The sequence below is a fragment of the Brassica napus genome, chromosome C7 (assembly GCF_020379485.1).
Source record: "Brassica napus cultivar Da-Ae chromosome C7, Da-Ae, whole genome shotgun sequence".
NCBI lineage: Eukaryota > Viridiplantae > Streptophyta > Magnoliopsida > Brassicales > Brassicaceae > Brassica > Brassica napus.
This window is the reverse complement of record NC_063450.1, coordinates 54,377,681-54,487,594: the sequence shown is the minus strand read 5'-3', so window position 1 is coordinate 54,487,594 and position 109,914 is coordinate 54,377,681. Positions and strand designations below refer to the sequence as shown.

General features: G+C 35.6%; 14 protein-coding genes, 2 long non-coding RNA genes, 1 other non-coding gene and 1 pseudogene across 19 annotated transcripts; 15 read left to right on the top strand and 3 right to left on the bottom strand.

Moving 5' to 3' along the window:
• The first annotated feature begins 5,997 nt into the window (after window positions 1-5,997).
• On the top strand, window positions 5,998-7,071 carry LOC106407697. Its single transcript, XR_007326392.1, has 3 exons — window positions 5,998-6,157; window positions 6,616-6,709; window positions 6,805-7,071. It is a non-coding gene; the product is annotated as an uncharacterized LOC106407697 (long non-coding RNA).
• A 6,571-nt stretch (window positions 7,072-13,642) lies between these two features.
• On the bottom strand, window positions 13,643-16,029 carry LOC106408629. Its single transcript, XM_022705720.2, has 2 exons — window positions 15,898-16,029; window positions 13,643-14,656 (listed from the first exon to the last, which is right to left on the bottom strand). The coding sequence occupies exons 1-2, from the start codon at window positions 16,027-16,029 to the stop codon at window positions 13,643-13,645; spliced, it is 1,146 nt and encodes a 381-aa protein (XP_022561441.2).
• Window positions 16,030-20,584: 4,555 nt separating this feature from the next.
• Window positions 20,585-21,662, top strand: LOC106409487 (ubiquitin C-terminal hydrolase 13-like). The gene is made up of 4 exons (XM_048764379.1): window positions 20,585-20,597; window positions 20,702-20,974; window positions 21,180-21,313; window positions 21,414-21,662. Exons 1-4 carry the CDS (start codon window positions 20,585-20,587, stop codon window positions 21,582-21,584), a joined length of 591 nt encoding a protein of 196 aa, XP_048620336.1. The 3' UTR covers window positions 21,585-21,662.
• A 351-nt stretch (window positions 21,663-22,013) lies between these two features.
• LOC106410587 (ABC transporter D family member 1) lies at window positions 22,014-29,475 on the top strand. The gene is made up of 26 exons (XM_013851124.3): window positions 22,014-22,274; window positions 22,539-22,625; window positions 22,772-23,027; window positions 23,114-23,338; window positions 23,493-23,690; window positions 23,793-24,247; window positions 24,343-24,478; window positions 24,557-24,635; window positions 24,793-25,031; window positions 25,128-25,432; window positions 25,516-25,627; window positions 25,714-25,872; window positions 26,061-26,160; window positions 26,233-26,341; window positions 26,454-26,544; window positions 26,840-26,964; window positions 27,042-27,191; window positions 27,275-27,347; window positions 27,428-27,608; window positions 27,705-27,863; window positions 27,970-28,116; window positions 28,200-28,427; window positions 28,503-28,666; window positions 28,744-28,796; window positions 28,878-28,956; window positions 29,041-29,475. Exons 2-26 carry the CDS (start codon window positions 22,564-22,566, stop codon window positions 29,134-29,136), a joined length of 3,981 nt encoding a protein of 1,326 aa, XP_013706578.1. The 5' UTR covers window positions 22,014-22,274; window positions 22,539-22,563; the 3' UTR covers window positions 29,137-29,475.
• A 12,540-nt stretch (window positions 29,476-42,015) lies between these two features.
• LOC106410049 lies at window positions 42,016-46,411 on the top strand (annotated as a pseudogene).
• TRNAR-ACG lies at window positions 45,918-45,990 on the bottom strand. Its single transcript has one exon. It is a non-coding gene; the product is annotated as a tRNA-Arg (tRNA).
• LOC106411468 (TLD domain-containing protein 2) lies at window positions 46,058-48,531 on the top strand. Its single transcript, XM_013852237.3, has 8 exons — window positions 46,058-46,545; window positions 46,796-47,319; window positions 47,414-47,486; window positions 47,561-47,638; window positions 47,741-47,804; window positions 47,876-47,963; window positions 48,056-48,140; window positions 48,236-48,531. The coding sequence occupies exons 1-8, from the start codon at window positions 46,423-46,425 to the stop codon at window positions 48,317-48,319; spliced, it is 1,119 nt and encodes a 372-aa protein (XP_013707691.1). The 5' UTR covers window positions 46,058-46,422; the 3' UTR covers window positions 48,320-48,531.
• A 288-nt stretch (window positions 48,532-48,819) lies between these two features.
• LOC106409075 (50S ribosomal protein L23) lies at window positions 48,820-49,534 on the top strand. The gene has a single exon (XM_013849758.3). The coding sequence runs from the start codon at window positions 48,873-48,875 to the stop codon at window positions 49,407-49,409; it is 537 nt and encodes a 178-aa protein (XP_013705212.2). The 5' UTR covers window positions 48,820-48,872; the 3' UTR covers window positions 49,410-49,534.
• A 492-nt stretch (window positions 49,535-50,026) lies between these two features.
• LOC106407555 (ras-related protein RABH1c) lies at window positions 50,027-54,953 on the top strand. The gene is made up of 7 exons (XM_013848436.3): window positions 50,027-50,224; window positions 50,495-50,565; window positions 50,664-50,752; window positions 50,825-50,942; window positions 51,034-51,124; window positions 51,206-51,373; window positions 54,859-54,953. Exons 1-6 carry the CDS (start codon window positions 50,108-50,110, stop codon window positions 51,362-51,364), a joined length of 645 nt encoding a protein of 214 aa, XP_013703890.1. The 5' UTR covers window positions 50,027-50,107; the 3' UTR covers window positions 51,365-51,373; window positions 54,859-54,953.
• Window positions 54,954-55,677: 724 nt separating this feature from the next.
• Window positions 55,678-56,351, top strand: LOC111207676. The gene is made up of 2 exons (XR_002659916.2): window positions 55,678-55,937; window positions 56,098-56,351. It is a non-coding gene; the product is annotated as an uncharacterized LOC111207676 (long non-coding RNA).
• Window positions 56,352-56,863: 512 nt separating this feature from the next.
• On the top strand, window positions 56,864-58,332 carry LOC106411471 (tubulin-folding cofactor C). Its single transcript, XM_013852239.3, has one exon. The coding sequence runs from the start codon at window positions 57,135-57,137 to the stop codon at window positions 58,170-58,172; it is 1,038 nt and encodes a 345-aa protein (XP_013707693.2). The 5' UTR covers window positions 56,864-57,134; the 3' UTR covers window positions 58,173-58,332.
• A 642-nt stretch (window positions 58,333-58,974) lies between these two features.
• LOC106410468 (adenylyl-sulfate kinase 2, chloroplastic) lies at window positions 58,975-62,230 on the top strand. 2 transcript variants are annotated; one of them, XR_007326391.1, is made up of 6 exons: window positions 58,975-59,371; window positions 59,468-59,767; window positions 59,860-59,978; window positions 60,083-60,220; window positions 61,606-61,728; window positions 61,821-61,942. XR_007326391.1 is itself a non-coding variant. In XM_013850967.3 (6 exons), exons 1-6 carry the CDS (start codon window positions 59,140-59,142, stop codon window positions 61,920-61,922), a joined length of 885 nt encoding a protein of 294 aa, XP_013706421.2. In that variant the 5' UTR covers window positions 58,979-59,139; the 3' UTR covers window positions 61,923-62,230. The 2 variants fall into 2 exon arrangements, 1 of the variants encoding a protein (XP_013706421.2); XM_013850967.3 differs by having other exon boundaries at window positions 58,979-59,371; window positions 60,083-60,167; window positions 61,682-61,728; window positions 61,821-62,230.
• A 2,703-nt stretch (window positions 62,231-64,933) lies between these two features.
• LOC106410467 (cytochrome P450 79B1) lies at window positions 64,934-67,528 on the top strand. The gene is made up of 2 exons (XM_013850965.3): window positions 64,934-66,008; window positions 66,698-67,528. Exons 1-2 carry the CDS (start codon window positions 65,016-65,018, stop codon window positions 67,328-67,330), a joined length of 1,626 nt encoding a protein of 541 aa, XP_013706419.2. The 5' UTR covers window positions 64,934-65,015; the 3' UTR covers window positions 67,331-67,528.
• A 999-nt stretch (window positions 67,529-68,527) lies between these two features.
• LOC106407666 (lipase 3) lies at window positions 68,528-70,204 on the top strand. Its single transcript, XM_013848537.3, has 4 exons — window positions 68,528-69,280; window positions 69,456-69,548; window positions 69,624-69,691; window positions 69,766-70,204. The coding sequence occupies exons 1-4, from the start codon at window positions 68,657-68,659 to the stop codon at window positions 69,956-69,958; spliced, it is 978 nt and encodes a 325-aa protein (XP_013703991.2). The 5' UTR covers window positions 68,528-68,656; the 3' UTR covers window positions 69,959-70,204.
• A 5,234-nt stretch (window positions 70,205-75,438) lies between these two features.
• On the top strand, window positions 75,439-78,400 carry LOC106408628 (glycine-rich domain-containing protein 2-like). Its single transcript, XM_013849363.3, has 5 exons — window positions 75,439-75,665; window positions 75,763-75,883; window positions 76,152-76,391; window positions 76,473-77,696; window positions 77,784-78,400. Exons 1-5 carry the CDS (start codon window positions 75,502-75,504, stop codon window positions 78,240-78,242), a joined length of 2,208 nt encoding a protein of 735 aa, XP_013704817.2. The 5' UTR covers window positions 75,439-75,501; the 3' UTR covers window positions 78,243-78,400.
• Window positions 78,401-89,740: 11,340 nt separating this feature from the next.
• BNAC07G46820D (probable E3 ubiquitin-protein ligase EDA40) lies at window positions 89,741-92,114 on the top strand. Its single transcript, XM_013848068.3, has 2 exons — window positions 89,741-90,246; window positions 90,324-92,114. The coding sequence occupies exons 1-2, from the start codon at window positions 89,875-89,877 to the stop codon at window positions 92,007-92,009; spliced, it is 2,058 nt and encodes a 685-aa protein (XP_013703522.2). The 5' UTR covers window positions 89,741-89,874; the 3' UTR covers window positions 92,010-92,114.
• Window positions 92,115-94,397: 2,283 nt separating this feature from the next.
• Window positions 94,398-95,389, bottom strand: LOC106407239. The gene is made up of 3 exons (XM_013848070.3): window positions 95,240-95,389; window positions 94,928-95,117; window positions 94,398-94,708 (listed from the first exon to the last, which is right to left on the bottom strand). The coding sequence occupies exons 2-3, from the start codon at window positions 95,096-95,098 to the stop codon at window positions 94,619-94,621; spliced, it is 261 nt and encodes an 86-aa protein (XP_013703524.1). The 5' UTR covers window positions 95,099-95,117; window positions 95,240-95,389; the 3' UTR covers window positions 94,398-94,618.
• A 5,113-nt stretch (window positions 95,390-100,502) lies between these two features.
• LOC106407681 (phosphoenolpyruvate carboxykinase (ATP) 1-like) lies at window positions 100,503-109,389 on the top strand. Of its 2 annotated transcripts, XM_022705606.2 has the most exons (9): window positions 100,503-100,850; window positions 101,239-101,589; window positions 101,681-101,765; window positions 101,846-101,946; window positions 102,018-102,190; window positions 102,317-102,490; window positions 102,574-102,639; window positions 102,916-103,433; window positions 103,533-109,389. In XM_022705606.2, the coding sequence occupies exons 1-8, from the start codon at window positions 100,591-100,593 to the stop codon at window positions 103,326-103,328; spliced, it is 1,623 nt and encodes a 540-aa protein (XP_022561327.2). In that variant the 5' UTR covers window positions 100,503-100,590; the 3' UTR covers window positions 103,329-103,433; window positions 103,533-109,389. The 2 variants fall into 2 exon arrangements, with proteins under 2 accessions (XP_022561327.2, XP_013704004.2); XM_013848550.3 differs by having other exon boundaries at window positions 100,504-100,850; window positions 102,018-102,490.
• Window positions 109,390-109,914: the final 525 nt, after the last annotated feature.

Genomic DNA, 109,914 nt, shown 5'->3' with positions numbered 1-109,914 from the left:
TGTGCATAGTAATTGTTTTCACACTGAAAAGTGAAAACAGACAACCTGTTTCCAAGTTTCGTCATTTGCGGGTTCAGTTAAACATGATTGATTGATGCTTGAATGAATAACATTTGCTGGGGTACTTCTACAACGATCTATTCATATGGCGTTAAAATCACTTAGCAATACCGTCTGAGTTGAATCAGAATATAAATAGTTTTCTAATAAATTTTTTTGGCAGTATGGCCAAAGAACATAAACACAAATGTACAATATCTACAATGAAATTCATTTTTCAAATTATATAAAAAAAATAACAACCACTAAGGGTTGCAAATAATCATCTAAGCAAAGAATGAGAATGTCTAATCAAGCTTTGAAGAGTTTGGGTGCCGTGAGCTTTGTTTAAGATATTCTTCACATTCTGTGTCATCTGTATATTATAAACAAGAACACTTTAAACTGAACAATAGCAAAATCGTAGTAATATGAATGTGTTATAACTTAAAAGGAATAAATTCTATTACCTTCCCGAGACTACTACCCTTCGCGTAAGGCATTGCTTTTTGGGCTATTTGGCGATGATCTTTGAAGAACTTTGCCACTTTCCCTCTAATTGATTCGGAAGTGTAGATTCCTATATTGTTTACAAAAAAAAAAAAAAAAGTGTAGATTCCTATATAGATATGTACAATATATATATATATATATATATATATATATATTTATTTATTTATTTATTTATTTATTTATTTGATATGTATAGGTAATGAAAAAAGAAAATAAAATTTAAGCAAAAGATAAGAGAAGAATTCTGAGGATACGTCATACCAAGAAAAGCACTGTTGCACAGTGCTCGAGGACCTCTAAATTCATTCGAACATCGTCAAGACTCCTGCAATTATCAACATATATATGTAATAAGATTATCTTACAAACAACGTCACATTAAGACACACAAATATGATTAAGGTACCTGTGTTTTTGCACAATATTTGCGGGTATAAATATTTTATGAAAATTTTATATTATATTTATAATTTTTTTACATTTGAATAATAATCATAACTATTAAAAATAACTTTTTTATTGTAAATAGTTTGAAAATCAAAAGTTTTGGTATTGTATAATCTCAGAAGATTATTGAGATATATTTTTAATTCTATAAATTTTATTATAAGTTTCCAAAAAGTTTTTTTATGACATATTTTTGATTAATAAAAAACAGAGATTAATGAACAAAAAGTTATTTTTATAACACTTTCTATTTTCGCATTATTTTGTCTACCACTTTATTTTTTTTCAAAGTAAAATAGTTACAAATAATTAATTAAAAATTATAGTAATTTGTAAAACACAGTTATTTTGGCAAAAATGTGTGTGGAGAGTAATAACTCATTTTTTTTTTTTTGTTCACAGAGAATATTCATTAATCGGTTAAACTTGGTTCGGTACAAAACCCCTAAGGGCTTGTTTAGCAAGACCATCCTCAAAGGTTAGGTTCTCACGACGACTAAATCGAAAAGACACAACATCAAAGAAGGGAGACAGAGAATGAATGTCAGAGAGGATTCCATGGAGATCAGAGAGATTCGCCTTCCTATCAATTGCTGTCACCAATTGCAGGGAGTCAGATTCAAAGATAACCTTCCTCAGCTGGAGGTTGATTGCACATTCCATCGCCAAGCGCATTGCTAGTCCCTCCGCCACAAGAGACGAGATCACAAACGCAGAGGTATCACTGTGAGAGAAAAATCTCTCATTCCGGGTGTCGTAGAAGGAAAACGCTAGACCAGCGTTGTTACTTTCCTCTTTCCATGCCGCATCAGATCGGCAGATCACATCAGCTTCAGGTGAGGCTCGGGGGCCTGTAACTCCCTGTAGTTTGATTGTTGCTAATGATCAATGTGTGTGGCAAACTAATAACTCAACTATACAATCAACATTTGTCACTGAAAAATGAATGAATGTTTTTAAAATTGTAGATTTGACTGTTTTGCATTAATTGGACACATTTAAAAAAATATATATAGTGAGTATGACAAAATATTACTAGGTTTAGGTTAATTAGTTTTTTTGTAATCTATAATTTATTGTATCCACTATTAATATAAATATGTTAAAATCGTTTATATAATTATTTCTATAATACAACATGTATTTATTAAAAATTTTATAATGTAATATATGATATTTAATTGTTTCTATAAACAAATTTTGTGAATTCTTTTAACTTAAAATGTTTAATTGTGTGTATGGCAATATAGATTAGATTAGGAAGTTATAGGATTAGTTTCCTTTTTAAAACTTTAACTAAATAAATAAAAATTCAAATACCAACAACAAGAATTAATTCTAAACTTCACATATGAATGACACATAAACACAAGTCACTTAAGTGACTTCTTAATTAATATATAGTAGGATGACCAAAGATAATATATATTTTATTTTATTATTGATTGAATTATGGTTAGATAAATAATTAATGATATTTTTTAAAAAAATGTGAAAGAATAATTATTTTCTTAATCTATATGCATAATCATAAAACAATTTATATTAAAAACTGAGGGGGTTTAGTTTAGAACTATGGAAAATATATAATTTCAAAAAGTTATGTATTTATAACTACAATTTAATATATATTATATTAATATATACGAAATTTTAAATTATGCATCATTTTGAAATAGATGAAGTATATTATATTAAGAGACTATTTTTGTTCACCAAGAGACCTAGGAGTATGCTTACTTATCTTTCTTTCTTTTTGTTGCCGTGACCTTTTCATCGTACAATGAGATGAGGGACTTTTTTATTTTACCAAAGTAGTTGAATGGTGATAGTTAACAAATGATACTTAATACCATGGTGCATCATTGATTTCGCTTATATTTTTAAAATAGTAACCATAAGCAAGCTAATCAATTTATGCTTGTACTTGGTTGAAACGATTTTCTTGAGTCCTTGACACTTATAAGCTTCAATTGGACCAAAACCATTCAAATTTTATCTTTTATTGTTAATAATTATTTGGAATTATGTACACCTAGCAAATTTCACAAATCATATATGTTATCGCTTTAGTGATTCGATCCACCAAGGATGCACCTTTTTTTTAATAGTCTTTTAACTTTAAAGCTAACACAATCAGAGGTTTTCAAAACACAACCGTGTGAAAAACACATTCTTAACAAATCTGATCGGAGATTAATAGTCGTTTAGAATAGATTGAGGATTAATATATTCATAAATTGTCCCAATTTAGTTAGCTGCAACAATTTATGAAACTTAATATTAAGAGTATAACTATTATGGGACTGCTAAAGCAAAAGTTGAAAGCCGTGTAGAAGCATCAAACACACTCGACTTTTATGACTTGAGAAGTTGAGGAGGTACATATGATTTTCTATTCTATTTATTTTGCTGACAGAAGTCGATGTATTATTAGAATTATCGCCAAATCTTAGAAAAATATTACGCGTTTTCCCTCTAATGTTTCTCTAAAAAGGCAAGTGGTTAATTTATCTTTAATCACATGACATGCAGCGGACCAACCTGTCAACTAGGAATTGATATCATTTTATCTTTGGGTCAGCTAAGTTTTCATTTATAACGTCACCTGAATTTTACGCTGGTTTGAAATATGTAAAATTTTAACAGATGATTTGATGTCAATAGAGAAAAGAACAAAGAAAAATCAATGAAGACTTTCAAAATATGATCCATTTGTAGAATTTTCTTATAAAAACAACCCGCGGACAACTGTCTTCTACTTCACATGACCTATCATTATGTATAAAGTATAATATATATACATGCATTAGTAATAACACAACAAGAATCTCATCGATCTTTGTTATATAGTACTATTTCTTAAATCAAGTGTTCGTTGGAAAATGTTCCACTGAAATAACAGCTTCTTTATCTTCTTTAGTACAGATTCTTGGACACACAACCAAGAAAATGATGAGATCCTGTAGATTTTCTGACACAAGTCATGTCTTCACTCTTATGGTCATCTGTTTCATCACCCTGTTCTCTTCTTCCGTCCACGGTCAGGGAAAGATCCGGCGATTCAAGTGGGAAGTGAAGTACGAGCTTAAATCACCTAATTGTTTTGAGAAGCTAGTCATTACAATAAATGGGCAGTTTCCAGGTCCTACCATCAAAGCTCAACAAGGTGACACCATAATCGTCGAGCTCAAGAATAGCTTCATGACTGAAAATGTTGCGGTCCATTGGCATGGAATCAGACAGGTACGTACACAATCCTACTCAAAATGTTATACGGTTTTAATATGCCTTTTTTCAAGAAACATATCACAACATTTTATGAATACTTGATACCTTTAATGAATAATTCAGTTCAAAAAAAAAACATTCGATGAATACTTGATACCTTTAATGAATAATTCAGTTAAAAAAAACATTCGACAAAAGGACACATACGTTGAGGATTCCAGCTATGTTAGAGAAATCAAAAGCATTGAAATTCAAGCCAGGAGGACTAGCTGATGAAGGTGAACTCCCAGAGGCAGTTAATTCCGGTTTAGGACTCTTGTTCTCCTCGGTTGAACCGGTTTTCTCATCTTTCAGAATGACAAAACTAAGATGACCAAATCTGACTAGAGAAGATTCAATCTAGATTGATCAGATTGCATATCTGAAGGAAACAGATTCTTGTCTGGATGGAAGCCATTAGATAAAAACTTAAAACTCTTAAGAAAATAAACACAATAGATTATTCAGAAACAAGCGTGCAATGAAAGTAACTGTGGAAGAAGATGAAGGCGAGACCTATCAATGAGTAAAACTAGAAGAGAAGACAATGTTTGTTGTGGCAAACGCACAAACAAAGACAAAAAAATGACAACAGATAAATAAATTTTTGAAATTATTTTAATAAATTTTATTATTTTGATTTGATGAAAATTATTTATCAGGTAGAATGGATTGGATTATTGTAGCTCCCATTTCTAAGCTGTTTGGGCCCGGCCTTCTTCATAACCACGAGATGACGATTTTGGTTAGGATTGTAAAATTCGATTAAACCTAGCAAATCGAACAGACAATCTTTTTTCATGTATGCGATCGTTAACCAAACTAAACCAAAAATTTGTACAGTAATTTAGGCTGCAGCCAGTGGTTTCAGAAGCAACCTGGAGTTCATTCATAACTGAACGATTCGAATAAGCTGAAAATGTTTTTAAAATCTGACCGAAAACAGAACCGGATAATTATTTGGATCACAGTTTAATATGGTTCGACTGGATCAAACCTAATTTAATAATCAGATTCAATATTTTTAAAAATTAAAATTTAAAAATAAAATTAGTAAATATAATACATAATTAAAATATAAAGAGATGTTAAATATAAAACATTATATATATACAATGTTCATATGGTTAGTTTTTATATTTTTGATAGTTTCAATAACTTTAAGATCAAATTCGACTATTTAACCAGTTTTTGATCAAATCAGTTAATAAACCTAATTCGACAACATGATTGATTCATAGTCGAACCTGGTTTAACCATCAGATCGGTCCAATTTTAAAAATATTGACTGTAACTAAAATTAAATATTTATATAAAATTTAGGCCGCAGCCAACTATATATATATATGTATATCAAACAAAAAAACAGGTAATATTTTCATGTGAATCTGAAATTGAAATCTCTATAGATACAAGTCAAAGCATTGTCTAAAAAACAAGAGTATTGTCACACAAAAACGAACTATTGTAGTTTATTTAAAAAATAAATTAAAAGAAATAATAAATAATCCAACCGTTGGATTATTGTACCGTTGGATCTCTATCTATTATTCCTTTACAATAAATATCTCCTCCTAAATAATAGTTTTCTAAAGGAAATATTTATTCAATAGTACAATAATTTATTGCAGGAGGAGATATTTATTTCAACGGTACAATAATTTATTGTAGGAGGAGATATTTAAATTTTCAACGGTACAATAATTTATCTATAAATTTCTCAGGCTCTGTGCAGTTTGATACAACTCTTGAACGGATACATCAGCCTCAAGGAGCACAAAGCGATGCTTGATCAAGAGAAAGAGACTCGTGTTCAAAATCTATTGCAGGATGGTTGCTTCTACAGTTCTACTTGTCAACCAAACAACATTCGGCGTCTCTCGTCCAGGTACTACTACTACTTACTCTTTTTTGGGGTTATTAGTTATTACAAACTGGATTGCTCACTCTATGTTAGCTTGTCTTGACATTCATTGTCTGATTTTAGAGATAGTTGTTATCATCCATTATGGTTTTGCAATCTGTGTATATAAAAGGTTTCTTTGTTGTGCCCAAAGTCGAGACATTCACTGTCTGATTTTAGAGAGATAGTTGCTATCATCCATTATGGTTTTGCAAACCGTGTGTATATAAAAGGTTTCTTTGTTGTTCCCAAAGTCTCACTCATTTCAAAGATGAGATAGATAGAATTACCTCATCTTTCATTTTTTAATGGCATCTTCTTATTTCATACCAGCATCATTGCTAGGAAACAACAAAGTTGGGAATTTCACAGCACCTTCTAGCAGTCAGAATTTCTTTTAAGTCCCTAACTAATTGTTGTGTCACTTGTGTTCTTTATTACAGGGGAGGAAAAAAGATTCACCGAGCTGCTAGGAGCTGGTCTATAACCAAAAAGTGAAATATTTTTCCTAGGAGCTGCTCTCTGTTTCTAGTAAAGGTCCCTTTGTACTGCAAAGTTTTATTCTTTCATCTCATATTAACACCCCTTTATTCTTTGAAGTCCCTAACTAAATGTTGTTTTCTTTATTACAGGGGAGGAAAAAACAAAAAGATTCACCAAGCTGCTAACTACTTGACGTTCCGGACATAACCCAAACAGTGTTGAATCTAAAGTAATCTTATATCAAAACTGGCAAAGTGTTTGTTTACAAGATCAGACGTGTCAGTGACTTTAATACGTTTACAAGATCATCCCTTTTATTCTTTTATTTGTTTAATTTTGTTTTTTTAATCTTTTAGTTTTATTAAGAAGACGCTAATATTTTTAATATACTTTAATAACAAATATTTTTATTTTTATTTATTTATTAAATAAGTTCTAAACTATTATAATATTTATTTTGCATTGGTTTATATGTTATAAATATATGTATATATAGTACAATGTACTAACTTATATACCAATCATATGAAAAAAATTACAGTGATAAAATTTATAACCAGAGCAAAACATTTTACAGCAATAATTCTTCAGATAAAAAAGTAAAGGAACAGCCCAATATGTTTTATTAGGGGTATATGAGATTAGAAGTATTAAGGATTATAAGAACTTTATAGATTAAGAGGAATTATATATTATGGGTATATGCGGTTAGGGGCATTGTATTTTAAGGGTATTATTATATAGACTAGGGGTATATAGAATTATGAATATTAGAGATTAGGGGTATTAAAGATTATGAGGATTAACCCTAAACCCTACCAAACCCCAAACCCTACCTAACCCTAAACCCTATCTAACCCTAAATCCTATCTAAACCCTAAACCCTATCTAACCCTAAACCCTATCTAACCCTAAACCCTATCTAACCTTAAACCCTACCTAACCCTAAACCCTACCTAACCCTAACCCCCACCTAACCCTAAACCCTACCTAACCCTAAACCCTATCTAACCCTAAACCCTATCTAACCCTAACCCTAAAAACCCTACCTAACCGTAAACCCTAAAATACTACCTAACCCTAAACCCTACCTAACCCTAACCCCCACCTAACCCAAAACCCTACCTAACCCTAAACCGTATCTAACCCTAAACCCTATCTAACCCTACCCTACCTAACCCTAAACCCTATCTAACCCTAACCCTAAAAACCCTACCTAACCCTAAACCCTAAAACACTACCTAACCCTAAACCCTATCTAACCCTAAACCCTAAAACCCTACCTAACCCTAAACCCTATCTAACCCTAACCCTAAAAACCCTACCTAACCCTAAACCCTAAAACACTACCTAAACCTAAACCATACCTAGAGGGTACCCAAGAAAAACTCTTATAATATTTTTTTTTGTTTTTCAAAGTTTAGAACAAATATTTTATATAAGTAGAATGATCATGAAAATTTATGTACGAATTTGTGATAACAAATAAAATTTATTATCATGTCATTAAAATTGTTAGAGATAATATGTATTTTTAACTAACTTATGATCACTAAGTTTCTCTTAATAAATATAGCTATTATAAAACAAAATAAAACATTTCTCTTAATTTTTTAACTTTTTCAAAGTTTATAAGAAATATTTAATATATTTAGAATGATCATGATAGCAAATAGAATAAATTATGTTGTCATTAATATGTCCAAAGATAATGTACATTTTATTTTATTATTGGTTGAGTTGTGGTTAGATAAATAATTAATGATATTTTTTAAAAAATGTAAAAAAATAATTATTTTCTTAATCTATGTGCATAATCGTAAAACGACATATATTAAAAATTGAGGGGGTATTAGTTTAGAATTGTGGAAAATATATAATCTCAAAAAGTTATGTACTTATAACTACAATTTAATATATTATTAATATATACAAAAATTTAGATTTTGCATCATTTTGAAATAGATGAAGTATATTATATTAAGAGACCTTTTTTGTGCACCAAGAGATCTAGGAGGTCTGCTTACTAAGGATCTTTTTTTTTTTGTTGGCGTAACCTTTTCATCGTACAATGAAACGAGGGACTTTTTTTATTTTACCAAGTAGTTGAATGGTGATAGTTAACAAATCATACTTAATACCATGGTGCATCATTGATTTCGCTTATAGTAACCATAAGCAAGCTAATCAATTAATGCTTGTACCTGGTTGAAACGATTTTCTTGAGTCCTTGACCTTATAAGCTTCAATTGGACCAAAACCATTAAAATTTTATCTTTTATTGTTAATAATTATTTGGAATGATGTACACCTAGCAAATTTCACAAATCTTGTATGTTATCGCTTTAGTGATTCGATCCACCAAGGATGCACTTTTTATTAATAGTCTTTAACTTTAAAGCTAACACAATTAGAGGTTTTCAAGAAGTAATTGTCCAATATTGACATCGTACTTATACAAAATAAATACCATATCAAAACAGATCTTAGCTAAGTCAGATGCAGCCCCGTTTCAATAAACAAAAGGAAAAGACGACATATGGCTCGGGGCATAACCTCCCCTATAAAATTTCCCACCCACTAAACATTTGTTTACTATTTTAAATAGTCGTAGTTTTATTATTTTAATATTTAATTGGTTACGCCACATATCTACTAAAAGAAAAGATGAAAAGAGTAAACTAAGATCTTTGATTAGAATGATTATTCTTTACTTTACTTTATAAAATTAAATACTAATATCATATTATAAATTATGCAACTTTGGTCCAAAGTAGGCCTAAATTTGAATTTTGTTTTTCTCAATTTATGTATTTCATTAGTTTATGAACTTTAAAGTGATTACTAAGTTTTTATAATTCGTATAATCCCCAAAACATTAACTAAAATAATCAAAATATGAAATTACAATATTAATAACCATATATATATATATAATCATATTTAACTAACTATAACAAATTTAAACCAAATTAGAAGCTGAAAAATAAAAACATGACTAAATTGAATATTTAAAAAAATCAAATAGTTAAAATACCCAACAAATTTAATAAATAACAATAAAGTTAAATAAAAAATACAGAAATATTGTATTTATTTTTTTAATAAATATTCATGTTTGCGTACAGGTGTGGAGGTGAAAAAAAAAACCTAACCAAAGCGAACCGATCCCAAACCGAACCAAAGTATATGCCTAAACCATTTGATTCAAAATTTTGCCAACCCAAATAGTTTGGTTTGGTTTAGTTTTAAACCAAATCGAACTGAAAATGAAATATTTTTCAATTAGATTAATTATACTAATAATATTAAGATTTAATATATTTAACTATTTAACCTAAACAACTATATATAATTTATACATTTTACTTCTAAATGAATAGAATAAAAATAACTAAAAATAATAAAAAGTATGAATCTCAAACATTAATATCAGAACTGAATAATTATTTATGATATTGGATTACGTCTTCTACATTTTTATTGTGATGTTTGGTTTTATGTATAAATGTAAAGAAAATAACGATTTAATGTAAAATGATGATTTGTTTGTATTGTATACATATATTTTGTAATTTAACCTAAAGAAAACTAAAAAATCGAACAAACTGATAAACATAAATAAAACCAAATTAAACTGAACCGAACACAAACCAAACTGCAATAAAACCAAACCGAACACAAACCAAATAGAACCAAACCGAACATAAACCAAATCAAACTAATATAGATTAACTTTGGATAAATTTTTCTTAGACTTAAATAAACCAAACCGAACCAAACTCATAGTTAAACCGAAATGTCCATCCTAATAACGTTCTTTTTATATGGAAATACATAACAGTTATAAAAAACCCTTAAATAAATTTCTGTGCAAAAGCAAAATAAAAATATTATTATTAGTACCTATTCTTCTCTAAGGATTCATGCTAGGGTGATTGGTCTAAGGACCAAGATTCATGCTAGGGTGATTGGTCTATGGTGATGGTTTTGTAAAAATGATTACCGGAGACATAACCTAACGAATTATCTATGGAGTTAAGTTTTTTTTTTTTGACTAAAGAAGTATCACATGTTTCAACTACAAACAATACTACAAGTTAACCCCATTATTCATAGACTCGATAATTGAATTATATATTAATCATACGAATTATGATTTCATCCTTATAAAAACCATAAAACTTACACTAAAACAATCTAAATATAAAAAACAAAAGAAAACAAAAATATCCTAAAAAAACACAGACACTATAATGTAATTCTCTACTACTTTCTTATACAATACACATACGATTATAATTTCTAAAACATAAGTCGACACATGAAGAGCATATTCCGCGCGTAGCGCGGACCGACCCTAGTTTATCATAAATGTATGAATGTTAATGTAGCTAGTGTGATATATTGATAGTTGTAGCAGTAAGTATATGGATCATGCCTTCAAAAAAGAACTATATGGGTCATTTAAAGTATTTATTATTCCGCATTCTTTAGAGTAATTAAGATCATAATATAGGAATATGTAACAAATATACTTATTGAAGAAAAAAAGAGCTTTTTCTTCTTGTATCATGGATGACCCACCACATGACAGTGCCACACAGATAAATATATGATACAGTGCAGTGTAGAATATATACTAATCTACTATTTGAGCAATAAATAAGAGTTTGCTATATATTTGCCTAATCTTTTATTCTTCATCTAGTATATAATACATTATATTACTATATGATATATTATATAATTTTTCAAAAATTTAAAAATTATTTTCAAGATTTTCTTTGGAAATCTTTTCGTAGAAGACTTCTTGAAAAGTTTTCTTATAGAATACTTCACTAACATGAGAATACTTTGCTGATTTATAATCGTAAAAATGATTAAGGTTTTTTGTTTGGCCATAAGAAGATGGTTGTAATTTTACTACGGGTTACTTTTGCATTTGATTAAATTTCTAGTACAATTTGGTATTTAAAATCAAGTTTTAAGTTATTTTGGCAATTCTCCTTTCATTTCATGGCTATTGGAATTATGTTGATGTTGTTAGCAACATAACAAACTAATAATTCATGGATGTTGTCATGTAATCATATAATTCATCTGGTTTTCAATATATTATTGTTGTCGAGATGTGTAGTCGGGTGGTAGCGTATTATTTGAGTGGTACCAGTCATTTTTCCTAAATTGCTTTAAAATATATAAATTTCATAATTGATTAGTATTGTTATTTCAGTTCCTAAATTGCAATGAATCCAAACATTTTTCCAACACGGTCACTTTACGCAGATATGGATCATCTATATCGGAGGGTCTATCCGCAAATGAAAGATCATCAATTTGCATGGATTTTATGGTATATTTAAAAGAAAAGAAATAATAAAATTTTTAGTAATATGGATGTATATCGAAGGAACGCTATTAAATTAGCTGAAACGAAATCGCAAGTCTGGAAAGACACACAAGCCTCCATCCCACCAGGGGTGGCTCAAAGTAGGGAAACCGGAGCTACTACCATACCTGGTTCTTCCTTGGTCTCCATTATCCAATCACTTGAAGTTGAGGCTTGTTAGGATCACACTACTCTCTTTGCTGTTTTTGCGTTTATTAATTTCTGATTTTCAATATGATTCGTCGAATTTCTTGGGTCTCCTTCATGTTCTTCAAAATAATTTTAGTTTCAAAGTTTTTATATGTTAAGGTGAATATAATCTATCATATATTCAATGAAGGATTAACTTATATATTTTTGTTATACAATGCGATAATCACACATTTATGTTTATAATTAATTATCATATCACTTTTAATTCTTTTTGAATTAAAGAATATTATTTTTTTTTTCAAATTTTCGCACTGATCTCCAAATTTTCTATTTTTATCTTATAAATAATTTATATGATCTTTAAAATAATTATAAGATTCTAATAAGAAGATTTGATAAGCCATGATAAATAATTTCTTTTAATATTTTTTGTAATATTTATAAATAATTTACAAAGCATGTATGGACTTTATTAGATATTAATAGTTACTATACACATATATGAATATAATTTTATGTAAAATATAAAATTATCATATCCATTTTTCTATAAAAATTCATTCACTATATTATGTTGTTTATAAATATAAAGAAGAATTGGTCAGAAATTGTTAAATTTTCTATAATTTCAACGGTTAGTTACTATAACTTATTATTTGTATTATTTGACAAATAATATTAATTGGTTCTAAACTTATATTTTATTTTTGATCAAATTAAAATACATAAAATTAAAAGTCATCGAATTATCAAATTAGTTAACAATTTTTTTAAGACTTCACTAATAATTAGAACGTGAGAAAAAATCAATGACGTGGCTTTTCTGTTAATATATATTTATAATTTTCTTTAATGATACCAGATTTTTTTTCTTTAAAACAACATCATGTTTACATAACAATGAATTTAAGATTTTATATAAATAAATCTTATTTCTAGATTGAATACATCCCTTAGTTTTTGTATTACTATGTCAATTATTTTTTTTGAATTTTTATTTATTATCTAAACCATTATGTTGTTTATATTCCGCTATATTGAAACAACGATAAAGCCTGAACATATGCACAAATAGTTGTGGTCGCGTCACTACTTGTAGAGAGACTCTTTCTTTGGAATATTCTAAAGACACTAATATTTTGTTACAGTCACCCAAAGCAATGCGGCAATGCCACTTGGATCAAAGCACAATGCATAGATAGCTTTCCATTATATAAAGTCACAACACAAAGAACACACAGAATATAGCTTAAACATAACCAAATTGATATTTTAGTGATAGATGATAGGAAGGTTTGTCCAGGAGCATATGCGTAACGATCTCTCAGATAATAAATATGAAAAAAAATAGATTGGATATTTGAAAGGTTTTAAAGAAAAAGACAAGACTCTAGCCTCAGAAAAAAAAAAAACACACACACAAGTCCAAACTAGTGTTCTTATCAGTTCCACTTTTGAGCAGCCAGATCGATAATAGTGATTTCGTCGACATCTATGAGTTTGACGCGATTAGGACGCATGTGGCGAACAGAGGAAGCAGGGAGACAGAAAGATTCAGACCTTGTGAGGAAAATGCAGAGATCACCAATATCTTGAGTGTAAACAGCGTTACCTTGTTCGTCAATCTTGAACACCATTAAAGCTTTTGTTTCCATTCTCTCTATGCCGTAGATGGTCTTGGCCGTCCTTTTGTACCACTTAACCATGAAAGTTTCACCGGTGGTTCTTGACTCCACCAAGTGTTCGCTTGTGTTGCTCGAGTACAGAAGCTCCCGCTTGGCCTTGCTCAGCTCCGGAAGGTTTTGAAATTGAATTCTCTGAATCTTTGGTGTGTACTTGTGTTTGCCGAGATCCCATGATCCAACAAGGTGGCCTCCAGATCCGACAATGCGAAACATGTCCTCTTTCTCCGAATACATGACAGGGGAGGAAAAGAAACAAGGGTTTGAGATTCTGATGTTGATCCACTCGCGATCGGCGTTGCTTTGAGCCGGTTTACAAATGCTTAGTTGAGGTCCCAAGAACTTGACAGCCACAGCACACTCCTCTTTCAACGGAGAAGATGAGGACATTGCCACGTTGGTGGCCATTTGGGCTTGGCATAGAGGCAGCGTTACATGAGGAGGTAAAAAAATGGTTCTCACCTGTTTAGGATTCTTCCCCGGGTGTTCCCGGATTTGCACAATGCCGTCCACCAAAGACGTTATCCATCCATTGGATGTTCCTATCATTTTCGTTACCTCCATAAAATCACTAGGCATCTCGTAATCAAGAGCATCCATGTCACCATCCCTCCTGACCATGGGTCTTACGAGATGTGATCTACAAGGATCAGCGCATAAGATGGTTAAAGGAAGGGTTTGTGATTGCGGCAATGAAGCAGATGAGAAACCATTAGAGTGGTGAAGAGGAGAGCATCTTACCAACACTGGTTTCCGCAAGCATAGCTTCGGGGGCTGGTTGAGAATCAGAGACATGAATAGTTTTAGTAAATAAAGGAAACCCTCATGGATGTTCATTGCTGATGTTCATTAATACATATGAAGGGACTTGCTCGCCAAGTTTTCCTTCTTGACATAAATTTACCCTAATTCTAATTTGTTTCATTTTTCTATATACCGTCGTATAGCCTCTCTGATTTCAACGGAGCAGACTTTTAAACATTTATGGCAATATTTTGAAAACCGGGGAAAATAATGAAGCGGTTAAGTATATCAGTTAGGCCGGGTATTTTACTAGTAATATGGCTACTTTTTGATTCTTGCAGCAAGAGAAACATAGGGTGTGACCGGTAACCATCGAGGAACATTAAGAATGATTAGGAAAAGAATGAATAGGAATAAAATTTTAGGAATGATGAGGAATGAGGAATGAGGAATGAGGAATGAGGGTTCCTTATCAAAATTAACAAAAAACAAATTTACATTATAATTCTCTACAAAAAAGGGAATGAGAAGGAATGAAGAGGAAAAAATATTCCTCATGAATGGTAACATTTTTGAGGAACTTTAAGGAATGTAGTGTTCCTCTTCGTTCCCTTGGTTACCATTCAAACCCATAATCTGTTTGATTTTTACGATTTTATATATTGGTATTTGCTTTTCATGATTAGTGTTATATTTTGTACTTTTATACATATGCTACCACATTTTATACATATAAACTAACATTTTAAGTTGTAGTCGGCTATATATTTATGGTTTTATATATGTAAAACGTATTTACATAGCCAAAGTGGTAAATGCTCAATCGTAAATTGGGCAAGAGAAACAGATTAATAAAAATATTTAAGTGTCTTGTTATATATTTATATTTTGGTAGGCGTAGAAAAGTTCGTTACAGCTAAAGTGGTTTATGCAGCGTTACTGACTTTCTAAGGGACCAGGTGCGTACTGTTATGTAAATTTGTACTCATTTATTTAATAAGTGCATTAATTAGGTAGGTTTATTGAACAGTGGGATTGGATTAGAACCGTTAGATACAAGATTTATAAAAGAAATCAGACATATATTATCCAAGCAAATACACATCTACTTGTCTGGTGGTGGATGGGGATTTGTACTTTGATTGGGTGATTTGTGGTTAATGTTAGTGTAGGTGGAGAACTTGTGGTTGGGGGAGGGGTGTGACTTTGGGAAAGTGTTGCTGTCCAAGAACATGTGGTCAGGAGTAGCGTGGTCAGGTATAGTTGTATACCATATCTATCTTCTTCGTCACCGCCATTTCCATAACCACTTCCATGAGTTTTACCTTTGCCATAAGTTTTTCCACCGTCACTTTTTCTATCGCCACCTCCTCCATACCCTCTGGTTGATGGTCTACTTCCATTTTTGGGTCTTCTTTCTTCACCGGTCCGTAAGAACCATCACCATGAAACTACCCCCTCCATGACTGCCTCCACCTCGAGCAGCACCTCCATACGCATCTCTATCTTGTGCTATCACTTTCGTCAGTTCCATTTCTGTAACATGATCTCCGCCACCATAAGATGATTTTCTACCATCTCTGTCACCGCTTCCATCTCCGCCTCAGCAACTGTAATTCATCGTCAGTGTAGATGAAAAAAAAAAGAGACAAATTATCAGATTATGGTTTATTAAAAGAATAAATTGATTTATAATTAACTTGTGTTTTTAGTTGTTTCAGTTAGAGGGTAGAAAAGACATTTTTATGAAACAAAATACTCTACATAGTAGAATTATGTCTGAGTGTAAAAAGAAAGTAAAAAAGTATGTCTAAATGTAATTTTTTCTTCCGTAAAAAGCTTTACCCAATGTATTTTTTTTAAAAGCTAACCAGGTCTATACAGATTTTGATTACATTTTCAATTAATTATGCTCGGGCTCATTTTCACCTTAGTTATTGGGTCAGATAAAACTAGAATCATAAAATTCCAAAATATATTTCTCGAAGGAACCTATATATCTCATAAATAAATAAATTACAAAATTTGTTAAAACAACAAATCTTAATATAATTTTTTTAGAAAATAAACACGCGGTTTAAACTCCATTTTCAGTCCAATATAATTTAAACTAGGTGTTTTACCCGCACATGCAAGCATAATCATTTTACTAATAGTTATTAATATATTTCTTATGATTTAAACATTACAATAACTTATTCTTATATTCTTAATCATTTTAGTTTCCTTTGATTTTTATCTCGGTCTACGTCTTCTTAGTACATAGGAAAGCTATAAAAATATGAAACCATGAGAGCATATTACATATCAAATATTACACACAACAAAGTAAAATAAGAATGTGAACTTCTTTTTTGGACAACGAAGAATGTGAACTTTTGGTCTCTCTTAGTCTACTTTGTATTTTTGAACCAAAAAAATGTATTAAATTACCGAAAAACATTGAAACACACAAATCCAAGTAAAAATAAAATAAATAAAAATAAAGTTTGATGATAATTTAGAAGAAAACTTAAAAAAAAAACAAATTGAGATAATGATAATATTTCATTGGTTTACTTGATAAATATATACATTGAGTTATCGAAATATTTCATAAGTTTACATTTAATAAACAAAAAAAATAGATAATGATAGTTTTATTATTATTATAGTTAATTATATAATGATAAATCTAATTATTCATTAAAATATATATACTTTAACCGTTTTAGAGATTAAACCATTAAGCACATGTTCATAACATGATTACATAAGCAACTCTCTAAACTTAATATCAAACCATAAATTTTTTTAATAAATTAAACAGTAATAAAACACATAAGTGAAATAACTGCCATTAAATAATTTATAATAACTAATTCATAATTCCAAACTGCATGTAACAAAACCGATTTGCTTCCTAGTCTTTTAAATTCAACGAAAGAAATAAAAACATAAAAGTCCAACTAAACAGAAAACAAATATCAAAAGTGCATAAATATAGATGTCAAGAACCAAAAAAAAAGATCTAAAGCTAAAAAGAGAATTAAGCTTTGATGTTGTTCATATAGCCTTTATTGCAAACAACTCCACCAATAATATTGTTTGACAAAAAAAATATTGTTAGATCTGCACAAAATGATTGAACCACTGAAAAGAGAACGTTCATATCAAAATGAAAGTGATATCACGAAGATAACACAAGCAATTGAAACAATCAGAAAACACTATACCTGGAAGATGAAAAAAAAACTATAACCGATGTAATGAATGAGAAAAATGAAACTATAAAATTTAAAACATTTTACATCACATGAAAACAATAATTGGTCTTCACTTGTGAAAGTTAAAGCAATTATAATTTTAGTTCCAATTAAAAATTTCGAGATACTTATATTATTTAAATGAATAAATTAATGATTTAAGCTAAAAACTAATAAGAAACTTGTAGAAGTTAAAATAATTATAATTCCAATTAGAAATTTCGAAATAGTATACTATTTAAATTAATAAATTGATTAAAAATTTCGAAATATTTATATTATTTAAATTAATAAATTAAATATTTAAGCTAAAAACTAATAATAATATGACAAATAAGCAAAATTAGCTAAATTCATGGAAATGTGACAAATCAGCAAAATCACTTCATAAATAATAGTATAGATTATTTGGCATACATTTTCTACAATAGATTTGGGTTTAAAATATTAAAGTGTAATTGTTCAATACATAAATTATATTTCCACATGATTATAAAATTTATTCAAAAAATCTTTTTATTGTCACCGTTTGAAAAACATGAACAACGCTTTTAAACTTAAAATTTCATATGGTTTCCAAATCTGTAATAAAAGTTGAATAATATATAATATGATCTTACAAATATTTTACACATTTGTATAAAATTTGCAACGGAAAAATTATTTGCGCGGATCAAAATCTAGTTAACAAATTATAATTTATCATGTGTCCATCAATTTCTTTGAACAAAATAAAATAAATTGGTCTGCAAAATAGAAAGAAAAATATACGATTAAGTCAACCAAAAACTAATTGATAAGATGAAATAATTTGAAGTTATATCTATATTATTAAAAGAGAAGTACCCATTTGAAAATGTTCTTACTTCATTAATTAAATTTCCTATTTTTTGCTTGTCTTTTTCAGTTGCATTTATGAAATATCCTAAAACGAATAAAACTGTCTAATTTATTACTTGTCTTTTCAGTTATATTAATGAAATATGCTTAAATAAATTTAAAATTCATATTTTATTGTTTGTCTTTTTCAGTTACCTTAATAATAATCACATGGACTTTCTTAATAAGGTCTTTTAAAGTAATTGGGTTATGGACATTTAATTTTTATCTTTATCTCAAAACAAAAAATATAAATAATTTATTATTAATAAAATATCTAAAATTATTTACATAAATCAGCTATTTTTATATGTTAAATTCTTCATATAAGTTAAAAAATCATTGTATTTTCTTTAAATATGTATAAATAATTTACAATCTTTTATGCCATACTAAGTCATTATATAATATTTCTTCATATTTTGCATTCATAGCCATTGTTTTTATATATCGTATACAATTCTCTAATTACGTGCATATGTTCAAATTGTTTATATGATATCAACTATTCGTCATAAATCAATGGTTTAAGACCCCAAAAAAAGTAATTTACTTAGTGAATATAATATATTAAATATTACAAATACATTATTTAGTTAATTAAATAATCAAAAACCGTAAATTCATACCCGCGCGCGGGTCAGAATCTAGTTCAATTTTTAAAAAAGGTACAAAGATCCTTTCGAAGGTCAGTGGTCACACTAACGAGTTGTTTATGGTAAACGTTATTAACACACAACAAATATATTAATCAAATCGTCATTGCCTTTTAACAATTTGGTATATGGTGGGTTATTAGTGGAATTAGAGGTTCATTATCAAAGCTAATGATGAATTTATTTGTGACACCACCATCTACTTCACGTTACCCAAAAGAAAAGAGTTTACTTTTTTTTCTTATCTTTCAAGTGAATGCATATCTTTTGATATACCATAAGTATGTTTCAAAATTAAAGACACAACAATTATACAAAATAATCCACACCTCATACTTTTCGAATATGTGAAACATCAACATGTTCCGACAATGTGATCAATAATACCTTTCGAAATCAAAATTTATTATGTCGACCACATTAAAATGTCATTTAAAAGAAATAGCCATAGGACCAAAAAAAAAAAAAAAAAAAAAAAAAAAGACAATGCGTGAACTGAACCGGAATTGCAATTGGCAATCAATTGAACCAGTATCGCTGCTCTAAATCGATTTCTCGGGGTCAGATTGACACAAACAATAGGTTTGGGGTTGAATGTTTATGGGAGGGAGATTATCGCCTTTCCCATTGGAAAAATGAAAAAAGCAATCGTCTTCTTCTCTCAAGTTTCAACTGCACTTGGCAGTTTCTCACTGCCTCTCTCAAGCAGAAGAAGCTTATTGACATGGAAGATCATCCCGATGAAGAATCCTTCGAGGTTCAAGAGATTCGGAGGTTTCTATCCCTCACATTTATCGTTCATTCCTTGATTTTTATGGGGATCTTAGTTGTCCGCCATTCTCATTCTCTCGAGTACCTTCACCGTGACGAAACTGGAGTATCGATTCCTTCCGATTCGGAGACTTCGGCTCAAAATCTCCGCTGGATGTAATCTTTTTCGTTTTCTTTTTCATTCTAGCTTTATGTTGTTGTGATCATGAAATTAGGGGGTTTATATGAGTCACATTGTTACGATTGTTTACAGAAAGAGGAAGAGGAAGAGGAAGAGGAAGAGGAGATACTCCTTCTTCCCATGGAAGGTAAAGTCTCGGAGATTCCCACTGCGGACTATCCCCCCCCCCCCCCCCCCCCCCCCCCCCCCCCCCCCCCCCCCCGTTTCGGAAGAGGAAGAGGAGATCATGAAATTAGGGGGTTTATATGAGTCACATTGTTACGATTGTTTACAGAAAGAGGAAGAGGAAGAGGAAGAGGAAGAGGAGATACTCCTTCTTCCCATGGAAGGTAAAGTCTCGGAGATTCCCACTGCGGACTATCCCCCCCCCCCCCCCCCCCCCCCCCCCCCCCCCCCCCCCTTTCGGCAGTGTCTTTCTTTAGGAAGATTTACTCTGATGTGTTTGAAGCTGGAGGTTTGGTTATAAATGGTAAAAATACCTTATTCAATCATTCTTGTTTGTCCATCTACTTAGATGTTGCTGACGCTAATGATTTGCCTTCCGGGTGGAGCAGATATTCACCCTTCAGCCTGGCTGTAGTGAATCAATCCAACACCAACTATTCCATCACAAGAGGTCTTTTTAGTTGTTTAATTTTCTATAGCACTCGTACTGGCAAATGTTTTTTTTTTTATTTATTTCTCTCGATCAGTGTTGGATTTGCAAGGACTCATATGGTAGACCTTGCTTTACTTGAATATTGAAGTAGGCATATGATTAGTGATCAATACGTTGAGTATGCACTCTTCACTGTAATTTCTTTCTTTTTGCACGGCTGCAGAGACCACGCAAGATTTCAGTGTAAAATCAAAAGATTGGGGGTTTGAATCATTCATGAATCTCAGCGACCTCCATGATCACACTCTTGGATATTTACTGGATGATACTATTCTGGTTGAAGCTGAACTTTGGAAGGTGACTCTAAAAAAAAAAAAACAAGAGACTGATTTTGTTGGACTTAAGAAGCAACTTACTCCCTGGTTTTGCCTGAATATGTTAAACATGTTTTTGACAGGTGAGGCAAACGGAAGAGGAGGCTCTCTTTAATACACTTAAATTAATTTTGCAGGTGGAGACAAAGACTCCCGGTGAGTGTTATGCATCTTGTGGTGGATGTACGTGGGGAGAGAGATTGAGACATTTGAGACTTATTTGTTCTGTTTTTCAAGAAAAAACTAAAGTGTAATGCAAAATAATAACTAAAAACTAAAAATTCAATTCAAAAAATCAAATATAAAAACCATGAAAAGTTGAAAACAATCAAGACATTTTTTGGGGTTAAAAAATAGAATTCAGGATTGTTGAGTATATTGAGTTTTTTAAATAATATATGCCAGTAGCCAAATCAATACAGTAATTTTACTTTGCTATTGGAAAGCAATCTATCAAATATTCTCTCCCACCACTTCCACTTACAGTAATACATACATTTTCAAACATTCAGCTAAATGATTCATTTCCAACAGCAACCATCGATGCAAATGTTGGATAAAAAAGCCATGGGGCTTTTAATTTAAATGTGGAAGGAAATGGTCATTATTTTAGGTTCACCACAGTAAAAATATTTTTGCAGAATAAGCAAAGAAATCAATAAAAGAGGGGAAAAAAAAAAAAAAAAAAAAAGGGGGCACGAGTGAGTCACACGTGTGAATAGAGGCGTCATCATCTTCTCATCTTCCCAAGTTCCGGCTGGCTCGCTCTCTCTTTTTCCTCTCGATCAGTTGCGGTTAGACAGACAGAGTTAAAATCTTCCTTTCGAGAAGGCGGGCGAGCTAGTAGTTGCTGTTACGATTACTGCAAAACTTACGAAGAAGAAGAAGAGCGATTTCGATTCAATAATTGTGTTACTTTCGTCGGTTGAATCTCTCATGCTGAGGTATTATTTCTCATCGATTTGCTAATTGGTCCCACGATCGTTAGCTGTTGTTGACTAGCAAAAGTAAATGAATCCTTTTTTTTTTTTTGAAATCATCTCTGTATAGAGTTTCTCGCTTCCATGAGAAAATTAGATTTGATGATTCTGAAGTTTTATTTTTTTTCTGAAGTTTCATTTTGATGTTGTGGTTACTTTTGCTTTTACAACAAGTGGTTATGATTTGGGATTGTTTCTTTTAAACCTAATTTGGAGTTTTGGTATCAGTGTTTTGGAGAATTAATTTCCAGCGATGCCTTCTCTCCAGCTACTGCAGTTAACTGAGCGGGGTCGGGGTCTTGTAGCTTCAAGACGGTAACTATTACTATTGCTTTGCTTTGCTTCTTCTTTTGTATCCTTTTTTATCTCTTCTTGGGGGATTGCGATATCTTTTTTGTTTTTTGTTTTGTTTTGTTTTGTTTTGTGTTCGTTATTATTTTGTCCTCTGTTAAATTCTATAGGAAATCTATACTGCTTGCTGCTGGTATCGTGGCTGCCGGTGGAGCTGCTGTTTACTTAAAATCAAGGATCAGCTCCCCTAGGCTCCGTGGTGATGATGATGATGGAGCATTGGAAAAGCGGACAGGAAACAATAAGAATGCAAAGAAGAAAGGAGGAGGAGGAGGACTGAAGTCTCTTCAGGTTCTCACTGCTATTCTCTTGTCTCAGATGGGAAAAATGGGTGCCAGGGATCTTCTCGCACTAGTCGCCACTGTGGTATGCTTTTGTTTCATGTTATTCCCCAAGATCTGGCAAAAGTATATGATTATTTTTCTCTTCTTTTATACTTTTACAAATCACAGGTTTTCAGAACTGCTTTGAGCAATAGATTGGCTAAAGTTCAAGGTTTCCTATTCCGTGCCGCTTTCTTAAGGCGCGCGCCACTCTTTCTACGTCTTATCTCCGAGAATATTATGTTGTGCTTCATGCTATCCACGACTCACGCTACATCTAAGTACATAACTGGGGCCTTGAGTTTGCGTTTCAGAAAGATATTGACGAAACTTATCCATTCACATTACTTTGAGGTAACCACCACCTTCTGTGTCTTTTTGAATTGGAGGCAATTCAATTATTTACCATTTCTTCATCGTATTATATGTTTTTGACAAGTGACGACCATATCGAGTATACTTCACACTGCTGGATACAAACTTTAATATTCCTTTATGATTGTTTCAGAATATGGTATACTACAAAATATCACATGTGGATGGTCGGATTACGCACCCGGAGCAACGAATTGCCAGCGATGTACCAAGATTCTCTTCAGAGTTGAGCGAACTTATACAGGATGATTTGACTGCAGTTACTGATGGAATTTTGTATGCATGGCGCCTTTGTTCATATGCTAGTCCAAAATACATCTTCTGGATACTGGTGATTTCTGTTTAATCTTCTGTTTATGTTTTGTCTAACATCCGTTCGCAGTACAATTTTCTATCTGGTCTTTATGAACTAACTTGAACAAGTGTTGTCCAGGCATATGTACTGGGAGCCGGTACTGCGATAAGGACCTTTTCTCCTTCTTTTGGCAAATTGATGTCCAAAGAGCAGCAGTTGGAAGGGGAGTACCGACAACTTCATTCACGCTTAAGGACTCATTCGGAAAGCATAGCATTCTATGGTGGGGAAACCAGAGAGGAATCTCATATACAACAAAAGTTCAAGAATCTTGTTAGTCATATGAGTGATGTCCTTCATGATCACTGGTGGTTTGGCATGATCCAAGATTTTCTGCTCAAGTATCTTGGTGCCACAGTTGCTGTTATTCTGATTATCGAACCATTCTTCTCTGGGCATCTAAGACCTGATGACTCGACCTTAGGGAGAGCCGAGATGCTAAGCAATATAAGATATCACACCAGTGTCATTATTTCTCTCTTTCAGGCTTTAGGAACACTTTCTATAAGTTCCAGGCGGCTCAGCCGACTCAGGTAATACGTTATGAGTTCATATGAGGTAATAAGTTACACCCATCAGTTGTGGTGGCTATGCTTTCTAATTTTGGAAATGTTTTTTCTTCCAACAGTGGTTATGCCGACCGGATTCATGAGTTGATGGCTGTCTCGAGAGAACTCAGTGGTGATGATAGAACATCTTTACAGAGAAATAGAAGCAGAAATTACCTTACTGAAGCTAACTATGTTGAGTTTTCGGGTGTCAAGGTAGTTGGAACACAGATTCATGTTCTTGTAATCCTTCTCCAAAAGGCTGTGTTCTTAATGTTACTTAATGCACTTCAGGTTGTTACTCCAACGGGAAATGTTTTAGTGGAGGATCTCACACTTCGAGTTGAGCAAGGATCTAATCTTCTGATTACAGGTGACCGCTTTACTTCTAGGGAGTGACATTTTATAACTAACAAATTTCCTTTTCATAGCAAGAATTATTGATAGAATAGCCTATGGTGCTACTTTAGCCTGCCTGATGTTATCATTATTCTCTCTTTTCATTATTGATTAAACAATATGAATCGTAGGTCCTAATGGAAGTGGCAAGAGTTCCCTTTTCCGAGTATTAGGAGGTCTATGGCCCCTGGTGTCTGGGCACATCGTGAAGCCTGGAGTTGGTTCTGATCTTAACAAGGAGATCTTCTACGTGCCTCAACGGCCCTATATGGCAGTTGGAACACTTCGTGACCAGTTAATATATCCTCTTACTTCTGATCAGGAGACTTTACCGCTCACTGAGACTGGAATGGTGGAGCTATTGGAAAATGTTGGTATCCTATTTACTTCGTGACCTGTTAATAGTAGGATGGATTGTGTGGTTTGACTTTCTTTTGCTTATTTTTGTGGACTTCTGATTTTGTAGGTTGACCTAGAATATTTATTAGATCGCTATCAACCTGACAAAGAGGTTAATTGGGGTGATGAATTATCTCTGGGAGAACAACAGAGATTGGGAATGGCCAGACTGTTCTACCACAAACCTAAATTTGCAATTCTTGATGAATGCACAAGTGCTGTGACAACGGATATGGAAGAACGTTTTGCTGCAAAGGTTCGAGCTATGGGAACTTCTTGCATAACAATCTCCCATCGTCCAGCCCTTGTTGCATTCCATGATGTTGTTCTGTCATTAGATGGAGAAGGGGGTTGGAGTGTTCACTACAAGAGGTTGGATTTGTTTCTTAACCATCTTTGTGAGGGTTACCAAAGTTTTCTTTTGCATTTACTTATTTAAAAGGACTAAACTTCAGGGACGACTCTACACTTCTGACGGACGCTGGAGTTGATTCAGCGAAAATTTCCGATACAGATCGTCAAAATGATGCGATGGTTGTTCAGCGAGCGTTTGCTGCAGCTAGAAAGGTCTCCAACAGCTTATGATTATTATTCTTTTACTTTCGTTGAGGGGTGCTTTGTGGTGGTTATAACCTTGTTACTTGGTGCTGTAGGAATCTGCCACTACTAATTCAAAGGCTCAGGCGTACTTGACACAGTTAATTACAAAATCACCAGTTGTAGATAAAAGTGTTGTGTTGCCTCGTTTTCCTCAACCTAAGACATCCCCAAGGGCGTTGCCATTAAGAATTGCTGCAATGTTACACACATTGGTGAGCTTGAGTTATTAGTGTGAATTTTGTTGAAAACACTTGTACCAATTTTTTGTAACTCAGTAATAAATACATATGCATTTCCTCTTTAGCTTCCTTGGAAGGCGAACTATCTGTTCCATTTGGCTAAACTTATTCGTACCACATTAATGCTAAAAGTAGCTGACCATTTCACTGTTATGTTTCAGATACCCACTCTCTTGGACAAGCAAGGAGGACAACTACTTTTGGTTGCTTGCCTTGTCGTCTCAAGAACATTAATCTCTGACCGAATAGCCTCTTTGAATGGTATACTCTGTTATGTGACCTGATTGTTATTGATAGGGCTCCTTTTCTTACAACCACATGTGATTTTCGCAGGAACCACTGTGAAGTATGTCTTGGAGCAAGATAAAGCAGCCTTTGTTCGTTTGATTGGTTTGAGTGTTATCCAAAGTAGTGCATCTGCTATCATTGCTCCTTCATTAAAGTAATATTTCCTTTTTATGCAAGTTTAAAACTTCGTTGTGTCCTTTATTTTATGGAGTTTTTGTTAGATTGTTAGTTACATTTGCTGATGTGGTTTCAAACATTTTTTCCAGGCATCTAACGCAAAGGCTAGCATTAGGGTGGAGGATTCGTTTGACTCAACATCTGCTACGGAATTACTTGAGAAATAATGCGTTTTACAAGGTCAATTCAGATTTTATGATGCTTAAAGATACTATGCTAGCATGCCCTATTTATGCATTGTGAATTATGACTATGACCTTAAGTTATTCTGTGCAACTTGAGCTACTAAAATAAAGCATGATGTGTTATTTACACTTATGTAAGAAGTATGTTGATCCGCACCGATTTAAAATATATATTCAGTTGTGGTTGGTATTATGCTTCATAGAGGCTGGTTGTTTGTTCTTTTTCTTGTAAGCTAATATCGCAAATTTAGAGACACTAAAGATTTCACATTGGGTTGATATCCATGCAGGTTTTCCACATGTCAGGCAATAGTATTGATGCGGACCAGAGACTCACTCGTGACCTGGAAAAGTTAACCACTGACTTGTCTGGACTTCTTACTGGAATGGTTAAGCCATCGGTTGACATTCTGTGGTAAGTACATTTTGCTAGATTGTTTTCCTGATGTTTCATGGTTTCTTGGTATGAGTTTTCAAATTTTGTTTTTGTAGGTTCACCTGGAGGATGAAGCTATTGACTGGTCAAAGGGGAGTTGCCATACTTTACACATATATGTTACTTGGTCTGGGTTTCTTGAGACATGTTGCTCCCGATTTTGGTGATCTAGCCGGTGAAGAACAGCAGCTTGAAGGGAAGTTTAGGTAACTCTTTTTTACGTTTCTCCAATTTTTCAGATGATTGCGTTATAAAGAGTATCTGGACCAACTTCTTCCTGCTTATTTAGGTTTATGCACGAGAGACTGAACACTCATGCTGAATCCATTGCATTCTTTGGAGGCGGAGCTCGAGAAAAAGCTGTAAGTGTCTTCAGCTCCTTTGCTATAACTGTTGGATTTTGGGCTAGCTATTGACCTATCTTTTGTTTTTCATGGAGCAGATGGTCGACACAAAGTTCAGGGCACTATTGGACCATTCTCTCATGCTCTTGAAGAAGAAATGGTTGTATGGCATACTTGATGATTTCGTGACAAAGCAACTTCCCAATAATGTGACTTGGGGATTAAGTTTGTTGTATGCTTTAGAACACAAGGGAGATAGAGCACTTGTCTCCACTCAAGGTGAAGATTTGTCACACTTTTCAATGTAGGCCACATAAGTTTATAATTTCTCTTTAATTATATAACGCTTTCTTGCATGATGTCTTGATATACCAGGTGAATTGGCACATGCATTGCGGTATCTAGCTTCTGTCGTCTCCCAAAGCTTTATGGCGTTTGGTGATATTCTTGAACTACACAAGAAGTTCCTTGAGCTCTCTGGTGGTATTAACAGAATTTTCGAGCTCGATGAGTTTTTGGATGCTTCTCAGTCAGGTACGCTCACGCTATAAAGTCTCATATGATTGGGAATTATTGGGCTTAGACATGTGTTATAGAGAATGTATTTACTTTTGGGTTGATCATATTCGTCTATATTCAGGTGTTAACTCAGAAAATCGCACAAGCCGCTTGGATTCTCAAGATCGAATATCCTTTTCAGAGGTGGATATCATTACCCCTGCGCAGAAATTGATGGCTAGCCAGTTATCATGCGAAATAGTTGCAGGGAAAAGCCTGCTCGTCACAGGTTGGTGACTTAATAAAATCTTCGTCACTGAAATTTTTGCATGAACGTAGTGTAGAGCTAACGCTAGCAAAAAATATTTTCAGGACCAAATGGTAGTGGAAAGACTTCAGTATTTAGAGTGCTTAGAGATATATGGCCCACTGTATGTGGAAGACTTGCCAAACCATCATTGGATATCAAAGAACTTGGGTCAGGGAATGGCATCTTTTTTGTTCCGCAGCGACCATATACATGCTTAGGGACGCTGAGAGATCAGATTATATACCCTCTATCTAAAGACGAAGCAGAGAAAAGAGCCGCTAAGTTGTATGGTAATCTATAGAGAAACTTATCTCTTACCACCATGATCTTCCTTCATATAATTTTTTATTGTTTGTGAGTAACAGGAGAAAGCTCAACTGAGGCTGGAAGCGTTCTGGACGTTCATCTGAAAACCATCCTGGAGAATGTTCGGTTAGTATATCTTTTGGAAAGAGATGAAAATGGTTGGGATGCTACAACCAACTGGGAAGACATATTATCTCTTGGAGAGCAACAGAGGCTTGGCATGGTAAATTAAATCTCTTATATAGTTGTATGAATAATCTGACTTGTTTCTGGTGTATTAATTCTTTGCGTGTATTGTAGGCACGTTTATTCTTTCACAGACCCAAGTTTGGAATCCTAGATGAATGCACCAAGTAAAATGATCGAGTCTTTCTCCCCCTGTAGTTTTGCAATCTTCTTTCCCCTTTTTGTTTAATACTCTTTTGGATTTGCAGCGCGACGAGTGTTGATGTTGAGGAACAGCTCTACAGAGTTGCGAAAGACATGGGAGTTACTTTCATAACCTCATCACAGGTAAGCTTTTTGTTTTTCGCATTCATTCATTCATTATTATGAACATCAAATAAGAGTTCTTACCAAAAATCTCAAAAACCTCAGCGTCCGGCATTGATACCGTTCCACTCATTGGAGCTAAGGCTGATTGATGGAGAAGGAAACTGGGAGCTACGTTCTATCGAACAGGCGACAGAGTAAAAACTCAGCAAGACACTTAAGAGAAGGTTCTATATACACTAGTTTTAATAATAATAGCAAAGCTAAAGCAAAAAAGCCATAAGACCATATGCAAATGCAAGTAATATCTTTAGCACAAAGTCCTCTATATGGGTGGGTATGTAGTTACTCTGCTTTCGACAGTGTAGGTAGAATTGAATTGGAGAATCTCTCACATGGAGGATTGATTGTTTTTTATCTTTTGAAGAAACAATGTAAGAAAAAAGAAGATGAAAGTGAATTATACATTGATAGGGCATAAAAAATGTACAGTGTGTTTTCCATTTCCGTGGAGATTGATGATATTTTCTTTTGTTGGTATTTACTTTTCATCCTTTGGTTTCTAGTACTCTGTTTTTTTTTTTTTTGTAAGTAGTTTAAGCAGAATTTGTTTGTTTCATAATATAAGTAGCTTTCATAATTTTAAGTAATTTTTATTTTTATTGGGTATAGTGTTATTAATCAAATAATATATATTTATTTGTGATTGGTTTAACTATACCTAATTTATATATCAAATGCTACTTTTGGAAAAATTAATAACTTTCTTAATATTTGTGCATTCATCTAAAATTACTTACAATAAAAAAACAGGGAGTATCATTTAATAAAGTGAACAGATGTGTTCTAAATTTAATGTTTTTTAATAAATAAAAAAAAATTAACAGAAGTAAGGTTTTTTCACTCACAAACAAACAATAGCTCAATTAAAAAAAAAAAAGAAAAAAAAAGAGTGAAGAGAAAGAAAGATGCCAGTGAGAAAGCCTAATACTTCCGCCGCCGATTTGCTTTCGTGGTCGGAAACGCCTCCTCACCAGGTTGCATTGCAATTGCAATGAGTAGAGGAATAACAACAGCTTGTCCGTTCCACCAATATAATGCTGACCAAACCATCCTTCAAGAACACCATAATGGTGAGTCACATCTTCTGTCATTCCAGCCAACACATCACCTTCAACAATAACCAGAGAAGAGTAAGCTTCAAACAAAGTAACAACACATTATTTATTAGAAGATGACTAACACTACCAATGCTGACATATAAGTTTTTTTATATATAAGCGAACTTTGATTGATTTTCTAAATCTTCCTAAAACAATATAAATAAAAAAGGAAAATATAAAAACTATATATATATATAACGTAGCTTCACAGAAAATTGTAAATATAAATGCTTTTTAAAAGCTTCTTCTTAAGAGATAATAATATTTTTTACTTAAAATTGATATCGGTCGGTGGCCACACGCTTATATATAGGCCCATATATAAAAACCAATCAATCAATCAACAGTAATATATATTATATATAAGAGATATATAAATATCCCTAGACCTTATCCTATCTCTCATTGAACAAATACGAGAACATGGAGAGGCAACAGCAAAGGAAGGAGGAAGCATGGGTGATATGGAATATCAGCATGTGCCCGATTCCGGATGGTGTTGATCCTAGTGTGATGGGTACGACAATACAAAAGGCGTTGGAAAGTGCAGGCCACGTCCGCCGCTATGATCAGATCTCCATCACCGCCTTTGGCAACAACCTGATAAAAAAGAAAGACGTCACGAGGAAGCTCTATTCTACTGGAAAAATCTCTCTTATGCATGGCACCAGTTAGTCTTCTTCTTTTGTTTCTTTTGTGTATTATATTTTTTAATGGATTAGGGTTTTCTTTAGATTGAGGGTTTGGTTTCCTTGGCAGAATATCAAACGCAACTGTTAATTTGGTCCCAAAGAACTCGTCCTCCGGCTACTATGATGATCATAGACAGTCATGAGCGACTGGGAGTGGGATGGTTAGCTTCTACACTTTCAGACCTTGAAGATGAGGGATTCACAATTCTTCTTGCATATCCTCAATGTGACGGCATTGCCTAACCCTTGCCACGTTCCTTTTCTAATCAGTGGTATTGGCAAGACTTAGTGTCTGGTAATAAGTTTGTCCCCTCTCTCTCTCCGTTTTTTTTTATATAACCACCAAAATTAAATTGTTTCTGAATTACTTTCCACAGATGAACAAAAGACAATAACAAGCCTTGATCTTAAGGTAGATTGTTATGAAAGGAATTTTGTATTTTGCTCATTATGCTTTTTTAAATCCCAAACCTTTGAAGATTTACGCACCCATCTCAAGACTGAAGGACATGCATATTCTGTAAGCCTCTCTCTCTCTCTTTCTGCTGTTTTTTCTCAATACAAAACATTTTTGCCATCGTCTTATATGTTTCTTTGTCAAGTAGGAGTGGAACCACTCTTGTGATGATAGTGTGGACTGGCTGAACCTTGCTAACTTGCACCTTGGTCGATCACAGGCATGTTTTAACACTACAAGAAAACATCAAGGATTCTGAGGGAAAAAATCGTCGGAATTTCGTCGGAATATCGTTATTCCGACGCAATTCCGACGAAATACGTCGTCGGAAATAATTCCTCGGAATTTCTTTTTCCCTCTGAAATCCCTCGGAATTTTCCGACGGAATTCCGAGGAAATAAATTTCCGAGGAAATTCCGAGGATCCCTTGTTTGTCGGAAAAGTCCTCGGAATATACCGAGGTAGAACTTCGTCGGGATAATTCCTCGGAAGTTCATCGATCGATGCGTGTTTGGACATATATACATCGATCGATAGGAGTATACCGACGGACTTTTTCCTCGGTTTATTCCGAGGAACTGTTCCCTCGGTATATTCCGAGGGATCCGTTCCTCGGAATTTTCCGAGGGAGTTGTCCCTCGGAAAATTCCGAGGGAAATGTCCCTCGCTATGTTTTTTAAAAAAACGGATCGATCGATGCGTTTTTGTTCAAAAACGCATCGATCGATGTAGTGAAAAATATAATTAATTTCCTCGAAATGTAAAAAATATTAATTTTTTGAAAAAATAAAATTTCTGAAATTTAAATTCGAAAATATGAAATTAAAAGTAAAATTGAAATCATACTAATTAATATTCAAAGTTTCACAAATAAAAATAAAACATTCCGAGATTGGGGAAAAAAAAACTACGGGTCTGGCACGTCCGGGAACACCTCGTTCGGGTACATCCTCTGCATCATCTCCATCATTTGCTGGTTCAGCCTCCTCTGTGCCTCATAGCCCGCCTGTTGAGCCGCCATCTGGGTCTCCAACAAAGATATTCGATCATCTTTGTCCTTCAACTGAGCCGTAAGTACTTCTGGATCAACAAAGGGCGGTGGTGCAGAAGAAGGAGGAACCGACCGGGTGCGACGACCCAAACCGAACAAACGTCCCTTCTTCTTTGGAACCGACTGAATAGAAAAAAGCCAAATTTAGAAATTTAAACCAAGAAATAAATGAATTGAACTTAAAAAAAAAAAAACTTACGGATTCAACGATTTCGTTGATTCGAAACCGGGACAAGTTGGTCGAAGCCGTCGAAGCGTCATCCTCGGTTTGAAGCTGAGACACTTCGTCTACCACCTGAGTTTGGACCAGGTCGACCACGTCCCTCACAAGACCGTCATCAATCTGGCCGGTCTTCTTGTTGGTATACGCCCTCCTCATTAGGGCGAGATCATCGACCGGCTCGCCATCATTTTCTTCCGCCTTGAAAAAAAACATAAAATTAAAGAAACATTAGAAATTAGAAGAAATGCACAATAAATTTAAATTCTGAAACTCAAATAATTGAAGAAAAAGCGGTTGAACTTACCATGCGATCTCCGAGAGTGGCAATAGATTGAGCACCCAAGTTATGCTTGTAGATGCCCTTCCCTTTACGGTCGCTCCTGCGGTTGGTGGAGTTGGTGGAAGAAGTTTCTTTCGTCTCCTCCTTATCCCAATGCGCACACAACTCCTTCCAGACCGTATCGTTCATCGACTTTGGGACCTTTTAATTAAAAAAAAAGAAAAAGTTTAATAAATTAAAAAATAGTTTAATAAATTAAAAAATTGTTTAATAAATTAAATCGAACCTTATTGATTTCCCACTTCTTCTTCCACTCGTGGATCTGCTTCCCATAGTTGTCCATTACTTTATGGACGAAGTGGTGATAGATAAAGAGCGTCTCATCGGAATTCCAGTTGAACTCTTGCTGAAAAAAAAACACAATTAGTAGAAAATTTATATTAAAGATTAAAAATATAAGTAAAAAATTAGAATACTTACCGCAAACTGACGAAACCACAGAACCTGCTTGTCGGTTGGGAAGTGAGTGAAAGTCGGATGTCCACTGTCGAGGGCCGAGTACATCATACGGTTGATCCATGCGCTGATCCCGTTCCCGGATCGGTTGAACCTTATTAAAAGAACAAACGGTTAATAATGAATCCAAATTTAAAGAAAAAAAAATGTTTAATTACCATGTTTGACCCCGTCCATGTGGATACGGAGTGAGATACGGAAGATGGTCACGACCGGGCTGTTGAACCAACTCCGCAACCCTCATCACTCCCGGAGGACCCGGAGGAACAGGAGCGGATGCAGCAGCGGGAGCGAGAGGAGCATGAGCGGGTGCAGCAGAGGGAGATGTATGGTTGGAGCTGTGGGGCGAAGGGGAATCCTGAAAATGGCTGGAATCCCGAGACTGGCTCCCCGTACCACCACGACCACGACGCTGTCGAGGCCGGGTCTGATCATCATGAGACCTGTAAATTAAAAAAATATATTTAATAAATACAGAAATATATAAATTAATTTTTTTTATTAAAAAAAAATCCCAAATAATTTAATCACAGAAAAAGATTTATATATATTAAATTTTTTTAATAAATATATAAAAATAGTTCTAATAAACAAAAATAGTTTTAATAAATAAAAATTGTTTAATAATTAAAATGTTTTGTAAAATCCAAAAAATCGAATTTATATAGAAATTTTTTTTTGTAAAATCCAAAAAATCGAATTTATATAGAAAAATCGTTTTGTAAAATACAAAAATCGATTTTATATACAAAAATCGATTTTATAAATACAAAAAATAAAAAAATTATAAAAAAATTCTAAATCAATTCAACAAAACAAATTATTCAACCAAATCACAATTCTAAACCTATTATACAACCAAATCACAATCCTAACCAATCACCCTAACAAAAATCTATCAAAACTACACAAAAACCTAACAAATAGAACCTAAGAGAGTGGGATAGGGTCCTTACATGATTTGTGTAAGAGAAGAGGGAGATCGCCGGAGATATCGTCGGATTTCAGGGGGAAATCGCCGGAGAGAAAGAGAGGAGTCGCGCAGAGGAAGAAGAGAGAAATGGGGAAGAAGAAGGGGCTCGTGGTTATAAAACCTAGGGTCCGACGGACATTATCCGTCGGAATTCCGTCGGAATTCTAATTTCAATTTTCGCGAAATATTTGCCCGGTAAAATGAAAATATTCCGAGGAAATTCCGACAGATAGTAAAATATCCGTCGGAATTTCCTCGGAATATTCCGAGGAAATACCGAGGAACTAGTGTTTGGGGTTTCAAAACATCAATTTTTTTTGCCGTATTTCATTTCTTATACAATTGTAATGCATACCATTGAGGATTCTTTGTATACATGAGCATAAACCATGAAATAACAAATTTCAAAACTAATTGAAAGTATTCCCTTTACCGTTCGTTAAAAGGTATAAGTGTTTCTCTTATGTTGCGAGATTTCGTTCATACAATCGGAAAAGTGTTAATTATACGGTAAGGAACAAATTTTTGACTTCATAATGAACGTAAGACACTTAATAAGGGTTATATAGGTGTTATTCAAACGGCAAAACGTTGTTTTCGGTTTAAAAACCCTATTTCCTCGGAATTTCCTCGGATTATTCCGAGGGAACTCCGACGAAACCCTCTTCTTCCTCGAAATTTCCTCGGAATATTCCGAGGAAATTCCGACGAACTAGTGTTTGGGGTTTCAAAACGTAATTTTTTTTAAAAAAACGCATCGATCGATGCGTTTTTGAACAAAAACAAATCGATCGATTACTAAGATGGCCCGGGCCGTAAGATTGTGATCGATCGATGAGAGTATCCCATCGATCTATCGACAATCTGAATTGTTCCTCGGAATTTCCTCGGAAAATCTTGTATGTTTTTTTAAAAATGCATCGATCGATGCGTTATAGAACAAAAACGCATCGATCGATTACTAGGATGGACCGGGCCGTAAGATTGTGATCGATCGATGAGATTAACCCATCGATCTATCGACAATCTGAATTGTTCCTCGGAATTTCATCGGAAAATCTTGTATGTTTTTTAAAAATGCATCGATCGATGCGTTATAGAACAAAAACGCATCGATCGATTACTAGGATTTACGGGGCCGTAAGATTGTGATCGATCGATGAGAGTAACCCATCGATCTATCGACAATCTGAATTGTTCCTCGGAATTTCGTCGGAAAATCTTGTATGTTTTTTTAAAAATGCATCGATCGATGCGTTATAGAACACAAACGCATCGATCGATTACTAGGATGGACCGGGCCGTAAGATTGTGATCGATCGATGAGAGTATCCCATCGATCGATCGACAATCTGAATTGTTCCTCGGAATTTCCTCGGAAAATCTTGTATGTTTTTTTAAAAACGCATCGATCGATGCGTTATAGAACAAAAACGCATCGATCGATTACCAAGATGGCCCGGGCCGTAAGAATGTGATCGATCGATGCGTTATAGAAACAAAACGCATCGATCGATGCGTGTTCGGAAAACAGAATTATAAGGCAAAACCCGACCTTTTTTGGATCTAAACCTTAGAACTCTCATCCCCTCCGATTTCCCCTATAATTCGCCCCCCCCTTTCTCTCTCTATAATCATCCGATTTGAACAATTTTGGGCTCTATTCCACTTGATTTTTCGAGCTCTACCTGATTCCTACACTCGTCTTCACCCTAAGACAGGTATACTCCGCGAATCTCCACATTCTGAAATCGTGTTCTTGAGCAATTTTTTGGGTTTTGTGAATTTCTTATTTCCGTGTTGATTCCTTGATCAAATATGCATGAAACAGATGTTTAAACATGGAATAGAACACAATTGTCTGTGATCAACGAGTTTGGAACATGATTTGAGATGATTTAGGGATAGAGAATTTTTTTCAATTTCGTTTTTTTTTATCACAACTCGATTTTGCTTTTCATTTTCATGTTCAGCTTTGCCTTCTTAATTGATTATAACCATGTTGAGAGCAATGATTCTATTTTGTAGAGAATGAAGCGCACGAAAACATCAGCAAAGAAAAACACACAAGAAGCGGGTTCGTCACAGCTGGAGAAGCAAAGGCCAAAGAAGTGGGATAAGTCTGATACCACCCACTACAACAACATGAAGAAGGTAGCCGTTCCGGCTACACAACTAGCATGTCCTGAGACGATGACAATATTGGGAATCAAAGCAGACATTGAAGGACTGTTCCAGAACATGGGTCTAGGCCAACTATGCAACCTCAAGGAACCCACTTATCCGGAGTTGGTACGCCAGTTCATAGCATCCGCATACGTCACCCGTCCCGATGATAGCCATCAGGAAGGTTTTCTGGCATTCGTAGTGCAGAAAGTATACTATGAGGTATCTTTCACAGACCTCTGCGGACTATTTGGATTGAGTGCGGGGGAGAGGACATATGGTCTTTATTGGACTTCAGAGCTGTTGAACTTCTGGGAAACGATTGGCACAGGGGTTTATAGATCTTCTCAGGCAAAGGAGTCACTTATCCGGAGCCCAGTACTGAGATATGCGACACGCCTCATTGGCTCATTGCTATACGGGACAACCACAGCCGCATCAGTCACGCAATGGGAGTTGTGCCTCCTGTACCAAGGTGTGAGGCATTTGCTACCGGCATTTGGAAACTCTACATTCCCACCTGCTACTGCCTTCAACATGGGAGCGGTGCTGGCCGCAAACTTAGCAGGATACAAGGGGAAAGTAACCAAATCCAAGAGCAATGCATGTGGATTTGGTGCAGTGATTACTCGGATCCTTAGACATGTGGGTGTAGACTGTGAGAACCACCAGGTAGCACTGGACAGATCGAACAACATTGCTTGGAACTACCTGGATGTCATTTCTCTAGTAAGTAAGGAGTTCATAGCTGGTCCCCACTCGAGGATCGATCGGGATGGTCCTTACGTCTACGTATTCCAGGACCGAGCGAAGAAAACACTCTACTGCCACCTGCCTCAGATCGGCCTGACTGCTCTACTTTCAGAGGCTGCAGTTGAGTTTCTACCCCCTGCTACCGCACTAGTAGACAAGCCATCCTTCTTCACGCCAAAATATCAGACCAAAGGCAAGGGCGTGGTTGATGAAGAAGGACAAGATGAGGCTGCACAAGCCATTCCAGATGATTCACAACCCCATCAGCTACTCCCATCAGACTCCAGCCAGTACAAGCTGCAAGAGCTTCCACCGAACGCCACTTCGCGCCAGCAACAACATTGGAGAGATCAGAGCATAAAGACAAACAACGACATGCTACACAAGATCTGGGCTGCCATTTCACGTATCAGGCCGTGTCGTTGCCAAAAGGATGATGTAGTTCATCGGGACAACTCTCCATCCAGCTCTGGTTCGGGTTCGAGTGGTACACACATGGTAAGAAAGAGGTCCAAGAGACCCAACGATGCAGGAACATCTGGAGCAGGAGACGAGGAGTAGGAGCTATCACCGGCTATTTTATTTTCTTTTCTATTCTAACGTTTTATGGTCTTATTTTCTGTTAATTTTGAACTGAGTTTTTTTTTAGGTTTCTTAATTATGAGTTCGTATTTCTTTTACATGGTTTCTTTGTTTTATTTGGTTGTGTTTTGTGTAGCTTTTAATTCGTATTCAGCTTTGCCTTGCTAGATAAACCAAATAACTATTATCCAAGGAAAGAGGTTATATCAAGTGTTCCTCGGAATTTCCTCGGTATTTCTTAAAAAAAAAAAAAAAATAAGTTCAATGGTAGTCTGTTTCCGAGTCATCATCACCAGATGAATCTGAATCTGGATCTTGGTGAAACTCTCCAATTACTGGTTCATCCTCTACGTGAACGACGGCTTCCTCTCCAAAGTCGGTTAAATCGACTACAAGGCCAACTCCAGCTAAATCTTCTGCTGCACTACAGTTGCCGGATGTGCTTGGTTGTAGTGGGTCTTCCAGCTCAGAACTTCCCTGAACTCGGCCTCTCGGGTTGAGTCTTGTAACAGTAACCCATGGATCATCTCTGTTCCTTACCCGGGGGTACTTGATATAACAAACCTGTAACATTTAGAAAAATTATAAATTAATACACATGATGATGAATCATTCTGAATAATTAACATTTAATTACCTGATCGGCCTGGGAAGCAAGAATGAAAGGATCATAATATTGCAGCTTTCGCCTCGAATTTACTGATGTAACACCAAATGCATCTGTTCTCACACCTCGATCTGGGGTGTTGTCGTGCCAATCACAATAGAAAACAGTACAGCGCAATCCAACCATGCCCAAATACTTGATTTCCAAAATCTCATGTATGTGTCCGTAGTATACATCATCTCCTGATGCAGAACAAACGCCAGCATCATAAGTCGTACTCGAACGTCTCCTCTTCTGAGTTGTGAATGCATATCCTCGAGTACAAAATCTCGGATATGACTTCACAACAAAGTTTGGTCCAACGACCATCTCACGTATCCAATCGTCAAATGTTTCACCTCTGGCCAAACCAGCAGACACCTATTAATAGCACATATATATATATTATATCAATAAATGTGAATTAGTATAAATATGTGATAAAATATATTTTAATTTGTTTAAAGCACTCACATAAGTAAACATCCATCCAGTAAATTCTCTCTGCTTCATTTCTTCTAGTTCGTCCTCTGTGGCGTATCTATACTCGAACCGCTTTTCTGCCATGAAAATCCTGTATATGATGACAATAATGTAATTAATTAAGATTTAAATTTCAACTTGTTAAAATAAAAATTTGTAAGCTCATTTATTTACCTCTCATATTGAAGAACGTCTTCGCAGTTGGTGAGCAAATATGTTTGCAAATGACTGCGCTCCTGCTCAGTAAGTCGACGGTCCTTTGGTTTTCCGCTAAGTCGTCCAACGTCTGTGAAAATGTCTGGAACCGTAACATGATATGTTGCCCGTTCGCCTCTATCATCATGCCGAGCAGGTCTTCTGTTTTTGGTCTGAACTTCTGCTGGAAAGTAGTACTCGGCAAAGTTTGAAGTTTCTTCATTGATCATCTGTGCGACTATAGAACCTTCCACCCTACTTAAATTTTTCACCATCTTCTTCAAATGGAACATATACCGCTCATACAGATACATCCATCTATACTGCACAGGACCACCAAGTTCCAATTCTCTTGCCAGGTGAATAACAAGATGCTCCATAACATCAAAAAATGAGGGAGGAAATATCTTCTCAAGGTTGCACTGAATCACGGCTATGTTAGTCTTCAAATTTTCAATACCTTCAAGAGTCACTGATCTCGTGCATAAATCGCGGAAGAAACCACTTATCCCTGCAATTGCTTCATGAACATTTCGTGGTAATATTTCCTTGAAGGCGAACGGAAGGAGGCGCTGCATCATTACATGGCAATCGTGGCTTTTCAAGCCAGTAAACTTTCCTTCCTTTCTGTCGATACAGTTACGCAAATTTGATGCGTAACCGTCTGGAAATTCCACATCGTTTGAAATCCAATCAAAGAACGCATCTTTTCCCGCTGCATCAAGTCGGTATATGGGAAAAGGAGCCCTACCATTCTCATCAACATGAAGTTCTGAACGAGCACATATATCGACTAAATCCAGTCTTGACTTCAAATTATCCTTTGTTTTACCTTGAACATTAAGGATCGTGTTCATGAGATTGTCAAAAAAGTTCTTCTCAATATGCATGACATCTAAATTATGCCTTAGCAGATGATCCTCCCAGTATGGCAGATCCCAGAAAATACTTTTTTTGTGCCAGTTATGTAGTTCTCCAACAGCATCTACCGGAAAACGCTCATGTCCACCGACTTCTGGCGTCCTTTCTGCACCAAAATCTCTTAGTTGTATCTTCAAATCTTTCCCACAAATTTCCGGAGGTGGACTGTCAAACACCCTCTTGTTCTTCGTAAACAAATTCCTACTCCTACGATATGGATGATCAGGTGGTAGGAATCTCCTGTGACAGTCAAACCAACACGTTTTCCTTCCGTGCTTTAGTTGGAAAGCATCAGTGTTATCTTGACAATATGGACATGATAGCCTTCCATGCGTTGTCCATCCAGACAACATACCATATGCTGGAAAATCACTTATTGTCCACATTAGTACTGCCCGCATTTGAAAGTTTTCTTTACACGAAACATCGTATGTTTCAGCACCTTGAGCCCATAGTTGTTGCAACTCATATATTAGTGGCTGAAGAAACACATCAAGTGATCTCTTAGGATGCTCTGGTCCGGGAACGAGAATCGAGAGAAACAAAAACTCTCGTCGCAAGCACAAGTTTGGGGGGAGGTTGTATGGTGTAAGAATGACGGGCCATAGAGAATACTGTCTTCCACTCTTGCCAAACGGACTGAAACCATCAGTACATAATCCAAGGTAGACATTTCTTCTCTCATACGCAAAGTCGGGATACTTTGATTGGAAATGCTTCCACGCTTTTGCATCTGAAGGATGTCTGATCTCACCATCTGTTGAGTGCTCCGCATGCCATCTCATTGGTTGCGCTGTGCGTTCAGACAGATACAACCTCTGCAACCTTTCCGTCAAAGGTAAATACCACATCCTTTTATATGGCACTGGAACTCTTCCAATTGTATCTTTATAACGAGGCTTTCCACAAAATTTGCATGTAACCCGCTGTTCATCCACCCTCCAATAAATCATGCAGTTGTCGCTGCATACATCTATTACCTGATACGATAAACCAAGACCAGCTACGAGTTTCTGAACCTCGTAGTATGAACCAGGAGCTACATTATCCTCGGGTAGAATACCTTTTACAAAATCAGCAATCGCATCCACACAGTCTTCAGCCAAATTATAATCTGTTTTAATGCCCATCAATCTTGTAGCAGATGATAAAGCTGAATGACCATCTCTGCAACCTTCGTACAATGGTTGCTTTCCAGCATCCAACATATCATAAAATCTCCTAGCTTCTGCATTGGGTAAATCTTCCCCTCTAAAATGATCATTTACCATCTGCTCAGTACCTACACCATAATCTACATCCGTTCTAATTGGTTCTTCTAATCTAACCGCTGGCTGAGGTTCACTAGTACTACCATGTTCATAATCAGTTTCCCCATGATGATACCAAATTTTGTAACTTCGTGTAAACCCACTCAAATATAGATGAGTCCAAACATCCCACTCTTTAATAACCTTTCTATTTTTACAATTAGAGCAAGGACATCTTAACATACCTGTTTTTGCTTCCGGTTGTCGGTGAACTAACCCCATGAATTCAGTTATACCTCGTTGGTATTCTTCCGTAAGCAATCTCGTGTTCGGATCCAAATGAGGTCGATCGATCCAAGAACGAAAATAATTTGAAGAAGACATATTTTTTATGAATCAAATTCGTGTGTAAATAGAGTAAGAGGGAGGATGAAGATATGAAGTGAATGAAGAGGAAGAGGAGTGCTTGTATTTATAGTTTAAATCCTGCCGACATACCGAGGAAATTCCGACGGAATTCCGACGGACAAAACTAGTTCGTCGGAATTTCCTCGGAATTTTGTAAAATCCCCCAACGGCTCTCCAACGGCTATAATATTTCCTCGGAATTCATCGGTTTTTTTCGAGGAACAGGGTTTTCCTCGGAATTTCCTCGGAATATTCCGACGGACTGTAGTTTCCTCGGAATTCCGTCGGTATATTCCGAGGAAATTCCGAGGAAACCCAATTTTGTGTTTCCTCGGAATTTCCTCGGAAATTCCTCGGTATATTCCGAGGATTTCATTTTCCGTCGGAATGTCCGTCAGAATATCGTTGTTTTCTTGTAGTGTAATCTTTATATCTCAACTCAAAGTTGATATTTGTAATCTCTAACACCGACTGACTAATTCCACTGCAGGAGTGGGACCTTAGGGCGGCTCGAGATTTCTTTACCCGTTTATCGTTCAAGTACGGGGAGAACCCCGACCCTGTTGATCTGAAAAATCAGAATAAGGCATGTCTTAATCCTATATATCTCATCTCAAAGTTGATATTTTTTATTTTTTAATTTACATCCTCTCCTCTAACACTGACTTCCTTCCACTGCAGGAGTTGGACATTCTGGCGGCTCGAAATTTGCTTACCCATATAAGGGAAAAGTACGGCCTCAAACTCGACCACCTTTTGACCTACTGGCAAGTTTACATTTCTTTTCCTTTTTGAGTTCCAACTAATTTACATAGCTTTGCTTTTTTTTTCTATTTACCCTGACTTTGGTTTTATTCTAAAGTTTTGAAGACATATCTGAAGATGAAGGATAAGCTTGGCGAAGAAGCGGCGAGGAGGGTGTTGCAGTTTTCATATGGTTTATTTACTGGTTTTATGTAATTAATCAAACTTACTTACTTTTTTTTTTTTTTTCCCAAATTGTTATTTATTAGGGCCAAGCCCAGGGCCGAAGCCCGAACAAAACGAGTACAAACCAAAAGCCCAGAGAAACAACGGGCCACAGAAAGCAAACACACAAAGAGCCGAAGCCCATAAAATACATAGCGGCCCAAACGGCCCACAGTACTCGACACGGGCAGTTGGCTCTTAAACGCGCCGCAAGGAAATAGGTTTGGACCACGTATCTTCATCTTAGCCTTCCGCACACCACGTGGAACCTATCTCGACCTGAACGATGCCATCGCCGGAGATCAACCCCGACACCATTTAAAGCCGGAGCTCCTAACTTGCAGAGCCTCCGCACATCCAAAAACCGTTTATCAACGTCGAACTGTCTTCACGCCAGAGGGTTCATCGGATTACCGAGAGCGCCTCCGACTTTGGACCACCAGACACGCAGGACAGTCGAACCGTAAACCGCACTCACATCATCGTAAACCAAAACCACCGCTAACAAACTCGAAACTAGTTACCTCACCCAAACCAATGGGTTCCAAGTCGGCATCAAAGAGCTGTGTGAGCCTCCTCTCACCGTAATCCAAAAGCCGGCGAAGAGAGCTAAGGGAGCCTCCCCTTCCCGAAAGCAAGAGTGGCGTCGGTGGAACTAAAGAAAACCTCCACCCCCCACGAAGAACCGACGTCAATGGAGCTAAGGAAGCCTCCATCGCCCGGAGAAAAGTCTGCGTTGATGGAGCAAAAGAGACGAGCCACCACAAGGCAAGCACGAACTGTCTCAGAAGTACCGGAGACGCACGCGCCGGACGGAGGAAGATACCCTCACCCAACTCAACAGAAACCAAGTAAAAAATAGACTAAAATGAAGAGGAGAAGAAGAACCTCCCTCACGTAGCGGCGGTGAGGAGCACGGCCAACCACGGAGGGAGATCGCCCGTAAACAAAAAAGGACCGCTCTGTTTATATTTGGGAGTGACTTTTCTAGAGAAGTTTATCAGAGTCCTATCAATCAAACTTACTTACTACTGTGTTATCTTTTGGGGGTGGGGCTAACGTGTGTTTTTTTTTCAAATTTTCTTGCTAAATATTTTTAATAACAATTAAAAATAACCAAATTTAACTTATATTATTAACTAGGGGCTGGCCCGGGCTTTCAACGATTAAAAAGTATTTTTCAACACATTCAGTCTTTCATAAGAGCATAGAAGTTGGTTTCAACACATTCAATCCACTTTTAGCTTTGAAGAAACAAAAAGATGATTTATACATTGTTAGACATAAACATATTGTACAGTTTGTTTCCATCTTGTCTTTGTTGGAATTACTACTTTTATCTTTTAGTTCTTTCATTTAATAATACTTTTTTTTTAAATGTGAATTTTAGAATAAAAAGTAAATAAATTATAGAATTCAAAGTAAACAAGTCTTTCACTAGCAAACCATAGCTCGACAAAAGCTCATATAGAAGAGATCAAGAGAGAGAGAGAGAGTTCAGACTTAGAAAGATGGAGAGAAGGACGCCAGTGAGAAAGCCAAACACTTCCGATCTGCTTTCCTGGTCGGAAACACCTCCTCCACCTCCTCACCACTCACAAACGCCTCCAAACACAGGAAGAATTGCTCAGGTTACTTAGCAAAAAAGAATTGCTCAGGTTACAAGTTTAAAGAGATGAATGGCAGTGGCATATTTGCTCATGACCCAAAAGACGCATCTGAATCCGATGCTACTACTGGACTTCGTTACTATCAAGTACTAACCCCTGTTCGGGAACGCGCTAAGGTCGGGTTGGACCTAGCGCCTAAAGAAAAAATCGGGGATTAATCGAAAATTATACGGGGCGGAATTTTTAGATTGTTTACTATGTTATAAAACATGTTAATCTTTAATTGTGTATAACATTAATACATTTTCATGTTTAAGATTGTATAAAACACACAAATAGAATATATAAACTTAATATATTATAATTTTCATCAAAATTATGAATATAAATGATATTTATAAAATTTTAGATCAAATAAATATATACAAATATTATTAAAAATAAAATAAAAATAATAAATAATAAAAAAATAGATTAGGCGGCTAGGCGGAAGAAATCAGATATCCGATTTTTTCAACCGATTTGACATAAATCGGGGCGGAAGAGTGACTCGTAGCGCCCAGGCGACCGCCTAGCCGATTTTTAGAACAGGATTATTAACTTTTACTTTTGTCTCTCTCTTATTATGTTTCTCAACTGATATATATATAGACAAGTGTGAAAACAGAAATGATTTTGGTTAATTTTGCAGCTAACACTCAACGGAGTGAGTCAAGATATCTTTCAGCGCTGACGGGAATGTTTCCCCCAAGAAACCAACCACTTTAACTGAGGTTGCAAAGCAAAGAAAGCTGAGCGGAAACTTGCTAACCGAGGCAGAGCTAAAGAGCAAGAAGCAGATATCAAGTGCTAAGATGGAAGAGATAAGCGGTCACAACATCTTCGGACCTCCAACTGAGATTCAGCCTCCTCGATCATTAGCTGCTGCTCAACAAAAAGCTAGAAGAGGTAACAGAGACATGGGTGAGCCTGCACCAAGAAACCTACGTACTTCTGTTAAAGTTTCCAATGTAAGTAATTCTATACCATTCTTGTCATATGCTTCTAAAAGAAATATAGAGAAACTGATTTATTTGTTCCAACAGCCTGCAGGAGGACAGAGCAACATACTGTTTAGTGAAGAGCCAGAGGTGAAGACATCAAAGAAGATACACGACCAGAAGTTTCAGGAGGTCACAGGGAATGGTATATTCAAAGGAGACGAATAGCTCGGAGCTGGAGAAAAGCAGCTAAGCTCGGCTAAACTGAGGGAGATGAGCGGAAACAATATATTTGCAGACGGGAAGGCAGAGTCAAGAGACTACTTTGGAGGAGTGAAGAAGCCTCCAGGCGGTGAGAGCAGCATCTCATTGGTCTAATAAAAACTAGTGGCTAGTTTGGTATTTAACCTCAAGCTTTCTCACGTTTCATACGTTTCTTTAGACTATTTAGATGATGTTTCGGTTCTTGCCAGTGTCGCTTTGAGCTTTATCTATATGTATGTATGGGATGTGGCCTTATTTGACATTAAACCGTTTGGTGTTAGAAGTTTGTTAATCTTTTGTAGACATTTAAAAGTAAGTATTCTTACTGAGTGAGTCCCACGCTGCATGAATAGATAAGACGTCGTGTAAGTATCCAAAAAGTGAATAAAAAAAAATAAACCGACTTCACTGGGGATCGAACCCAGAATCTCTGGTTTCGTAGACCAGCGCCTTATCCATTGGGCCATGAAGTCCTTCTGTTGTAGTAGATACTAGTAAATACAATATATAAAATAGATAATAAAACAAAAGGGGCGTGAGGGTCTACGGTTTTGGTTTCCGCGTCACCGTCGCTCACCCGCAGTCTCTACCGAATATGATTTATGATCTTTCTTTCTTTATAAGCTGTTAAGCTGTCTCCAAAAAAATTCTGAAGAGAGAGTTTTGGATAAGATAGACAAGGGAGAGAGAGAGAGGGATGATTTACTTTTTTAAGAAGTTTCTGTTTTGCTATGTGTGGCGTTTTAGGTAGATAATCTACAGCTAGCTATTACAAGAGAGAGAGAGAGAGCTGACTCAATCTGTGGTGTAGATTGATCAGAAAGATCGTGTGGGAATCTGAAAGTTTTTAATCTTTACTAAAATTAGAATACTTTGTATAAAAATAGGAGGGAAGAAGAAGAAGAATGGGGAAGAAACACAAATCATCATCATTGAGAAGCAAAGCAGTTCACTTTGTCACCGATCTCACCACCGGTCTCCTTAATCCCATCTCTGATAAACCACCCTCCTCCGCTCCTCCTCTTCCGGTATCTATCCATCCAAAGTTTTCACCTTTTTTGCCTTGTTGTTTGTTGTTGACTCAGTCCATGTTGGTCTTTGGGGTTTGTTGTTGACAATTAGAGTCTTTATTTTTGCTTGGTCTTAATGGGGTTTCTGTTTTAATGGCAAAAGAGAGTTGCTTTTTGACAACATTTTGTGTGATCGATCATTCTCTTCAATAAGAAGGGCTCCTTTCTGTGTTTTTCCTGATTATTCAATTTTTGGCTTTATAACTAGGATGAGGAAGAAGATGAGTCCAAGAGAGATCAACTAGCCTCCATCACTGAGGAGGACCATCAGTCTAAAGACGAACCAGACACTTCTTCCTTCTCTGCTTTCCTTGGCTCCCTCTTGTCCTCACACCCCAAGGATCAACAAGAAGACGAAGAGGCTGAATCAAGCGATACTTCTTCATCATCATCATCCTCTTCAGTGAATACAATGAAGGAAACTACTACTAGTGTTGCAAAGAAGAGCTTGTTGTCCAAGTATAAACAGCATTTCAAGAACTTTTACCAGGCTGTTAAGCTTTCCAAGGATCGAAAGGGGGTGAATACTGCTGAGGTTAAAACGGACGATGACGATGGCTTGGAGATGAAGCAGATGCAGGATAAACATGAAACAGCAACAACTGTAGTACAAGCCATTATTATACCTGAAACTTCAGAGCCCTCTCTTCTTTTGACTGACCAGTCAAGACGTTCCCTTTATTCTTCACTCCCTGCTCTCGTTCAAGGCAGGAAATGGATTTTGCTTTATAGGTGAGACAAAAAAAAACACACACACTTTCATTGTTTAATTTCTAGTTCTATCGATGTGTGTGTGTGTGTGAGTGATCCTTTGGGTTTGTTTCAGTACATGGAGGCATGGTATATCACTGTCAACGCTGTACAGGAAAAGCCTCCTCTGGCCTGGTCTCAGTTTACTGGTAAACTTAAAACTCAAAATGTTGGTTTAAAGTATGGACCTCTTATCTATGGACAAAACCAATGTTGGTTTCAGGTTGTTGGAGACAGGAAAGGTTCGGTGTTTGGTGGACTTGTGGAGGCGCCTTTGATACCAACTGATAAGAAGTATCAGGTTTGGCTCCCCTCCCCCAAAGATCCAATCTTTTAATTAGATTCCGTTTCTTTTCATCTCTAGTTGATGTTCTTTTGTCTCTGCGTTGTTGTTTGTGTTTAGGGAACCAACAGTACATTTGTTTTCACTGATAAGTCTGGACAACCCACTATATACCGTCCCACAGGTATTTGCTCAAGCAACAACATAGAGCTTCTTCTTGGAAGTCTTTCTTATTCACTTGTAATTTTTGAGTAGGAGCAAATAGGTTTTACACATTATGCTCCAAGGACTTTCTAGCTCTCGGTGGTGGTGGGCGGTTTGCTCTCTATCTAGACAGTGAGCTGTAAGATTTTCCTATCTCCACGACAAATAACAAACCATGTATGATGTATATCCTCACTTTGTTTGATTCATTATCGTGTGCTAATAATATAGGCTAAGTGGATCAAGTGCTTACTCGGAGACATACGGGAACGCGTGTCTTGCAACCTCTCAGGACTTTGATGTTAAGGAAGTGGAGGTAGTTTAACTTCAACTCTCTCTCTCTCTCTCCTTTTGTTTCACTGAAGACAAACAATGAGAAAAACGCACTCATTCATTGATATTTGTTTGCAGTTATGGGGATTTGTGTATGGCTCAAAGTATGATGAGATTCTAGCTCTCAGCAAAACAAGAGAGTCTGGTATTTGCAGGTGGTGATGATCATCATGATGAAATGGAATTTTTTTTTAAAAGTGAGGTTATCTTATGTAAATGTGTAGTTATATAAAATGTTTTCTTACCATGACTTACTCACTCACTTGTAACCAAGAAACCTTTTTCTTGTTGTTGTTGTTGTTGTAATGATTTTGGAATGATATGTCAAAACATAAAACTGGTTGAAGGTTCATCAATAAAAATTGGTTTATGCAGATTGCATGAGATATATTTAACATTGTTTGGAAATGTAATTAGAATTATAGTCACAAATGGTTTTAAGATTGTAAGTAAAACTTTCAGACACATCAAATAAACATTATGTAGTTCAAGTGTACTACTGATCATAATGATTTATAAATAAAAAATACTCCTATTAGATTAATGTTAAAAAGTTAATTCGGCCCATTAAGTCATATTCGCATAGCGGATAAAGCTTCATATAGCCCATTTAATTAGTAATCGGCCCATTAAGGTACAAGTCAAAGAGGAAGACGAAGAACCCTTTCCCCTTCACCATTTTAACCTATCAGAGAAGTGAAGAAACTCCGTAGAAATGGGAAGTCGAATGGGAGGACGAGTGGTCCACTTCGCGAACCTCCCGATCAAGCTTCTGATGCCGACAAAGCTCACGAACATCCACGAGTTCGCGCTGAAAACGATCCCATCGGCGACCAAGATCGAGATCAAGAGAGTCTTGGAGTCTCTCTACGGGTTCGAGATCGAGAAGGTGAACACTCTAAACATGGACGGGAAGAAGAAGAAGCGCGGCGGGCTGCTGATAGCCAAGGCTGACTACAAGAAGGCTTACGTCACGCTCAAACACCCTCTGTCGATCTCAAGTGATCTGTTCCCCGTGAAGTTCATCGAGGAAGACAGGAAGAGCAAAGTGAAAGGATCTAGCTTTGTGGAGGAGGAAGGTGATAAGAAGAGTCATTGGCTTGATCAGAAGGAGAAGAGGGAGATCGGCGGTTACAGTGGTGGTAAAGCTCGTCGCGGCGGTGGTGGTGGGAGAGTGAATTCGCCGGCGAGAGGTGAGGCGGAGGCGGGGGCGAAGTTTCCGTGGAGTAATATGAGGTTTAGTGGAAAGTAAGGGCTTTTCGGTAATTTTCTATGACCAAACTGGTTTTGTGTTTCATTTAGCTGTCGGATTTATTATTATGGACTTTTATTATGGACTTCTGTGGCTTTGGCAAATAAAGTCTTCATCTTTCTCTACGTAATGATGATTATGAAACACATTTGGCCTATGATATGATTTGATAAGCTTTGTCCTTAAACTACAAATGTGTAAGAAGAATGCATCAGTGTGTGTATGATTCCTTACTAGTTAATGGTGTAATGTTTTAACTGAAAACGTCTTCTAAATCATAAAATCAATTTGTCTAAATATTTTATCTTATAATGCAACAACAAGAGATGTTTGCTCAAAAAAAAAAAAAATGCAACAACAACAGATGATAAAGAAAGGTTTTGATGATAAACCCACTAAATGACATTAGAACGTGTTAGAGATGATAACCCATCAAGGAGAGTTTTATTCACGCGCTTATATTTTTAAATAGTCCGCGGAGATAGTTGAATATTAGGAGGTGGTTACGTTACATAATATTTGGCGCGTGGCGAAAGGAGCTTGTTGAGCTTTGTTGTATGTGACCGAGTCATCGTCGTCGTGCTCGCCCTCTCTCTCTCTCTCTCTCTTGTTCAAGAGCCTAAAGAAGAAAGAAAACTTCTTGGAAAAAACTCGGATCTCTCTTATTAATCACTCTTTTATTCTGGAGCAACGTGAACATGGCGTCTGTTTCTGCTTTGGCAAAGTTTAAGTTGGTGTTCTTAGGAGATCAATCTGTGGGCAAAACAAGCATCATCACCCGTTTCATGTATGATAAATTCGACACCTCTTACCAGGTTTCTACACAATCCTTCCTTTGATTGTTTCCTTTCATATTGATTTTCTTGATTTCTTGGAAACTCTGTCTTGAATTGGTCAATCTTCAATGAAAAGTATTGTCCTTGTGATCTCTCTCTCTTATTGTTAGTATATTATCTGATTATCTCCTTATTATGATATCACGATCCATGCTTATGCTTCTTTGTTTTTTTTTTTTTTTTTTGGGATGTAACCTCTTGTTATTAAGCCTTTAATTGTGTGTGTTGTGTTGTGTTCTCTGACTGCAGCCTACCATTGGGATCGATTTTCTGTCCAAAACAATGTACCTCGAAGATCGAACTGTTCGCTTGCAGCTTTGGTGAGAGACCAAACAAGTATCTCATATCTGTTTTTTTGTGTGCTTTCAAATGATATAGAGATTTAAGACATGGATTCTTTTTTTTTTGTTGTTTTTAGGGATACGGCTGGACAAGAAAGATTCAGGAGTCTGATCCCAAGTTACATCAGAGACTCTTCTGTTGCAATTGTTGTGTATGATGTTGCCAGTGAGTCATTGCTTTTGGTTACTTCTTTAATCCACTATGTTGTTGTGTGTTTTGATTACACGCTTTTTGCAGATAGGCAAACGTTTCTGAATATTCCGAAATGGATCGATGATGTACACAGAGAAAGAGGTGGTTCAGGCGACGTTATTATTGTCCTTGTTGGTAACAAAACTGATCTTGTTGATAAAAGGTAAAATACATAGAGAAAGAAGAACCAAAACTCAAGACTTATTTTCAAATCATAACATGCTTCTTCTTTATTTTGGGTAATGAAAAAACAGACAAGTATCGATCAGTGAAGGGGAAGAAAAGGGTAAAGAGCATGGAGTGATGTTCATTGAGACCAGCGCCAAAGAAAATTTCAACATTAAGGTTATTATTAAATAGGACTTGGAAATGTCTTATCTTTTTTTTTGTCTGATTTCTCTCACACAACATGAGCATTTTTTGCAGGCTTTGTTCAGGAAGATAGCTGCAGCATTGCCTGGGATGGATTCATATTCGTCGGCGACAAAATCAGACGATATGGTTGATGTGAACCTAAAGAACACTTCAAGTTCATCACAAGGTGAGCAACAAGGAGGAGGTGGTGGAGGCGGCTGTTCTTGTTGATTCAATAAATCTAACAATACTAAAAGCAGGATATCAAGCCTTCTAAGCGCGTCCACGTAGGATTGGAAATTCAGACCAATAGTAAATAGCCAGCTGTCCCATCTCCAAAAGCATCCTTCTTTCTTCAGTTTTTATCGCAGTAAAGTATACAACTTCTGGCCTTTTCGCTTCCTCCTTCGTCTCATCTCATTCCGTCTCTTTAATTGTTTCATCTACGTTTTTAATTCCCTTCTTTATTGTAACTGTATGTATATTGCATCTTCCTGGATCATCTATAAACCATCAAATTAATTTTTTTTCCCAAGCAAAACTCTTAGAATCACAAGCTCCGGAGAAGAGCTCCAAGATCTCGCCCGTGAATTTGTTCTCGGCTAAAGATAGATAATGTAGGCTTTTGAGCGGCAGTGACGGGATGTGTCAGACAACAAGGTTGCCGAAGATGATGGTGGCGAGATTAAGTATTTTTTCATATATTTGGTTTGGTTTATTGACTCTTTTTGACCTTTTGGATTTATGTTCATATTTTCTTTCATCAATTATATTGATCCTACATCTGCAAAGGTTACTTTCTCCGAACTACATCTGCATAGGTATGTAATCTTAGAAAACCTGTCTTGATGCGTTGTTCTTGCCTTCATTTTGTTAAACCAATCAGCCAAAAAAATCCTAAGAACACATGGTAAATATCTTATATATCTGATTGTTTAAATTAATTTTTCTTACATAAGTTTTACAGAATTGTGCCCAATTAGTTTTCGTTCATGCCCTATCATGGGGAAGGCCAACGGCTGAGTCTCTCAAAAAGGTTCATGAAAATGGCTTTTTTGAGATGAACAAACTGATCATTAAAGTGGAAGTAAAGATAGTTCAAGCATTTGATGAAAGAGATGTAAGTGGGAGGGAGATGGTAGATTCCAATGGTTTCCATGTTCTTTGCACTCAGGTATGGTTACGAGGGCGCCTCTTATTGCATTTATTTGGTGTTTTTTCCTTAAACTTTTACGTTATTGGATATATTTGAATATAGAACTCAAATTATTAAAAGTCTATGTCTTTATTGTTGACATGTTGTTTCAATAAACTCGCTTTACATGAAACCTCTGGTGTTCATATTGATAACTATTATCTCTCCTGCAGTGTTCATATTGGATAACTATTACCTTTCATGTGTTCACATCCTTGATACAGGTCCGAAAAGCATTCTTGAGTCACATCTTCTTTAACGTGTTCGTATCTATGTCTTCATATAGTTTCTGGTCATGTTTTCCAGATAGGTTTGTATGGAAGCACCTCGATCTGGTCACGTCAGTGTTGCCAGAGCTAGCCTTGATCAAAGTGTGTTAACACGGAACTCTTAAGCCGGAATTGGAATCACTCAGTTGTTGTATATAGTTTTATTGCAGGAAAGAGAGAATATCCCTTTGAGCATAGGCTAGATTGATCAATGAAATTGATTTTCAAGCCATGGTTAGTGAGAACGTCGCTTTAGGTTGCACTATAGAAACCATCATTGATGGAAGGGTGCTACACGGTGTTTTACTTTCGAAAAGCCATATTCAAACGGTAGATCCAAGCGTTAGTTCTAGGCAAGTCTGGGTTATTGTTCTCTTTTTTTCAAAAAACAATTTCTTGATGTTAACGTGATGAAAAAAAATCACAAGAAAGTATCAAATCCGTCAATGCGTCTAATCTAGACATCTTCAGGAAATGCTTGCAGGTGCTGCATTTCTCTTTATTCTTCTGGGCGTTGTCCCATACAATTTCCATGTTTCAGTAATAGAGTCTGGCAAACAAATTTATTGGATGAGCTAATGGAGTTACAAATCAATCAAGAGATAGAGATAGTTGAAAAAAGGAAGCAATGAAACATCAACAAACGTGCTTCATCAGCAATTCTAAAGCTGTTAAAAAAGCGTAAGAGCATCACAATCACAGGTTCTTCATCTAAGAGGACCTAACAATAGTATATTTGTATAAAATATATACTTAAAATTTTAATATGTGTTAACTTTGAATCAATATAAGTTTTTTTTTGGAAAAACCAGTTGTAATCGTAAGATATATGTTTTGAGTTAACTCTTTTGTTTCAGAAATATATGTGTTTTTAGAAAAGTTTGTGTCAAAAGATACATATTTCAAGTTTTCTAAGCATTTTAATTAGCTAATAATAATATACTAGAGCTTGATCCGCACGGCCATTCTGATATTGGTTCTTACTTTTGTATACATTGATATTTGTTATTCACAACTGGTGTTATATATTGGTTCTTACTTTTGTATACATTGATATTTGTTATTCATAACTGGTGTTATATATTTTAAATGTATCGGCATATAACTAATTGTATTCAAAAGATCTGAATTAAATCAAGTAATATAGTTAGTTTTGATACAAATATCTAAACCCGTTTTAGATACATTGGTTATTTAAATATTTTTAAGTTTCTTCTATACATTAAAACCGAACTTATCCAGACCCGGAAGGACCCAACTGGAAACCACACATAAATTTAAAATATCCAAGCGGGATCTAATTCCAAATTAAAAAAACATACCGAGAAGGAATATCCCGTATCTGAATGGGTATCCAATGTTCATGCCTTACTGATTTGTAAACTAATAAAAAGATTTTTTATATGTTTCACTAAATTAAGTGAAATATAAAGAATTTTTTATTTAGTAAAATAGTTAATTGGAGTGAAAAATTAAGTGACAATAATTGTATTACATATTTATTACTTTTATTTAAGCTATTATTTTATTCACATAAACATGTGTTTGAGTTATGTAAACTAATAAAAATATTATAACCCTAGGGTTAACTAATCTAGACTTAGGTTTTAAAATGGAGGGGTGGGGTAGGATTTTTGGAATGTGAAATTTAGGATTCTAATAAATATATAAATAAATATTTAACAAATAAAAAAAATTTAAAAAATAGTTTCAAAAATAATTTTTGATTTTCAAAAAGAAATTTTGAAAAATATCATTTTTTATATATAAAATTTGAATTTGAAAAAGTATAACTCGAAAATATTAAAAGTTTATTTTTATTATTATTTATTTAAATAATTATTTGTTAAATATATATATATATATATATATATATAAAACAAAGGTAGAAAAGTCTTTTGCTACTTAATGAAAAAAATATTTTAAAAAATGTCTATTTAGTGGTGGTAGCATGAATAATGATACCAAGAAAGTGGTAAACATGAAAATTCTTCTATAATTAATGAAATTATTAAACTGAGTGAAAAATAGAAATATAATTAATGTAATAGTTTGTTGAAAAGAAAGATAGTTCTATTTGTATTTCAGTTTTAATAGTATAAGTTACAAATTTTAAGAATATTTTTATTAAAATATTATTGTCAAAAGTTATTGGAAACTTGAAAAGTTATACGTTTATTATCAAAATAAAATATTTTTTACATGTGTAAAATATATAAATTAAGAGTGTAAACCGCGCGTAGCGCGGTTAAAAGACCTAGTTTAATTAAAAGAAAAACATATTCCGTTTAAGGCACTTGTGAAGCCAGAAAAAAAAAACAAACCAAAAGGATCAAGAAAGTTTTTTCTTTTGTGATTTTTCATTTTTTCTATCTTATACATACATTATATTATATTACAAACTATAGAATATGATGATGGAACTCCAGAGAAAGGAATTAATATGGGAGCTTTTGAGGAATATATAGAACTTACTAGACACTCAGATTTGACACTTGCAACAACTTCGTCATGATATAACAATACACAATTCCTTCACAGCATGTACATATAGTTATTAAGGCCGATTTCAGAATGTAACCGATTAATAGAGTTAAGATCAATGCAACCAATTCTATCACATGAATTTTGAAAATCTCATCGATATATATGATATTTTGAAAGTTGAGTCTTATTAGTAAAAATGAATAAAATACATCTCTTAATAACACTATATTTAGTTGGAATCAAAAAATCAATAATAACTAAATTTTTTGAATAACAAAAAATTTGAATGGGTTTTAAAAAATTTTAAACCAATAACAATGGAATTTCAAAACTTTCAAAGTTCATTAGAATTCATTTACCAATAAACTGTAACAATAATAACTAATTTTTTTGAACAACAAAGAATTCGAATAGATTTTAAAAATTATTAAACCGATAATAATGGAATTTCAAAAAATTTGAAAATAATGATTTCATTTACCAATAAACCCGTAAATAAAATTAGCCTCCCCCCCCCCCCCCTAATAATTCTCACAGTGTTTGATTTTTGTATGATATATTTCCTTATAAAATAGTCAAATTCAAATCGTTAGAATCAATTTTCTGACCAAATTTATTAAGAAGAATAAGTTCGTTCAACGTATCCATTTGATTTTTTTTATGAACTTACATCACCATTTTAACTATATAAAGGCCTATTAGCTCTCTCAACAGAATCCAACAACACCAAAACATAAGAATATTCACAACACTTTTATCTATACTAATACTTCAGAAACACCAAAAATGAACAAGATCAGATCCTTACTTTTTGTTAGCACCATCACAGTATTTATGTTGTTGGCCATAACAGGTTAGTCAAGCATTCACATTATCATTATTCTCTCTCTTTTCATAACCTTTGTCTGAAAGCATGCTTTTTAGCTTCTACTTATCTAAAATTATACATATCATCTCTCTTTTTTTTTTTAACTCATTAATGTGTTTACTAAGTAATCTTTACTATCTAGCAGAACAAAGCGCAGCCGATGCTGATCTCTCATGTTTTGGACCATGTCCTGCTGATTGCAAACAATTTTGCTTGTCGAAAGGTTATGGTGACGGGTTATGTGAAGATTTTAGAGGCAAGCAGGATTGTTGCTGCACACCAGCAAAGAAGCAAATCTTTGAGAAAACAACGCAATTGAACAACTAAATGCATTTTTGACATCGTCTTTAATTTGTATGATCAATATATTAAGAAAATCCCAATAAAAGAAATATTTTATAAGAAATTACAAGATATTGCTTCTCTTCTTTTCACGCATCAAGGTGCAAACTTAACACGTTATGTGTGAACATATGTTTGAGATACGTAATAACGGGCGAGAAGATTGGTATTAACAAGAGATTATTATATCATATCACATATTAGCATTTAGCTCATAATGGTTAAGACAAATCACATCTTTCTTCTTTCACATATGTCAACCTTGAACTTATAAACACTCCTAACAAGGGCGTCTCGAATTAATTTTAAGCCATGTTAAAAAAAAATATTAATCGTACATTTTATCACGTAATTTTAAAATTTAATAACTCTATCTGATTTTTTTTTAATTATAAGTTCTAAATTTAGCATTATATCTAAAATTTTAAAGTTTTTTACCATAATTTATCTATATATTTTGAAAAATCCTTAAATTTTTTATTTTTATATTCGGGGCCCTCTTCGACCGCTCCACTTGCCCGTGCTGTTAGACGGCCCTGACTCCTAATACACATGAAACCGTTGTTTATCAACAATAGAAAATGTGTTGGCATTGTATCGCTCAACGTATCATTTCCACCAGAAGCTTTACAAAGCCATACGTTCTGTAGTTAATAGTTAGGCTTTACCCTTATTTTTCATACTTGTTCCTAGCTTATTTTATATAAATGGGGGGAAATGTGGAGTTTACTATTTATTTCGGGCTATTCTGTGATTTATAGATAACCTGGGGGTATAAAATCAACGATAACGTTAAAAGCTTGACCTGAAAATTTCAATTTGAAAACGCCGTCACAAGAAATGGAAGACGAGGATCCGAGATCCGAAACCGTAGACGAGGCACTGCAGAAGAAGCACCATGACATGCTCGAACGCTTCTCCGCTCGCCACCAAGCTCGTAAATCCGATTCAGCTTCCTCTTCTTCTTCATCCTCCACGTTCGAATCGACCTCCTCGTTCCTCTCCCAATTCGCCGACTCCAAACGATCAATCGAGTCACGAATCGCCGAGCTACGACTCGCCTCCTCCTCCTCGGAAGATTCATCCAAGATCAGATCCGATCTCGCGGAGATCTCATCATCGATCGACGATCTCGAGAAGCTCGTCGCAGCCAACTCCTACTTCCTCCCCTCGTACGAAGTCCGATCCTCTCTCAGATCCGCATCCGACCTCAAACAGAGCCTCGACGCCCTCTCCGCCGCCGTACTCCCGAAGAAGAAGTTCTCCTTCAAGTCCAAACCGTCTTCTTCTTCCGCTACAAAGATCCAGAAACGCGATCTCGCTCCTCCACCAACAAACGTCGTCGTACGCGATTCTCCGGGATTCAGGAACAAACGAGGAGAGACTCTCGCGAAAAGCTTCAGATCCTCCTCCTCGTCGTCGTCGATGGGAGAGTTCACGTTGTCAGATCTCGATTCGTGCCGAGTGCATTTGACTGGAATAGTCAACGCTCTCTTCATCCACCGGTTGAGGAACTGCAGCGTCTACACAGGTCCTGTGCTCGGTTCGATTCTGATTGATGACGTGGAGGACTGCGTCCTCGTGGTGGCCTCGCATCAGATTAGGATCCATCGCGCCAAGAAGAGTGATTTCTATCTGAGAGTGAGGAGTCGTCCCATTATAGAAGACAGCAGTGGAGTCAGGTTCGGGCCTTACTGTTTGGGCTACGGAGGGATCGAGGAGGATTTGAAGACGGCGGGTTTGGAGGAGGAGACCGAGAGCTGGGCCAATGTTGATGATTTCTTGTGGCTCAGAGCTGTTCACTCCCCTAACTGGTCCCTCTTGCCCCAAGAGGAAAGGCTTTCTTCCGTTTCTATTTCCGGAGAAGGAGATTCTTGATCTCGAAATGATCCAATCTTGACTTGTTGAGATTAGGTTGTTGATTTGTCATGGCCCTTGAATCGTTGGAGAATAATTGCTCAGTATCAGAACAAATGTTGCTTGTTTTCTTCTTGTATCATCCTTCATTTGGTAATGTTAACCAGCAAAGCCTTTCATAGTTCTTTAGTCTTTTTAGATGTAACAGCGATGCTGAGCATGGGTACGTACTACTGCTACTATTGGACTACAAATACTAATTTATGAATAATGAGGCCCAATATAAATATCAGCCCAAATGTAGAAAACCCCATAGTGAAGATATGGAACCGCCTTCTTTGACTGTTTACTGTTCAGTGTTTATTAAAGCAATCAAACAAGTACCGCATACACAGTCAAACAAATATATTGGAACAACAAGCAAGACTCCAATAAAAACCAAAAGTAGGAAGAGTTGTAATAATAAATAAAAAAGTAAAATATATAAATATAGTTTTAGCTTATATAATCACATGGTTTCTGAATGGGTTTTGGTAGGTTGGTAGATGAAAACAAACAAAAAAATATCAATCATTTCCCCAAAAGATTTGGTATCCAACAGTGACCCATACACACATACCAAAACCACTAGTTTTTTTACAAAATTTTAAATATTTACTATGGTGATATTTTTTTAACTAATTTGTAAATTAATTAGTTCTAATACTGAATATTATTTTTTTCATTTTCTTATGATGGAATATGTCCATGTGTTTATTGTGGACGAATTTATTGTTGGTACCACTAATCTCCTCACCAGTTTTCTTCCTTTGCCCGTTCCTCTTTAACTCTACTTCTCCCTCTATATATTTTTTTTCAAATAATCCATCTTTCTTGTATATAATTTATATAAGCAGATTTGTTTCGTACATTGATTTTGTCAGAACTACAGAAACTGTTAACCCCAACACCGTCTGGGATCTGCAAGTTTCAGTAATAAAAAGTTCAAATGGAAGGATTAGCTATCAGAGCATCGCGACCGTCCATCATCTGCTCTCTTCCAGGTCTCGACGGCGGTTCTCAGCGACTGCCTCTAAGTGACGGTTTCCTCAGGCTCCCAACGTCATCATATGCTGCAGATAAGCCAAAACTAGTCTTGAAGTCTGCTTCTTTACATCCGATCTCCGCCGTTAATGTCTCTGCTCAAGCTTCCCTCACCGCCGATTTTCCCGCCCTTTCAGGTATTTTTTCACTTTAAAGACTCTCCTCAAATTGCTAAACCTACGATGTTTTGTCTGAAAATGTCACAATTATTGTTCTGTTTTTTTTTTTGGTAGAGACGAATGTGAAAGAAGAGAGAATCAACGGAGACAAGAATAAGCCAGAGAACATCGTGTGGCACGAGAGTTCCATTTGCAGATGCGACCGACAACAACTTCTTCAACAGAAGGGTTGTGTCATTTGGATCACTGGTCTCAGCGGCTCAGGGAAAAGCACTGTTGCTTGTGCCTTAAGTAAAGCTCTGTTCGAAAGAGGCAAACTTACTTACACACTTGACGGAGACAATGTACGTCATGGTCTTAACCGGGACCTCACTTTCAAAGCTGAGGATCGTACCGAAAACATACGCAGGATCGGTACAATCATTTTTCAATTTTGTTTTAAAAAAATTACGAATAACTAATTGATCATGGTTGAAGGAATGATGAGGAATGATATTGAACTTCAGGTGAGGTGGCAAAGCTGTTTGCTGACGTTGGCGTCATTTGTATAGCAAGTTTGATTTCTCCTTACCGGAGAGACAGAGATGAGTGCCGGTCGTTGTTACCCGAGGGAGATTTCGTGGAGGTGCTTATCGTCCGATCCTTTTTTATTTTTATTCATTTAATTTCATAAAACAGACGATATATATAGTATATTGATCATATTACGTATGATTAAATTGTTGTTAGGTTTTCATGGATGTTCCTCTGTCTGTGTGCGAGTCAAGAGATCCAAAGGGGTTGTACAAGCTCGCACGTGCCGGCAAAATCAAAGGTATTACGTTTCAAACGGAGGGAATAATAACATTATTAAATACTTGCTGTTAGGTAGGGATGTTAACTACAGGGTTAGGGCTCAGCCCTCTTTTGTTTATTATAAGCCCAGCCCTATTTTAACCCAACCCTATTTTGACCCTATTATAATCAAGGGTTAGGGCTGATACCAGGGTTAACTCATTTAATTGAAAAAAATATTTCATTTATTTTTGTTCTTAAATTTTAAAGATAAAACTAGAAAAATTAAGATATCATATGATTCTTTCCTCCAATTTGATGAGCATCAAAATCAAAAGTTTTCCTCCCAAAATCGCAAAATCGAGTTTTTGCTCCACAACTAAGAATAAAATTTTTCCGTCAAAAAAAAATTGTGTTTTTTTCCGCCAAAACCTAATTTGAGTTTTTCCACCAAAACCACAAAATCAAGTTTTCCCGCCAAAACCGCAAAATCGAGTTTTCCCGCAAAAACCGCAAAAACCGCAAAATCGAGTTTTCCTGTCAAAACCGGCAAATCAAGTTTTCCCGCCAAAACTGTAAAATCGCGTTTTCCCGCCAAAACAGCAAAATCAAGTTTTCCGCCGAAACCGGCAAATCGGGTTTTCCCGCAGAAACCGTAAAATCTAGTTTTTCCGCCAAAACCGCAAAATCGAGTTTTCCCGCCAAAACCGCAAAATCGAGTTTTCCCGCCAAAACCACAAAAATGAGTTTTTCCGCCGAAACCGGCAAATCGAGTTTTTCCGCCGAAACCGGCAAATCGAGTTTTTCCGCCGAAACCGGCAAATCGAGTTTTCCCGCCGAAAACTACAAAATCGTGTTTTACCGCCGAAACAGCAAAAACGAGTTTTCCGCCGAAACCGACAAATCAGGTTTTCCCGCCAAAACTGCAAAATCGAGTTTTTTCCGCTGAAACCGCAAAATCGAGTTTTTCCGCCAAAACTAATACCGCAATATCGAGTTTTCCCTACAAAACCGGCAAATCGAGTTTTCCCGCCAAAACCGTGAAATTGAGTTTTATGGGTTTTCCAAAAAAACTTAATTTAATTTTACGTTTTCACGGGAAAATTCGATTTTGAGGTTTTGGCGAAAAACTCGATTTTGATTTTTTGGCGGGAAAACTCGATTTCGAAGTTTTGACGAAAAACTCGATTTTGTTGTTTTAGTTGAAAACTCGATTTTGCGGTTTCGACGGAAAATTTCGTTGTTCAGTTTTTGGCGAGAAAACTCTACTTTAAGTTTTTTTTGATGAAAAACATTATTAAATATTGTATAATAGTTGTGTGAATCAAAATAAAAGGGTTAGAATTTAAACCCTGGTCCTATTCAGGCCAACCCTATTTAAACCCTGTTTAAAAAATGAGGGTTAGGGTTACAAATGGGTTTGCAGGGTTAGGGCTAACCCTGTCACGTTGAGCCCATATTAACATCCCTACTGTTAGGTATAAAATGGATGTGGTTTTGAGATTGTAGTAGTAGTAGTAAAAGATAAATACTGATTTTTTTTTCTTGATTCAGGCTTTACTGGAATCGATGATCCTTACGAGGCGCCACTGAACTGCGAGGTTCGTAATATTTATTCTCAGTGATGTAGTCGAAGAATTTGATACGTAAATTTCTAAAATAGTATTGATGTATCTACGTATATTTTTTACAGGTCGTTCTGAAACACACCAGAGATGACGATTCTTGTTCACCACGTCAGATGGCTGAACATATCATCTCCTACTTGCAAAACAAAGGGTACCTTGAGGGCTAAGTCAACTCTGAAAAATCAAAGACAAAAAAACCCGCAATTTGTCGAATTTAATTAGGTTTTATAAATGGTTAAATGGCTGGTTCCCTTAGAAGCTTGAGACTTGATACAACGTCGTACGTCTTGCTTCGTCATACTATCATTTGTTCTTGAATTGCATCTATGTTTAACTCGGACCGAGAGGAAGGGAAAACAAATATTATTTATATTTCTAATAGCAATTAGTTAGTTAATTAAGAGCTGTATTTTGATTAATGTTATCGATTAAGTTGTATAATGTGTTTTAATAAACGCTCTTCGTTGTTAATTTATCTTAAATTGCTAATTAAAATATGTGATTTGAACTCAACCCGCTAATCAACACATGTCAAGCTTAAGTTAGTTAATGGTTGATTGATAGTAGTTCTTAAAACTTCATATGTTTTAATTATATATTATTCTTTAGGTGAAACCGTAAAATTTTTAAAACCATAATTTTTTTAAATGTGTTTGTTACATCAAAACATTATTTAGCATCTAGCCAAAAGAAAATGGACTAATAGAATCATGTAAGAATAAATGGTCGAAAACATCAAACAAAATCAAAATCTTCACATAAACTCCTTAAAAATCATACAATAACTAGATTGAACTAATGATGATGGCATCGACTGATTGTGTGTGTGTGTTGCATTTAAGGTTATTTGTTTTACAAAAAGATATGATCAAAATGACACGTATATACAAAAATAATTAAACGTAATGGTGGTTTTGATAAATTAATACTTTAAAGTATTATATAAAAATATGAAAGATTATTCTAAATATGTAATATACACATATTCTTATGTTTCAAACAATCAACATCAAGCAAGTCTAAATATCATATTGAATGGTTGTTAATATTAGTTTTTAGTTGTTGATAATAGACATTAAAAGAGATTATTATATTTTTGAACATTAATATGAAGAGACATTGATATGTATATTCTACGTACTGATATAAACAATTTCGTCACTCAATTCAAACATTTATTTAAGGCTATAGATTCTTTGGAACTAGCGTGTAACTTTGGGTTTTAGTGTACGAAACGTGAATTATCTTCTTCTTTTTTTTTAAGGCTAAAACGTGAATTGTCTTGTTTCAGCGTTATGGGATTAGAATGTAAATCTTGCTTGGAGCGATAGATTTACGACAATGATAATATATCTTACATAAAAGACAATAATAATATTACCAAATAATCATGAAACAAAGTAAACAAAAGAAGAAGTTAGTTCAACCCCAATTAAAAGGTGACCAGAAGTTCTATATTTTAAAAATCAAATTATGGTGGAGTTTGTGAAATTTGACAGGTGAGGTTCGACGGATGGCGCACGTTTTTCTTAAGTTCCTGCATGCATTTACACAACTAAGTACACGTATATACACACAAATATGAAATAACTACCTTGGTTGTTGGCAAGGACATGGCGAAAATAATCCACGATAAAATTACAGAAACATGTATTTATATTTTTTTCAATACATGTATTTATATATTATACAAAGTTCTACAGACTGATAATTCAATTAGCACTATTCATACAAGTGGGTCTAGCGCCGCTCTCCCGAATAGTTTTATCAGGATAGTGTATTGGATTCAATTATAGAATTCAATATAAAGATTTGTGGAAATAATTCTATCAAACCCTAAAATTGAGATTATTAGACAGGTGGTCATGTTTGAGAATATTAGACGTACAATCTTATCCACAATTTGATATATATGTGCCGAAATTGACTACTCAGACCTGTTAGAAATAGATATATGGGCTCAATTTATTGAACACAAACTACAAGAATATTGAACTGGTCTTGGTAAAACTTCATTGATTATAATTATATTTTATATTTGGGTATTTTAGCTGAATATCTATCAATCTATACAACCATGTCAGTAATTAGGTTACAGACTCACTGATTATAATCATGAGTTTAAACTAGTATTTCTCTAACTCTCATGTTAACTGATCTTAATTACTACTAGTCTACTACGGCACTACCACCTTGAGATTTTTAGGTCACATCGCAGTAGTGGACCTTAAATGGTGTCGCAACATGGAAACTACTAGCGGGGACCAAAAATAACAAAAGTATATTGACTAACTTAGTAAAGCAACCATTTGAATCTTCCCACATTGATTCCAATTTTCACGAGGGTTTTTGGCAGGTGAAGTGGTGAACTCTTCCCAAAACAATACCCTATTGAATGGCTTTTTATATATTTGGCAAACCAATAGGCTACTTACATCACTGTACACGCTACAAAACTAATGGCACACATCAGTTTTATTGAAGAGGTGGAAAAACTAAAAAGTTGGGTTCAGCTTAGAAAAATATATGTAACACTGTTTCTCAAAGAAAAAAAAAATATGTAAAACAACCTTGGTCGGTTTTTATTTGTGAATTAACACGATTAGTCAATATAAATGTATGGACCAGATTATTTAGCTTATCGATTTGTTACTAGTGTCATCATAACTATATCAGGTTATCACCATTCAATTTTCAAATTCGCGTATGTGTGTTCATTAATAAACGAATGCACCATAGGCTTCTAGGATCTAACTATTATTATAAGTTCGATAACTTATGTCACAGTTTGGTTCTGTTTAGGAGTTACATATATAACTCCAGCTCCTCAAATAATATCACAGAGGAATAATATATAACTCTAAGACTCACCTTGTTGTTCGACTGGTTTTTAGTTGCATATATAACACGAGGAATTTTGGCAGGTCACCAATAAAAACAGTTAGAATATTTAAAATTCCCATCCAAAACTTTATAATTAAACAAACATTTTCTGATAAAATATAGACATTTGGAACGGTTAGAATCGTAATAATTTTTAAAAAATGGTGGTAGTACTCAAGATGGACCCGACTTACACCGCCCACCATTTTCCTCACCCCTTCCTATTTTCCAACACATACAGGGTATAATGGTCATTCATAGAAACCAAAATCATATAAATAGGAAGGTGCGGCCCTAATCCATGCAGAGAGAACAAGAAACACAACAAGCTTTTATATTCTTCTTCTTTTCTCTCTCTTTATCCTCAGCCCAAAAACATGAACACTCTTACCTCAAACTCTTCGGATCTTACTTCCACTACTAGGCAAACATGGTCGTTCAGCAACATGTATCTCCTCACGACTCTTCAAGCCTTTGTGGCTATAACCTTAGTGATGCTTCTCAAGAAAATGATCACTAATCCTAATAAAAAGAAATTGTATCTCCCACCTGGACCTACCGGATGGCCCATCATCGGAATGATTCCAGCAATGCTAAAGAGCCGTCCAGTTTTCCGGTGGCTCCACAGCATCATGAAGCAGCTAAACACTGAGATAGCATGCGTGAGGCTAGGAAACACTAACGTGATCACCGTCACATGCCCTAAGATAGCACGTGAGATACTCAAGCAACAAGACGCTCTCTTCGCCTCAAGACCTATGACTTACGCGCAAAACGTCCTCTCTAACGGATACAAAACCTGCGTGATCACTCCGTTCGGGGAACAATTCAAGAAAATGAGGAAAGTCGTGATGACGGAACTCGTTTGTCCGGCGAGACACAGGTGGCTTCATCAGAAGAGAGCGGAAGAAAACGACCATTTAACCGCATGGGTATACAACATGGTTAAGAACTCGGGCTCAGTCGATTTCCGGTTTGTGACAAGGCATTACTGCGGAAATGCTATCAAGAAACTTATGTTCGGGACAAGAACGTTCTCTGAAAACACTGCAGCGGACGGTGGGCCAACCGCCGAGGATATCGATCATATGGAAGCTATGTTTGAAGCATTAGGCTTTACGTTTGCTTTTTGTATATCTGATTATCTACCTATGCTCACGGGACTTGATCTTAACGGTCACGAGAAGATCATGAGAGATTCAAGTGCTATTATGGACAAGTATCACGATCCTATCATTGATGGAAGGATCAAAATGTGGAAAGAAGGAAAGAGAACTCAAATCGAGGATTTTCTAGATATTTTCATTTCGATCAAAGATGAAGAAGGCAACCCATTGCTTACCGCTGATGAAATCAAACCCACTATTAAGGTAATAATCACGTTACATATTTTTTATATATAACACAAAGTTGCAATCAAAAAAGAAAAATTGCCTACGATAAACCTAAAAAAGTTTTTGTCACAAATATAGACCATAAAAATAAAAATACTAAAATAGATTTAAATATTTTATCAAAAGAATTAAATATACACTTATAGTTAATTAATCTAGACATTAGGGTTTAAAGTTAAGGGGGTGGGGTTTAGGGTTTATGGTTTAAAAATAAATAAATAAAAATTCAAAATAAAAAAATGCTATTTTGGTCATTTTAGTTTTTGAAATCTATTTTTGTGACAAAAACTTAAAAATGTCTATTTAAGAGAATTTTCCATCAGAAAATACTTCTTAAAATACCATTTTATGTTTTTTTTTTTGATAAAAATACCATTTTATGTTTCCTTTTTAATTATATATATATCAAATTTTACATTGCTCGTTACATAAATATTTTTGATTCTATCCATTTTTGTTAGACTTTTAATAACTAAAAAGTTATAGAAAATAACATTATTTTGGCCAAACCCCACAAAAACAAACTTTATGCAAATTGATTCTTAGTTGCAATATATTTATTCAGTGTATAAGTGCTACTAGTATTTTTCATGCAATATTGTATTTATTTACATGATAAAGAACCCCATTAACTAAAAAAAAACTTGTTTATTTATGATCATTAGGAGCTTGTAATGGCGGCGCCAGACAATCCATCAAACGCCGTAGAATGGGCCATGGCGGAGATGGTAAACAAACCTGAGATACTCCGTAAGGCAATGGAAGAAATAGACAGAGTGGTCGGAAAAGAAAGACTTGTCCAAGAATCCGACATCCCAAAACTAAACTACGTCAAAGCTATTCTCCGTGAAGCTTTCCGTCTCCATCCTGTCGCCGCCTTTAACCTCCCACACGTGGCACTTTCCGACACAACCGTCGCCGGATATCACATCCCTAAAGGAAGTCAAGTACTTCTCAGTCGATATGGGCTGGGCCGTAACCCAAAAGTTTGGGCCGACCCACTTAGCTTTAAACCGGAGAGACATCTCAATGAATGCTCAGAAGTTACTTTGACGGAGAACGATCTCCGTTTTATCTCGTTTAGCACCGGGAAAAGAGGTTGTGCTGCTCCGGCTTTAGGTACAGCGTTGACTACGATGATGCTCGCAAGACTTCTTCAAGGTTTCACTTGGAAGCTACCGGAGAATGAAACACGTGTTGAGCTGATGGAGTCTAGTCATGATATGTTTTTGGCTAAACCGTTGGTTATGGTAGGTGAGTTGAGATTGCCGGAGCATCTTTACCCGACGGTGAAGTAGAAACCACGGCGTATATATTTTTATATAGCTTCATGTACTTATATAACCACTAAGTTTGGTCAATATCTCCGGTTACCAGAAGATAATCGGTTAATTTGTGAACAAACTTTTGTTTGGTTTTGGTTCCTTTGGAGACAATACTTGAATTGTGTCTCCTTACCTTTTTTTTAATTTCAATAAAATTTGTTCTTTCTATAATAACTATCTAATAATTTACATCTATTTAAAATATAACATGTACTATTTGATAAATTTTAAAAACATTGGTGTTAAAAAAAACAATTGGTGTTCTCTCTGAAAGTAAAATATAATTCCAATACAGTGCTTTTTTATTTAAATAAAAATAGGGAGGAATAAGCGAAGTTATATATTTCAGAAATTTCCCATTATTCTAGGCCCATTGGAATAACGCAATGCTAATGTTGAAACGAGCCCGTCTCTTGTTCTTTAAGTTTAAGACTTTTAAGCTTCGCTGATTGTCATTTTAGAGTGATTTTCTGTTATCAGAGATTGAACCTTAGAATCTCTGCGTAAATCACACAACGCTCTTATTATCACAGGAGGAAGTGCTGAAAACAATGCCGATTAAATATTTAGTAGGACAATACATAATTCATTAGTATTTTCTTCAGAACAATACATAGTTTTGTTATAAACATTGTTAAAAAAAATTTGCCATACAAAACAAAATATATTACTTCCATTTCATGCCAAGTGGTTTCCTGGACTTAAACCGCTAAATTTCAAAAATATCTGCAGGCCACACACCTACTTGTAACCAACATATTAAAAACTACTAGTCGACCACGACCACTTTCTTTTGGCTACTCTCTCATACACTACTGATTGCTCTGAAAATTCAATCCCGTAATAATGGCACGATTAACGTTGGTTTTTATTAACTCATGATTTGACATTTTTTTTTTACATTTATCTATTAAGAAACGGTTCTTATATTTTTTATTAAACTAAGAACCGTCTAAACAAAATTAAGAACCATCTATTAACCAAAACTAAAAACTTTAGTTAAGAAACTGAGGTTAATCACGGTGTAAGAATAAGAAAAAGAAACCACACATTTTTTTTCTAGAGTCGCATTTACTGTACAAGCAAAAAAAAAAAACCTCAATCACATAACCTTTTTTTTGTTTGCTTCTGAAAGGTAAGCGAATCATAACATGTCACGCAATTACTATCAATTTAAAACTGGTTTCTTAAAAATAATTGTTTAATCACTTCCTTTCTTTTTTTGTACTTCCATGTTTAGATTCTGTCTCTTTCTCTCTACAACTCTCACAACTCACAAGACAAGAGAGAAGAGAATCAATGGCTAGTTGCTTCAGCTACGTTTCTTACCGTAACAAATGTTACCAGTACAGCTTCTCTCGCGCCGGTCTCCGATCATCAACCTCCGATCTCGGCGACGGCACCGTTGTCCACTGCTGGGTCCCGCAGACTCACGTCGACGCCAAGCCCACGCTCCTCCTCCTCCACGGGATCGGAGCCAACGCCATGTGGCAGTGGGACCGGTTCATCGATCGGTTTATCCCCCGGTTTAACGTCTACGTGCCGGACCTCATCTTCTTCGGCGACTCGCACACGACTCGCCCCGACCGGTCTGAGTCGTTCCAGGCGAGCTGCGTCATGAGGGTGATGGACGCTCACGGCGTTGGGACCATGACGGTTGCTGGCCTCAGCTACGGAGGGTTCGTGGCCTACTCAATGGCGGCGCAGTTTAAGGAGAGGATAGATCGGGTGGTGCTAATATGCGCCGGGGTTGCTCTGGAGGAGAAAGACGTGGAGGATGGGATGTTTAAAGTGAAGAGCGCGGAGGAGGCGGCAAACGTGTTGTTCCCTCAGTCTCCGTCGATGCTCCGGCGACTTCTCCAGTTATCTTTCTACAAACCTCCGGTTTGGATCCCTTCTTGCTTTGCCATGGACTACATTCATGTAAGTTTCCATAAATGTTCACTTACATTTTGGATACTTTGAAATGGTAATTATCCACTGTTTAGTTGTTAATTATAGATCCCTGTGTGAAATAAAATTGTAGTCTCATTTTCATGGGTCCTTGAGATTACCAGGGAAATGTTTTATGGTAAAAGGTTGCTTTCTTTGTTGAAAGGTGATGTGTAGAGATTATCTTCTAGAAAGAAAAGAACTTGTGGAAGCTCTACATAAAGGTAGAAGATTCGCTGATCTTCCCAAGATAGCACAGGTCTCTCATCTATCAATGCATCTTCAAATCTTGGTCTAATTTGTCTCTATAATCACTGAATGTTCTAATTTATAGCCTATATTGATGATATGGGGAGAGGAAGATCAAGTATTCCCAGTGGAATTAGCACACAGATTGAAGAGGTTAGCCTATCTCATTCACCAAACCATCATTTACACAATTATATGATTAATTGCTTCCTTGTTCTTGGTTTCAGACATTTGGGGGAAAACAAAGCACAACTAGTGTTACTAAAGAAAACAGGACATGCGATTAATGAAGAGAGACCAAAGGAGATGTACAAACACTTGAAGTCTTTTCTTTGCACAGACGCAATGATTCGTCCTAATGACAATGCTAAGAGACTCATGTTAACAAGCTTGATATCTCCTGTCAAGATCAACAAGTGACGTTATTGAAGGCCACTCATCTTCTCCCTTAATCATGTCACCGAAGTGTTTTATTATCTCTGTTACTGTTAAGACATTGCTTCTTGTCGGAACTAAGAATACTTTTATATCAAGAAAGTAAAAAGATCGTCCTATAGTCTTTTTACAAGGCTTCAGGGTTTCTAAGCTTAGAAGAAGCCACCTGAAGCTTGTCTAATTGTATTTTTCTATTTAAAATCTTAATTTATTTGAAGATTGTTATGTTTCCTTTAATTTGAGTTTGACCTCGTAATTAAAACCGATTTAGTTGATACTTGATTAATTAAACAGGTAACCCACCTCTCCTCTTTTCTTTAGTAGCACTAGTTGAAAATGTAAGTCAAATCTAAGGTTATTGGTTCTGTTATTTTAAAATATAATTTCAAATCTATTGTTATTGGTTCTATGATTTAAAAACATTGTAGAATCATGTGTTATTCAATAACACAAATTTGTTTAAGGATTTGATTTAGATGTGGATTTGAGTGGATTTATAAATAAGTTTAGGAGGTGTTATTGGTTTATATATTTTGACTGATTTAGAAATCCATATAGTATTTATAAATTCAAGTAAAAATATGCAAATCCGGAGGTTTTCCCTCAGATTTGAGTCTTTGTATTTTTAACTAAAAAATCTAAACAAATCCATTCAAATCCATTATAAAATCAAATATATTAGTAAATCCGTACGATTGAATAACACTTGATTTAATGTAGAATTTATGAATCATTAAACTAATAACACATGATTTTAATACAAATTTTAAAATCATAGAACCAATAACATTAGATTTAGTTCGGATTTTCAAATCCATTAAAATACAACAACCAATAAATCCTACTAAGAGTAAAATACAAAGGAGCAAATATTGAGTAAAACCATGTTATTTTGATTGGATTTATATTATTTATAATTAATTTTTATATTTTTGTGCTCTAATAAATGCCGGTTATTATTTTGTTGAGATTCCGGCAAGTAAAACGGTGGCTGTGACAAAAGAGAAAGTGGTCGAGTTTTGTTATTGAAGTCTCCACTATCAAATGAGTTGGCACGAAACATGTCTTTCATACAAACATAGTGAATTACTGTGATTCAAATAATAGAAGCAATAACATATCAAGAAGAAACACTATCATCAAATGAAACAAAAAAAATTGTATGTTGTCAAACTTAGCAATGTGTTCACGATTGTTTTGATAGGTTCTTAAACTCCTTTTGACAATTTATTTTTGTTAAGGGACCTTTTGTCAAGTTTATACATTCACAAACATAAATCCAGAATTTCCTCAATAACAAAAAAAACTTGAAAAGAAAAAGAGAAATATACGTAGCATAAAGATGATGAATTAGATGTTGTATTACTTACTGGTGCTATTAATTTTCTGTTGGAGTATATGCTTGAAGAGGCATAACTAGAACTTCAATTGCAAATATATATTATTGATTCTGGAAATCTATCTGTTTGATTTTAAAATCAACAGATTTGTCAAAAAACTATTTAACTTCATCTAATTTTTATGATTTAAAGTAAAATAATAATAGTATGCATGGTGCAGTCACAATTTTCTTTAAAGACCAAAAACTTAAAATATTTAATAAAAAACAACTAAATAATCAATTAATATGAATTTAAACATGAGTTTTGCAAATAACCTAAAAATATTTAAATGAGTTACAACTTTATAATTCCATTAAATAATAATTTTCTCCACCCAAAAAGTTTCAGTTTCAAAACTCTCATCAAAATCTAGTAGTTATTTAAAACTAATTTTTAATTTTATGAAAATTAAACATTCTAAGATCATAAGATTTGCATCATTTTTTGTTTGTAACTATTCTATAGGCACTTATTACGGACCACTCTTGTTCATAAATCATTCCTAAAAATAAAAATGAAACCTCTTTATATATAACATACAGTCAGATGATTAAAGACAACTAAATCTCATCAATTTTAAAGAACCAAAGAGATAATAAAGAATAAAAGACAAAGAATGGCCAAATTGTACAATTGTTCATCACTTTTGTGATGATCTCCATGTTAATACCAACAGGTAATTATCTCCATGCGATGTGATTGGTCCACGTTTCTTCTCTTAATTACAATATGCACTTCCAAGTTTCACGTACTGTTGTTGGTTTATGGACGGATAACTTAACATGCAGTACTAGGAAACAACTGTATTTCGTCGTTCATATGGATGCAGAATTACCGATCTAGTTTACAGAGTCAACATGAGTCTGTGCATGTTTGTTGTCAAAAAAAATACAAAAGAAAAGTAAAATATTAAATTATCAATTATTAGTTTTAGAAAAATAAAATTTTCAGATAACATTCAACACCCGAAAAATACAAATTATATCTACACAATTTAAAGTTATTTTTGGGTAGGGGCGTTCAATCCGGATATCAATTCAGTTTAGGCCTGATTTTTTGGTATTTCGAGTTTATAAAAAATAGCTACAATATTTACTTTGCTTTGGTTCGGTTTATATACTATCGGTTTTTGGTTTATTCGATTTTATATCAAAAAACCATAAATTTATTTATCTTTTAAAATATTTTATGAATTTTGTTTATATGATTAGAAATCGGCTTTAATATAACATGAAAATTTTTGGTATTAAAATTGCCTATTTCCCCTTTATCTTTTACTATTTAAAATAATTAGTAAACATATTAAGTTAATAATTATAATAGTTTTAATAGAATAAAAATAATAACAATTAGTAATCCATAATATTATAAATAACTAAATATTAGCACACATATTTGTTAACAAAAAGGTAAAATTTATGTTTTTATTTAATTTAATAAAAATGAATCATAGCTTTTTAACTTAAACCAAAATATTAAATTACTAAAATAAACATTTTAACTATGAAGACCATATCAATAAAATAAATTATGTATATATTCTTAATTTTTTTGTAACACATGTATAAATTCTTAGTGATCTTACATAATTAACATATAATTATATTTCTATATTGTAATGGATCGGTTTATATACCAATCCATATCCATATATCTGGTTTCTTAAAAATAAAATTCATTTGGTATATTTTATTACCAAACCCAAGCCACTTTCTCTATTTCAATTCGGTTTAGTTTTAATTGGTTCGGTTTTATCAGATTGAACACCCTTATTTTTGGGGTAAAACACATATTTGTAAGTTAAATGTAAAATTCAATTCAGGTGAGATAAACACTATGAATTAATGTTTATGTCTATTAAGTATTAACTATATATATATCACCCTATCTATTCTTACTTACGTAGATCACAATTGTCTTTTTTCGTGGATTGAATTATAAAATAATGAATGTAATATCTTGACAAACAATCCAGTAAGCTAAACATTTAGTGATTTTCTTAAAATGTATTATTTGTAAAGGCTTCAATATTTCAAACTCAATTCATTATTATTTTCTTACCAACCACTATTATTTTGTTAAATGACCAGAAACTGTTGGAGCGAGAGGCCTTTGATTAAATGTATAACTGTACAATTCCCCTGCAATCCAGGTGCTAGGGGACAATGCTTAAGGGTGTGCAAACACATATGCCCCCACTGTAAATATTTTAGCTTAGTTATTAATCTTATAGGCGCTGTGGATTACGGAAGATGATGAGTATGTTGTAAGCGCTGGAATCAAATGGTTTTAAACGCTTGTTGCTGCCACACGGGTTTAGTAGAGAAGGGAGAAGTTATTTTCCATCTGATGAAAACCGGAGAATACACATAATCATTCCCCAAAGCCAGAGCATTATATATGGATGCTTGGTTGATTTGCTTTGTAGAGCTGGATTCTTAGATTGCATAATAATCTTCTTATGTTTTGAAAGCTTTCATTTTTGTTTTGTTTTGTTACTTAGCTTTTTAACCCGATAGGGTAATTTATAAACCAAGAGCCGTCCGAAATAAACCCGCGAAATAAGCCATCGACGGTCAAGACGAGTACTACTCACTAATCTTGGATTTCAAAGAAGCGGTGTTCGGTATCGAGAAAGAGATAGAGTCATGGAGATATCTCGTTTAGAGATCTGCGTGACCTTGCAATGGTTCAGGAGCAAAAGCAAAACATGCGGTGGTCAAAGACAGGTTGTAGCATCAACTAAGACGCCACTCGGACAAGTCATGACTTGCTCATATATCTCCTTGTAACGGAACAGGAGAGGTTTCAAAAACTTGTGGTGCTTGCCCAGCCAGTTAATGGGACGGTGGGTTTGAGAGTACCGGCGGGGACACAGCCGAGCGAGCACGACAAAAAAACACTGTTCACATTGCATCCAACAAAAACACTGTTCCTGGAGATGTTTCTGCCATGGTTAATCAGAATGGGTAAAGAATAATTACTTATGCTTTTATTTTGGAACCTTTCCCTGAAATTTCTCTGCCATTAGGTACTCCTGCTCTCACTTCCAGATGTTTTGTTGAGGAAGACTTTGCCAAAGCTGTGAAGTTGGCTCTCAAAGTCAAATCTGAAGCTCAGGGTTGATTCATTTGTCTGATCAAATGATTCTATGGTTTTCATATAAACAAATGCTAGAACTCGTTTGTTGTGTTTTAAAAAAGCAGGAACCAAGATGAAAGATTTTGTGTTAGCAATGGAATCTTCTTCAACCATTCAATCAGAGATTGCCAAGCTGCGTCATGAAGTAGAAGAATTCGCTATGCAGTTTCCAACAATTGGGTTTGAGAACTAACTTAGATGATGATGATACATGTACTCTATTTTATGATACACAAATATATATATATATAGCCTGCATCAATGATCAGTTATTGGAGGAGGTGGTCAGCTACTCTTTTCCTAAACTACGATATAAATTGAAGGACTATATATGTTACTGGATGAGGAAGAATTGAAGATAGATTATATAATTGAATTACTTGTGTGGATTTCTGAGTTATTTTCCACTAGAATCAAAGTTTCTTAAAATGCAAAAGATAAGTTAAAAAAAAAAGAAGAAGTCTTGGTCATGTTGTAGGCAGTGTGTTTTTTAATTGAATTACTTGTGGAACTCTTAAACTGAAAAAAGGCCACATTGTCCAGCAAAACTATGAACATGCTTTTTGTTCCTCCAAGGTCAATTGATGCGATCATGTCACGTTATTTCCACCTTTGAGAATTCTTTTTATTAATTTTGATAATCACTAATTTGTTTAAATTGATAAATGTAAAACCTAAGTAAAATTTTAATCGTAACTTCTGTGTAGAATGAATCAATGCCTAAAGTTAAAATAACTTCTTAAAACAAACATGGAAATGTTTACAAAAATAAAATAAAATAAACGCTGCAAGCTACTTTGATATAAAATAATGTATTAAATGTTGAAAATTAATTACAGAAGAAATCTGCTAATAATATTCGTAAGATTATTAAAAAAAAACCAAAATTATAAAACGGACAGTGACTTGGTTAACAAGAAACCGCTATAAATAACGGCTTTTGAAGACTTCTCTTGTCAAACTCGACTCGAGTTAGCTTCTTCTGCAGGTGAGAGTTTGAAAGATATGGACAAGGAAATGGATCAAGAACTGAAGTGGCTCGAAGCCCAGAAGATAGAGATAAGCGTTGACCTCTTCTCTGCATCCAAACAACAGCTTCAGTTCCTCGGAACTGTTGACCGGAACCGGGGGCTCTACGACGGCCCTGCACTTGAAAGAGCCATCTACAGGTGGTAACACAGCTAGGTTCTACTTATGATGAATCTAAATAAATTATGGTTCTTGTTTCAAAACTTGACTAGCGTGGTGATTTTTGTTCTTGTTCAGATACAATGCTTACTGGCTTCCTTTGCTCGCAAACTACACTGAGTCTTCTTCGACCTGCCAAGGACCATTAGTCCCTCCTCTTGACTGTGAATGGGTTTGGCATTGCCACAGGCTTAATCCGGTAACTCTTGATATTGATGATCTCAATTCTTGGTCTGATATCTATAAAACATCATTACCTATAAATCTTTGAAAACACGTCAAAATTCTAAAAAAAAAAAAATACTTTTAGTAATGAAATTTGAGACTAACTAGTGTTACAATAAGAATGTTCTTATCAAAATTTCTACACATTATCCAAGTTTAAAACACTAGTTCCAAAAAATTTAAATATACTCTCCGGGAGCAAGGTTGTTACATATAACCTTTTTTTTTGTTAACCATTTCAGGTGAGGTACAAGACTGATTGTGAGGAACTCTATGGGAGAGTCCTTGACAATTCTGGCGTTTTATCTTCCGTAAATGGAAGCTGCAATTTACAAACTGAGAATCTATGGAAGAGATTGTACCCTATGGAGCCTTATGACCTTGACTTGGATAAGGCCATCTCAGAGCCAGTTCTTGAGAAACGCACCACCACTTATGATCTTGTTTCAGCTGTCAAGAGGCAATGTCCATTTTACTACCAGGTAAAAAAAAAAAAAAAATGCTCACGGTCGCTTTTCTTGCAATGCAAGGTTCTCTAATAGTTTGTGCATCTCTTCTTACAGGTATCAAGAGCTCATGTAGACAATGAAGTCTTCCTACAAGAAGCTGTGGCTAGATACAAAGCGTTTCTTTACTTGATCAAGAGAAACAGAGAAAATTCCATTAAGCTTTTCTGTGTTCCGACTTACGACATAGATCTTATCTGGCACACACACCAGCTCCACGCTGTCTCTTACTGCAAGGACTTGACCAAGATGATTGGTAATGTCTTGGAGCATGATGATACAGACTCTGACCGTAGCAAAGGTAAGAAGCTTGACACTGGTTTCTCTGGAACTACTTCTCTGTGGGAGGAAACATTTGGTCGAAGGTATTGGAAAGCCGGTGCTATGAACCGAGGTGACACCCCAAAGCCAGTCACAACTTCTCCTTATATTTTCTTGGGAAAGAAGTTACCTTCGAAAGAGGATGCAATCAAGTTTCCAGAGGTGCAAGTCACTGAGGTTGTCTTGGAGATTGTTGGGGTCAAAAACTTACCAGACACTCATCAAGGAAATGTCTTTGTTGTGTTCAGCAAAACACAACCTGATTCTCTGTTTAACACTGAGCGTAAGCTTACGGCTTGTGGTGAAAGGCAAGTTGCTATGTTCAAGTGTGAACCTACAGGAGAGCTTAGTTTCCAACTAATGTCTTCTAAGTCTAAAACCTTATTAGGTTCTGCTTCTTTGTCACTTTCTGAGTTTCTTTCTCCGGTTACTAGACTCTCTGTTGAGAAGTGGTTGGAGTTAACAACACCAGTTCAAAGGGGAAAAGCCATCTCTCTACGAGTTGCTGTCTCCTTCACTCCACCAACTCGTAGCCCGACAGTTCTCCACTTGGTTCAAGCAAGACCATCTCTGAATGACTCTAGTTCCACACGAGTTGTTGATGAGACAGAAACAGAAGTGATAAGTCTCCATATGAGGAACCACAACAATGCAAGACAAGTGATTGGTGTGAAAGCGAGTGGTGAAACTCTTGTTCTGGCAACTTATGATGGGTGTGTCTGGTCTTTGCTTGACGCAAAATGGTCACTTAAGCAAACAAACAACCCTGATGGTCCTGTGTTTGAGATTTTAGGTGTGAGAATGGTGAAAGTTTATTATGGAAGGAAGCTGGAGTATGAGACAAAACATTGGGCAAAGCTAAGAAGTGAGCAAGATTTCTTGACAGCTGTCGAATTCTCAAAGCAGCATCCTTATGGTAAAGCTGTGGGGTTGCTAGACTTGAAGTTTGGTTCTTTTGAGGTAACGTTTATTTAGCAACTTTGAAACTCAAAACGCATTTCGTTTACTTATTATTATGACTTAGGGTTTGTTTGGATATGCATGCAGGCTAATGAGAAATGGTTGGTTTTGCCTGGATTAGTATCTGCTTTCATACTCAATGATCTTCTTAAGAAGGAAAGCTTTTGTGGAGCTGATCAAGACATAGTGAAAGGTAATGGAATAACTGTGAAGCTAGAAGAAGAAACAATGATGCATGTGAAGATCAATGGCGGTGCTAGGTGCTTGTCCAAGGAGCTTAACAGTGGGAACATGGTGGAAGAAGAAGGTGGTCATTGTGGTGGTTGTGGTGGATGTGGAGGATGTGGCAGTGGCAGTGGGTGCGGAGGAGGCGGTGGAAGATGTGGTAATATGATGACCAATGAAAATGTTACCACAGGTGGCGGCTCCTGCACTGGCGGTTCCACTGGATGCGGTGGGTGCGGTGGAGGATGTGGTAACATGATGACCAATGAAAATGTTCCATCATTAGTAGCGGAAGCTCCCATCGACGCAGTTGCAGCTTGATTATTTAAATAAAGATGAGCGATATTAAGTTATATCTATGTGATGTTAGCAAATGGACTAACAATATAATAAAACTAATGAGATGTGTTGTTATGTGTTTTCTTTTCTTTTAAATATTTACAAGTTGTAATAAAACATATATAGTTAAACGATGCATATATATATTGTTCTTCAGATGTAGAGATTTTCTTAAGAGGGATTACAAATATAAAACTTTATAATATGAATATCATAGAATGATCAGAGCAAAACTCGTCAAGCAAGCAGCAGCAATGAACCTGAACCCAAACTGCCTGAATAGTCTCGTCCCAGGCGAGCCTAGTCTGCGTTAGAGTTTTAGTGAGGCATTATCTTAGAATAGTGTTTGGATAACAATGAACATTTTTTCAGCATAAGTGAAGAGTATTTTGGAATTGGAAAATATAGCCAATAGATGAACAGTTTTCTTAATAGTAATTTGGAATTGAAATATTAATTTAACCTTCAATTTTTTCACTAAATGTGAGTGTGATACAACTGGTGAAATATCCTTTACAGTATAACATTTCTTAAATTTTATGTATAATGATAATCTCTCACTTTTGTTTGTTTGCATTCTTTTTTTTTTTGTAGCAATTTGTTGGCATTCAAATAAGTTATTTTACATATAAAAACTGTTCACATTAAAAGAAATTTTCGTTTCGTACAAATACACAAGACAATAACTAAGAATATGAAGTCAAATGATCTCCTGAAAATACCAAAATTTGAATCCATTAGCAGCACATCAAGATCAAAAGAAAAGAACATGATAATTCTGATATGAGCCCAGTCAGATAAAGTACACTCAATTATGAATATGAGGTATTAAGAAAGAGTTGTTGATGGTTTATGGTTTGTGGTAAAATAACGGACCACACAACATTAATCTTTTTTTTTGGTCAACTTGGTTTTAAACATAATCGGTCCAACCCACCATATGCTTCGTCTCCCGAAACCTTTTCTGAACCCTTAAGCTATGTTTATAGTAAATTAGTAGCATTTTTAGTTATACAAATACAAAAGAGGCTCCATGTATTCATCATTACTCATTAGTCATTACAAATCATTCTCTTGAATTGAGCATACCGACAGAAACTAATATTATATAGCATAACTTTAATTCGTATAACATATATATACATTATTGTTGTTAAGTGTCGAAATTATATGTTCAGGGTCAACATATGGTGGTTATGATGTTCACCAAATCTTGATTTAATTATTGATTGTGAGAATATGGAGAAAACACATAAAATTTGAAGTTTTGGTTAATAGCAGAAGATTCAACTTGCAGAGCTAGATTGTTTGGTGTATAGCGATTTACAGTTTAGTCGAGGTATGAGAATTATTAAGACGTGCTTGGTAGCGTTTTATGAGATTAGTTTAAATTTTAACTTTATGTACTTTACAAGCTATTAACATATACAAATTAAACTCAAATATACGAGGAAATTATTATTACGAAAGAAAAAACATTATATAAAAAAAAAAAATGTCCAAGTAAACCGAGGCAAACATGCCCTCTTGTGGCCTCTTTGCTTGCGTTACATGTGTAGTGTTTAATTACGCGTAACCCTACATTATAATATATAAATTACGCATTGGGATAGGACATGTTAATTAATTATTATTTTTTGTATAAAGTACAAGATTTTGATTGATCCTAGCTAGTAGTAAGACTCACGAAATGTAAGTCTCTTTTGTAAAAATCAAAAGGTCGATGATTATTTTGGTCAAATCCATTAATTAAATACGTAATGAGAAGGATATGATTTAAATAATCTCACGCGACTCAATCTTATGATCTCTATTCTCTACATAATGGTGTACAAAATCTCATTGAAGTTTTGGTCAATGGAAAAAATGATAGGATAAAATGTTTCTAATAATTGCTTATATACACAGATTATATGACAAAAAAATCAATAACATATAGATATATACAACCTATATAAGAACATTCATTCATTATTTTTTTTTGTTTATGCATATATATATACACAAACATAGAGTTGACAAAAAAAAAAAATATATATATATATATATATATACACAAACATAGGATGCAAATGTTGAGTGCCCTTCTCCCTTCCCCGTTATCCTGATATTGTAAAGTCGACTGATAGGATTAAATTCTTGATTGCCGAAAATTTTGTTTTTCAGCTGCTCTGGTTGGAAGACTAACTAAGATAATTGTACAGTCTCCTAGATTCGGGAAGTACCGGCAATGCGGGTAACTCTCTTCACAAGTTAGGTCTCCTCCGGTTGAAAACGACATTAGCTCGCCGTTAGGTGGATCGCACCAGTAGATTTATGTAAGAAAAGTTTAATACGTTGAGTTTAGAAACAGGTTCTTTGATGTAATTTTGTAATCGATTCATACCATGGATTTATTAATAATATAATATAATTTTTTTAAAGAATATATGATATGCAAATGGGTACCCATTAACTTATTTGTTTTATCTCCCGTAAGATTTAATTTTGGATATGTACCTGCATACACTTGGTCATAGTGAAACATAACATAGCTTCATTTTTTTTTTTTTTTTTTTTGCTAAATAACATAGCTCACTTTAATAAACAGAAAACACACATAGCTTAAAACGACATTTTATAGTCGAACTCTTTTGTAACGATTAAAGAAGAGTTGAGTATATTTTTATATGAGTTTGTTGGATGGAAGCAAGGTTTTTTTTATCTGTTAGATTAAGAGTTAGGCTAGAAATATTTGGTCACAGAAAAAACGATGTTGGATAATTCCAATTAACTTGAGGAGTGAAGTTAATTCATTAAAGTGAAGTTTGATGGATTAAGGAAAAAAGAAAACATATCGAGCTTAGGAATGTTTCCATATTATTATTAGGAAAAGATGTAGCTTCGCCCTTAGGAAAATATGTAGCTTCTTTCTATATAAAGAGTTCTCATGGAGAGATGTTCCATCAAGAGAAACACATTGAAAGGTTTAGTTTTGAGAGAGTTTCTAAATCTAATAAGAAGAAAAGTTCTTATAATCTTTGTGTTTGTGCAACTTTAATTGGTATCAGAACTCTAGCTTTCGAAGGTCGTTTACAAGAGGAGTTGTAACTTCGATCAAAACATGGGAGACGATTCTCAAGCACGTGATAAAGGTCTTGAGATGAAGAAGGACATACGATGTCCGATGCTAACATCGACCAACTACACCGTATGGTCGATGCGAATGAAAGTGATGCTTCGTTTATACGAAGTTTGGGATACAATTGATCCAGGGAGTAACGATGCAAAGAAGAACAATATGGCGATTGCTCTAATCTTTCAATCAGTCCCGGAGGTGCTAATACTTCAGATTGGAGAACATGATACATCGAAGAAGATTTGGGAAGCTATCAAATCCCGTAACCTAGGTGCTGATCGCGTGAGAGAAGCAAGGTTACAAACTTTGATGTCTGAGTTCGACAAACTGAAGATGACAGACACAGACACGGTGGATGACTACGCAGGAAAACTTTCAGGCTTAGCATCGAGAGCAGCCGCGTTAGGAAAGATAATGGAAGCATCAAAGCTGGTAAAGAAGTTTCTGAAGGGACTTCCAAGAACGAAGTTCATTCACATCGTAGCTTCGTTAGAACAAGTGCTGGATCTAAATTCAACGGGATTCGAAGACATTGTTGGGAGATTGAAGGCTTTCGAAGAACGCATCAAAGAAGAAACCCAAGATGAAGGTCAATCGAAGCTCATGTTTGGAAAGAATGATATGCAAGGTGGTGGAAGCCATAACAACTCGCGAGGAAGAGGCATAGGTAGAGGTTATGGTGGAAGAGGAAGAGGACAAGGAAGGTCTAATGTTTCTGATGGTCATAACAAAGGAGGAGAAGCTTCAGACAAGACCAAGAAGGACTACTCTAAGGTTAGATGTTGGCGATGCGACAAGATGGGGCACTTCGTGTCACATTGTCCTACACGACCAAGAGAAGAAGCTAACCTAACGGAAACACAAGAAGCGGATGCATTATATATGCATGAAGTAGTATTCCTCAACGAAGAGAGAGTGTTTCCTAAGAGGTTTGATGAATGCGATGGAAATACGAGTATACGGTACCTTGACAATGGTGCAAGTAACCATATGACAGGCAAGAGAGAGTTCTTCTCAAACCTAGATGATAGCATCAAAGGCAAAGTCAAATTCGGTGATGGATCAAACGTCGAGATTGTTGGGAAAGGTTCGATCACGTTCATCAGAAAAACAGGGGAGAGAAGAGCACTCAAAGATATCTACTACATCCCAAGTCTTAAACACAATATCATAAGTCTTGGACAAGCAACCGAGATGGGTTGTGAGGTCAATATGAAAGAAGACTTACTGATGCTGAAAGATCCCCGTGGAAGGCTATTAGTACAAGTCGCAAGGCAACCAAACCGATTGTACAAGACGCCAATGGAGGTTGAATATCCGAAGTGTCTTCAAATACAAGAAAATGATGTTACATGGACGTGGCATGCACGGCTAGGACATGTGAACTTTGGAGTCATGAAGAATATGGTAGACAAAGAGATGGTAGTAGGGATGCCTCAGGTGATACACGAGAAAGATGTGTGCAGCGCCTGCTTAGTTGGGAAGACTCGGAAGTCTTTCCCGCCTAAAGCAAAGTATCGAGCATCACACGCATTGGAGTTGGTACATGGTGACTTGTGTGGTCTGATATCACCATCAACACCAGCAAACAATAGATATGTATTTGTCTTAATTGATGATTACTCAAGATATATGTGGACGATGCTGCTAAGAGAGAAGAGTGAAGTGTTCGATCGGTTCAAAAAGTTCAAGGAGTACGTGGAGAATCAAACGAAGCTACAACTCAAGACTTTTCTCACCGATAGAGGAGGAGAGTTCACATCTTCTGAGTTCATTCGTTTTTGTGAAGTAAACGGTGTAACTAGACATCTCACCGCACCGTATACACCGCAACAAAACGGTGTGGTTGAGAGAAGAAATAGAACACTAATGGAGATGACTAGAAGTTTGATGAAAGCTATGAAGATACCTAATCAGCTATGGGGAGAAGCAGTACGTCATTCAACGTATCTCATAAACCGCATTGCTACAAAGGCTTTGGAAGACAAGACTCCATACGAAAGCTTGTATGTTAAGAAACCGAACATTGAGCATCTAAGGGTCTTTGGATGTGTAGCTTTGCAAAAATCAACAGTCCTCATCTCAAGAAGCTGGATGATCGATCAAGGATGGTGATCAACCTAGGCACAGAGCCCGGCTCAAAAGCTTACAGACTCTATGATCCGGTCGCGAAGAAGATAGTTGTTAGTAGAGATGTAATCTTTGACGAGAAGAAAAGTTGGGATTGGTCCACACTATCAACAAACGTAGACGAAGAACCAGGATCATTTAAGCTTCCTCATATTGATGTTACAGAAGAAGGAGATGGTGATGAGCATCAAGATCACCAACACCACGAAGAGCAAAACAATAATGAAGAAGAAGAAGCTGTAGACGCAGATGAACAAGAGCAAGTAGTAGAGAACAACGATGCAAACCAAGCCCCGCATGTAACATCAAGATATGGTCGTCGTAACATCAGAAAACCAAAGCGGTTCGATGATTACATCCTACTTGCTGAATTTGAAGGTGGCAGACTCTTGCTCAACATCGATGGTGAACCAGAAAGTTACATCGAAGCTGCAGTAATACAAGCTTGGATCGATGCAATGAAGGCAGAGATCGAATCTATCATCAAAAACAAAACCTGGAAGCTCGTCAAGAAGCCGGCAGGTGTGAAACCGATAGGTTTGAAGTGGATCTATAAGATCAAGAAGAATGCAGATGGAACGGTGATCAAATACAAAGCAAGGCTAGTTGCAAAAGGTTATGTGCAACAACAAGGCATAGACTTCGACGAAGTATTTGCACCAGTTGCTCGGATAGAAACCATACGACTACTCTTGGCGTTAGCAGCAACTAATGGATGGGAGATCCATCACTTAGATGTGAAAACTGCGTTCATGAATGGAGACTTAAATGAGGATGTATACGTTACTCAACCAGAAGGCTTTGTGGAGAAAGGAAAGGAGGATCATGTGTACAAACTTAGCAAAGCACTATACGGTTTGCGTCAAACTCCGAGAGCTTGGAACATCAAACTCGATCGTGTTCTCAAGGAGATGGAGTTCACGAAGTGCACCAAGGAACCTGCGGTATATCAAAAGAAACAGAAGGGGGAGCTTCTGATCATAGCTATATACGTTGATGACTTGTTTGTAACAGGGACTTCACTCAACGTTATCAAGCAATTCAAAGATGATATGTCAAGAAGATTTGAGATGTCAGACCTCGGGAAGCTTACATACTATCTTGGTATAGAAGTAACGCAAGGAGCTGATGGCATTCACATCAAACAAGAAGGATACGCGCAAGGTATACTTGTCAAGACGAAGATGGAGTCATGTAACTATACTCATGTTCCGATGCACACGAGTTTGAAAGTATCAAAGGCAGAGGAGGAGCCTGAGATTGATGCAACATCGTATCAAAGCATCATAGGATGCTTAAGGTATCTTCTTCATACACGACCGGACTTGGCGTTTTCGGTTGGTGTATTAAGCAGATATATGCAGAGTCCAAGAGAGAGTCATGGATAAGCAGTGAAGCATCTAATACGATACATAAAGGGCACTACAGAGTATGGTCTCTTCTTCAAACGGGATGGAACAACGGAGATTACAGGTTACAGTGACAGCATCCATAACATAGACGTTGATGATGGAAGAAGCACTACAGGGTTTATGTTCTACCTAGGAACATCGCCGATCACGTGGACATCGTGCAAGCAACCCACAGTGGCACTCTCTTCATGTGAGGCGGAGTTCATGACAGCTACGGAAGCTGCAAAACAAGCAATTTGGTTAAAGGAGTTGATGGTCGAGATCATGAACAAAGAAGACAAGAAGGTCGTGTTGAAGATTGACAACAAGTCAGCGATAGCCCTCACCAAGAACCCGGTGTTTCACGGTAGAAGCAAACACATACTCTCGAAGTACCATTTCATTCGAGAATGTGTGGAGTTCGACTTTATCGAAGTGAAGCACGTACCTAGAGTGGAACAGAAGGCATACATACTCACTAAGCCATTGGCAAGGATCAAGTTCGAAGCAATACACAAGTTCATCGGAGTTAAGAAGATCAACATACCTAAGATTCAAGTTGGAATTAAGGGGGAGAATGTTGGATAATTCCAATTAACTTGAGGAGCAAGTTAACTCATTAAAGTGAAGTTTGATGGGTTAAGGAAAAAGGAAAACATATCGAGCTTAGGAATGTTTCCATATTATTATTAGGAAAAGATGTAGCTTCTTCCTATATAAAGAGTTCTCATGGAGAGATGTTCCATCAAGAGAAACACATTGAAAGGTTTAGTTTTGAGAGAGTTTCTAAATCTAATAAGAAGAGAAGTTCTTATAATCTTTGTGTTTGTGCAACTTTAATTCGAATAAATCATATTAATGTATACAGTATACTCGTTGTTACCAGTACAATGAACCCACATGCATGAGGTCTAACCGTCTAAGCAATGACACTTGATAATATACAGTACACATGAAGTCTAAGCAATGTTAACACTTAATAATACACAGTGACAGAGACGCCAGTTTTTAGGTTTTGAATTTCGGGCAATAAAATTATATTTAACGTAAAGTGAGTAAATAGTTAAGAAAGTAACTGGTCCGGGTAGAGAAAGTTTCGTCGATAGAAAAGATCGTCTTCGTCTCCCAAAAACCTATATTTAGTATCTTGCACCTTCTCATGCATATCACGTGCCGCACGGCTCCTCTACCTCAACTCAAAAGTTTTTTTAATAAATGTAAAACTGTTAATTTTTTTTTTTTTTTTGATAACTCTGGTATCTGGGCAGCCACATTCCCAACTATCCCCCCGTAGGGGGTCCAGCGCCCCAACGGAAGGGATGTTAAATCCGATGTGGCCGGGGCTCGAAGTCGTGATGGCGGGCACCTCAGCCGAGGTTCCTTTACCACCAGACCACGAGGCCCGGTTTAAACTGTATAGGTTGAACTTTTTATAGTGACTGGGCTCACCCCGATGGGGCACCTCGCCAGAAACCGTATCCCACGTTCAGTACTGGCCGTAGCCCACCTGACGCAGGGTTTTTTTTAGCTAACCCAGTTCCACCCCGCTACCCCCGAGTATCGAACTGGCGACCTCGGGTAGTCGTGTGTGAGAAACATTCAGTACTGCCGCTAGGCCACCTGATGTTCTCCTAAACTGCATAGGTTGAACTTTTTATAGTGACTGGGCTCACCCCGAGGGGCCACCTCGCCAGAAACCGTATCCCACGTTCAGTACTGGCCGTAGCCCACCTGACGCAGGGTTTTTTTTAGCTAACCCAGTTCCACCCCGCTACCCCCGAGTATCGAACTGGCGACCTCGGGTTGTCGTGTGTGAGAAACATTCAGTACTGCCGCTAGGCCACCTGATGTTCTCAAAAAGGTGTTTTCACTTCTTTGCCGGGAACCCAAGCAATGTAAATAGTCCCTCCCAGCGCGAATCGAACCCGGGTGGCGGAAGTTACAGCCGCAACCCCTTTACCACCAGAGCTGACTCGTTCTGGTCTGTTAATTTTTTTTGACATCAAATACTCTATATATTATTAAGAAAATTCTAAGAGATTAATCTTAGAAACCATCCGAGTATCCAACTTGGAAGCCTAGTGTTTACATGGGAGAAGAGTAAACCGCTAGACAAAGCGCCTTTTGCGAAGCTATCATGTAAAACTGTTAATTAGGATCAAATTTTAGATAACATGGCAAGAAGTTACTGTCATCAAATTTATTAATAGCATCGGTAAAATTCCATTTTTTTCTAAAATAAAGTAAAAGTAAGTATTGAGTAAAAATGTTTTAACCCTACTTTATTTTTCATTCTATAATGGAGTAATGAACAAATAAAAAATAGATTATTTTATTTACAGAATAAATTTCATTATGAAGTGAGAAATAGAATAGGATTGAAATAATTTTTACTTTATGTTTACTTTTACTTCATTATAGAAGAAAAATGGTGTTGGTTTGGAGATGCCGTAAGAACATTAAAATGGTCCGTTTAACTGCTATATATATTATCTTCGAGTTCTGGGACTTCTTGTGGCTCTTGATAAATCCAGATCATTAGTGTAAACTTAACCACATGCGACTCGCCAAATTTATCCAGACGTTAGTGAACATATGTAGTTACAACGATTTGATTATCTCTTGTTTTTAATATTTATATGAATTATAATAAAACATGAGAATAAAAAGTAAGAACCGCAAGGAGAACACGTAGTGTATAAAACACTCATATGCATTGGCTTTTGAATAAATTTAACAAGTTGCAACTCTGTAATTAATAGGTACTTATCATATATAAATGGAAACCTAATTCGAATTTAATATCCGTAGAGTTTGATCTCAATTCTCTACCAGCATAACAAACAATTAACCTAATTCACATTTAATATTTGCAATTTGTTATAACAATCGCCATAAAACGACGAATGAGTACGCTTCTCAAGAATGGTTTGCTCAATCACACACACAAATTTGCATATTTGCTAAGTAAAAGTTTAGAGTTAAGAAAACGTTAATTTATTTACATGTCCGCTCTGGCCACCGGTGCGTCTCGCCTAGACGCTTTAGATTAATTCAACTAATGTTTAAAATGTTATATTATGGTATAAGATGGTTATTTTTAGTGATAAACTAATTATCATAATTTACAAGGTATATGATTCGATTCCATAAGTCTTTATCCACATGTCGAAAGAGTATAGTCCATATATTTAAAATTCAATGTAATAGGTTTGTTGGAACTTGTAGCTGTGATAAATAAATTATGCATGCCGTTGTGAATATTATTAATGTTTCAACTGGTTCTAATTGAAGTTTTTGGACGGTTGTTCTGCTGGTTCATTGTCTTTCATTTTTTTTATGTTGATACCAAATTAACTTTGAATATACAACGACAACAAACTAACAAATGAAACTATTAATAAAAAAGATTACATAACATGAAGCATTCTAAATCTGCAAAAACATCATCACCTATAATAAATACTCTACTAAACTAATTGTCTTAAGATGATAAAATGTAAATGGTAATATGGTATGTTAGCCGTAGTCTATAATTATACAGTTCCGTGTATAAGAGACTTTCTGTAGTAATGTTTAAACCATATGTATTATATGTTTTCACTTCGGATTAACATACTATATAGAAGTTTGGTAGTGTATATGTTTTCGGTGCGGCACATGGAGAAGAAAGAAACAACCAAAATGTTCTGAAACATAGGGAATGTGCGATAATTAACTATACACTTACAATAATTAGAGTACTAAGATAAATCTAGTGCTAAGTCCTAACAGTATCTTTTGTTATGTCCTAAATGTTATATACCTCCAAATTTTCTTAATTAAACAACATTATTCATTCAAACGACAAGATATTATACATATCAAACGGTGTCACTGACACCCATCCTTTTGGCGAGGAACATAAATCTTATGTAGTTGCCAAAAAATGGTTTACATATAATTTATTTTGACGACTAAAAGTTTGATATTGGTCAAAAGAAATAGACAATGTTATCAAGTAACATATATGTATAACCATTGAGTTCAGGTTTTACACCGTAGACATTAAAACACGTGAAGCATCCAAATACATGTGTGAATCAGTGCATGCGATGTGTACGTTAAAAGCTGCCGTAAAACATCTAAGACGAAATGGAAAAAGTGCTAGAAAGGCATAAAAGATAAAAATGGACCGACTCGCTACGACAAAATTTAAGTAGAGAGTACATACATACTCAGTAATGTAGGCTGCTACGGTTTAGGCGTCTCTCTGAATAAAGATCATCTTCTTCTCCATTCATTTATGATGCTCCCGTATCTTTTACTCATCACATTTAAATCCAACCATATTCATCACATTAAAATACTGATAATAAAAAGCTATTCACTAGCTTCGAATAAGTAAATAGCAACAAAAAAAATTCGCGTAATTGTATAGACATAACTGATTTTAAAATAACATATGAAATTTATGTGACTGCGTGGTAAATTTATTTCATCTCATCTTCAATATTTTAACTACAACACCTCGATTATATAATAAGAGTACCATCAACCATATTAATCCTAGTTACAGTGAACTACACCAGTTATTCGGATCTAGAATTACATCAGTAGGCTCGTAGGGTGAGTTTTTTAAATTTACTCCTGGGGAAACGCCGACGGATCTCAGACTATATAGCCAAGAACGTTAGACGAAAACCAAAGCCAAGCAGTAACTTTAAAAATTAACAGCTTTTCTAATTTTCTTGAAAATAACAAAATATCTTGATAATCCCAATAATTAAATTTCACTATTCTTTTGATTATGAAAGAAGAAAAAATGAAGGCCGCTTTTATAAGAAAAAAAAAAAAACTCAACCCCACCATTTTCTCCTGTTCTTTGTCTCTCCCACCACCACTCTCTGTATTAATTCAACCTTCATCGTTTCGCATTAAAAACTCAAAAACGTTTTCTTTCCCTCTCACAAAAGACAAAACAAGAAGTTTGAAGATGATGAACGGTTTGAAAAGAACGTTTTGGATTTCCAAACATAGAAAGACAGACGATAGAGTTGACGATCGGGCAAAACCCACTTCAAGGTTCGGTTTTTTCTCTAACCCGTCTACTCCAAAGTCCGAGACCCGACCCGATTCAGCTAGCCCCACTCTTCGTTGCCAGAGCTGGGGCGCTACGGCCGTTGCCACTCCCTCCTCGCCGTCTCTTCCCGATCTCCAGTGCATAACTTCCGGCGACGTAACTCCGACAGCGACTACGCCAAGGAGAAACAGAAGCCCTCTGTCTCTTCTCAGCCTTTCTTCCCCTTCGTCGCCGAAATCTCCGGCGAGCTTCTCTCTCCTCAAATCAAGACTCTGTTTCAATAAAGTAAGAACCAAACCCAAACTTCAAAAACAAATAGTCATCAGCTTCTTTTTTATTCACTGTTTGTTTGTTTTGAGCAGAGTAACGGCAGCAGATGTGGGATTTGCTTACAGAGCGCGAAAGCAGGGAGAGGAACGGCGATATTCACGGCGGAGTGCTCTCACACTTTTCATTTCCCGTGCGTCGCTTCACGCGCCGGTGATCTTAATCTACTCGCCGCATGCCCCGTCTGCGGCGCCTCGTGGAGAGAGACTTCACTTCTCCACGACTTAAAATCCCCGGAATCCGGATCCGAATCCAGGACCCGAGAATCGTCCAAGAAGTCCTTAAGAGTCTACAACGACGACGAGCCTTTGATCTCCTCTCCGATCTCGCCTGCCGGTTTCAACACCATACTCGAATCAGACGAAAACGACGACGAAGAAGAAGATAACGGCGGTTTCAAAGGCTTCTTCGTTAACACGCCGTCACCGTTAACGTCAAAGAAACGGTTAACTGATTCCGTTGACGTCAAGCTGTCTTCGGAAGCGGCGGTTGTGGCCGTTGCAAAAGGTAGTTACGAGACGTACTCTGTGCTGATGAAGATCAAATCTCCTCCGTTGCCTGCGTCGCGGCGCAGACCTCCCGTGGATTTAGTAACGGTTCTCGACGTCGGCGGAAGCAAGATCGAGACGGTGAGGCGAGCGATGAGGCTGGTGATTTCGTCTCTCCGGGAGAACGATCGTCTCTCGATGGTCTCGTTCTCGTCGAGCTCGAAGCGTCTATCGCCGCTGCGAAGGATGACGGCGAACGGAAGGAGAGTAGCTCGTCGGATTCTCGACGATATCTCCGGCGACGGCGAGGGGATGAGCGTGAAGGATGCTGTTAAGAAGGCTGCTAAGGTGATCGAGGATCGCCGGCAGAGAAATCTGTTCGCCACCATCTTCGTCTTAACGGATTCGGCCCATCAGGCCCAATCAGATTTCGTGTCGTCCACGCGCGTCTCTCTGTTAGAAATCCCAACGCACACTCTTTACCTCGGCGCGTGTAGCAAAGTTATCCCGGAGGACGTGTTTGCCAAACGCATCAAAGGTTTGTTGAGTGTGTCCGTACAGGATCTTACTTTACAGCTCGGGTTGGTTTCCGGATCCGGTCAAGGAGAGATTACGTCGGTTTACTCGCTATCGGGTCGACCCATTTGGCTTGGATCCGGGCTCATTCGGTTGGGTGACATGTACGGGGAAGAAGAAAGAGAAGTGTTGGTGGAACTAAAATCACCTGCATCTGGCAAGTCCCACAGAATCATGACCGTCCGATCTCGCCACGTAGATCCAACCACTCAGGAAACAAGGGACTCGGATGATAGAGCGCTTCTGATACCACGTCCTACAGCCGTCAGATCATCTTCCAACGCGAACATTGCACGACTCAGAAACGTCCACGTCAGCACAAGAGCCGTGGCAGAGTCTCGGCGACTGACCGAAGCCAGTGATTACTCGGGTGCTGAGCGAATGCTGACGTCAGCTCGAGCATTGCTGGTGCAATACGGCTTGAGTCCCGGTGACGCGTGCTTACGTGGTTTGGACACTGAGATAGCAGATTTGAACCGCGTGAGAGGTAGTAGACACGTGGCTGTGAAGAGCCCAGAGCCTGTGGCTCAGAAGACTGAGCCGTTGACACCAACTTCAGCTTGGAGAGCGGCTGAAAGATTGGCTAAGGTGGCGATCATGAAGAAGCATATGAACAGAGTCAGTGACCTCCATGGGTTTGAAAATGCTAGATTCTAGTCCGTTCTTCTGGTTTGATGTTTCTGTATTTCTTTTTCTTTAAGATAAAGTTATGTAATGAAGTGATACAAAGAAATAGAACGGTAAAAAATGGTATATGCAACATATTATTGAGTCTTACCAAATCTTTTGAAACTAGTTTTGGATATATTCACTATGGATGGCCGACTGTAATTTCATGAAAAGTAAATGGGTCAAAGGAAGTATTTTTATTTTAACTTTTTAGTTGATGTGAAATGCAGAAATAATGGTATTTTACTATTTTTGTTTGGATATATGGCTTATTTAATTTGTGGGTGCTCCATTTTTTGTATATAAAAAGGTGAAATTGGGTCACAAATATTTTCTTTAGCAACGGCGGAATTAGTCTTTGCTTTTTGTCTCATGTACTTTGTACACTGAAGAGATCTCATGATGATATAGTCTAACCTTTTAACTTGTACAACCACTTATTGTGCCACTACTGTGTTCCCCATTATAATTTCACAATTATGTTCCCCATTAACTACCAATAACACTCTAGCCAATCAGTCAAAGTGAACAAGAAATTTTTTTGCAAAGTGCTCACCATTGTTTTTGGTACGTTTAATCTGGATAGGTGTGCTCCACTCATATCCAATAATGAGTGGCATACATTGAATTGAACTCTCTCTTCATACCAATTCAACATGATGATCTTCTTTAGGATTTGGTATATGCAAGATTCAAATCATATAGCACCTCTAAAGCACCAAAAGGAAAAGTTACAAGCTCAAATAGTTTTGGTGTAAGAACTACTGAAACAGTGATGATATATCTGATTTAAAACTAACTAGTTTTCGATCCGCGCAACCGCGCGGGTTTTTGTTTTCATTTATTTTTATATAAACATTTTGTTTTCAATTCTAAATTGGTATATATTATAAAATATATGTGTCTATCAATTTTTAAAACATAATACGTTTACGGTATATTTTTTTCATTGAATATATTGTTTCAAACTTTCACATGTATTTGTATCTTCTTATATATACGGATTATTATTTCATTATTAAAATCATAACTATATATATAAAGATTAGTAAAATATTGTTTTATTGTCATATTCAAAAATATTGTAACATTTCACAAATTTAGAAAGTTTTTTAAAAATTAAACTTTTCGCTTCATAGATTTATATTATCGAGTAAATAATTAAACATTTAGTTTTTGTTTAATTTTTAAAATAAACTATATAGTTTAAAATTTGTTTTCATTGGTTTAAGGTAGTAAATATTAATCAATGTTAGATAATATGATTTTTTTTATTTAAAAAAAAATCTTTATAATTTTAAAAGTTAACATCGACAAATATTTAAATAATTAACATATGAAGGTATAATATTACAACATTAAATTATATATATTTAATTTATACTATTTATAAATTCAATGGATTATCTATTGTTTAAATCCAGTTATTGATAGCCCAATAAAAATTTCTGGTAGGCCCAAAATATAAATGATAAGATTAGAGATTAAATGTAACATGATTTTCTAGGAATAGGTCCGTTAGGTCTATTTAAAAAAAAACACACATGAATCAAGGTTGTGACTAATGTTTTAGCGTATAAGATTTTGGAAATGCAAAGAATTTATATATTTAGAAAGTTGAACAAACAAGTAGCAACACAAACACGGTCTTATGGGATGTCCAAAACTTCCCTGGATTTTTTTTTTGGTACATAAAAGTCCATCAAAACAAAACACAGAATACATTTACATTTTTGGCTTCGTTTCAGAAATGTAACTGCCTACACCTTGAGATGTCTACATCGGATGGGCAACAAGGACATTTGAAAGACGACTTAGCACCATTCGTCGACATTTTGTTGATAGATCTATGTTTTCTCGCTAGTTGAGAGCTTCTTGAGATATCTCTAGAAGTAGAAAACGTAATCTGTGAAGCTTCGTCTCAGAGATCAGACCTCGCTTGCTTTAGTTTATCTGAGTTTGTGGTTACCCGGTTAAGAGCTGCTCCAAGTTCTCCCCTCTTCATAGCTTCTAAATCTCATACATCTCCAAGAAAGATTGTCTTGTTGTTGCACTCTCAGTGACTAACATTTGGGCTCTCCTCTCCCCTATTAAATTTTTTTGATATGATGATTTAGAAACATTAATGGATTATTTTGTTCAATCTCTAGGCCCAAATGTTAGTTGCCAAATTTTTCTGTGTATATAGCGAAAGATGTCTTCCAGTCTAGAAATTGAACAAAATAATCCATTAATGTTTCTAAATCATCATATATGCATTAGATTGCGAATAATTTGAACAATGTAGAGACTAATATAGATAAATTAATAGAAAATAAGAAGAATAATGCAAGTAAAACAGTTAATCAGGATGGCAATTTGATGGAATAGAGTATATGATGCAGATAGAGTTTGATAGAATATTGAAGAATTGTCTTTATAGTTGTTATCGATACATCAAAGCAAAACTTAGATGTCTGATGAAAACCACTATTTGAATGGCAAACATAAAAACACAAGCGTGCAAAAACATTGCATTGGTTTGAGAAGATTCCAGCAAAGACAGATTATTATTACACTAGTAATGAAAATGAAAAAAAAAAAAAAAAGGCTTAGATTCAGTGCTCTTTTTCGTAATCATCCTTGGTTCCAAAGTTCTTGCACCATATCTGTGAAGGAATAGGACGTACCGGCATGTGTGGCCTTTGCTGAAAGATCAAAAACAAAAGGCCATAAAATTCTCAAAATCCTAAACACTAAACAGTAATATAGCATGAAAATAACAACGTCTCAAGGGCTAGAAGTTAATTCAAAAGGTTGCAACTTTGAATCGAAATAATCAAAAAAAAAAGGTTGGACTTTGGAGAGCTCAAGAGATTCAAAAGGTTGTAACTTTGAATCGAACATATTTCAAAAGACCGAGATACCTCGAGCTCAGCAGATTTCATGGCGATGGGGATGCAGACAAGGAACACGCCGAACATAGCAAAGGCTGTGTTCCGACGCCAGTGCTTGGGCCTACAGTAAGGCCCACCAGACATGCTCCATACCTTCGCTCTAAAATCGCCTCCGTGTCCATTCTCTGCTCCGCCTCCCATCGGATCCCCTTTTTTTTTCCTAATTGGAATCAACGAAGATTAACAGATCCACCATCTCAAGTCATTTTCCCCGCTTACTAACGACGACACTGATGGCAGATTCTCCGAATTGTGTATTATTATTAGAGGGGAAGATCGTACCTGAGATCGAGAGGTGGAAGATGAAGAAGATTGGGATCGTCTCTTCGCTTTATCGAGAGGGATGTAACAAAACGAGATTTTCTGGTGTGCTTCTTCTCATCTCATCACTCCTTCAGATTATTATCATTTGATTTGTCAACAATGAATCTTAGCCGTTGGATTTATCGAATCATGTTACAGACGGACGGTTCTCCTTCTTCTTAGATATTTGGGTCTTCTGTAATTAAAAAGCCCATTACAAGCGAAGAGGAAGCCCAATACTGGAGTAGGACTTACTGTTGGTAATCTTTTGAGGTTTTAAACTTCGAGAATTGGCCAGCGTAGTGTAACGAACATTACAAGTTTACATAACGTCGGAGTCAAATTATTGCAACTTTATGTTAGGAACTTAATTCCAAAAATTTATAATCGTTTGCTTTTTGAATCTTCCTTAGTTTGTAAATGGTGTGTTGTTAGCAATTTAAGTGTGCATGCTACGTTGTAACAGAAAACTATGCATAAATGTGTTTAATTATGAACCCAATATTATAAGTACAACCACTCAGTTTTAGCCAATCGAAAACCACGGGAAACTTTGTCACATAATTGGAAAATCAAAGCATGCAGGACATATGTAAGAAGACTGCGAAAAGTGTGGAACATTATCTAAAATTAAAATCTATTTTTGTCAGGAACACATGATGCGTTTAGTTATAAGATCAGTAGAATACTACTCTCTTTGGTGGAATGTGAAATTGAAAAGAAAAAGAGGGAAGAATGAATCAACCTCCCCAGCAAGGAGACAGAACTAGAATCTGTAATGGAAACATAACAATTAATATGAGAAAGAACCAATGAAGAATCATAAGTGGAATTTGGAGAACAACTATTGCTTTCTCGATATGTTTAACACGGAATTAAGATTCAAATTAATATCAACTTTTCTCTTTTGAATATGGATCATTGATGTAAACATCTATCGGTCACGGCCACAACCGAAAGCAAAAAAATTGCTTAATTTATTTCCTCATATTGTTCCATATTCTTATTGAATTTTCAAACTCGCAAGTTTATAGGGACGTTGTGGTGATTAGAGTCCCATCAACCCGAATTGGATCGGGCTAACATAAAAGGTATTACAAAGAATCATAATTAATACATTCTGGTCCAAATTACTTAGATGATCAATAGCAAATTAATCTAGAGTTGGACAATTTACAGTACTGAGCTTATATGAAAAATATGGATTAGTCTATTGTCTAGCACTACAAGCATGGATATGGAATATGTGTATAGATTTAAATTTAGTATTTGTCTTTTGAAGCAATTTTATTTGTCTTTCAGAGCTAGATCCCATAACATTGATATCGTACCGCAAAAACTTGGTTAGGTAAATGCATATTTATGTGCATTTTATGATTAATGGCGAGTTGTTATAAAAACATCTTTGTCATCATATTCATGTGCATTTCAAAATTTATACAAATTTAGTTAATATAAAAAATGACACCAAAAAAAACAGAAGCATATTCGTCGACCCCCACCTTTTTGGTATTGCTAAAGTTTGTTTATATAAAAAGTTTGTTTTATTTGTACTCATGCGCCCATGCCTGCATGCAAATTGCCGTGTCTCTTATAAAATTATTCTCTTTTGTTTTGAACAAACCATACTTTCATAAATTATTCTCATTCGCGGTACTTTGTGAATAACAATCTTCTTCTTTTTTGTCTTCGACAAAATAATTTTATTTTTCTGTCAACTATCATAACGTTCCTTAAAGTAACAGATTCATATAAAACGCAATATGAACTAATTATAAATTAGTGTTCGTATTCATCTGTTTCAGACTTGCGTGTCCTCTCGTGAATCCACTTCCTTTGAGATGCGTGCCCATCTCCTAAAATACAATCGGAGCTGTGTATAATCTTTCGATATATTTTTCTAAACGATCAAGCGAATTTCAGTACTGTAAAGTTTATTACAATAGATAAAATACTTATATATCTTTCAGTTTGGTTGATGTTGGACACAAAAATTTCATCAAATCATGAGATGATCTGATTACACAATCATCTCACCGCAAATAGCCATATTGGAATTTGTATCGAGCACAACTTCAAGTCGAATGTGACTAGTCTTTCTCTAAAGTCAATTTACTTACACCTTTTCAAAGAAGTAACTAGTATACTTTGGGGAATTATAAACATTTTTTTTGAAAATATTAATATTTGTATAGTTTAAATAATTATATTTTTATATATAATTTATAAAAAAAAATTGAAGACCAAGACCAATAATTTATAAGAAGATTGTGTTCAGATCTGGTCCTAACGATCCTATAAATAAAATATATACCATGATAATAGAACAAAAGAGAATAAAACGAATGTTCTTATTGATACATATAATACACTTGCGAGAAAGAATATACTAAAAATAAGATTTCAAAACAACTAAAATAGGATGAACCTACTAAAATACCGTCTGCTCATAATATATTTATTTTTATTTTTTTAGCTAAAAAATAAATCGGAAAACAACTTGTTAACAATGACACTTGCAACATTTATATAATAAAGCAAACTTTCAAATCGTAAAATCATTTTCCACTACACCATTATGCAACTCACTGTTTTTTTGCTAGTTTTAAAATGTGTTGAATGAAAACAAAGTTGCTTGCTGAAGGATTTATTTCCCATAAGACGGAGACCTGTAAAATAGAAATAATTTTAATGTGCGTCTAAAAGCATGATTATTGGAGTGTTCTTAAAATGAGATTTTTAACGGAATATAAGAACCTGACTCTTAACTTTTAATTAAAAAATCTAAGAACCGTCTCTTAAATAAGAATTTTAAGAGACAGTTCTTAAATTTTTTAGTTAAAAGTTAAGAGATGGATTCTTATATTCCTATAAGAAATTTAGTCTAAGAACTTCCCAATAATGATAAACAAGAAAAAAGTCAAATCTTATCGCTGATTATGAAGAAGTTGAATTTTTGATAAAATGCCACACAAACAGAAAAGGACAAAATTGCTATGGAACGAAGAAGAATGCTGTGACATTTGGATCAATACATATTAAATAATAAGTGTTACTTTTATTCAGATATATATTTTAAAAATAAAATGGGGATATTATTGAATTTTCAGATTTAAAAAATATTTTCGTTTTTAATTTTATTAAATTCAAGTAGTAGATTTTGATATATCTGTTGTGGTTTTGAATATGTTTTGGTGGATTTTATAAGTTATAAATTTAAATCACATAGATTTATATGGAATTCAAAATCATTTTAGTTAAAATCACGATAACTTTTATAATTCACCCAAATCATTTCAAACTCATTAAATATCACATCATTTCAAATTTTATCAAATACTATATTGTATATAAACATTAAGTAAAATAAAAGATGAGGGAATATCAAATAATTGTCATCTTATAAGTTAGTTTCTGAAAGTAAGTTCTACTTTTGAGAAATCATAAAGTAATATTATACTCTAATATTGTTGTTTTCATCAGTGCATTAATTTTATATTCTTTGAAAAGAACAAGTAGTCTACAGCTTGACAAATGCTCAATGGATTTCTAAAGAGGATCTCAACACTGAAGTGAAGATTTTTTTTTACCAAATATATTAATTTCATTTAAAAATGATGCAAGTTTATAACAGGGTTACAAAACTTTAAGAACAATCAGTGTCATATTGGAAAAAAAAGTGGAAAAGCAAGACAACTCTAGGAAGAAACATACAATGTTGTGTTGTTCACTCGTACTGAAGCCAAAGTTTCATTAGGTCTCTGAATTTAGGATTCAATCTTTCCCGAAAATGAAATCAGGAATAAAGCGGTAGATGGTTTGAAGAGATGAGCGGATGTTGTAGTTGTGTTGTCCTGAAATCTTCTATTCCTCTCGAGCCAAATGTTGTACGCTCATTTGAGAAGCTTGGATGCTGAACGCTCATTCATGGTTAACTGGTCATTGAGTGATATCCAAATGTGGAAATGAAGACTCGTGTTGTATGAGTATCGTCTAACCTTTCTCTTACATTTTTTTATTAATATATGAACAAAATATTTTTAAAAACTTATGAGATGGAAATGCTCTTTTTTTTGGTTAAGTACGTGAATTTCATTAAACGAGTAATGATGTAGGGAGATACAATCGGCTTAGATGAATCTAATCCTAATGTACCTAGTCCCTAAGTCACAAGACAAAGCAGCGGTGCCTTAGAAAGCCACAAAAAAATTACAAGGACTCACTACGACAATGAAGGTTCAAAACACGACCGTAAGGAAGTGAACGAAGCTTAGCTAAAACTATGCTTCACCAACAACCATTTAACTTGCAGGAGACCAAAGCGATTATCTTGAAGTCCGAACCTACATCAAGTCGCAATAGTCAATAGAGAACACAACCGGAGATGGAAGTGCTCTTAGGCTAGGCATATACCTAATACCTGAGAATAGTTAATATCTAAATTTTAATAACTGGTCCGTGAGCATAGCGGAAAAGCTACCTAGAAAAGTTGGTTTCACTAATGGGTACTCCAATTTGCTAAGCAGCGACATAAACGGCACAGAGTGGGCAATCTAGTTTAGAAATGAGTTAACCACAATGAAAAAGAGTGACCTAATCAACCACAGTAAACTAACCAAATTATGGAGATGAACAATCTGAAATAGGTATAGTAGCTAATCAAGTTGGGAAGATGTAACACAACTGAGATTAGCAAGAACCACACAGAATAGGTATCTCAAAATAGATGAAGATATTCGTTTTTTGAAAACGTATACTAATATGATATATTACATACAAAAATGGCAGATGGAACTATAATAAAAGTTAAACTGTTTCACATATATAAAAAGGAAAAGAAAACCAAATGGTTTATAACCGTAAATGCATTCTCACCTTATGATATATCTTTTGAAGATGAATTTTACTTTTAAACTTTAAAATTTAGGACCAAACTTCACAAATGAAAATAATTAATATCCAAACTCTAAGGAACGTGTTACAAACTACATGAATTTTAACCGTAGAATAGCATCTGTTGAGTTTTATTTTCTATTAAAAAAACTCGTATATTATTTTTTTCCAAATACAAAATAGCTAAATAAAAAATAAATTAGCTTACATTATCGAGTGGGACCCATAATAAATAGAAGACCTATCTTTAACATACATTAACTATAGTTAACTCTCTTGTTGACAAAAACTCAACAGTTAGCTCTCTCAAACCATTGATCACAGTTAAAGGTTAACCATGGTTTAGAAAATCAAACCTTTAAAAGGCACACTTTCGCTTCGAAACATTTCATCATCTCTTGTATCAATTCTATAGTAAGCAGCATAAACAGGAAAAGATGTCGGCCGGTAATGGAAACGCAAACGGTGACGGAGGGTTTAGCTTCCCGAAAGGACCAGCTATACCAAAGATAACGACGGGAGCTAAAAGGGATAACGAAATATGCCACGATGACAGTGGTCCGACTGTGAAGGCGACGACGCTCGATGAGCTTCACTCTTTACAGAAGAAGCGTTCTGCTCCCACCACTCCTATTAACCAAAGCGGCGCTGCCTTCTCCGAGGAGGAACGCCAGAAGATTCAGCTTCAGTCTATCAGGTAAACATTGTAACCTGTGTTTATTAACATATATTATATTGTTTATAGTCGTAAACAAGTTCGTGTGTTCCAAAAAAAGACATAACAAATTCTATAAATATGTTGTCTTTTTATAAAAAGAGTTCCAACAAAATATTTATATCGAATTAAGCAAGATATTGATTTATCATGTCAGTCGTTTTCATAAGAAAGAAGAATCATTTTTTTCTCAATCATAAAGATAAACAAAATCAAGTGTTCTTTCAAAAATATTTCTTGTAAGGCTTTAAGCTTACAAAAAGAATTTAATGCGACATAATGACTATTGACCAAAAAAAATATGTAACGTACATGACCATGGTATAAAGCGACACGTAGATAATAAAATGAATGTTAATGGGTGACACAGTGCATCGTTGGCGTCGCTGACGAGAGAATCTGGACCCAAAGTGGTGAGAGGAGACCCGGCGGAGAAGAAGGCCGACGGTTCCACTACTCCGGCGTACGCACACGGCCAGCATCCTTCCATCTTCTCTCCGGCGTTGGGAGCTGTAAGTGATAGCTCCTTGAAGTTCACCCACGTCCTCTACAACCTTTCTCCCGCAGAGCTCTACGAGCAAGCTGTCAAGTACGAGAAAGGTTCGTTCATCACTTCCAATGGAGCTTTGGCTACGCTTTCCGGTGCTAAAACTGGTCGTGCTCCGAGGGATAAGCGTGTCGTTAGAGATGCGACTACAGAGGACGAGCTTTGGTGGGGAAAGTGAGTATCCTCTGTTATGCTCTGGTTTTCCTCTGTTTTCCTCTGTTTCAGTGTATGATGGAATGATCAAAGATCAAAAAATTTGATTCAGGGGCTCGCCGAATATCGAAATGGATGAACATACATTCACGGTGAACAGAGAAAGAGCCGTTGATTACTTGAACTCCTTGGAGAAGGTATAAAACTAGCTTTGAATCAGCCTCTGTGATCTTTAGCGGCTGATGAACTACTTGTTACTGTTTGGGGGATTGTATAGGTGTTTGTGAATGATCAGTTCTTGAACTGGGACCCGGAGAACAGAATCAAAGTCAGGATTGTCTCAGCTAGAGCTTACCATTCACTCTTCATGCACAACATGTAAGTTAAAAAAAAAAAAAAACAATCCTTTATTGTTTGTTCTGTAACTGGATAACTGGTGAGGGTGGCAGGTGTATCCGGCCAACACCGGAGGAGCTTGAGAGCTTCGGTACTCCGGACTTCACTATATACAACGCTGGACAGTTTCCGTGTAACCGTTACACTCACTACATGACGTCATCCACTAGCGTAGACTTGAATCTTAGCAGGAGGGAAATGGTTATACTCGGCACTCAATATGCTGGTGAGATGAAGAAGGGACTTTTCAGTGTGATGCATTACCTTATGCCTAAGCGTCGGATTCTCTCCCTTCACTCTGGTTGCAATATGGGAAAAGATGGAGATGTTGCTCTCTTCTTTGGACTTTCAGGTACCGGGAAGACGACGCTGTCTACTGATCACAACAGGTATTTGATAGGAGATGATGAGCATTGTTGGACTGAGACTGGTGTTTCGAACATTGAGGGTGGATGCTATGCTAAGTGCGTTGATCTTTCGAGGGAGAAGGAGCCTGATATTTGGAACGCCATCAAGTTTGGAACAGGTAAAAAGAATACACAATACATAAAAACTGTTTCAAGAGCACAAACTCAAGAACAATATGGTTCTGATTTAATCTTTTTGCAGTTTTGGAAAATGTTGTGTTTGATGAACATACCAGAGAAGTTGATTACTCTGATAAATCCGTTACAGGTAAAAATAAATAAAGTCTTTAGTTTTGGTGATTGTTAGCTCAGCTAGAAAAAACTCTGTTTTTTTTTTTTGAATGAATGTTAAATTTATTCATAAAAAAAAATTATTAACTATTGTTTAAGGAATAAAGAATAAAAAATAATATAAAAAAACTCTGAATTTTGTGTCTGAGTTCTCCGGTTCGAATGGCCGCTGGAACAAAAATAATATTACATGTGAGTTCCCGTATTTAAAAAAAAACAAAGTGATCATCGTTCGATTCTTCTTGCTTTGCAGAGAACACACGTGCTGCATACCCTATTGAGTTCATTCCAAACGCGAAAATACCGTGCGTTGGTCCACACCCGAAAAACGTGATTCTTCTGGCATGTGACGCCTTTGGTGTTCTCCCGCCTGTGAGCAAGCTTAATCTTGCACAAACCATGTACCACTTCATCAGTGGTTACACTGCTCTGGTTGCGGGCACGGAGGACGGCATAAAGGAGCCAACAGCAACATTCTCAGCATGCTTTGGTGCAGCTTTCATAATGTTGCATCCAACAAAGTATGCGGCTATGTTAGCCGAGAAGATGAAGAGGCAAGGCGCTACTGGATGGCTCGTTAACACTGGTTGGTCCGGTGGCAGCTACGGTGTTGGAAACAGGATCAAGCTGGCGTATACTAGGAAGATCATCGATGCAATCCATTAAGGGAGCTTGTTGAAGGCTAACTACAAGAAAACAGATATTTTTGGGTTTGAAATCCCAACTGAGATTGAAGGGATACCTTCGGAGATCCTGGATCCTGTCAACTCGGTTAGTTTCTGCAAAATCTTTTTCTTTTTTTTAAAAAAAAATGCTAGTAACAGATTGAATAATGAAACCATATTTGTTTGGTTTGATGAAAAATTGCAGTGGTCTGATAAGAACGCACATAAGGAAACTCTGTTGAAGCTGGGAGGTTTGTTCAAGAAGAACTTTGAGACGTTTGCTAATCATAAGATTGGTGTGGATGGTAAGCTTACGGAGGAGATTCTCTCTGCTGGTCCTATCTTTTAAGAGAGAACTACTATGATGTTGTCAAAAGAAAAAAGTTTATGATAAATAAGACTTGTGACTCCTGTCGTGTAAGAAAAAAATTCATATGAAGTGGTCTCTCAAGCAAAAGGAACTTCCAAACGTGTTGGTTATGACTTATGAACCATATATGTAATTTGACTTCATCTATTGTTGTTTATTAAAGTTGGGACTTTTGTCATTTTTTTTTGCGTTAGGCTCATACAAGAGTCTTTTGTTTCTTATACGTGAAAAATAAATAAATGGGAAATTAACTTTTAATCTTACAAGAAGTAAAGCATATATACATTTTGGTTCATTTTGAGCATGATTATGCTAAACGGGTAGGATAATGTGATGAGCAAATAGTAATTTGCTATTTGCTCAACCATTGAAGCAAGCAAACCTCATCAGGAAAATGTCAGAAGAAGATGAAGAGGAGTTGTGAATGATTAGAGAGATGTGCAAGACTGATAATTTTGGTCCGGGCGTGATTTAGAAGATTATGATGATAGAGACATGGAAACTAGCTTAGAAGACTTAAAAACAGTCAAGAGGAAGATATCCCGCTTTGGAAACAGAGAGATGGGAAGTTTGATAACAGGTTCTCAACAAAGAAGACTTGGCTGCAGTTGAGACAAAATCAACAAGCTTGTGTATGGAACAAGGGAATATGGTTTCTCCAAACCGAAGTATTCTTTCCTCCTCTGGGTTGCTCTGCGCAATCGTTTGCAAACCTGTGATAAGATGCACGTGGAATAATGCAGTATATCAGACTTGTGTATTGTGTAATGAAGCTGATGAGACTTATCACCACCTCTTCTTCAGCTGTCGTTATACTAAGCAAATATGGAAGACTCTTGTAGGGGGAATTTTGCAAGGGACCTTTACCACCGATTGGAATGAGATCATTGAGATGATTTCTAATCCAACTCTCACCCCCACAAAGACCTTTCTTCTTCGATACACCTTTCAAGCAACGGTGCATGTGCGATTTGGAGGGAACGCAATACTCGCAGGAATGGTGAACAGCCGAAACATACAGCCTGTCTCATTAAACTTGTGGACAAGACAGTCAGGCTTAGACTGCTTTCAGTTAAAGGGCAGGGAAATAAATATCTGGAAGAAGGACTGGTCATTTGGTTTGGATCTCGTCAAGAGCAATCCTAAACTTGGAGAATCGCAAGCTTGCTTGCCTTCGATAGAGTTCATTTTTTTTATTTTTTAACAAAAAGCTGAAGCACTTGATGTACAAAGTTTTTGATTGAATAAAATTTTACGTTCATTAAAAAACAAAAACCGAAGCTACGCTATATGTATATGTTTTTTCTTTCTAGTACATTGTATAGGGCAAATTTTGAATGTTTGATTCTTTTATGTGTAAAATTTCGTAAGGGAATTTTGATCCTTGTTTAGAAAAATGATAATTGTTTGTTAAACCAAAACTTATTATTAAAACCGAACATTCAATGTAAACCTGTAATTTAGTTGTTAAACTAATTACCATTAAACCTAACTAAATCTGGCCTAAACATGCTTGTCATCCTCATATGAGTCTCTTCTTCCTCAGTTCAAACTTGATGTGTAGGTCGCTTGTAAAGAAAAATTGTTTATCTTTGGTATGTTAGTAATTAGTCGCAATGGATTTAAAACAAAAAAAAAATCTCTCGATGCTGTTTTCTTTTATTATAAAAGTCTAATATTTCAAGTAGCTAGGTTGGGAACAAATGGTGCCAAAGAATGACAGCATGGAGAGACCAATTCAGGTTAGAAACCGTTGGCTAAATTCATCACATTACACAAAATCTATACATCATTCATTTGAAATGGTTTATCAACTACGAAGAAGAAAAATTAAAAGACAAAGATCACACGCCAAAATTGCAGTATTGACTCTTGAATGAGTATGCATTAATAATATTTCTGGTATAACAACATAAGAATATGTCGTGGTGAGATCTTTATGTCTTTGGAGAACATCAAAAGAGTCTTTTCATGGCTCTAAAGAACGCAACAACAAGAAAGTAACATATAATAAACCGGTGTTTGATATAAACACCAGGTTATCATTTAATTATTGCACATTTTCCATCAGTATCTCTTTCTAATTAACAAAATGTATGGAACAAATAATAAAAATTAACTTGGATAATTTTTATGTTTTGAAATCATCAAATGATTATTGTTGCGACTTGTGCATTAAAAATCAATACAAGAAATTAATTTAATATCAAACGGAAGAAGTAAAAAACACATAATAACGAAGGCAGATCGAGAGACTAATTCAAATTAGAAAACATTATTTGACTAGTTACATAGATTGATTCAAGAATAAGAGATTACAAATATAGAGAGATTCGAATGAATGGATGATAATATTGCAAAACACCGTACTTTTCCTCTCGTTAATCCCAACAAAAAATGGATGGCGAAGAAAGACCAAATTTCACAAAGAGATGCCGTCTCTCTGATCCTCTTTTTCCTCACTCGCTTCGCCGTCGAGACAATCCTCCTCCTTCGGAGTGCTTTAGGTGCGGACCAGTACGTTATGAATTTGAAGAAGGTGGCTGGCATTACTACTGCGATATATGCAAGGTCGTGTTCCACAACGACAGTTGTCACGTGTTTCCGCAGGGTATGAGGCATCCTCATCACCCAAACCACACTCTAAACACGGCCATTCAATATTCAGAAACTGAAATCTTTTCATTCAACAAAAATCTGTTTGAAATCAGCATGTTAATGGCGGTTGTGGCTCCGATACATGACAAATTGAATCAGACAAGACTTGTGATTGGTGTAAAGACAAGCTCGGCAGAATGTTTCACCATTGTCATGAATGTAATTTCAGTATGGGCATTTGTTGCATCTGGAAAGATCCTCCTTTTAAGATCACAAACCCGAAGAGGCATCATCATTCTCTCACTTTTTTTTATAACCCACTTTCTTTACCATGCAATGTTTGTGGGTTGGGGGGCAACAAAGAGCCACGTTACGCTTGTATCTCATGCAACTACTTAGTTCATAAAAGTTGTATCGACCGTCCACAAGTTATGATCAAGCTAACACAGTTTCAACGCCGTCTCTTACCAATATGGGGTTTATTTTTACAATGATCTATTTGTGTACATATTATTTTTTTGTCTAAAACATTTCTTCCTGCTTCCGGCAACCGTGATGTGGAGTTTGTCGTAGATGCGTTGCTGGCAAGCATTAGCTATATTATTGCAACAAGGGTTCTTTCTATGTAGCGTACTCGATGTGTGCGCTCCAAATGATATATGGGATGGAAAAAATAGAAGGGGCCATTTGAAGAGGTTTGTTGCAGTTTAATTATCACATCACCGTTGGACGAAGATGGACTTGATCATGATGCAAATAAGTAGTGTGAGCATGCAGTATATTTGTGGATTCTGATTGTTTATTTTGTATTTTTTTTTTTTTTGAGTTTTATGGACTTGTGATATATATACGATTTAATCAATTTCTGTAGATTTTTATTTTCATATTATTATCATTAAATATATAAGTAATCATAATAAACATGTATTGAAAGTTATAAACAATTTATTAAGAATTTTAGAGATGGCAGACATGTTAACACTGACATTTTATGCTCCTGCATAATTATTTCCGGATAATATAAATGCCTTATTAACTTTATTTTTGCACATACTTCTTTGTTCTTTATTTATGTATATTATCTTTTTTTTTAAACTAGAGATCCTAAATCAATGTTTCATTTAGGGTCTCTAATTTTTTTCCCATACTGGTTCTTAATTACAAGATGACAAAATGGCCATTTTTTAGCTATCAAAAATAGAATGATAGAATAGAACCAAACTATAAATATAAATAAAACAAACAAAACTGTATTTCACATGCTTTAATATAATTAAATCAATGCCATTTCGGGAAGAAAGTGTTCTTTACCGGCTTCTGTTGTACGATCGCATTTCACATGTTTTAATATAATCTAAGGATGACAAAAAAAAAAGGAATAGGTAATTGTATAATTGGTTTGTATTTTGAACAGTTAAAGTGAAAACTATTCATTCTTTTTTTTTTCACTTCATGCATACATGAATGTATCAAAACTCATGGATCCGTCGGTCCAACCCGGTCCATAAGTGTTGTGAATGCAAACAAAGTCCCACATGGGGAGTCTAGACAGATAATGTCTAGTATATAAAATGATGTCCAACTCTGATTAGTACGACGCTTTTTGGGAAGGAGCCCAAAACCAAATCTATGCGGGCTTTGCCTCCGGGCCAAAAGTGGACAATATCGTACTAATTGGACAATGCATAGTTGGACATGAGCTTGAAAAAGCCCAGCAAATGGTATCAGAGCCGGGATGACGAAAATCTGCAAGAAAACCAAAATACCTTTCAAATTCGAAGTAGTGCTTCCTTCGATGGGAAGGGAGGGTACGTAGCAGAAGCCAGTTAAAAGATCCTGGAAGCTTCAATTGTGGGAGGAGAATCCTCAAGGTGACTTCGCGATTAAGTGGTGCCGGAGACTTGTGTCGAAAGTCTCTCTCTAACGACGATTCAAGATTAGGTGGATATTCCTAAAGGTGCTGAAAGATTAGGTGGTAAATGTCCTAATGGTGCTGCAAAGGTTAGGTGGATAAATCCTAATAGTGTAACAAGGGTTAGATGAAGAGTCACGTTGGTGATTACGGCGGTACAAGATGTGTACCAGGTTTCGCTGGAGGTTGAGAACCAAGGGTTCAATGTGGTACTTGGTTTGAGAGGAAGTTTGTTGTGAATACAAACAAAGTCCCACATGGGGAGTCTAGACAGATAATGTCTAGTATATAAAAGGATGTCCAGCTCTGATTAGTACGAGGCTTTTTGGGAAGGAGCCCAAAATCAAATCAATGTGGACTTTGCCTCCGGGCCTAAAATAGACAATATCGTACTAATCGGACAACGCAGAGTTGGACATGGGTTTGAAAAAGCCCAACAATAAGTTTTATAATGATCTAAATATTTAGATCTTAGTGATCTATCTTTTTAGGTATTATTACAGGTTTTGATATGTAAATGATAGGATGAAACAGTCCATTAATCCTTTCACATCAGAAAGCTCAGAAAGAAGATTCGAGGAGAATGGCGACGGCGATTGTACGTTCAGTTATTTCCCGCGCAGCTCCCGAAAGAAGATTTTCATCTTCCGCCGGCCGTGACGATTCTTGTAATACTCTCCTCAACGATCTACTTATTTTTTTATTCTTCTTCGTAGATTCGTATCGATGTCACTCAGTGTTAGATATAAGACCTAGTATGTATGATTTATACACGGATTCAAAAAAAAAAATCACTTTGACCAATCTCTTGCTGCTGGATTCAGGAAGAGTGTTCAGAATGGACTTGGTTTCCTTCTGTGAGTCCTCTGTTTCACCAGTTTTGTTGTTTTTTCTCTCTTTATCCGACTCTGCTTCCTTTATATCAGTATCTGATTTGCTATGCTCGTTGCCAGCCAGATTCACTCTTGCTTTCAACATTTTTGTGTTCGTCAATCTTCTCCTATGTGTTTGAAGAGGAATCAGTAGATTAATTCAACCTGTTGAGTATTTTTTATCAGTGTCTAAAACTATATATTCTCTACTGTTAATCGGTGTAAATGAATAAATTTGTTTTTGGATTAATGTGAACTAAGGTCGGAAATTTAAAATCAGAACTTCTTCTATGTTCTAGTACGGTTTAAATCTCATCTTATCAAAGATCCATCTGAATTTTTTTTTTTTTTGAGGATAACTATTTTCACTAAAACTTAAAATCTGAGACTACACGAAAAGTTTATAGTACTACAAGTAGAAAACAAAACATAGATAATAGGAGTAGAGAAATTTCTAAGATAACAAGAACACAACAAATTTAGAACAAAGTCGAATGAACCGAAACAAGAAATACTGCAAAGTCGGATTGTTGAAATTTAATCACTTTGAATCGTGATGTATCCAATTTACATCGTTGAAACAGGATCCGTTGAACGAAATCGCTATGAAATCGAGTATGAAATTCTGTTTACTCACATGATATAAAAGGTGTATTACTGATGAAAATAAAACCGCTTGTGTTTTCGTTACCTAAAAATAGTAGTTTTTCCGATATAGCTCAAATAATTTTATTGTCGGCTGAGTTATGTTATCATAATGAACGAGTACGACAAGAAAATGGTGGGTAGCATATTAAGTCAATATAATGGAAAGGGAAAATAATACAAAAACATG

Excerpts from the sequence above, each read along its gene's own strand:
- LOC106408629 (XM_022705720.2), bottom strand. The coding sequence starts at position 16,029 with ATGGAAGTAGACCATCAACCAGAGGGTATGGAGGAGGTGGCGATAGAA. Across the intron at positions 14,657-15,897 it reads TGACGAAGAAGATAGATATG|CCCCCGAAGCTATGCTTGCG; the intron begins GTATACAACTAT and ends ATTCTCAACCAG.
- LOC106409487 (XM_048764379.1), top strand. Across the intron at positions 20,975-21,179 it reads CAACTATTCCATCACAAGAG|AGACCACGCAAGATTTCAGT; the intron begins GTCTTTTTAGTT and ends GCACGGCTGCAG. Across the intron at positions 21,314-21,413 it reads TTGAAGCTGAACTTTGGAAG|GTGAGGCAAACGGAAGAGGA; the intron begins GTGACTCTAAAA and ends TGTTTTTGACAG.
- LOC106410587 (XM_013851124.3), top strand. The coding sequence starts at position 22,564 with ATGCCTTCTCTCCAGCTACTGCAGTTAACTGAGCGGGGTCGGGGTCTT. Across the intron at positions 22,626-22,771 it reads GGTCTTGTAGCTTCAAGACG|GAAATCTATACTGCTTGCTG; the intron begins GTAACTATTACT and ends TAAATTCTATAG. Across the intron at positions 23,028-23,113 it reads TCGCACTAGTCGCCACTGTG|GTTTTCAGAACTGCTTTGAG; the intron begins GTATGCTTTTGT and ends TACAAATCACAG.
- LOC106411468 (XM_013852237.3), top strand. The coding sequence starts at position 46,423 with ATGGGGAAGAAACACAAATCATCATCATTGAGAAGCAAAGCAGTTCAC. Across the intron at positions 47,639-47,740 it reads CAACTGATAAGAAGTATCAG|GGAACCAACAGTACATTTGT; the intron begins GTTTGGCTCCCC and ends GTTTGTGTTTAG. Across the intron at positions 48,141-48,235 it reads TTGATGTTAAGGAAGTGGAG|TTATGGGGATTTGTGTATGG; the intron begins GTAGTTTAACTT and ends ATTTGTTTGCAG.
- LOC106409075 (XM_013849758.3), top strand. The coding sequence starts at position 48,873 with ATGGGAAGTCGAATGGGAGGACGAGTGGTCCACTTCGCGAACCTCCCG.
- LOC106407555 (XM_013848436.3), top strand. The coding sequence starts at position 50,108 with ATGGCGTCTGTTTCTGCTTTGGCAAAGTTTAAGTTGGTGTTCTTAGGA. Across the intron at positions 50,225-50,494 it reads AATTCGACACCTCTTACCAG|CCTACCATTGGGATCGATTT; the intron begins GTTTCTACACAA and ends CTCTGACTGCAG. Across the intron at positions 51,125-51,205 it reads AAGAAAATTTCAACATTAAG|GCTTTGTTCAGGAAGATAGC; the intron begins GTTATTATTAAA and ends CATTTTTTGCAG.
- LOC106411471 (XM_013852239.3), top strand. The coding sequence starts at position 57,135 with ATGGAAGACGAGGATCCGAGATCCGAAACCGTAGACGAGGCACTGCAG.
- LOC106410468 (XM_013850967.3), top strand. The coding sequence starts at position 59,140 with ATGGAAGGATTAGCTATCAGAGCATCGCGACCGTCCATCATCTGCTCT. Across the intron at positions 59,372-59,467 it reads CGATTTTCCCGCCCTTTCAG|AGACGAATGTGAAAGAAGAG; the intron begins GTATTTTTTCAC and ends TTTTTTTGGTAG. Across the intron at positions 59,768-59,859 it reads CGAAAACATACGCAGGATCG|GTGAGGTGGCAAAGCTGTTT; the intron begins GTACAATCATTT and ends ATTGAACTTCAG.
- LOC106410467 (XM_013850965.3), top strand. The coding sequence starts at position 65,016 with ATGAACACTCTTACCTCAAACTCTTCGGATCTTACTTCCACTACTAGG. Across the intron at positions 66,009-66,697 it reads AAATCAAACCCACTATTAAG|GAGCTTGTAATGGCGGCGCC; the intron begins GTAATAATCACG and ends TATGATCATTAG.
- LOC106407666 (XM_013848537.3), top strand. The coding sequence starts at position 68,657 with ATGGCTAGTTGCTTCAGCTACGTTTCTTACCGTAACAAATGTTACCAG. Across the intron at positions 69,549-69,623 it reads ATCTTCCCAAGATAGCACAG|CCTATATTGATGATATGGGG; the intron begins GTCTCTCATCTA and ends TCTAATTTATAG. Across the intron at positions 69,692-69,765 it reads TTAGCACACAGATTGAAGAG|ACATTTGGGGGAAAACAAAG; the intron begins GTTAGCCTATCT and ends TCTTGGTTTCAG.
- LOC106408628 (XM_013849363.3), top strand. The coding sequence starts at position 75,502 with ATGGACAAGGAAATGGATCAAGAACTGAAGTGGCTCGAAGCCCAGAAG. Across the intron at positions 75,666-75,762 it reads CTTGAAAGAGCCATCTACAG|ATACAATGCTTACTGGCTTC; the intron begins GTGGTAACACAG and ends GTTCTTGTTCAG. Across the intron at positions 77,697-77,783 it reads TGAAGTTTGGTTCTTTTGAG|GCTAATGAGAAATGGTTGGT; the intron begins GTAACGTTTATT and ends ATATGCATGCAG.
- BNAC07G46820D (XM_013848068.3), top strand. The coding sequence starts at position 89,875 with ATGATGAACGGTTTGAAAAGAACGTTTTGGATTTCCAAACATAGAAAG. Across the intron at positions 90,247-90,323 it reads CAAGACTCTGTTTCAATAAA|AGTAACGGCAGCAGATGTGG; the intron begins GTAAGAACCAAA and ends TGTTTTGAGCAG.
- LOC106407239 (XM_013848070.3), bottom strand. The coding sequence starts at position 95,098 with ATGGGAGGCGGAGCAGAGAATGGACACGGAGGCGATTTTAGAGCGAAG. Across the intron at positions 94,709-94,927 it reads TGAAATCTGCTGAGCTCGAG|CAAAGGCCACACATGCCGGT; the intron begins GTATCTCGGTCT and ends TTGATCTTTCAG.
- LOC106407681 (XM_013848550.3), top strand. The coding sequence starts at position 100,591 with ATGTCGGCCGGTAATGGAAACGCAAACGGTGACGGAGGGTTTAGCTTC. Across the intron at positions 101,766-101,845 it reads ACTTGAACTCCTTGGAGAAG|GTGTTTGTGAATGATCAGTT; the intron begins GTATAAAACTAG and ends GGGATTGTATAG. Across the intron at positions 102,640-102,915 it reads CTCTGATAAATCCGTTACAG|AGAACACACGTGCTGCATAC; the intron begins GTAAAAATAAAT and ends CTTGCTTTGCAG.